A 139,925-nucleotide genomic window follows, 5' to 3' on the forward strand; every position below is an offset into this window, starting at 1 on the left:
GGCAAACGTCCGGCTCCTTCTCCCACAAAGAAGGGCCCAGCCCTGAAAGCTCTTGCTGCTCTTCACCTACACTTGGCGCCCTATTTACAGGCACAACAGCACTGGGGATCTGTGCTTTCCCAGAGACGCAACATCTCATGGCGCTCGGCCGCGGCAGAGCCTCTTGCCGAAAGGGCAAACGTCCGGCTTCTTCTCCCACAAGGAAGGGCCCAGCCCTGAAAGCTCTTGCTGCTCTTCACGGTGCCTTGGCGCCCTATCTACAGGCACAACAGCACTTGGGATCTGTGCTTTCCCAGAGACGCAACATCTCATGGCGCTCGGCCGCGGCAGAGCCTCTTGCCGAAAAGGCAAACGTCCGGCTCCTTCTCCCACAAAGAAGGGCCCAGCCCTGAAAGCTCTTGCTGCTCTTCACGGTGCCTTCGCGCCCTATCTACAGGCACAACAGCAGTGGGGATCTGTGCTTTCGGAGAGACGCAACATCTCATGGCGCTCGGCCGCGGCAGAGCCTCTTGCCGAAAATTCAAATGTCCGGCTCCTTCTCCCACAAAGAAGGGCCCAGCCCTGAAAGCTCTTGCTGCTCTTCACGGTGCCTTGGCGCCCTATCTACAGGCACAACAGCAGTGGGGATCTGTGCTTTCCCAGAGACGCAACATCTCATGGCGCTCGGCCGCGGCAGAGCCTCTTGCCGAAAAGGCAAACGTCCGGCTCCTTCTCCCACAAGGAAGAGCCCAGCCCTGAAAGCTCTTGCTGCTCTTCACGGTGCCTTCGCGCCCTATCTACAGGCACAACAGCACTGGGGATCTGTGCTTTCCCAGAGAAGCAACATCTCATGGCGCTCGGCCGCGGCAGAGCCTCTTGCCGAAAAGGCAAACGTCCGGCTCCTTCTCCCACAAGGAAGGGCCCAGCCCTGAAAGCTCTTGCTGCTCTTCACCTACCCTTTGGCTCCCTATCTACCGGCACAACAGCTGTGGGAATCTGTGCTTTTCCAGAGACGCAACATCTCATGTTGCTCGGCCGTGGCAGAGCCTCTTGCCGAAAAGGCAAACGTCCGGCTCCTTCTCCCACAAGGAAGGGCCCAGCCCTGAAAGATGTTGCTGCTCTTCACGGTGCCTTCGCGCCCTATCTACAGGCACAACAGCACTGGGGATCTGTGCTTTCCCAGAGACGCAACATCTCATGGCGCTCGGCCGCGGCAGAGCCTCTTGCCGAAAAGGCAAACGTCCGGCTCCTTCTCCCACAAGGAAGGGCCCAGCCCTGAAACCTCTTGCTGTTCTTCACGGTGCCTTGGCACCCTATCTACAGGCACAACAGCAGTGGGGATCTGTGCTTTCCCAGAGACGCAACATCTCATGGCGCTCGGCCGCGGCACAGCATCTTGCCGAAAAGGCAAACGTCCGGCTCCTTCTCCCACAAGGAAGGGCCCAGTCCTGAAAGCTCTTGCTGCTCTTCACGGTGCCTTGGTGTCTTATCTACAGGCACAGCAGCAGTGGGGATCTGTGCTTTTCCAGAGACGCAACATCTCATGGCGCTCAGCGTGGCAGAACCTCTTGCCGAAAAGGCAAACGTCCGGCTCCTTCCCCCACAAAGAAGGGCCCAGCCCTGAAAGCTCTTGCTGCTCTTCACCTACCCTTGGTGCCCTATCTACAGGCACAACAGCACTGGGGATCTGTGCTTTCCCAGAGAAGCAACAGCTCATGGCGCTCGGCCGCGGCAGAGCCTCTTGCCGAAAAGGCAAACGTCCGGCTCCTTCTCCCACAAAGAAGGGCCCAGCCCTGAAAGCTCTTGCTGCTCTTCACCTACACTTGGCGCCCTATCTACAGGCACAACAGCACTGGGGATCTGTGCTTTCCCAGAGACGCAACATCTCATGGCGCTCGGCCGCGGCAGAGCCTCTTGCCGAAAGGGCAAACGTCCGGCTTCTTCTCCCACAAGGAAGGGCCCAGCCCTGAAAGCTCTTGCTGCTCTTCACGGTGCCTTGGCGCCCTATCTACAGGCACAACAGCAGTGGGGATCTCTGCTTTCCCAGAGACGCAACATCTCATGGCGCTCGGCCGCGGCAGAGCATCTTGCCGAAAAGGCAAACGTCCGGCTCCTTCTCCCACAAGGAAGGGCCCAGTCCTGAAAGCTCTTGCTGCTCTTCACGGTGCCTTGGTGTCTTATCTACAGGCACAGCAGCAGTGGGGATCTGTGCTTTCCCAGAGACGCAACATCTCATGGCGCTCGGCCGCGGCAGAGCCTCTTGCCGAAAAGGCAAACATCCGGCTCCTTCTCCCACAAGGAAGGGACCAGCCCTGAAAGCTCTTGCTGCTCTTCACAGTGCCTTGGTGCCCTATCTGCAGGCACAACAGCACTAGGGATCTGTGCTTTCCCAGAGACGCAACATCTCATGGCGCTCGGCCGCGGCAGAGCCTCTTGCCGAAAGGGCAAACGTCCGGCTTCTTCTCCCACAAGGAAGGGCCCAGCCCTGAAAGCTCTTGCTGCTCTTCACGGTGCCTTGGCGCCCTATCTACAGGCACAACAGCAGTGGGGATCTCTGCTTTCCCAGAGACGCAACATCTCATGGCGCTCGGCCGCGGCAGAGCATCTTGCCGAAAAGGCAAACGTCCGGCTCCTTCTCCCACAAGGAAGGGCCCAGTCCTGAAAGCTCTTGCTGCTCTTCACAGTGCCTTGGTGTCTTATCTACAGGCACAGCAGCAGTGGGGATCTGTGCTTTTCCAGAGACGCAACATCTCATGGCGCTTGGCGTGGCAGAACCTCTTGCCGAAAAGGCAAACTTCCGGCTCCTTCCCCCACAAAGAAGGGCCCAGCCCTGAAAGCTCTTGCTGCTCTTCACCTACACTTGGTGCCCTATCTACAGGCACAACAGCACTGGGGATCTGTGCTTTCCCAGAGAAGCAACATCTCATGGCGCTCGGCCGCGGCAGAGCCTCTTGCCGAAAAGGCAAACGTCCGGCTCCTTCTCCCACAAGGAAGGGCCCAGCCCTGAAAGCTCTTGCTGCTCTTCACGGTGCCTTGGCGCCCTATCTACAGGCACAACAGCAGTGGGGATCTGTGCTTTCCCAGAGACGCAACATCTCATGGCGCTCGGCCGCGGCAGAGCCTCTTGCCGAAAAGGCAAACATCCGGCTCCTTCTCCCACAAGGAAGGGACCAGCCCTGAAAGCTCTTGCTGCTCTTCACAGTGCCTTGGTGCCCTATCTGCAGGCACAACAGCACTAGGGATCTGTGCTTTCCCAGAGACGCAACATCTCATGGCGCTCGGCCGCGGCAGAGCCTCTTGCTGAAAAGGCAAACGTCCAGCTCCTTCTCCCACAAGGAAGGGCCCAGCCCTGAAAGCTCTTGCTGCTCTTCACGGTGCCTTCGCGCCCTATCTACAGGCACAACAGCAGTGGGGATCTGTGCTTTCCCAGAGACGCAACATCTCATGGCGCTCGGCCGCGGCAGAGCCTCTTGCCGAAAATTCAAACGTCCGGCTCCTTCTCCCACAAGGAAGGGCCCAGCCCTGAAAGCTCTTGCTGCTCTTCACGGTGCCTTGGCGCCCTATCTACAGGCACAACAGCAGTGGGGATCTGTGCTTCCTCAGAGATGCAACATCTCATGGAGCTCGGCCGCGGCAGAGCCTCTTGCCAAAAAGGCAAACGTCCGGCTCCTTCTCCCACAAGGAAGGGCCCAGCCCTGAAAGCTCCTGCTGCTCTTCACGGTGCCTTGGCGCCCTATCTACAGGCACAACAGCACTGGGGATCTGTGCTTTCCCAGAGACGCAACATCTCATTTCGCTCGGCCGCGGCAGAGCCTCTTGCCGAAAAGGCAAACGTCCGGCTCCTTCTCCCACAAGGAAGGGCCCAGCCCTGAAAGCTGTTGCTGCTCTTCACCTGCACTTGGTGCCCTATTTACAGGCACAACAGCACTGGGGATCTGTGCTTTCTCAGAGACGCAATATCTCATGGCGCTCGGCCGCGGCAGAGCCTCTTGCCGAAAAGGCAAACGTCCGGCTCCTTCTCCCACAAGGAAGGGCCCAGCCCTGAAAGCTGTTGCTGCTCTTCACCTGCACTTGGTGCCCTATCTACAGGCACAACAGCAGTGGGGATCTGTGCTTTCTCAGAGACGCAATATCTCATGGCGCTCGGCCGCGGCAGAGCCTCTTGCCGAAAAGGCAAACGTCCGGCTCCTTCTCCCACAAGGAAGGGACCAGCCCTGAAAGCTCTTGCTGCTCTTCACGGTGCCTTGGCGCCCTATCTACAGGCACAACAGCAGTGGGGATCTGTGCTTTCCCAGAGACGCAACATCTCATGGCGCTCGGCCGCGGCAGAGCCTCTTGCCAAAAAGGCAAACGTCCGGCTCCTTCTCCCACAAGGAAGGGCCCAGCCCGGAAAGCTCTTGCTGCTCTTCACGGTGCCTTGGCACCCTATCTACAGGCACAACAGCACTGGGGATATGTGCTTTCCCAGAGACGCAACATCTCATGGCGCTCGGCCGCGGCAGAGCCTCTTGCCGAAAAGGCAAACGTCCGGCTCCTTCTCCCACAAGGAAGGGCCCAGCCCTGAAAGCTCTTGCTGCTCTTCACCTACCCTTGGCCCCCTATCTACCGGCACAACAGCTGTGGGGATCTGTGCTTTTCCAGAGACGGAACATCTCATGTTGCTCGGCCATGGCAGAGCCTCTTGCCGAAAAGGCAAACGTCCGGCTCCTTCTCCCACAAGGAAGGGCCCACCCCTGAAAGCTCTTGCTGCTCTTCACGGTGCCTTGGCGCCCTATCTACAGGCACAACAGCAGTGAGGATCTGTGCTTTCCCAGAGACGCAACATCTCATGGCGCTCGGCTGCGGCAGAGCCTCTTGCCGAAAAGGCAAACGTCCGGCTCCTTCTCCCAAAAGGAAGGGCCCAGCCCTGAAAGCTCTTGCTGCTCTTCTCGGTGCCTTGGCGCCCTATCTGCAGGCACAACAGCAGTGGGTATCTGTGCTTTCCCAGAGACGCAACATCTCATGGCGCTCGGCCGCGGCAGAGCCTCTTGCCGAAAAGGCAAACGTCCGGCTCCTTCTCCCTCAAGGAAGGGCCCACCCCTGAAACCTCTTGCTGCTCTTCACGGTGCCTTGGCGCCCTATCTACAGGCACAACAGCAGTGGGGATCTGTGCTTTCCCAGAGACGCAACATCTCATGGCGCTCGGCCGCGGCAGAGCCTCTTGCCGAAAAGGCAAACGTCCGGCTCCTTCTCCCACAAAGAAGGGCCCAGCCCTGAAAGCTCTTGCTGCTCTTCACGGTGCCTTGGCACCCTATCTACAGGCACAACAGCAGTGGGGATCTGTGCTTTCCCAAAGACGCAAGATCTCATGGCGCTTGGCGTGGCAGAGCCTCTTGCCGAAAAGGCAAACGTCCGGCTCCTTCTCCCACAAGGAAGGGCCCAGCCCTGAAAGCTCTTGCTGCTCTTCACCTACACTTGGTGCCCTATCTACAGGCACAACAGCATTGGGATCTGTGCTTTCCCAGAGACGCAACATCTCATGGCGTTCGGCCACGGCAGAGCCTCTTGCCGAAAAGGCAAACGTCCGGCTCATTCTCCCACAAGGAAGGGCCCAGCCCTGAAAGCTCTTGCTGCTCTTCACGGTGCCTTGGCGCCCTATCTACAGGCACAACAGCACTGGGGATCTGTGCTTTCCCAGAGAAGCAACAGCTTATGGCGCTCGGCCGCGGCAGAGCCTCTTGCCGAAAATGCAAACGTCCGGCTCCTTCTCCCACAAGGAAGGGCCCAGCCCTGAAAGCTCTTGCTGCTCTTCACGGTGCCTTGGCGCCCTATCTACAGGCACAACAGCAGTGGGGATCTGTGCTTTCCCAGAGACGCAACATCTCATGGCGCTCGGCCGCGGCAGAGCCTCTTGCCGAAAGGGCAAACGTCCGGCTTCTTCTCCCACAAGGAAGGGCCCAGCCCTGAAAGATGTTGCTGCTCTTCACCTACCCTTGGCGCCCTATCTACAGGCACAGCAGCAGTGGGGATCTGTGCTTTCCCAGAGACGCAACATCTCATGGCGCTCGGCCACGGCAGAGCCTCTTGCCGAAAAGGCAAACGTCCGGCTCCTTCTCCCACAAGGAAGGGCCCAGCCCTGAAAGCTCTTGCTGCTCTTCACCTACACTTGGTGCCCTATCTACAGGCACAACAGCATTGGGGATCTGTGCTTTTCCAGAGACGCAACATCTCATGGCCCTAGGCCGCGGCAGAGCCTCTTGCCGAAAAGGCAAACGTCCGGCTCCTTCTCCCACAAGGAAGGGCCCAGCCCTGAAAGCTCTTGCTGCTCTTCACGGTGCCTTGGCGCCCTATCTACAGGCACAACAGCACTGCGGATCTGTGCTTTCTCAGAGATGCAACATCTCATGGCGCTCGGCCGCGGCAGAGCCTCTTGCCAAAAAGGCAAACGTCCGGCTCCTTCTCCCACAAGGAAGGGCCCAGCCCGGAAAGCTCTTGCTGCTCTTCACGGTGCCTTGGCGCCCTATCTACAGGCACAACAGCAGTGGGGATCTGTGCTTTTCCAGAGACGCAACATCTCATGTTGCTCGGCCGTGGCAGAGCCTCTTGCCGAAAAGGCAAACGTCCGGCTCCTTCTCCCACAAGGAAGGGCCCAGCCCTGAAAGATGTTGCTGCTCTTTACGGTGCCTTGGCGCCCTATCTACAGGCACAACAGCAGTGGGGATCTCTGCTTTCCCAGAGACGCAACATCTCATGGCGCTCGGCCGCGGCAGAGCATCTTGCCGAAAAGGCAAACGTCCGGCTCCTTCTCCCACAAGGAAGGGCCCAGTCCTGAAAGCTCTTGCTGCTCTTCACGGTGCCTTGGTGTCTTATCTACAGGCACAGCAGCAGTGGGGATCTGTGCTTTTCCAGAGACGCAACATCTCATGGCGCTTGGCGTGGCAGAACCTCTTGCCGAAAAGGCAAACTTCCGGCTCCTTCCCCCACAAAGAAGGGCCCAGCCCTGAAAGCTCTTGCTGCTCTTCACCTACACTTGGTGCCCTATCTACAGGCACAACAGCACTGGGGATCTGTGCTTTCCCAGAGAAGCAACATCTCATGGCGCTCGGCCGCGGCAGAGCCTCTTGCCGAAAAGGCAAACGTCCGGCTCCTTCTCCCACAAGGAAGGGCCCAGCCCTGAAAGATCTTGCTGCTCTTCACCTACACTTGGTGCCCTATCTACAGGCACAACAGCATTGGGATCTGTGCTTTCCCAGAGACGCAACATCTCATGGCGCTCGGCCGCGGCAGAGCCTCTTGCCGAAAAGGCAAACGTCCGGCTCCTTCTCCCACAAGGAAGGGCCCAGCCCTGAAAGCTCTTGCTACTCTTCACGGTGCCTTGGCGCCCTATCTACAGGCACAACAGCACTGGGGATCTGTGCTTTCCCAGAGACGCAACATCTCATGGCGCTCGGCCGCGGCAGAGCCTCTTGCCGAAAAGGCAAACGTCCGGCTCCTTCTCCCACAAGGAAGGGACCAGCCCTGAAAGCTCTTGCTGCTCTTCACAGTGCCTTGGTGCCCTATCTGCAGGCACAACAGCACTAGGGATCTGTGCTTTTCCAGAGACGCAACATCTCATGTTGCTCGGCCGTGGCAGAGCCTCTTGCCGAAAAGGCAAACGTCCGGCTCCTTCTCCCACAAGGAAGGGCCCAGCCCTGAAAGATGTTGCTGCTCTTTACGGTGCCTTGGCGCCCTATCTACAGGCACAACAGCACTGGGGATCTGTGCTTTCCCAGAGACGCAACATCTCATGGCGCTCGGCCGCGGCAGAGCCTCTTGCCGAAAAGGCAAACGTCCGGCTCCTTCTCCCACAAGGAAGGGCCCAGCCCTGAAACCTCTTGCTGTTCTTCACGGTGCCTTGGCACCCTATCTACAGGCACAACAGCAGTGGGGATCTGTGCTTTCCCAGAGACGCAACATCTCATGGCGCTCGGCCGCGGCACAGCATCTTGCCGAAAAGGCAAACGTCCGGCTCCTTCTCCCACAAGGAAGGGCCCAGTCCTGAAAGCTCTTGCTGCTCTTCACGGTGCCTTGGTGTCTTATCTACAGGCACAGCAGCAGTGGGGATCTGTGCTTTTCCAGAGACGCAACATCTCATGGCGCTCAGCGTGGCAGAACCTCTTGCCGAAAAGGCAAACGTCCGGCTCCTTCCCCCACAAAGAAGGGCCCAGCCCTGAAAGCTCTTGCTGCTCTTCACCTACACTTGGTGCCCTATCTACAGGCACAACAGCACTGGGGATCTGTGCTTTCCCAGAGAAGCAACAGCTCATGGCGCTCGGCCGCGGCAGAGCCTCTTGCCGAAAAGGCAAACGTCCGGCTCCTTCTCCCACAAAGAAGGGCCCAGGCCTGAAAGCTCTTGCTGCTCTTCACCTACACTTGGCGCCCTATTTACAGGCACAACAGCACTGGGGATCTGTGATTTCCCAGAGACGCAACATCTCATGGCGCTCGGCCGCGGCAGAGCCTCTTGCCGAAAGGGCAAACGTCCGGCTTCTTCTCCCACAAGGAAGGGCCCAGCCCTGAAAGCTCTTGCTGCTCTTCACGGTGCCTTGGCGCCCTATCTACAGGCACAACAGCAGTGGGGATCTCTGCTTTCCCAGAGACGCAACATCTCATGGCGCTCGGCCGCGGCAGAGCATCTTGCCGAAAAGGCAAACGTCCGGCTCCTTCTCCCACAAGGAAGGGCCCAGTCCTGAAAGCTCTTGCTGCTCTTCACGGTGCCTTGGTGTCTTATCTACAGGCACAGCAGCAGTGGGGATCTGTGCTTTTCCAGAGACGCAACATCTCATGGCGCTTGGCGTGGCAGAACCTCTTGCCGAAAAGGCAAACTTCCGGCTCCTTCCCCCACAAAGAAGGGCCCAGCCCTGAAAGCTCTTGCTGCTCTTCACCTACACTTGGTGCCCTATCTACAGGCACAACAGCACTGGGGATCTGTGCTTTCCCAGAGAAGCAACATCTCATGGCGCTCGGCCGCGGCAGAGCCTCTTGCCGAAAAGGCAAACGTCCGGCTCCTTCTCCCACAAGGAAGGGCCCAGCCCTGAAAGATCTTGCTGCTCTTCACCTACACTTGGTGCCCTATCTACAGGCACAACAGCATTGGGATCTGTGCTTTCCCAGAGACGCAACATCTCATGGCGCTCGGCCGCGGCAGAGCCTCTTGCCGAAAAGGCAAACGTCCGGCTCCTTCTCCCACAAGGAAGGGCCCAGCCCTGAAAGCTCTTGCTACTCTTCACGGTGCCTTGGCGCCCTATCTACAGGCACAACAGCACTGGGGATCTGTGCTTTCCCAGAGACGCAACATCTCATGGCGCTCGGCCGCGGCAGAGCCTCTTGCCGAAAAGGCAAACGTCCGGCTCCTTCTCCCACAAGGAAGGGACCAGCCCTGAAAGCTCTTGCTGCTCTTCACAGTGCCTTGGTGCCCTATCTGCAGGCACAACAGCACTAGGGATCTGTGCTTTCCCAGAGACGCAACATCTCATGGCGCTCGGCCGCGGCAGAGCCTCTTGCTGAAAAGGCAAACGTCCAGCTCCTTCTCCCACAAGGAAGGGCCCAGCCCTGAAAGCTCTTGCTGCTCTTCACGGTGCCTTCGCGCCCTATCTACAGGCACAACAGCAGTGGGGATCTGTGCTTTCCCAGAGACGCAACATCTCATGGCGCTCGGCCGCGGCAGAGCCTCTTGCCGAAAATTCAAACGTCCGGCTCCTTCTCCCACAAGGAAGGGCCCAGCCCTGAAAGCTCTTGCTGCTCTTCACGGTGCCTTGGCGCCCTATCTACAGGCACAACAGCAGTGGGGATCTGTGCTTCCTCAGAGATGCAACATCTCATGGAGCTCGGCCGCGGCAGAGCCTCTTGCCGAAAAGGCAAACGTCCGGCTCCTTCTCCCACAAGGAAGGGCCCAGCCCTGAAAGCTGTTGCTGCTCTTCACCTGCACTTGGTGCCCTATTTACAGGCACAACAGCACTGGGGATCTGTGCTTTCTCAGAGACGCAATATCTCATGGCGCTCGGCCGCGGCAGAGCCTCTTGCCGAAAAGGCAAACGTCCGGCTCCTTCTCCCACAAGGAAGGGCCCAGCCCTGAAAGCTCTTGCTGCTCTTCACCTGCACTTGGTGCCCTATCTACAGGCACAACAGCAGTGGGGATCTGTGCTTTCTCAGAGACGCAATATCTCATGGCGCTCGGCCGCGGCAGAGCCTCTTGCCGAAAAGGCAAACGTCCGGCTCCTTCTCCCACAAGGAAGGGACCAGCCCTGAAAGCTCTTGCTGCTCTTCACGGTGCCTTGGCGCCCTATCTACAGGCACAACAGCAGTGGGGATCTGTGCTTTCCCAGAGACGCAACATCTCATGGCGCTCGGCCGCGGCAGAGCCTCTTGCCAAAAAGGCAAACGTCCGGCTCCTTCTCCCACAAGGAAGGGCCCAGCCCTGAAAGCTCTTGCTGCTCTTCACGGTGCCTTGGCACCCTATCTACAGGCACAACAGCACTGGGGATATGTGCTTTCCCAGAGACGCAACATCTCATGGCGCTCGGCCGCGGCAGAGCCTCTTGCCGAAAAGGCAAACGTCCGGCTCCTTCTCCCACAAGGAAGGGCCCAGCCCTGATAGCTCTTGCTGCTCTTCACGGTTCCTTGGCGCCCTATCTACAGGCACAACAGCAGTGGGGATCTGTGCTTTCCCAGAGAAGCAACATCTCATGGCGCTCGGCCGCGGCAGAGCCTCTTGCCGAAAAGGCAAACGTCCGGCTCCTTCTCCCACAAGGAAGGGCCCAGCCCTGAAAGCTCTTGCTGCTCTTCACCTACCCTTGGCCCCCTATCTACCGGCACAACAGCTGTGGGGATCTGTGCTTTTCCAGAGACGGAACATCTCATGTTGCTCGGCCATGGCAGAGCCTCTTGCCGAAAAGGCAAACGTCCGGCTCCTTCTCCCACAAGGAAGGGCCCACCCCTGAAAGCTCTTGCTGCTCTTCACGGTGCCTTGGCGCCCTATCTACAGGCACAACAGCAGTGGGGATCTGTGCTTTCCCAGAGACGCAACATCTCATGGCGCTCGGCTGCGGCAGAGCCTCTTGCCGAAAAGGCAAACGTCCGGCTCCTTCTCCCACAAGGAAGGGCCCAGCCCTGAAAGCTCTTGCTGCTCTTCTCGGTGCCTTGGCGCCCTATCTGCAGGCACAACAGCAGTGGGTATCTGTGCTTTCCCAGAGACGCAACATCTCATGGCGCTCGGCCGCGGCAGAGCCTCTTGCCGAAAAGGCAAACGTCCGGCTCCTTCTCCCTCAAGGAAGGGCCCACCCCTGAAACCTCTTGCTGCTCTTCACGGTGCCTTGGCGCCCTATCTACAGGCACAACAGCAGTGGGGATCTGTGCTTTCCCAGAGACGCAACATCTCATGGCGCTCGGCCGCGGCAGAGCCTCTTGCCGAAAAGGCAAACGTCCGGCTCCTTCTCCCACAAAGAAGGGCCCAGCCCTGAAAGCTCTTGCTGCTCTTCACGGTGCCTTGGCACCCTATCTACAGGCACAACAGCACTGGGGATCTGTGCTTTCCCAAAGACGCAAGATATCATGGCGCTTGGCGTGGCAGAGCCTCTTGCCGAAAAGGCAAACGTCCGGCTCCTTCTCCCACAAGGAAGGGCCCAGCCCTGAAAGCTCTTGCTGCTCTTCACCTACACTTGGTGCCCTATCTACAGGCACAACAGCATTGGGATCTGTGCTTTCCCAGAGACGCAACATCTCATGGCGTTCGGCCACGGCAGAGCCTCTTGCCGAAAAGGCAAACGTCCGGCTCCTTCTCCCACAAGGAAAGACCCAGCCCTGAAAGCTCTTGCTGCTCTTCACGGTGCCTTGGCGCCCTATCTACAGGCACAACAGCACTGGGGATCTGTGCTTTCCCAGAGAAGCAACAGCTCATGGCGCTCGGCTGCGGCAGAGCCTCTTGCCGAAAAGGCAAACGTCCGGCTCCTTCTCCCACAAGGAAGGGCCCAGCCCTGAAAGCTCTTGCTGCTCTTCACGGTGCCTTGGCGCCCTATCTACAGGCACAACAGCAGTGGGGATCTGTGCTTTCCCAGAGACGCAACATCTCATGGCGCTCGGCCGCGGCAGAGCCTCTTGCCGAAAGGGCAAACGTCCGGCTTCTTCTCCCACAAAGAAGGGCCCAGCCCTGAAAGATGTTGCTGCTCTTCACCTACCCTTGGCGCCCTATCTACAGGCACAACAGCAGTGGGGATCTGTGCTTTCCCAGAGACGCAACATCTCATGGCGCTCGGCCACGGCAGAGCCTCTTGCCGAAAAGGCAAACGTCCGGCTCCTTCTCCCACAAGGAAGGGCCCAGCCCTGAAAGCTCTTGCTGCTCTTCACCTACACTTGGTGCCCTATCTACAGGCACAACAGCATTGGGGATCTGTGCTTTTCCAGAGACGCAACATCTCATGGCCCTAGGCCGCGGCAGAGCCTCTTGCCGAAAAGGCAAACGTCCGGCTCCTTCTCCCACAAGGAAGGGCCCAGCCCTGAAAGCTCTTGCTGCTCTTCACGGTGCCTTGGCGCCCTATCTACAGGCACAACAGCACTGCGGATCTGTGCTTTCTCAGAGATGCAACATCTCATGGCGCTCGGCCGCGGCAGAGCCTCTTGCCAAAAAGGCAAACGTCCGGCTCCTTCTCCCACAAGGAAGGGCCCAGCCCGGAAAGCTCTTGCTGCTCTTCACGGTGCCTTGGCGCCCTATCTACAGGCACAACAGCACTGGGGATCTGTGCTTTCCCAGAGACGCAACATCTCATTTTGCTCAGCCGCGGCAGAGCCTCTTGCCGAAAAGGCAAACGTCCGGCTCCTTCTCCCACAAGGAAGGGCCCAGCCCGGAAAGCTCTTGCTGCTCTTCACGGTGCCTTGGCACCCTATCTACAGGCACAACAGCACTGGGGATCTGTGCTTTCCCAGAGAAGCAACATCTCATGGCGCGCGGCCACGGCAGAGCCTCTTGCCGAAAAGGCAAACGTCCGGCTCCTTCTCCCACAAGGAAGGGCCCAGTCCTGAAAGCTCTTGCTGCTCTTCACCTACACTTGGTGCCCTATCTACAGGCACAACAGCATTGGGATCTGTGCTTTCCCAGAGACGCAACATCTCATGGCGCTCGGCCGCGGCAGAGCCTCTTGCCGAAAAGGCAAACGTCCGGCTCCTTCTCCCACAAGGAAGAGCCCAGCCCTGAAAGCTCTTGCTGCTCTTCACCTACCCTTGGCTCCCTATCTACAGGCACAACAGCTGTGGGGATCTGTGCTTTTCCAGAGACGCAACTTCTCATGTCGCTCGGCCGTGGCAGAGCCTCTTGCCGAAAAGGCAAACGTCCGGCTCCTTCTCCCACAAAGAAGGGCCCAGCCCTGAAAGCTGTTGCAGCTCTTCACGGTCACTTGGCGCCCTATCTGCAGGCACAACAGCAGTGGGGATCTGTGCTTTCCCAGAGACGCAACATCTCATGGCGCTCGGCCGCGGCAGAGCCTCTTGCCGAAAAGGCAAACGTCCGGCTCCTTCTCCCACAAGGAAGGGCCCAGCCCTGAAAGCTCTTGCTGCTCTTCACGGTGCCTTCGCGCCCTATCTACAGGCACAACAGCACTGGGGATCTGTGCTTTCCCAGAGACGCAAGATCTCATGGCGCTTGGCGTGGCAGAGCCTCTTGCCGAAAAGGCAAACGTCCGGCTCCTTCCCCCACAAAGAAGGGCCCAGCCCTGAAAGCTCTTGGTGCTCTTCACCTACACTTGGTGCCCTATCTACAGGCACAACAGCATTGGGATCTGTGCTTTCCCAGAGACGCAACATCTCATGGCGCTCGGCCGCGGCAGAGCCTCTTGCCGAAAAGGTAAACGTCCGGCTCCTTCTCCCACAAGGAAGGACCCAGCCCTGAAAGCTCTTGCTGCTCTTCACGGTGCCTTGGCGCCCTATCTACAAGCACAACAGCACTGGGGATCTGTGCTTTCCCAGAGAAGCAACAGCTCATGGCGCTCGGCCGCGGCAGAGCCTCTTGCCGAAAAGGCAAACGTCCGGCTCCTTCTCCCACAAGGAAGGGCCCAGCCCTGAAAGCTCTTGCTGCTCTTCACGGTGCCTTGACGCCCTATCTACAGGCACAACAGCAGTGGGGATCTGTGCTTTCCCAGAGACGCAACATCTCATGGCGCTCGGCCGCGGCAGAGCCTCTTGCCGAAAAGGCAAACGTCCGGCTCCTTCTCCCACAAAGAAGGGCCCAGCCCTGAAAGCTCTTGCTGCTCTTCACGGTGCCTTGGCGCCCTATCTACAGGCACAACAGCAGTGGGGATCTGTGCTTTCCCAGAGACGCAACATCTCATGGCGCTCGGCCGCGGCAGAGCCTCTTGCCAAAAAGGCAAACGTCCGGCTCCTTCTCCCACAAGGAAGGACCCAGCCCTGAAAGCTCTTGCTGCTCTTCACGGTGCCTTGGCGCCCTATCTACAAGCACAACAGCACTGGGGATCTGTGCTTTCCCAGAGAAGCAACAGCTCATGGCGCTCGGCCGCGGCAGAGCCTCTTGCCGAAAAGGCAAACGTCCGGCTCCTTCTCCCACAAGGAAGGGCCCAGCCCGGAAAGCTCTTGCTGCTCTTCACGGTGCCTTGGCGCCCTATCTACAGGCATAACAGCACTGCGGATCTGTGCTTTCCCAGAGACGCAACATCTCATGGCGCTCGGCCACGGCAGAACCTCTTGCCGAAAAGGCAAACGTCCGGCTCCTTCTCCCACAAGGAAGGGCCCAGCCCTGAAAGCTCTTGCTGCTCTTCACCTACACTTGCTGCCCTATCTACAGGCACAACAGCATTGGGATCTGTGCTTTCCCAGAGACGCAACATCTCATGGCGCTCGGCCGCGGCAGAGCCTCTTGCCAAAAAGGCAAACGTCCGGCTCCTTCTCCCACAAGGAAGAGCCCAGCCCTGAAAGCTCTTGCTGCTCTTCACGGTGCCTTCGCGCCCTATCTACAGGCACAACAGCACTGGGGATCTGTGCTTTCCCAGAGACGCAACATCTCATGGCGCTCGGCCGCGGCAGAGCCTCTTGCCGAAAAGGCAAACGTCCGGCTCCTTCTCCCACAAGGAAGGGCCCAGCCCTGAAAGCTCTTGCTGCTCTTCACCTACCCTTGGCTCCCTATCTACAGGCACAACAGCTGTGGGAATCTGTGCTTTTCCAGAGACGCAACATCTCATGTTGCTCGGCCGTGGCAGAGCCTCTTGCCGAAAAGGCAAACGTCTGGCTCCTTCTCCCACAAGGAAGGGCCCAGCCCTGAAAGATGTTGCTGCTCTTCACGGTGCCTTGGCGCCCTATCTACAGGCACAACAGCACTGGGGATCTGTGCTTTCCCAGAGACGCAACATCTCATGGCGCTCGGCCGCGGCAGAGCCTCTTGCCGAAAAGGCAAACGTCCGGCTCCTTCTCCCACAAGGAAGGGCCCAGCCCTGAAACCTCTTGCTGCTCTTCACGGTGCCTTGGCACCCTATCTACAGGCACAACAGCACTGGGGATCTGTGCTTTCCCAGAGACGCAACATCTCATGGCGCTCGGCCGCGGCAGAGCATCTTGCCGAAAAGGCAAACGTCCGGCTCCTTCTCCCACAAGGAAGGGCCCAGTCCTGAAAGCTCTAGCTGCTCTTCACGGTACCTTGGTGTCTTATCTACAGGCACAGCAGCAGTGGGGATCTGTGCTTTTCCAGAGACGCAACATCTCATGGCGCTTGGCGTGGCAGAACCTCTTGCCGAAAAGGCAAACGTCCGGCTCCTTCCCCCACAAAGAAGGGCCCAGCCCTGAAAGCTCTTGCTGCTCTTCACCTACACTTGGTGCCCTATCTACAGGTACAACAGCACTGGGGATGTGTGCTTTCCCAGAGAAGCAACAGCTCATGGCGCTCGGCCGCGGCAGAGCCTCTTGCCGAAAAGGCAAACGTCCGGCTCCTTCTCCCACAAAGAAGGGCCCAGCCCTGAAAGATCTTGCTGCTCTTCACCTACACTTGGCGCCCTATTTACAGGCACAACAGCACTGGGGATCTGTGCTTTTCCAGAGACGCAACATCTCATGGCGCTCGGCCGCGGCAGAGCCTCTTGCGGAAAGGGCAAACGTCCGGCTTCTTCTCCCACAAGGAAGGGCCCAGCCCTGAAAGCTCTTGCTGCTCTTCACGGTGCCTTGGCGCCCTATCTACAGGCACAACAGCACTTGGGATCTGTGCTTTCCCAGAGACGCAACATCTCATGGCGCTCGGCCGCGGCAGAGCATCTTGCCGAAAAGGCAAACGTCCGGCTCCTTCTCCCACAAGGAAGGGCCCAGTCCTGAAAGCTCTTGCTGCTCTTCACGGTGCCTTGGTGTCTTATCTACAGGCACAGCAGCAGTGGGGATCTGTGCTTTTCCAGAGACGCAACATCTCATGGCGCTTGGCGTGGCAGAGCATCTTGCCGAAAAGGCAAACTTCCGGCTCCTTCTCCCACAAAGAAGGGCCCAGCCCTGAAAGCTCTTGCTGCTCTTCACCTACACTTGGTGCCCTATCTACAGGCACAACAGCACTGGGGATCTGTGCTTTCCCAGAGACGCAACATCTCATGGCGCTCGGCCGCGGCAGAGCCTCTTGCCGAAAGGGCAAACGTCCGGCTTCTTCTCCCACAAAGAAGGGCCCAGCCCTGAAAGATGTTGTTGCTGTTCACCTACCCTTGGCGCCCTATCTACAGGCACAACAGCAGTGGGGATCTGTGCTTTCCCAGAGACGCAACATCTCATGGCGCTCAGCCACGGCAGAGCCTCTTGCCGAAAAGGCAAACGTCCGGCTCCTTCTCCCACAAGGAAGGGCCCAGCCCTGAAAGATCTTGCTGCTCTTCACCTACACTTGGTGCCCTATCTACAGGCACAACAGCATTGGGATCTGTGCTTTCCCAGAGACGCAACATCTCATGGCGCTCGGCCGCGGCAGAGCCTCTTGCCGAAAAGGCAAACGTCCGGCTCCTTCTCCCACAAGGAAGGGCCCAGCCCTGAAAGCTCTTGCTGCTCTTCACGGTGCCTTGGCGCCCTATCTACAGGCACAACAGCATTGGGATCTGTGCTTTTCCAGAGACGCAACATCTCATGGCGCTCGGCCGCGGCAGAGCCTCTTGCCGAAAGGGCAAACGTCCGGCTCCTTCTCCCACAAAGAAGGGCCCAGCCCTGAAAGCTCTTGCTGCTCTTCACCTACACTTGGCGCCCTATTTACAGGCACAACAGCACTGGGGATCTGTGCTTTTCCAGAGACGCAACATCTCATGGCGCTCGGCCGCGGCAGAGCCTCTTGCCGAAAGGGCAAACGTCCGGCTTCTTCTCCCACAAGGAAGGGCCCAGCCCTGAAAGCTCTTGCTGCTCTTCACGGTGCCTTGGCGCCCTATCTACAGGCACAACAGCACTTGGGATCTGTGCTTTCCCAGAGACGCAACATCTCATGGCGCTCGGCCGCGGCAGAGCATCTTGCCGAAAAGGCAAACGTCCGGCTCCTTCTCCCACAAGGAAGGGCCCAGTCCTGAAAGCTCTTGCTGCTCTTCACGGTGCCTTGGTGTCTTATCTACAGGCACAGCAGCAGTGGGGATCTGTGCTTTTCCAGAGACGCAACATCTCATGGCGCTTGGCGTGGCAGAACCTCTTGCCGAAAAGGCAAACTTCCGGCTCCTTCTCCCACAAAGAAGGGCCCAGCCCTGAAAGCTCTTGCTGCTCTTCACCTACACTTGGCGCCCTATTTACAGGCACAACAGCACTGGGGATCTGTGCTTTCCCAGAGACGCAACATCTCATGGCGCTCGGCCGCGGCAGAGCCTCTTGCCGAAAGGGCAAACGTCCGGCTTCTTCTCCCACAAAGAAGGGCCCAGCCCTGAAAGATGTTGTTGCTGTTCACCTACCCTTGGCGCCCTATCTACAGGCACAACAGCAGTGGGGATCTGTGCTTTCCCAGAGACGCAACATCTCATGGCGCTCAGCCACGGCAGAGCCTCTTGCCGAAAAGGCAAACGTCCGGCTCCTTCTCCCACAAGGAAGGGCCCAGCCCTGAAAGATCTTGCTGCTCTTCACCTACACTTGGTGCCCTATCTACAGGCACAACAGCATTGGGATCTGTGCTTTCCCAGAGACGCAACATCTCATGGCGCTCGGCCGCGGCAGAGCCTCTTGCCGAAAAGGCAAACGTCCGGCTCCTTCTCCCACAAGGAAGGGCCCAGCCCTGAAAGCTCTTGCTGCTCTTCACGGTGCCTTGGCGCCCTATCTACAGGCACAACAGCACTGGGGATCTGTGCTTTCCCAGAGACGCAACATCTCATGGCGCTCGGCCGCGGCAGAGCCTCTTGCCGAAAAGGCAAACGTCCGGCTCCTTCTCCCACAAGGAAGGGCCCAGCCCTGAAAGCTCTTGCTGCTCTTCACAGTGCCTTGGTGCCCTATCTGCAGGCACAACAGCACTAGGGTTCTGTGCTTTCCCAGAGACGCAACATCTCATGGCGCTCGGCCGCGGCAGAGCCTCTTGCTGAAAAGGCAAACGTCCAGCTCCTTCTCCCACAAGGAAGGGCCCAGCCCTGAAAGCTCTTGCTGCTCTTCACGGTGCCTTCGCGCCCTATCTACAGGCACAACAGCAGTGGGGATCTGTGCTTTCCCAGAGACGCAACATCTCATGGCCCTCGGCCGCGGCAGAGCCTCTTGCCGAAAATTCAAACGTCCGGCTCCTTCTCCCACAAGGAAGGGCCCAGCCCTGAAAGCTCTTGCTGCTCTTCACGGTGCCTTGGCGCCCTATCTACAGGCACAACAGCAGTGGGGATCTGTGCTTTCCCAGAGACGCAACATCTCATTTCGCTCGGCCGCGGCAGAGCCTCTTGCCGAAAAGGCAAACGTCCGGCTCCTTCTCCCACAAGGAAGGGCCCAGCCCTGAAAGCTCTTGCTGCTCTTCACCTGCACTTGGTGCCCTATTTACAGGCACAACAGCACTGGGGATCTGTGCTTTCCCAGAGACGCAACATCTCATGGCGTTCGGCCGCGGCAGAGCCTCTTGCCGAAAAGGCAAACGTCCGGCTCCTTCTCCCAGAAGGAAGGGTCCAGCCCGGAAAGCTCTTGCTGCTCTTCACGGTGCCTTGGCACCCTATCTACAGGCACAACAGCAGTGGGGATCTGTGCTTTCCCAGAGAAGCAACATCTCATGGCGCGCGGCCACGGCAGAGCCTCTTGCCGAAAAGGCAAACGTCCGGCTCCTTCTCCCACAAGGAAGGGCCCAGCCCTGAAAGCTCTTGCTGCTCTTCACGGTGCCTTGGCGCCCTATCTACAGGCATAACAGCACTGCGGATCTGTGCTTTCCCAGAGACGCAACATCTCCTTTCGCTCGGCCGCGGCAGAGCCTCTTGCCGAAAAGGCAAACGTCCGGCTCCTTCTCCCACAAGGAAGGGCCCAGCCCTGAAAGCTGTTGCTGCTCTTCACCTGCACTTGGTGCCCTATCTACAGGCACAACAGCAGTGGGGATCTGTGCTTTCTCAGAGACGCAATATCTCATGGCGCTCGGCCGCGGCAGAGCCTCTTGCCGAAAAGGCAAACGTCCGGCTCCTTCTCCCACAAGGAAGGGCCCAGCCCGGAAAGCTCTTGCTGCTCTTCACGGTGCCTTGGCACCCTATCTACAGGCACAACAGCACTGGGGATATGTGCTTTCCCAGAGACGCAACATCTCATGGCGCTCGGCCGCGGCAGAGCCTCTTGCCGAAAAGGCAAACGTCCGGCTCCTTCTCCCACAAGGAAGGGCCCAGCCCTGATAGCTCTTGCTGCTCTTCACGGTTCCTTGGCGCCCTATCTACAGGCATAACAGCACTGCGGATCTGTGCTTTCCCAGAGACGCAACATCTCATGGCGCTCGGCCGCGGCAGAGCCTCTTGCCGAAAGGGCAAACGTCCGGCTTCTTCTCCCACAAGGAAGGGCCCAGCCCTGAAAGCTCTTGCTGCTCTTCACGGTGCCTTGGCGCCCTATCTACAGGCACAACAGCACTTGGGATCTGTGCTTTCCCAGAGACGCAACATCTCATGGCGCTCGGCCGCGGCAGAGCATCTTGCCGAAAAGGCAAACGTCCGGCTCCTTCTCCCACAAGGAAGGGCCCAGTCCTGAAAGCTCTTGCTGCTCTTCACGGTGCCTTGGTGTCTTATCTACAGGCACAGCAGCAGTGGGGATCTGTGCTTTTCCAGAGACGCAACATCTCATGGCGCTTGGCGTGGCAGAACCTCTTGCCGAAAAGGCAAACTTCCGGCTCCTTCCCCCACAAAGAAGGGCCCAGCCCTGAAAGCTCTTGCTGCTCTTCACCTACACTTGGTGCCCTATCTACAGGCACAACAGCACTGGGGATCTGTGCTTTCCCAGAGAAGCAACATCTCATGGCGCTCGGCCGCGGCAGAGCCTCTTGCCGAAAAGGCAAACGTCCGGCTCCTTCTCCCACAAAGAAGGGCCCAGCCCTGAAAGCTCTTGCTGCTCTTCACCTACACTTGGCGCCCTATTTACAGGCACAACAGCACTGGGGATCTGTGCTTTCCCAGAGACGCAACATCTCATGGCGCTCGGCCGCGGCAGAGCCTCTTGCCGAAAGGGCAAACGTCCGGCTTCTTCTCCCACAAAGAAGGGCCCAGCCCTGAAAGATGTTGCTGCTGTTCACCTACCCTTGGCGCCCTATCTACAGGCACAACAGCAGTGGGGATCTGTGCTTTCCCAGAGACGCAACATCTCATGGCGCTCAGCCACGGCAGAGCCTCTTGCCGAAAAGGCAAACGTCCGGCTCCTTCTCCCACAAGGAAGGGCCCAGCCCTGAAAGATCTTGCTGCTCTTCACCTACACTTGGTGCCCTATCTACAGGCACAACAGCATTGGGATCTGTGCTTTCCCAGAGACGCAACATCTCATGGCGCTCGGCCGCGGCAGAGCCTCTTGCCGAAAAGGCAAACGTCCGGCTCCTTCTCCCACAAGGAAGGGCCCAGCCCTGAAAGCTCTTGCTGCTCTTCACGGTGCCTTGGCGCCCTATCTACAGGCACAACAGCACTGGGGATCTGTGCTTTCCCAGAGACGCAACATCTCATGGCGCTCGGCCGCGGCAGAGCCTCTTGCCGAAAAGGCAAACGTCCGGCTCCTTCTCCCACAAGGAAGGGCCCAGCCCTGAAAGCTCTTGCTGCTCTTCACAGTGCCTTGGTGCCCTATCTGCAGGCACAACAGCACTAGGGTTCTGTGCTTTCCCAGAGACGCAACATCTCATGGCGCTCGGCCGCGGCAGAGCCTCTTGCTGAAAAGGCAAACGTCCAGCTCCTTCTCCCACAAGGAAGGGCCCAGCCCTGAAAGCTCTTGCTGCTCTTCACGGTGCCTTCGCGCCCTATCTACAGGCACAACAGCAGTGGGGATCTGTGCTTTCCCAGAGACGCAACATCTCATGGCGCTCGGCCGCGGCAGAGCCTCTTGCCGAAAATTCAAACGTCCGGCTCCTTCTCCCACAAGGAAGGGCCCAGCCCTGAAAGCTCTTGCTGCTCTTCACGGTGCCTTGGCGCCCTATCTACAGGCACAACAGCAGTGGGGATCTGTGCTTTCCCAGAGACGCAACATCTCATTTCGCTCGGCCGCGGCAGAGCCTCTTGCCGAAAAGGCAAACGTCCGGCTCCTTCTCCCACAAGGAAGGGCCCAGCCCTGAAAGCTGTTGCTGCTCTTCACCTGCACTTGGTGCCCTATTTACAGGCACAACAGCACTGGGGATCTGTGCTTTCCCAGAGACGCAACATCTCATGGCGCTCGGCCGCGGCAGAGCCTCTTGCCGAAAAGGCAAACGTCCGGCTCCTTCTCCCAGAAGGAAGGGTCCAGCCCGGAAAGCTCTTGCTGCTCTTCACGGTGCCTTGGCACCCTATCTACAGGCACAACAGCAGTGGGGATCTGTGCTTTCCCAGAGAAGCAACATCTCATGGCGCGCGGCCACGGCAGAGCCTCTTGCCGAAAAGGCAAACGTCCGGCTCCTTCTCCCACAAGGAAGGGCCCAGCCCTGAAAGCTCTTGCTGCTCTTCACGGTGCCTTGGCGCCCTATCTACAGGCATAACAGCACTGCGGATCTGTGCTTTCCCAGAGACGCAACATCTCCTTTCGCTCGGCCGCGGCAGAGCCTCTTGCCGAAAAGGCAAACGTCCGGCTCCTTCTCCCACAAGGAAGGGACCAGCCCTGAAAGCTCTTGCTGCTCTTCACGGTGCCTTGGCGCCCTATCTACAGGCACAACAGCAGTGGGCATCTGTGCTTTCCCAGAGAAGCAACATCTCATGGCGCTCGGCCGCGGCAGAGCCTCTTGCCGAAAAGGCAAACGTCCGGCTCGTTCTCCCACAAGGAAGGGCCCAGCCCTGAAAGCTCTTGCTGCTCTTCACGGTGCCTTGGCGCCCTATCTACAGGCACAACAGCACTGGGGATCTGTGCTTTCCCAGAGAAGCAACAGCTCATGGCGCTCGGCCGCGGCAGAGCCTCTTGCCGAAAAGGCAAACGTCCGGCTCCTTCTCCCACAAGGAAGGGCCCAGCCCTGAAAGCTCTTGCTGCTCTTCACGGTGCCTTGGCGCCCTATCTACAGGCACAACAGCAGTGGGGATCTGTGCTTTCCCAGAGACGCAACATCTCATGGCGCTCGGCCGCAGCAGAGCCTCTTGCCGAAAAGGCAAACGTCCGGCTCCTTCTCCCACAAGGAAGGGCCCAGCCCTGAAAGCTCTTGCTGCTCTTCACGGTGCCTTGGCGCCCTATTTACAGGCACAACAGCACTGCGGATCTGTGCTTTCCCAGAGAAGCAACATCTCATGGCGCTCGGCCGCGGCAGAGCCTCTTGCCGAAAAGGCAAACGTCCGGCTCCTTCTCCCACAAGGAAGGGCCCAGCCCTGAAAGCTCTTGCTGCTCTTCACCTACCCTTGGCCCCCTATCTACCGGCACAACAGCTGTGGGGATCTGTGCTTTTCCAGAGACGGAACATCTCATGTTGCTCAGCCGTGGCAGAGCCTCTTGCCGAAAAGGCAAACGTCCGGCTCCTTCTCCCACAAGGAAGGGCCCAGCCCTGAAAGCTGTTGCTGCTCTTCACGGTGCCTTGGCGCCCTATCTACAGGCACAACAGCACTGGGGATCTGTGCTTTCCCAGAGACGCAACATCTCATGGCGCTCTGCCGCGGCAGAGCCTCTTGCCGAAAAGGCAAACGTCCGGCTCCTTCTACCACAGGGAAGGGCCCAGCCCTGAAAGCTCTTGCTGCTCTTCACGGTGCCTTGGCGCCCTATCTACAGGCACAACAGCACTGGGGATCTGTGCTTTCCCAGAGACGCAACATCTCATGGCGCTCGGCTGCGGCAGAGCCTCTTGCCAAAAAGGCAAACGTCCGGCTCCTTCTCCCACAAGGAAGGGCCCAGCCCTGAAAGCTCTTGCTGCTCTTCTCGGTGCCTTGGCGCCCTATCTGCAGGCACAACAGCAGTGGGTATCTGTGCTTTCCCAGAGACGCAACATCTCATGGCGCTCGGCCGCGGCAGAGCCTCTTGCCGAAAAGGCAAACGTCCGGCTCCTTCTCCCTCAAGGAAGGGCCCAGCCCTGAAACCTCTTGCTGCTCTTCACGGTGCCTTGGCGCCCTATCTACAGGCACAACAGCAGTGGGGATCTGTGCTTTCCCAGAGACGCAACATCTCATGGCGCTCGGCCTCGGCAGAGCCTCTTGCCGAAAAGGCAAACGTCCGGCTCCTTCTCCCACAAAGAAGGGCCCAGCCCTGAAAGCTCTTGCTGCTCTTCACGGTGCCTTGGCACCCTATCTACAGGCACAACAGCACTGCGGATCTGTGCTTTCCCAAAGACGCAAGATCTCATGGCGCTTGGCGTGGCAGAGCCTCTTGCCGAAAAGGCAAACGTCCGGCTCCTTCCCCCACAAAGAAGGGCCCAGCCCTGAAAGCTCTTTCTGCTCTTCACCTACACTTGGTGCCCTATCTACAGGCACAACAGCATTGGGATCTGTGCTTTCCCAGAGACGCAACATCTCATGGCGCTAGGCCACGGCAGAGCCTCTTGCCGAAAAGGCAAACGTCCGGCTCCTTCTCCCACAAGGAAAGACCCAGCCCTGAAAGCTCTTGCTGCTCTTCACGGTGCCTTGGCGCCCTATCTACAGGCACAACAGCACTGGGGATCTGTGCTTTCCCAGAGAAGCAACAGCTCATGGCGCTCGGCCGCGGCAGAGCCTCTTGCCGAAAATGCAAACGTCCGGCTCCTTCTCCCACAAGGAAGGGCCCAGCCCTGAAAGCTCTTGCTGCTCTTCACGGTGCCTTGGCGCCCTATCTACAGGCACAACAGCACTGGGGATCTGTGCTTTCCCAGAGACGCAACATCTCATGGCGCTCGGCCGCAGCATAGCCTCTTGCCGAAAAGGCAAACGTCGGGCTCCTTCTCCCACAAAGAAGGGCCCAGCCCTGAAAGCTGTTGCTGCTCTTCACCTACACTTGGCGCCCTATTTACAGGCACAACAGCACTGGGGATCTGTGCTTTCCCAGAGACGCAATATCTCATGGCGCTCGGCCGCGGCAGAGCCTCTTGCCGAAAAGGCAAACGTCCGGCTCCTTCTCCCACAAAGAAGGGCCCAGCCCTGAAAGCTCTTGCTGCTCTTCACGGTGCCTTGGCACCCTATCTACAGGCACAACAGCACTGGGGATCTGTGCTTTCCCAAAGACGCAAGATCTCATGGCGCTTGGCGTGGCAGAGCCTCTTGCCGAAAAGGCAAACGTCCGGCTCCTTCCCCCACAAGGAAGGGCCCAGCCCTGAAAGCTCTTTCTGCTCTTCACCTACACTTGGTGCCCTATCTACAGGCACAACAGCATTGGGAACTGTGCTTTCCCAGAGACGCAACATCTCATGGCGCTCGGCCGCGGCAGAGCCTCTTGCCGAAAAGGCAAAAGTCCGGCTCCTTCTCCCACAAGGAAGGACCCAGCCCGGAAAGCTCTTGCTGCTCTTCACGGTGCCTTGGCGCCCTATTTACAGGCACAACAGCACTGGGGATCTGTGCTTTCCCAGAGACGCAACATCTCATGGCGCTCGGCCGCGGCAGAGCCTCTTGCCGAAAGGGCAAACGTCCGGCTTCTTCTCCCACAAAGAAGGGCCCAGCCCTGAAAGATGTTGCTGCTCTTCACCTACCCTTGGCGCCCTATCTACAGGCACAACAGCAGTGGGGATCTGTGCTTTCCCAGAGACGCAACATCTCATGGCGCTCGGCCACGGCAGAGCCTCTTGCCGAAAAGGCAAACGTCCGGCTCCTTCTCCCACAAGGAAGGGCCCAGCCCTGAAAGCTCTTGCTGCTCTTCACCTACCCTTGGCCCCCTATCTACCGGCAAAACAGCAGTGGGGATCTGTGCTTTCCCAGAGACGCAAGATCTCATGGCGCTCGGCCGCGGCAGAGCCTCTTGCCGAAAAGGCAAACGTCCGGCTCCTTCTCCCACAAGGAAGGGCCCAGCCCTGAAAGCTGTTGCTGCTCTTCACGGTGCCTTGGCGCCCTATCTACAGGCACAACAGCAGTGGGGATCTGTGCTTTCCCAGAGACGCAACATCTCATGGCGCTCTGCCGCGGCAGAGCCTCTTGCCGAAAAGGCAAACGTCCGGCTCCTTCTCCCACAAGGAAGGGCCCAGCCCTGAAAGCTCTTGCTGCTCTTCACGGTGCCTTGGCGCCCTATCTACAGGCACAACAGCAGTGGGGATCTGTGCTTTCCCAGAGACGCAACATCTCATGGCGCTCGGCTGCGGCAGAGCCTCTTGCCGAAAAGGCAAACGTCCGGCTCCTTCTCCCACAAGGAAGGGCCCAGCCCTGAAAGCTCTTGCTGCTCTTCTCGGTGCCTTGGCGCCCTATCTGCAGGCACAACAGCAGTGGGTATCTGTGCTTTCCCAGAGACGCAACATCTCATGGCGCTCGGCCGCGGCAGAGCCTCTTGCCTAAAAGGCAAACGTCCGGCTTCTTCTCCCTCAAGGAAGGGCCCACCCCTGAAACCTCTTGCTGCTCTTCACGGTGCCTTGGCGCCCTATCTACAGGCACAACAGCAGTGGGGATCTGTGCTTTCCCAGAGACGCAACATCTCATGGCGCTCGGCCTCGGCAGAGCCTCTTGCCGAAAAGGCAAACGTCCGGCTCCTTCTCCCACAAAGAAGGGCCCAGCCCTGAAAGCTCTTGCTGCTCTTCACGGTGCCTTGGCACCCTATCTACAGGCACAACAGCACTGCGGATCTGTGCTTTCCCAACGACGCAAGATCTCATGGCGCTTGGCGTGGCAGAGCCTCTTGCCGAAAAGGCAAACGTCCGGCTCCTTCCCCCACAAAGAAGGGCCCAGCCCTGAAAGCTCTTTCTGCTCTTCACCTACACTTGGTGCCCTATCTACAGGCACAACAGCATTGGGATCTGTGCTTTCCCAGAGACGCAACATCTCATGGCGCTCGGCCACGGCAGAGCCTCTTGCCGAAAAGGCAAACGTCCGGCTCCTTCTCCCACAAGGAAAGACCCAGCCCTGAAAGCTCTTGCTGCTCTTCACGGTGCCTTGGCGCCCTATCTACAGGCACAACAGCACTGGGGATCTGTGCTTTCCCAGAGAAGCAACAGCTCATGGCGCTCGGCCGCGGCAGAGCCTCTTGCCGAAAATGCAAACGTCCGGCTCCTTCTCCCACAAGGAAGGGCCCAGCCCTGAAAGCTCTTGCTGCTCTTCACGGTGCCTTGGCGCCCTATCTACAGGCACAACAGCAGTGGGGATCTGTGCTTTCCCAGAGACGCAACATCTTATGGCGCTCGGCCGCAGCATAGCCTCTTGCCGAAAAGGCAAACGTCCGGCTCCTTCTCCCACAAAGAAGGGCCCAGCCCTGAAAGCTCTTGCTGCTCTTCACGGTGCCTTGGCGCCCTATTTACAGGCACAACAGCACTGGGGATCTGTGCTTTCCCAGAGACGCAACATCTCATGGCGCTCGGCCGCGGCAGAGCCTCTTGCCGAAAGGGCAAACGTCCGGCTTCTTCTCCCACAAAGAAGGGCCCAGCCCTGAAAGATGTTGCTGCTCTTCACCTACCCTTGGCGCCCTATCTACAGGCACAACAGCAGTGGGGATCTGTGCTTTCCCAGAGACGCAACATCTCATGGCGCTCGGCCACGGCAGAGCCTCTTGCCGAAAAGGCAAACGTCCGGCTCCTTCTCCCACAAGGAAGGGCCCAGCCCTGAAAGCTCTTGCTGCTCTTCACCTACACTTGGTGCCCTATCTACAGGCACAACAGCATTGGGGATCTGTGCTTTTCCAGAGACGCAACATCTCATGGCCCTCGGCCGCGGCAGAGCCTCTTGCCGAAAAGGCAAACGTCCGGCTCCTTCTCCCACAAGGAAGGGCCCAGCCCTGAAACCTCTTGCTGCTCTTCACGGTGCCTTGGCGCCCTATCTACAGGCACAACAGAACTGCGGATCTGTGCTTTCTCAGAGATGCAACATCTCATGGCGCTCGGCCGCGGCAGAGCCTCTTGCCAAAAAGGCAAACGTCCGGCTCCTTCTCCCACAAGGAAGGGCCCAGCCCTGAAAGCTCTTGCTGCTCTTCACGGTGCCTTGGCGCCCTATCTACAGGCACAACAGCAGTGGGGATCTGTGCTTTCCCAGAGACGCAACATCTCATTTCGCTCGGCCGCGGCAGAGCCTCTTGCCGAAAAGGCAAACGTCCGGCTCCTTCTCCCACAAGGAAGGGCCCAGCCCTGAAAGCTCTTGCTGCTCTTCACCTGCACTTGGTGCCCTATTTACAGGCACAAGAGCAGTGGGGATCTGTGCTTTCCCAGAGACGCAACATCTCATGGCGCTCTGCCGCGGCAGAGCCTCTTGCCGAAAAGGCAAACGTCCGGCTCCTTCTCCCACAAGGAAGGGCCCAGCCCTGAAAGCTCTTGCTGCTCTTCACGGTGCCTTGGCGCCCTATCTACAGGCACAACAGCAGTGGGGATCTGTGCTTTCCCAGAGACGCAACATCTCATGGCGCTCGGCTGCGGCAGAGCCTCTTGCCGAAAAGGCAAACGTCCGGCTCCTTCTCCCACAAGGAAGGGCCCAGCCCTGAAAGCTCTTGCTGCTCTTCTCGGTGCCTTGGCGCCCTATCTGCAGGCACAACAGCAGTGGGTATCTGTGCTTTCCCAGAGACGCAACATCTCATGGCGCTCGGCCGCGGCAGAGCCTCTTGCCGAAAAGGCAAACGTCCGGCTTCTTCTCCCTCAAGGAAGGGCCCACCCCTGAAACCTCTTGCTGCTCTTCACGGTGCCTTGGCGCCCTATCTACAGGCACAACAGCAGTGGGGATCTGTGCTTTCCCAGAGACGCAACATCTCATGGCGCTCGGCCTCGGCAGAGCCTCTTGCCGAAAAGGCAAACGTCCGGCTCCTTCTCCCACAAAGAAGGGCCCAGCCCTGAAAGCTCTTGCTGCTCTTCACGGTGCCTTGGCACCCTATCTACAGGCACAACAGCACTGCGGATCTGTGCTTTCCCAACGACGCAAGATCTCATGGCGCTTGGCGTGGCAGAGCCTCTTGCCGAAAAGGCAAACGTCCGGCTCCTTCCCCCACAAAGAAGGGCCCAGCCCTGAAAGCTCTTTCTGCTCTTCACCTACACTTGGTGCCCTATCTACAGGCACAACAGCATTGGGATCTGTGCTTTCCCAGAGACGCAACATCTCATGGCGCTCGGCCACGGCAGAGCCTCTTGCCGAAAAGGCAAACGTCCGGCTCCTTCTCCCACAAGGAAAGACCCAGCCCTGAAAGCTCTTGCTGCTCTTCACGGTGCCTTGGCGCCCTATCTACAGGCACAACAGCACTGGGGATCTGTGCTTTCCCAGAGAAGCAACAGCTCATGGCGCTCGGCCGCGGCAGAGCCTCTTGCCGAAAATGCAAACGTCCGGCTCCTTCTCCCACAAGGAAGGGCCCAGCCCTGAAAGCTCTTGCTGCTCTTCACGGTGCCTTGGCGCCCTATCTACAGGCACAACAGCAGTGGGGATCTGTGCTTTCCCAGAGACGCAACATCTTATGGCGCTCGGCCGCAGCATAGCCTCTTGCCGAAAAGGCAAACGTCCGGCTCCTTCTCCCACAAAGAAGGGCCCAGCCCTGAAAGCTCTTGCTGCTCTTCACGGTGCCTTGGCGCCCTATTTACAGGCACAACAGCACTGGGGATCTGTGCTTTCCCAGAGACGCAACATCTCATGGCGCTCGGCCGCGGCAGAGCCTCTTGCCGAAAGGGCAAACGTCCGGCTTCTTCTCCCACAAAGAAGGGCCCAGCCCTGAAAGATGTTGCTGCTCTTCACCTACCCTTGGCGCCCTATCTACAGGCACAACAGCAGTGGGGATCTGTGCTTTCCCAGAGACGCAACATCTCATGGCGCTCGGCCACGGCAGAGCCTCTTGCCGAAAAGGCAAACGTCCGGCTCCTTCTCCCACAAGGAAGGGCCCAGCCCTGAAAGCTCTTGCTGCTCTTCACCTACACTTGGTGCCCTATCTACAGGCACAACAGCATTGGGGATCTGTGCTTTTCCAGAGACGCAACATCTCATGGCCCTCGGCCGCGGCAGAGCCTCTTGCCGAAAAGGCAAACGTCCGGCTCCTTCTCCCACAAGGAAGGGCCCAGCCCTGAAAGCTCTTGCTGCTCTTCACGGTGCCTTGGCGCCCTATCTACAGGCACAACAGAACTGCGGATCTGTGCTTTCTCAGAGATGCAACATCTCATGGCGCTCGGCCGCGGCAGAGCCTCTTGCCAAAAAGGCAAACGTCCGGCTCCTTCTCCCACAAGGAAGGGCCCAGCCCTGAAAGCTCTTGCTGCTCTTCACGGTGCCTTGGCGCCCTATCTACAGGCACAACAGCAGTGGGGATCTGTGCTTTCCCAGAGACGCAACATCTCATTTCGCTCGGCCGCGGCAGAGCCTCTTGCCGAAAAGGCAAACGTCCGGCTCCTTCTCCCACAAGGAAGGGCCCAGCCCTGAAAGCTCTTGCTGCTCTTCACCTGCACTTGGTGCCCTATTTACAGGCACAAGAGCAGTGGGGATCTGTGCTTTCCCAGAGACGCAACATCTCATGGCGCTCGGCCGCGGCAGAGCCTCTTGCCGAAAAGGCAAACGTCCGGCTCCTTCTCCCACAAGGAAATACCCAGCCCGGAAAGCTCTTGCTGCTCTTCACGGTGCCTTGGCACCCTATCTACAGGCACAACAGCACTGGGGATCTGTGCTTTCCCAGAGAAGCAACAGCTCATGGCGCTCGGCCGCGGCAGAGCCTCTTGCCGAAAAGGCAAACGTCCGGCTCCTTCTCCCACAAGGAAGGGCCCAGCCCTGAAAGCTCTTGCTGCTCTTCACCTACACTTGGTGCCCTATCTACAGGCACAACAGCATTGGGATCTGTGCTTTCCCAGAGACGCAACATCTCATGGCGCTCGGCCGCGGCAGAGCCTCTTGCCGAAAAGGCAAACGTCCGGCTCCTTCTCCCACAAGGAAGAGCCCAGCCCTGAAAGCTCTTGCTGCTCTTCACCTACCCTTGGCTCCCTATCTACAGGCACAACAGCTGTGGGGATCTGTGCTTTTCCAGAGACGCAACTTCTCATGTCGCTCGGCCGTGGCAGAGCCTCTTGCCGAAAAGGCAAACGTCCGGCTCCTTCTCCCACAAAGAAGGGCCCAGCCCTGAAAGCTGTTGCAGCTCTTCACGGTCACTTGGCGCCCTATCTGCAGGCACAACAGCAGTGGGGATCTGTGCTTTCCCAGAGACGCAACATCTCATGGCGCTCGGCCGCGGCAGAGCCTCTTGCCGAAAAGGCAAACGTCCGGCTCCTTCTCCCACAAGGAAGGGCCCAGCCCTGAAAGATCTTGCTGCTCTTCACGGTGCCTTCGCGCCCTATCTACAGGCACAACAGCACTGGGGATCTGTGCTTTCCCAGAGACGCAAGATCTCATGGCGCTTGGCGTGGCAGAGCCTCTTGCCGAAAAGGCAAACGTCCGGCTCCTTCCCCCACAAAGAAGGGCCCAGCCCTGAAAGCTCTTGGTGCTCTTCACCTACACTTGGTGCCCTATCTACAGGCACAACAGCATTGGGATCTGTGCTTTCCCAGAGACGCAACATCTCATGGCGCTCGGCCGCGGCAGAGCCTCTTGCCGAAAAGGCAAACGTCCGGCTCCTTCTCCCACAAGGAAGGACCCAGCCCTGAAAGCTCTTGCTGCTCTTCACGGTGCCTTGGCGCCCTATCTACAAGCACAACAGCACTGGGGATCTGTGCTTTCCCAGAGAAGCAACAGCTCATGGCGCTCGGCCGCGGCAGAGCCTCTTGCCAAAAAGGCAAACGTCCGGCTCCTTCACCCACAAGGAAGGACCCAGCCCTGAAAGCTCTTGCTGCTCTTCACGGTGCCTTGGCGCCCTATCTACAAGCACAACAGCAGTGGGGATCTGTGCTTTCCCAGAGAAGCAACAGCTCATGGCGCTCGGCCGCGGCAGAGCCTCTTGCCAAAAAGGCAAACGTCCGGCTCCTTCTCCCACAAAGAAGGGCCCAGCCCTGAAAGCTCTTGCTGCTCTTCACGGTGCCTTGGCGCCCTATCTACAGGCACAACAGCAGTGGGGATCTGTGCTTTCCCAGAGAAGCAACATCTCATGGCGCGCAGCCACGGCAGAGCCTCTTGCCGAAAAGGCAAACGTCCGGCTCCTTCTCCCACAAGGAAGGGCCCAGCCCTGAAAGCTCTTGCTGCTCTTCACGGTGCCTTGGCGCCCTATCTACAGGCATAACAGCACTGCGGATCTGTGCTTTCCCAGAGAAGCAACATCTCATGGCGCTCGGCCGCGGCAGAGCCTCTTGCCGAAAAGGCAAACGTCCGGCTCCTTCTCCCACAAGGAAGGGCCCAGCCCTGAAACCTCTTGCTGCTCTTCACCTACACTTGCTGCCCTATCTACAGGCACAACAGCATTGGGATCTGTGCTTTCCCAGAGACGCAACATCTCATGGCGCTCGGCCGTGGCAGAGCCTCTTGCCGAAAAGGCAAACGTCCGTCTCCTTCTACCACAAGGAAGAGCCCAGCCCTGAAAGCTCTTGCTGCTCTTCACGGTGCCTTGGCGCCCTATCTACAGGCACAACAGCACTGGGGATCTGTGCTTTCCCAGAGAAGCAACATCTCATGGCGCTCGGCCGCGGCAGAGCCTCTTGCCGAAAATTCAAACGTCCGGCTCCTTCTCCCACAAGGAAGGGCCCAGCCCTGAAAGATGTTGCTGCTCTTCACGGTGCCTTGGCGCCCTATCTACAGGCACAACAGCAGTGGGGATCTGTGCTTTTCCAGAGACGCAACATCTCATGTCGCTCGGCCGTGGCAGAGCCTCTTGCCGAAAAGGCAAACGTCCGGCTCCTTCTCCCACAAAGAAGGGCCCAGCCCTGAAAGATGTTGCTGCTCTTCACGGTGCCTTGGCGCCCTATCTACAGGCACAACAGCACTGGGGATCTGTGCTTTCCCAGAGACGCAACATCTCATGGCACTCGGCCGCGGCAGAGCCTCTTGCCGAAAATGCAAACGTCCGGCTCCTTCTCCCACAAGGAAGGGCCCAGCCCTGAAAGCTCTTTCTGCTCTTCACCTACACTTGGTGCCCTATCTACAGGCACAACAGCATTGGGAACTGTGCTTTCCCAGAGACGCAACATCTCATGGCGCTCGGCCGCGGCAGAGCCTCTTGCCGAAAAGGCAAACGTCCGGCTCCTTCTCCCACAAGGAAGGACCCAGCCCTGAAAGCTCTTGCTGCTCTTCACGGTGCCTTGGCGCCCTATCTACAGGCACAACAGCACTGGGGATCTGTGCTTTCCCAGAGAAGCAACAGCTCATGGCGCTCGGCCGCGGCAGAGCCTCTTGCCGAAAAGGCAAACGTCCGGCTCCTTCTCCCACAAGGAAGGGCCCAGCCCTGAAAGCTCTTCCTGCTCTTCACCTACCCTTGGCCCCCTATCTACCGGCAAAACAGCTGTGGGGATCTGTGCTTTTCCAGAGACGGAACATCTCATGTTGCTCGGCCCGTGGCAGAGCCTCTTGCCGAAAAGGCAAACGTCCGGCTCCTTCTCCCACAAGGAAGGGCCCAGCCCTGAAAGCTGTTGCTGCTCTTCACGGTGCCTTGGCGCCCTATCTACAGGCACAACAGCACTGGGGATCTGTGCTTTCCCAGAGACGCAACATCTCATGGCGCTCGGCCGCGGCAGAGCCTCTTGCCGAAAAGGCAAACGTCCGGCTCCTTCTCCCACAAGGAAGGGCCCAGCCCTGAAAGCTCTTGCTGCTCTTCACGGTGCCTTGGCGCCCTATCTACAGGCACAACAGCAGTGGGGATCTGTGCTTTCCCAGAGACGCAACATCTCATGGCGCTCGGCTGCGGCAGAGCCTCTTGCCGAAAAGGCAAACGTCCGGCTCCTTCTCCCACAAGGAAGGGCCCAGCCCTGAAAGCTCTTGCTGCTCTTCTCGGTGCCTTGGCACCCTATCTGCAGGCACAACAGCAGTGGGTATCTGTGCTTTCCCAGAGACGCAACATCTCATGGCGCTCGGCCGCGGCAGAGCCTCTTGCCGAAAAGGCAAACGTCCGGCTCCTTCTCCCTCAAGGAAGGGCCCACCCCTGAAACCTCTTGCTGCTCTTCACGGTGCCTTGGCGCCCTATCTACAGGCACAACAGCAGTGGGGATCTGTGCTTTCCCAGAGACGCAACATCTCATGGCGCTCGGCCTCGGCAGAGCCTCTTGCCGAAAAGGCAAACGTCCGGCTCCTTCTCCCACAAAGAAGGGCCCAGCCCTGAAAGCTCTTGCTGCTCTTCACGGTGCCTTGGCACCCTATCTACAGGCACAACAGCACTGCGGATCTGTGCTTTCCCAAAGACGCAAGATCTCATGGCGCTTGGCGTGGCAGAGCCTCTTGCCGAAAAGGCAAACGTCCGGCTCCTTCTCCCACAAGGAAGGGCCCAGCCCTGAAAGCTCTTGCTGCTCTTCACGGTGCCTTGGCGCCCTATCTACAGGCACAACAGCACTGCGGATCTGTGCTTTCTCAGAGATGCAACATCTCATGGCGCTCGGCCCGCGGCAGAGCCTCTTGCCAAAAAGGCAAACGTCCGGCTCCTTCTCCCACAAGGAAGGGCCCAGCCCTGAAAGCTCTTGCTGCTCTTCACGGTGCCTTGGCACCCTATCTACAGGCACAACAGCACTGGGGATCTGTGCTTTCCCAGAGAAGCAACAGCTCATGGCGCTCGGCCGCGGCAGACCCTCTTGCCGAAAAGGCAAACGTCCGGCTCCTTCTCCCACAAGGAAGGGCCCAGCCCTGAAAGCTCTTGCTGCTCTTCACCTACACTTGGTGCCCTATCTACAGGCACAACAGCATTGGGATCTGTGCTTTCCCAGAGACGCAACATCTCATGGCGCTCGGCCGCGGCAGAGCCTCTTGCCGAAAAGGCAAACGTCCGGCTCCTTCTCCCACAAGGAAGAGCCCAGCCCTGAAAGCTGTTGCTGCTCTTCACCTACCCTTGGCTCCCTATCTACAGGCACAACAGCTGTGGGGATCTGTGCTTTTCCAGAGACGCAACTTCTCATGTCGCTCGGCCGTGGCAGAGCCTCTTGCCGAAAAGGCAAACGTCCGGCTCCTTCTCCCACAAAGAAGGGCCCAGCCCTGAAAGCTGTTGCAGCTCTTCACGGTCACTTGGCGCCCTATCTGCAGGCACAACAGCAGTGGGGATCTGTGCTTTCCCAGAGACGCAACATCTCATGGCGCTCGGCCGCGGCAGAGCCTCTTGCCGAAAAGGCAAACGTCCGGCTCCTTCTCCCACAAGGAAGGGCCCAGCCCTGAAAGATCTTGCTGCTCTTCACGGTGCCTTCGCGCCCTATCTACAGGCACAACAGCACTGGGGATCTGTGCTTTCCCAGAGACGCAAGATCTCATGGCGCTTGGCGTGGCAGAGCCTCTTGCCGAAAAGGCAAACGTCCGGCTCCTTCCCCCACAAAGAAGGGCCCAGCCCTGAAAGCTCTTGGTGCTCTTCACCTACACTTGGTGCCCTATCTACAGGCACAACAGCATTGGGATCTGTGCTTTCCCAGAGACGCAACATCTCATGGCGCTCGGCCGCGGCAGAGCCTCTTGCCGAAAAGGCAAACGTCCGGCTCCTTCTCCCACAAGGAAGGACCCAGCCCTGAAACCTCTTGCTGCTCTTCACGGTGCCTTGGCGCCCTATCTACAAGCACAACAGCACTGGGGATCTGTGCTTTCCCAGAGAAGCAACAGCTCATGGCGCTCGGCCGCGGCAGAGCCTCTTGCCAAAAAGGCAAACGTCCGGCTCCTTCTCCCACAAGGAAGGACCCAGCCCTGAAAGCTCTTGCTGCTCTTCACGGTGCCTTGGCACCCTATCTACAAGCACAACAGCAGTGGGGATCTGTGCTTTCCCAGAGAAGCAACAGCTCATGGCGCTCGGCCGCGGCAGAGCCTCTTGCCGAAAAGGCAAACGTCCGGCTCCTTCTCCCACAAAGAAGGGCCCAGCCCTGAAAGCTCTTGCTGCTCTTCACGGTGCCTTGGCGCCCTATCTACAGGCACAACAGCAGTGGGGATCTGTGCTTTCCCAGAGAAGCAACATCTCATGGCGCGCAGCCACGGCAGAGCCTCTTGCCGAAAAGGCAAACGTCCGGCTCCTTCTCCCACAAGGAAGGGCCCAGCCCGGAAAGCTCTTGCTGCTCTTCACGGTGCCTTGGCGCCCTATCTACAGGCATAACAGCACTGCGGATCTGTGCTTTCCCAGAGAAGCAACATCTCATGGCGCTCGGCCGCGGCAGAGCCTCTTGCCGAAAAGGCAAACGTCCGGCTCCTTCTCCCACAAGGAAGGGCCCAGCCCTGAAACCTCTTGCTGCTCTTCACCTACACTTGCTGCCCTATCTACAGGCACAACAGCATTGGGATCTGTGCTTTCCCAGAGACGCAACATCTCATGGCGCTCGGCCGCGGCAGAGCCTCTTGCCGAAAAGGCAAACGTCCGGCTCCTTCTCCCACAAGGAAGAGCCCAGCCCTGAAAGCTCTTGCTGCTCTTCACGGTGCCTTGGCGCCCTATCTACAGGCACAACAGCACTGGGGATCTGTGCTTTCCCAGAGAAGCAACATCTCATGGCGCTCGGCCGCGGCAGAGCCTCTTGCCGAAAATTCAAACGTCCGGCTCCTTCTCCCACAAGGAAGGGCCCAGCCCTGAAAGCTCTTGCTGCTCTTCACCTACCCTTGGCTCCCTATCTACAGGCACAACAGCTGTGGGGATCTGTGCTTTTCCAGAGACGCAACATCTCATGTCGCTCGGCCGTGGCAGAGCCTCTTGCCGAAAAGGCAAACGTCCGGCTCCTTCTCCCACAAAGAAGGGCCCAGCCCTGAAAGATGTTGCTGCTCTTCACGGTGCCTTGGCGCCCTATCTACAGGCACAACAGCACTGGGGATCTGTGCTTTCCCAGAGACGCAACATCTCATGGCACTCGGCCGCGGCAGAGCCTCTTGCCGAAAATTCAAATGTCCAGCTCCTTCTCCCACAAAGAAGGGCCCAGCCCTGAAAGCTCTTGCTGCTCTTCACCTACCCTTGGAACCCTATCTACAGGCAAAACAGCACTGGGGATCTGTGCTTTCCCAGAGACGCAACATCTCATGGCGCTTGGCCGCGGCAGAGCCTCTTGCCGAAAAGGCAAACGTCCGGCTCCTTCTCCCACAAGGAAGGGCCCAGCCCTGAAAGCTCTTGCTGCTCTTCTCGGTGCCTTGGCGCCCTATCTGCAGGCACAACAGCAGTGGGTATCTGTGCTTTCCCAGAGACGCAACATCTCATGGCCCTCGGCCGCGGCAGAGCCTCTTGCCGAAAAGGCAAACGTCCGGCTCCTTCTCCCACAAGGAAGGGCCCAGCCCTGAAAGCTCTTGCTGCTCTTCACGGTGCCTTCGCGCCCTATCTACAGGCACAACAGCACTGGGGATCTGTGCTTTCCCAGAGACGCAACATCTCATGGCGCTCGGCCCGCGGCAGAGCCTCTTGCCGAAAAGGCAAACGTCCGGCTCCTTCTCCCACAAAGAAGGGCCCAGCCCTGAAAGCTCTTGCTGCTCTTCACCTACCCTTGGAACCCTATGTACAGGCAAAACAGCACTGGGGATCTGTGCTTTCCCAGAGACGCAACATCTCATGGCGCTCGGCCGCGGCAGAGCCTCTTGCCGAAAGGGCAAACGTCCGGCTCCTTCTCCCACAAAGAAGGGCCCAGCCCTGAAAGATGTTGCTGCTCTTCACCTACCCTTGGCGCCCTATCTACAGGCACAACAGCTGTGGGGATCTGTGCTTTCCCAGAGACGCAACATCTCATGGCGCTCGGCCACGGCAGAGCCTCTTGCCAAAAAGGCAAACGTCCGGCTCCTTCTCCCACAAGGAAGGGCCCAGCCCTGAAAGCTCTTGCTGCTCTTCACGGTGCCTTGGCGCCCTATCTGCAGGCACAACAGCACTAGGGATCTGTGCTTTTCCAGAGAAGCAACATCTCATGGCGCTCGGCCGCGGCAGAGCCTCTTGCCGAAAAGGCAAACGTCCAGCTCCTTCTCCCACAAGGAAGGGCCCAGCCCTGAAAGCTCTTGCTGCTCTTCACGGTGCCTTGGCGCCCTATCTACAGGCACAACAGCACTGCGGATCTGTGCTTTCCCAGAGACGCAAGATCTCATGGCGCTCGGCCGCGGCATAGCCTCTTGCCGAAAAGGCAAACGTCCGGCTCCTTCTCCCACAAGGAAGGGCCCAGCCCTGAAACCTCTTGCTGCTCTTCACGGTGCCTTGGCGCCCTATCTACAGGCACAACAGCAGTGGGGATCTGTGCTTTCCCAGAGAAGCAACATCTCATGGCGCTCGGCCGCGGCAGAGCCTCTTGCCGAAAAGGCAAACGTCCGGCTCCTTCTCCCACAAGTAAGGGCCCAGCCCTGAAAGCTCTTGCTGCTCTTCACCTACACTTGCTGCCCTATCTACAGGCACAACAGCATTGGGATCTGTGCTTTCCCAGAGACGCAACATCTCATGGCGCTCGGCCGCGGCAGAGCCTCTTGCCGAAAAGGCAAACGTCCGGCTCCTTCTCCCACAAGGAAGGGCCCAGCCCTGAAAGCTCTTGCTGCTCTTCTCGGTGCCTTGGCGCCCTATCTGCAGGCACAACAGCAGTGGGTATCTGTGCTTTCCCAGAGACGCAACATCTCATGGCGCTCGGCCGCGGCAGAGCCTCTTGCCGAAAAGGCAAACGTCCGGCTTCTTCTCCCTCAAGGAAGGGCCCACCCCTGAAACCTCTTGCTGCTCTTCACGGTGCCTTGGCGCCCTATCTACAGGCACAACAGCAGTGGGGATCTGTGCTTTCCCAGAGACGCAACATCTCATGGCGCTCGGCCTCGGCAGAGCCTCTTGCCGAAAAGGCAAACGTCCGGCTCCTTATCCCACAAAGAAGGGCCCAGCCCTGAAAGCTCTTGCTGCTCTTCACGGTGCCTTGGCACCCTATCTACAGGCACAACAGCACTGCGGATCTGTGCTTTCCCAACGACGCAAGATCTCATGGCGCTTGGCGTGGCAGAGCCTCTTGCCGAAAAGGCAAACGTCCGGCTCCTTCCCCCACAAAGAAGGGCCCAGCCCTGAAAGCTCTTTCTGCTCTTCACCTACACTTGGTGCCCTATCTACAGGCACAACAGCATTGGGATCTGTGCTTTCCCAGAGACGCAACATCTCATGGCGCTCGGCCACGGCAGAGCCTCTTGCCGAAAAGGCAAACGTCCGGCTCCTTCTCCCACAAGGAAAGACCCAGCCCTGAAAGCTCTTGCTGCTCTTCACGGTGCCTTGGCGCCCTATCTACAGGCACAACAGCACTGGGGATCTGTGCTTTCCCAGAGAAGCAACAGCTCATGGCGCTCGGCCGCGGCAGAGCCTCTTGCCGAAAATGCAAACGTCCGGCTCCTTCTCCCACAAGGAAGGGCCCAGCCCTGAAAGCTCTTGCTGCTCTTCACGGTGCCTTGGCGCCCTATCTACAGGCACAACAGCAGTGGGGATCTGTGCTTTCCCAGAGACGCAACATCTTATGGCGCTCGGCCGCAGCATAGCCTCTTGCCGAAAAGGCAAACGTCCGGCTCCTTCTCCCACAAAGAAGGGCCCAGCCCTGAAAGCTGTTGCTGCTCTTCACCTACACTTGGCGCCCTATTTACAGGCACAACAGCACTGGGGATCTGTGCTTTCCCAGAGACGCAACATCTCATGGCGCTCGGCCGCGGCAGAGCCTCTTGCCGAAAAGGCAAACGTCCGGCTCCTTCTCCCACAAAGAAGGGCCCAGCCCTGAAAGCTCTTGTTGCTCTTCACGGTGCCTTGGCACCCTATCTACAGGCACAACAGCACTGGGGATCTGTGCTTTCCCAAAGACGCAAGATCTCATGGCGCTTGGCGTGGCAGAGCCTCTTGCCGAAAAGGCAAACGTCCGGCTCCTTCCCCCACAAAGAAGGGCCCAGCCCTGAAAGCTCTTTCTGCTCTTCACCTACACTTGGTGCCCTATCTACAGGCACAACAGCATTGGGAACTGTGCTTTCCCAGAGACGCAACATCTCATGGCGCTCGGCCGCGGCAGAGCCTCTTGCCGAAAAGGCAAACGTCCGGCTCCTTCTCCCACAAGGAAGGACCCAGCCCTGAAAGCTCTTGCTGCTCTTCACGGTGCCTTGGCGCCCTATCTACAGGCACAACAGCACTGGGGATCTGTGCTTTCCCAGAGAAGCAACAGCTCATGGCGCTCGGCCGCGGCAGAGCCTCTTGCCGAAAAGGCAAACGTCCGGCTCCTTCTCCCACAAGGAAGGGCCCAGCCCTGAAAGCTCTTGCTGCTCTTCACGGTGCCTTGGCGCCCTATCTACAGGCACAACAGCAGTGGGGATCTGTGCTTTCCCAGAGACGCAACATCTCATGGCGCTCGGCCGCAGCAGAGCCTCTTGCCGAAAAGGCAAACGTCCGGCTCCTTCTCCCACAAGGAAGGGCCCAGCCCTGAAAGCTCTTGCTGCTCTTCACGGTGCCTTGGCGCCCTATTTACAGGCACAACAGCACTGGGGATCTGTGCTTTCCCAGAGACGCAACATCTCATGGCGCTCGGCCGCGGCAGAGCCTCTTGCCGAAAGGGCAAACGTCCGGCTTCTTCTCCCACAAAGAAGGGCCCAGCCCTGAAAGATGTTGCTGCTCTTCACCTACCCTTGGCGCCCTATCTACAGGCACAACAGCAGTGGGGATCTGTGCTTTCCCAGAGACGCAACATCTCATGGCGCTCGGCCACGGCAGAGCCTCTTGCCGAAAAGGCAAACGTCCGGCTCCTTCTCCCACAAGGAAGGGCCCAGCCCTGAAAGCTCTTGCTGCTCTTCACCTACACTTGGTGCCCTATCTACAGGCACAACAGCATTGGGGATCTGTGCTTTTCCAGAGACGCAACATCTCATGGCCCTCGGCCGCGGCAGAGCCTCTTGCCGAAAAGGCAAACGTCCGGCTCCTTCTCCCACAAGGAAGGGCCCAGCCCTGAAAGCTCTTGCTGCTCTTCACGGTGCCTTGGCGCCCTATCTACAGGCACAACAGCACTGCGGATCTGTGCTTTCTCAGAGATGCAACATCTCATGGCGCTCGGCCGCGGCAGAGCCTCTTGCCAAAAAGGCAAACGTCCGGCTCCTTCTCCCACAAGGAAGGGCCCAGCCCTGAAAGCTCTTGCTGCTCTTCACGGTGCCTTGGCGCCCTATCTACAGGCACAACAGCAGTGGGGATCTGTGCTTTCCCAGAGACGCAACATCTCATTTCGCTCGGCCGCGGCAGAGCCTCTTGCCGAAAAGGCAAACGTCCGGCTCCTTCTCCCACAAGGAAGGGCCCAGCCCTGAAAGCTCTTGCTGCTCTTCACCTGCACTTGGTGCCCTATTTACAGGCACAAGAGCAGTGGGGATCTGTGCTTTCCCAGAGACGCAACATCTCATGGCGCTCGGCCGCGGCAGAGCCTCTTGCCGAAAAGGCAAACGTCCGGCTCCTTCTCCCACAAGGAAATGCCCAGCCCGGAAAGCTCTTGCTGCTCTTCACGGTGCCTTGGCACCCTATCTACAGGCACAACAGCACTGGGGATCTGTGCTTTCCCAGAGAAGCAACAGCTCATGGCGCTCGGCCGCGGCAGAGCCTCTTGCCGAAAAGGCAAACGTCCGGCTCCTTCTCCCACAAGGAAGGGCCCAGCCCTGAAAGCTCTTGCTGCTCTTCACCTACACTTGGTGCCCTATCTACAGGCACAACAGCATTGGGATCTGTGCTTTCCCAGAGACGCAACATCTCATGGCGCTCGGCCGCGGCAGAGCCTCTTGCCGAAAAGGCAAACGTCCGGCTCCTTCTCCCACAAGGAAGAGCCCAGCCCTGAAAGCTCTTGCTGCTCTTCACCTACCCTTGGCTCCCTATCTACAGGCACAACAGCTGTGGGGATCTGTGCTTTTCCAGAGACGCAACTTCTCATGTCGCTCGGCCGTGGCAGAGCCTCTTGCCGAAAAGGCAAACGTCCGGCTCCTTCTCCCACAAAGAAGGGCCCAGCCCTGAAAGCTGTTGCAGCTCTTCACGGTCACTTGGCGCCCTATCTGCAGGCACAACAGCAGTGGGGATCTGTGCTTTCCCAGAGACGCAACATCTCATGGCGCTCGGCCGCGGCAGAGCCTCTTGCCGAAAAGGCAAACGTCCGGCTCCTTCTCCCACAAGGAAGGGCCCAGCCCTGAAAGATCTTGCTGCTCTTCACGGTGCCTTCGCGCCCTATCTACAGGCACAACAGCACTGGGGATCTGTGCTTTCCCAGAGACGCAAGATCTCATGGCGCTTGGCGTGGCAGAGCCTCTTGCCGAAAAGGCAAACGTCCGGCTCCTTCCCCCACAAAGAAGGGCCCAGCCCTGAAAGCTCTTGGTGCTCTTCACCTACACTTGGTGCCCTATCTACAGGCACAACAGCATTGGGATCTGTGCTTTCCCAGAGACGCAACATCTCATGGCGCTCGGCCGCGGCAGAGCCTCTTGCCGAAAAGGCAAACGTCCGGCTCCTTCTCCCACAAGGAAGGACCCAGCCCTGAAAGCTCTTGCTGCTCTTCACGGTGCCTTGGCGCCCTATCTACAAGCACAACAGCACTGGGGATCTGTGCTTTCCCAGAGAAGCAACAGCTCATGGCGCTCGGCCGCGGCAGAGCCTCTTGCCAAAAAGGCAAACGTCCGGCTCCTTCTCCCACAAGGAAGGACCCAGCCCTGAAAGCTCTTGCTGCTCTTCACGGTGCCTTGGCGCCCTATCTACAAGCACAACAGCAGTGGGGATCTGTGCTTTCCCAGAGAAGCAACAGCTCATGGCGCTCGGCCGCGGCAGAGCCTCTTGCCGAAAAGGCAAACGTCCGGCTCCTTCTCCCACAAGGAAGGGCCCAGCCCTGAAAGCTCTTGCTGCTCTTCACGGTGCCTTGGCGCCCTATCTACAGGCACAACAGCAGTGGGGATCTGTGCTTTCCCAGAGAAGCAACATCTCATGGCGCGCAGCCACGGCAGAGCCTCTTGCCGAAAAGGCAAACGTCCGGCTCCTTCTCCCACAAGGAAGGGCCCAGCCCGGAAAGCTCTTGCTGCTCTTCACGGAGCCTTGGCGCCCTATCTACAGGCATAACAGCACTGCGGATCTGTGCTTTCCCAGAGAAGCAACATCTCATGGCGCTCGGCCGCGGCAGAGCCTCTTGCCGAAAAGGCAAACGTCCGGCTCCTTCTCCCACAAGGAAGGGCCCAGCCCTGAAACCTCTTGCTGCTCTTCACCTACACTTGCTGCCCTATCTACAGGCACAACAGCATTGGGATCTGTGCTTTCCCAGAGACGCAACATCTCATGGCGCTCGGCCGCGGCAGAGCCTCTTGCCGAAAAGGCAAACGTCCGGCTCCTTCTCCCACAAGGAAGAGCCCAGCCCTGAAAGCTCTTGCTGCTCTTCACGGTGCCTTGGCGCCCTATCTACAGGCACAACAGCACTGGGGATCTGTGCTTTCCCAGAGAAGCAACATCTCATGGCGCTCGGCCGCGGCAGAGCCTCTTGCCGAAAATTCAAACGTCCGGCTCCTTCTCCCACAAGGAAGGGCCCAGCCCTGAAAGCTCTTGCTGCTCTTCACCTACCCTTGGCTCCCTATCTACAGGCACAACAGCTGTGGGGATCTGTGCTTTTCCAGAGACGCAACATCTCATGTCGCTCGGCCGTGGCAGAGCCTCTTGCCGAAAAGGCAAACGTCCGGCTCCTTCTCCCACAAAGAAGGGCCCAGCCCTGAAAGATGTTGCTGCTCTTCACGGTGCCTTGGCGCCCTATCTACAGGCACAACAGCACTGGGGATCTGTGCTTTCCCAGAGACGCAACATCTCATGGCACTCGGCCGCGGCAGAGCCTCTTGCCGAAAATGCAAACGTCCGGCTCCTTCTCCCACAAGGAAGGGCCCAGCCCTGAAAGCTCTTGCTGCTCTTCACGGTGCCTTGGCGCCCTATCTACAGGCACAACAGCAGTGGGGATCTGTGCTTTCCCAGAGACGCAACATCTCATGGCGCTCGGCCGCAGCATAGCCTCTTGCCGAAAAGGCAAACGTCCGGCTCCTTCTCCCACAAAGAAGGGCCCAGCCCTGAAAGCTGTTGCTGCTCTTCACCTACACTTGGCGCCCTATTTACAGGCACAACAGCACTGGGGATCTGTGCTTTCCCAGAGACGCAATATCTCATGGCGCTCGGCCTCGGCAGAGCCTCTTGCCGAAAAGGCAAACGTCCGGCTCCTTCTCCCACAAAGAAGGGCCCAGCCCTGAAAGCTCTTGCTGCTCTTCACGGTGCCTTGGCACCCTATCTACAGGCACAACAGCACTGGGGATCTGTGCTTTCCCAAAGACGCAAGATCTCATGGCGCTTGGCGTGGCAGAGCCTCTTGCCGAAAAGGCAAACGTCCGGCTCCTTCCCCCACAAAGAAGGGCCCAGCCCTGAAAGCTCTTTCTGCTCTTCACCTACACTTGGTGCCCTATCTACAGGCACAACAGCATTGGGAACTGTGCTTTCCCAGAGACGCAACATCTCATGGCGCTCGGCCGCGGCAGAGCCTCTTGCCGAAAAGGCAAACGTCCGGCTCCTTCTCCCACAAGGAAGGACCCAGCCCTGAAAGCTCTTGCTGCTCTTCACGGTGCCTTGGCGCCCTATCTACAGGCACAACAGCACTGGGGATCTGTGCTTTCCCAGAGAAGCAACAGCTCATGGCGCTCGGCCGCGGCAGAGCCTCTTGCCGAAAAGGCAAACGTCCGGCTCCTTCTCCCACAAGGAAGGGCCCAGCCCTGAAAGCTCTTGCTGCTCTTCACGGTGCCTTGGCGCCCTATCTACAGGCACAACAGCAGTGGGGATCTGTGCTTTCCCAGAGACGCAACATCTCATGGCGCTCGGCCGCAGCAGAGCCTCTTGCCGAAAAGGCAAACGTCCGGCTCCTTCTCCCACAAGGAAGGGCCCAGCCCTGAAAGCTCTTGCTGCTCTTCACGGTGCCTTGGCGCCCTATTTACAGGCACAACAGCACTGGGGATCTGTGCTTTCCCAGAGACGCAACATCTCATGGCGCTCGGCCGCGGCAGAGCCTCTTGCCGAAAGGGCAAACGTCCGGCTTCTTCTCCCACAAAGAAGGGCCCAGCCCTGAAAGATGTTGCTGCTCGTGACCTACCCTTGGCGCCCTATCTACAGGCACAACAGCAGTGGGGATCTGTGCTTTCCCAGAGACGCAACATCTCATGGCGCTCGGCCACGGCAGAGCCTCTTGCCGAAAAGGCAAACGTCCGGCTCCTTCTCCCACAAGGAAGGGCCCAGCCCGGAAAGCTCTTCCTGCTCTTCACCTACCCTTGGCCCCCTATCTACCGGCAAAACAGCTGTGGGGATCTGTGCTTTTCCAGAGACGGAACATCTCATGTTGCTCGGCCGTGGCAGAGCCTCTTGCCGAAAAGGCAAACGTCCGGCTCCTTCTCCCACAAGGAAGGGCCCAGCCCTGAAAGCTGTTGCTGCTCTTCACGGTGCCTTGGCGCCCTATCTACAGGCACAACAGCACTGGGGATCTGTGCTTTCCCAGAGACGCAACATCTCATGGCGCTCGGCCGCGGCAGAGCCTCTTGCCGAAAAGGCAAACGTCCGGCTCCTTCTCCCACAAGGAAGGGCCCAGCCCTGAAAGCTCTTGCTGCTCTTCACGGTGCCTTGGCGCCCTATCTACAGGCACAACAGCAGTGGGGATCTGTGCTTTCCCAGAGACGCAACATCTCATGGCGCTCGGCTGCGGCAGAGCCTCTTGCCGAAAAGGCAAACGTCCGGCTCCTTCTCCCACAAGGAAGGGCCCAGCCCTGACAGCTCTTGCTGCTCTTCTCGGTGCCTTGGCGCCCTATCTGCAGGCACAACAGCAGTGGGTATCTGTGCTTTCCCAGAGACGCAACATCTCATGGCGCTCGGCCGCGGCAGAGCCTCTTGCCGAAAAGGCAAACGTCCGGCTCCTTCTCCCTCAAGGAAGGGCCCACCCCTGAAACCTCTTGCTGCTCTTCACGGTGCCTTGGCGCCCTATCTACAGGCACAACAGCAGTGGGGACCTGTGCTTTCCCAGAGACGCAACATCTCATGGCGCTCGGCCTCGGCAGAGCCTCTTGCCGAAAAGGCAAACGTCCGGCTCCTTCTCCCACAAAGAAGGGCCCAGCCCTGAAAGCTCTTGCTGCTCTTCACGGTGCCTTGGCACCCTATCTACAGGCACAACAGCACTGCGGATCTGTGCTTTCCCAAAGACGCAAGATCTCATGGCGCTTGGCGTGGCAGAGCCTCTTGCCGAAAAGGCAAACGTCCGGCTCCTTCCCCCACAAAGAAGGGCCCAGCCCTGAAAGCTCTTTCTGCTCATCACCTACACTTGGTGCCCTATCTACAGGCACAACAGCATTGGGATCTGTGCTTTCCCAGAGACGCAACATCTCATGGCGCTCGGCCACGGCAGAGCCTCTTGCCGAAAAGGCAAACGTCCGGCTCCTTCTCCCACAAGGAAGGGCCCAGCCCTGAAAGCTCTTGCTGCTCTTCACGGTGCCTTGGCGCCCTATCTACAGGCACAACAGCACTGCGGATCTGTGCTTTCTCAGAGATGCAACATCTCATGGCGCTCGGCCGCGGCAGAGCCTCTTGCCAAAAAGGCAAACGTCCGGCTCCTTCTCCCACAAGGAAGGACCCAGCCCTGAAAGCTCTTGCTGCTCTTCACGGTGCCTTGGCGCCCTATCTACAGGCACAACAGCAGTGGGGATCTGTGCTTTCCCAGAGACGCAACATCTCATTTCGCTCGGCCGCGGCAGAGCCTCTTGCCGAAAAGGCAAACGTCCGGCTCCTTCTCCCACAAGGAAGGGCCCAGCCCTGAAAGCTCTTGCTGCTCTTCACCTGCACTTGGTGCCCTATTTACAGGCACAAGAGCAGTGGGGATCTGTGCTTTCCCAGAGACGCAACATCTCATGGCGCTCGGCCACGGCAGAGCCTCTTGCCGAAAAGGCAAACGTCCGGCTCCTTCTCCCACAAGGAAATGCCCAGCCCGGAAAGCTCTTGCTGCTCTTCACGGTGCCTTGGCACCCTATCTACAGGCACAACAGCACTGGGGATCTGTGCTTTCCCAGAGAAGCAACAGCTCATGGCGCTCGGCCGCGGCAGAGCCTCTTGCCGAAAAGGCAAACGTCCGGCTCCTTCTCCCACAAGGAAGGGCCCAGCCCTGAAAGCTCTTGCTGCTCTTCACCTACACTTGCTGCCCTATCTACAGGCACAACAGCATTGGGATCTGTGCTTTCCCAGAGACGCAACATCTCATGGCGCTCGGCCGCGGCAGAGCCTCTTGCCGAAAAGGCAAACGTCCGGCTCCTTCTCCCACAAGGAAGAGCCCAGCCCTGAAAGCTGTTGCTGCTCTTCACCTACCCTTGGCTCCCTATCTACAGGCACAACAGCTGTGGGGATCTGTGCTTTTCCAGAGACGCAACTTCTCATGTCGCTCGGCCGTGGCAGAGCCTCTTGCCGAAAAGGCAAACGTCCGGCTCCTTCTCCCACAAAGAAGGGCCCAGCCCTGAAAGCTGTTGCAGCTCTTCACGGTCACTTGGCGCCCTATCTGCAGGCACAACAGCAGTGGGGATCTGTGCTTTCCCAGAGACGCAACATCTCATGGCGCTTGGCGTGGCAGAGCCTCTTGCCGAAAAGGCAAACGTCCGGCTCCTTCCCCCACAAAGAAGGGCCCAGCCCTGAAAGCTCTTGGTGCTCTTCACCTACACTTGGTGCCCTATCTACAGGCACAACAGCATTGGGATCTGTGCTTTCCCAGAGACGCAACATCTCATGGCGCTCGGCCGCGGCAGAGCCTCTTGCCGAAAAGGCAAACGTCCGGCTCCTTCTCCCACAAGGAAGGACCCAGCCCTGAAAGCTCTTGCTGCTCTTCACGGTGCCTTGGCGCCCTATCTACAAGCACAACAGCACTGGGGATCTGTGCTTTCCCAGAGAAGCAACAGCTCATGGCGCTCGGCCGCGGCAGAGCCTCTTGCCAAAAAGGCAAACGTCCGGCTCCTTCTCCCACAAGGAAGGACCCAGCCCTGAAAGCTCTTGCTGCTCTTCACGGTGCCTTGGCGCCCTATCTACAAGCACAACAGCAGTGGGGATCTGTGCTTTCCCAGAGAAGCAACAGCTCATGGCGCTCGGCCGCGGCAGAGCCTCTTGCCGAAAAGGCAAACGTCCGGCTCCTTCTCCCACAAAGAAGGGCCCAGCCCTGAAAGCTCTTGCTGCTCTTCACGGTGCCTTGGCGCCCTATCTACAGGCACAACAGCAGTGGGGATCTGTGCTTTCCCAGAGAAGCAACATCTCATGGCGCGCAGCCACGGCAGAGCCTCTTGCCGAAAAGGCAAACGTCCGGCTCCTTCTCCCACAAGGAAGGGCCCAGCCCGGAAAGCTCTTGCTGCTCTTCACGGTGCCTTGGCGCCCTATCTACAGGCATAACAGCACTGCGGATCTGTGCTTTCCCAGAGAAGCAACATCTCATGGCGCTCGGCCGCAGCAGAGCCTCTTGCCGAAAAGGCAAACGTCCGGCTCCTTCTCCCACAAGGAAGGGCCCAGCCCTGAAACCTCTTGCTGCTCTTCACCTACACTTGCTGCCCTATCTACAGGCACAACAGCATTGGGATCTGTGCTTTCCCAGAGACGCAACATCTCATGGCGCTCGGCCGCGGCAGAGCCTCTTGCCGAAAAGGCAAACGTCCGGCTCCTTCTCCCACAAGGAAGAGCCCAGCCCTGAAAGCTCTTGCTGCTCTTCACGGTGCCTTGGCGCCCTATCTACAGGCACAACAGCACTGGGGATCTGTGCTTTCCCAGAGAAGCAACATCTCATGGCGCTCGGCCGCGGCAGAGCCTCTTGCCGAAAATTCAAACGTCCGGCTCCTTCTCCCACAAGGAAGGGCCCAGCCCTGAAAGCTCTTGCTGCTCTTCACCTACCCTTGGCTCCCTATCTACAGGCACAACAGCTGTGGGGATCTGTGCTTTTCCAGAGACGCAACATCTCATGTCGCTCGGCCGTGGCAGAGCCTCTTGCCGAAAAGGCAAACGTCCGGCTCCTTCTCCCACAAAGAAGGGCCCAGCCCTGAAAGATGTTGCTGCTCTTCACGGTGCCTTGGCGCCCTATCTACAGGCACAACAGCACTGGGGATCTGTGCTTTCCCAGAGACGCAACATCTCATGGCACTCGGCCGCGGCAGAGCCTCTTGCCGAAAATTCAAATGTCCAGCTCCTTCTCCCACAAAGAAGGGCCCAGCCCTGAAAGCTCTTGCTGCTCTTCACCTACCCTTGGAACCCTATCTACAGGCAAAACAGCACTGGGGATCTGTGCTTTCCCAGAGACGCAACATCTCATGGCGCTTGGCCGCGGCAGAGCCTCTTGCCGAAAAGGCAAACGTCCGGCTCCTTCTCCCACAAGGAAGGGCCCAGCCCTGAAAGCTCTTGCTGCTCTTCTCGGTGCCTTGGCGCCCTATCTGCAGGCACAACAGCAGTGGGTATCTGTGCTTTCCCAGAGACGCAACATCTCATGGCGCTCGGCCGCGGCAGAGCCTCTTGCCGAAAAGGCAAACGTCCGGCTCCTTCTCCCACAAGGAAGGGCCCAGCCCTGAAAGCTCTTGCTGCTCTTCACGGTGCCTTCGCGCCCTATCTACAGGCACAACAGCACTGGGGATCTGTGCTTTCCCAGAGACGCAACATCTCATGGCGCTCGGCCGCGGCAGAGCCTCTTGCCGAAAAGGCAAACGTCCGGCTCCTTCTCCCACAAAGAAGGGCCCAGCCCTGAAAGCTCTTGCTGCTCTTCACCTACCCTTGGAACCCTATGTACAGGCAAAACAGCACTGGGGATCTGTGCTTTCCCAGAGACGCAACATCTCATGGCGCTCGGCCGCGGCAGAGCCTCTTGCCGAAAGGGCAAACGTCCGGCTCCTTCTCCCACAAAGAAGGGCCCAGCCCTGAAAGATGTTGCTGCTCTTCACCTACCCTTGGCGCCCTATCTACAGGCACAACAGCTGTGGGGATCTGTGCTTTCCCAGAGACGCAACATCTCATGGCGCTCGGCCACGGCAGAGCCTCTTGCCAAAAAGGCAAACGTCCGGCTCCTTCTCCCACAAGGAAGGGCCCAGCCCTGAAAGCTCTTGCTGCTCTTCACGGTGCCTTGGCGCCCTATCTGCAGGCACAACAGCACTAGGGATCTGTGCTTTTCCAGAGAAGCAACATCTCATGGCGCTCGGCCGCGGCAGAGCCTCTTGCTGAAAAGGCAAACGTCTGGCTCCTTCTCCCACAAGGAAGGGCCCAGCCCTGAAAGCTGTTGCTGCTCTTCACCTACACTTGGTGCCCTATTTACAGGCACAACAGCACTGGGGATCTGTGCTTTCCCAGAGACGCAACATCTCATGGCGCTCGGCCGCGGCAGAGCCTCTTGCCGAAAAGGCAAACGTCCGGCTCCTTCTCCCACAAGGAAGGACCCAGCCCTGAAAGCTCTTGCTGCTCTTCACCTACCCTTGGCTCCCTATCTACAGGCACAACAGCAGTGGGGATCTGTGCTTTTCCAGAGACGCAACATCTCATGGCCCTCGGCCGCGGCAGAGCCTCTTGCCGAAAAGGCAAACGTCCGGCTCCTTCTCCCACAAGGAAGGGCCCAGCCCTGAAAGCTCTTGCTGCTCTTCACGGTGCCTTGGCGCCCTATCTACAGGCACAACAGCACTGCGGATCTGTGCTTTCCCAGAGACGCAAGATCTCATGGCGCTCGGCCGCGGCATAGCCTCTTGCCGAAAAGGCAAACGTCCGGCTCCTTCTCCCACAAGGAAGGGCCCAGCCCTGAAACCTCTTGCTGCTCTTCACGGTGCCTTGGCGCCCTATCTACAGGCACAACAGCAGTGGGGATCTGTGCTTTCCCAGAGAAGCAACATCTCATGGCGCTCGGCCGCGGCAGAGCCTCTTGCCGAAAAGGCAAACGTCCGGCTCCTTCTCCCACAAGTAAGGGCCCAGCCCTGAAAGCTCTTGCTGCTCTTCACCTACACTTGCTGCCCTATCTACAGGCACAACAGCATTGGGATCTGTGCTTTCCCAGAGACGCAACATCTCATGGCGCTCGGCCGCGGCAGAGCCTCTTGCCGAAAAGGCAAACGTCCGGCTCCTTCTCCCACAAGGAAGAGCCCAGCCCTGAAAGCTCTTGCTGCTCTTCACGGTGCCTTGGCGCCCTATCTACAGGCACAACAGCACTGGGGATCTGTGCTTTCCCAGAGAAGCAACATCTCATGGCGCTCGGCCGCGGCAGAGCCTCTTGCCGAAAATTCAAACGTCCGGCTCCTTCTCCCACAAGGAAGGGCCCAGCCCTGAAAGCTCTTGCTGCTCTTCACCTACCCTTGGCTCCCTATCTACAGGCACAACAGCTGTGGGGATCTGTGCTTTTCCAGAGACGCAACATCTCATGTCGCTCGGCCGTGGCAGAGCCTCTTGCCGAAAAGGCAAACGTCCGGCTCCTTCTCCCACAAAGAAGGGCCCAGCCCTGAAAGATGTTGCTGCTCTTCACGGTGCCTTGGCGCCCTATCTACAGGCACAACAGCACTGGGGATCTGTGCTTTCCCAGAGACGCAACATCTCATGGCGCTCGGCCGCGGCAGAGCCTCTTGCCGAAAATTCAAATGTCCGGCTCCTTCTCCCACAAAGAAGGGCCCAGCCCTGAAAGCTCTTGCTGCTCTTCACGGTGCCTTGGCGCCCTATCTACAGGCACAACAGCAGTGGGGATCTGTGCTTTCCGAGAGACGCAACATCTCATGGCGCTCGGCCGCGGCACAGCCTCTTGCCGAAAAGGCAAACGTCCGGCTCCTTCTCCCACAAGGAAGGGCCCAGCCCTGAAAGCTCTTGCTGCTCTTCTCGGTGCCTTGGCGCCCTATCTGCAGGCACAACAGCAGTGGGTATCTGTGCTTTCCCAGAGACGCAAGATCTCATGGCGCTCGGCCGCGGCAGAGCCTCTTGCCGAAAAGGCCAACGTCCGGCTCCTTCTCCCACAAGGAAGGGCCCAGCCCTGAAAGCTCTTGCTGCTCTTCACGGTGCCTTCGCGCCCTATCTACAGGCACAACAGCACTGGGGATCTGTGCTTTCCCAGAGACGCAACATCTCATGGCGCTCGGCCACGGCAGAGCCTCTTGCCGAAAAGGCAAACGTCCGGCTCCTTCTCCCACAAAGAAGGGCCCAGCCCTGAAAGCTCTTGCTGCTCTTCACCTACCCTTGGAACCCTATCTACAGGCAAAACAGCACTGGGGATCTGTGCTTTCCCAGAGACGCAACATCTCATGGCGCTCGGCCGCGGCAGAGCCTCTTGCCGAAAGGGCAAACGTCCGGCTCCTTCTCCCACAAAGAAGGGCCCAGCCCTGAAAGATGTTGCTGCTCTTCACCTACCCTTGGCGCCCTATCTACAGGCACAACAGCTGTGGGGATCTGTGCTTTCCCAGAGACGCAACATCTCATGGCGCTCGGCCACGGCAGAGCCTCTTGCCAAAAAGGCAAACGTCCGGCTCCTTCTCCCACAAGGAAGGGCCCAGCCCTGAAAGCTCTTGCTGCTCTTCACGGTGCCTTGGCGCCCTATCTGCAGGCACAACAGCACTAGGGATCTGTGCTTTTCCAGAGACGCAACATCTCATGGCGCTCGGCCGCGGCAGAGCCTCTTGCTGAAAAGGCAAACGTCCGGCTCCTTCTCCCACAAGGAAGGGCCCAGCCCTGAAAGCTGTTGCTGCTCTTCACCTACACTTGGTGCCCTATTTACAGGCACAACAGCACTGGGGATCTGTGCTTTCCCAGAGACGCAACATCTCATGGCGCTCGGCCGCGGCAGAGCCTCTTGCCGAAAAGGCAAACGTCCGGCTCCTTCTCCCACAAGGAAGGGCCCAGCCTTGAAAGCTCTTGCTGCTCTTCACGGTGCCTTGGCGCCCTATCTACAGGCACAACAGCACTGCGGATCTGTGCTTTCCCAGAGACGCAAGATCTCATGGCGCTCGGCCGCGGCATAGCCTCTTGCCGAAAAGGCAAACGTCCGGCTCCTTCTCCCACAAGGAAGGGCCCAGCCCTGAAACCTCTTGCTGCTCTTCACGGTGCCTTGGCGCCCTATCTACAGGCACAACAGCAGTGGGGATCTGTGCTTTCCCAGAGAAGCAACATCTCATGGCGCTCGGCCGCGGCAGAGCCTCTTGCCGAAAAGGCAAACGTCCGGCTCCTTCTCCCACAAGTAAGGGCCCAGCCCTGAAAGCTCTTGCTGCTCTTCACCTACACTTGCTGCCCTATCTACAGGCACAACAGCATTGGGATCTGTGCTTTCCCAGAGACGCAACATCTCATGGCGCTCGGCCGCGGCAGAGCCTCTTGCCGAAAAGGCAAACGTCCGGCTCCTTCTCCCACAAGGAAGAGCCCAGCCCTGAAAGCTCTTGCTGCTCTTCACGGTGCCTTGGCGCCCTATCTACAGGCACAACAGCACTGGGGATCTGTGCTTTCCCAGAGAAGCAACATCTCATGGCGCTCGGCCGCGGCAGAGCCTCTTGCCGAAAATTCAAACGTCCGGCTCCTTCTCCCACAAGGAAGGGCCCAGCCCTGAAAGCTCTTGCTGCTCTTCACCTACCCTTGGCTCCCTATCTACAGGCACAACAGCTGTGGGGATCTGTGCTTTTCCAGAGACGCAACATCTCATGTCGCTCGGCCGTGGCAGAGCCTCTTGCCGAAAAGGCAAACGTCCGGCTCCTTCTCCCACAAAGAAGGGCCCAGCCCTGAAAGATGTTGCTGCTCTTCACGGTGCCTTGGCGCCCTATCTACAGGCACAACAGCACTGGGGATCTGTGCTTTCCCAGAGACGCAACATCTCATGGCGCTCGGCCGCGGCAGAGCCTCTTGCCGAAAATTCAAATGTCCGGCTCCTTCTCCCACAAAGAAGGGCCCAGCCCTGAAAGCTCTTGCTGCTCTTCACGGTGCCTTGGCGCCCTATCTACAGGCACAACAGCAGTGGGGATCTGTGCTTTCCGAGAGACGCAACATCTCATGGCGCTCGGCCGCGGCACAGCCTCTTGCCGAAAAGGCAAACGTCCGGCTCCTTCTCCCACAAGGAAGGGCCCAGCCCTGAAAGCTCTTGCTGCTCTTCTCGGTGCCTTGGCGCCCTATCTGCAGGCACAACAGCAGTGGGTATCTGTGCTTTCCCAGAGACGCAAGATCTCATGGCGCTCGGCCGCGGCAGAGCCTCTTGCCGAAAAGGCCAACGTCCGGCTCCTTCTCCCACAAGGAAGGGCCCAGCCCTGAAAGCTCTTGCTGCTCTTCACGGTGCCTTCGCGCCCTATCTACAGGCACAACAGCACTGGGGATCTGTGCTTTCCCAGAGACGCAACATCTCATGGCGCTCGGCCACGGCAGAGCCTCTTGCCGAAAAGGCAAACGTCCGGCTCCTTCTCCCACAAAGAAGGGCCCAGCCCTGAAAGCTCTTGCTGCTCTTCACCTACCCTTGGAACCCTATCTACAGGCAAAACAGCACTGGGGATCTGTGCTTTCCCAGAGACGCAACATCTCATGGCGCTCGGCCGCGGCAGAGCCTCTTGCCGAAAGGGCAAACGTCCGGCTCCTTCTCCCACAAAGAAGGGCCCAGCCCTGAAAGATGTTGCTGCTCTTCACCTACCCTTGGCGCCCTATCTACAGGCACAACAGCTGTGGGGATCTGTGCTTTCCCAGAGACGCAACATCTCATGGCGCTCGGCCACGGCAGAGCCTCTTGCCAAAAAGGCAAACGTCCGGCTCCTTCTCCCACAAGGAAGGGCCCAGCCCTGAAAGCTCTTGCTGCTCTTCACGGTGCCTTGGCGCCCTATCTGCAGGCACAACAGCACTAGGGATCTGTGCTTTTCCAGAGACGCAACATCTCATGGCGCTCGGCCGCGGCAGAGCCTCTTGCTGAAAAGGCAAACGTCCGGCTCCTTCTCCCACAAGGAAGGGCCCAGCCCTGAAAGCTGTTGCTGCTCTTCACCTACACCTGGTGCCCTATTTACAGGCACAACAGCACTGGGGATCTGTGCTTTCCCAGAGACGCAACATCTCATGGCGCTCGGCCGCGGCAGAGCCTCTTGCCGAAAAGGCAAACGTCCGGCTCCTTCTCCCACAAGGAAGGACCCAGCCTGGAAAGCTCTTGCTGCTCTTCACGGTGCCTTGGCGCCCTATCTACAGGCACAACAGCATTGGGGATCTGTGCTTTCCCAGAGACGCAACGTCTCATGGCGCTCGGACCGCGGCAGAGCCTCTTGCCGAAAAGGCAAACGTCCGGCTCCTTCTCCCACAAGGAAGGACCCAGCCCTGAAAGCTCTTGCTGCTCTTCACCTACCCTTGGCTCCCTATCTACAGGCACAACAGCAGTGGGGATCTGTGCTTTTCCAGAGACGCAACATCTCATGGCGCTCGGCCCGCGGCAGAGCCTCTTGCCGAAAAGGCAAACGTCCGGCTCCTTCTCCCACAAGGAAGGGCCCAGCCCTGAAAGCTCTTGCTGCTCTTCACGGTGCCTTGGCGCCCTATCTACAGGCACAACAGCACTGGGGATCTGTGCTTTCTCAGAGATGCAACATCTCATGGCGCTGGGCCGCGGCAGAGCCTCTTGCCAAAAAGCCAAACGTCCGGCTCCTTCTCCCACAAGGAAGGGCCCAGCCCTGAAAGCTGTTGCTGCTCTTCTCGGTGCCTTGGCGCCCTATCTACAGGCACAACAGCAGTGGGGATCTGTGCTTTCCCAGAGACGCAACATCTCATGGCGCTCGGCCGCGGCAGAGCCTCTTGCCGAAAAGGCAAACGTCCGGCTCCTTCTCCCACAAGGAAGGGCCCAGCCCTGAAAGCTCTTGCTGCTCTTCACCTACCCTTGGCTCCCTATCTACAGGCACAACAGCAGTGGGGATCTGTGCTTTTCCAGAGACGCAACATCTCATGGCGCTCGGCCGCGGCAGAGCCTCTTGCCGAAAAGGCAAACGTCCGGCTCCTTCTCCCACAAGGAAGGGCCCAGCCCTGAAAGCTCTTGCTGCTCTTCACGGTGCCTTGGCACCCTATCTACAGGCACAACAGCACTGCGGATCTGTGCTTTCCCAGAGACGCAAGATCTCATGGCGCTCGGCCGCGGCATAGCCTCTTGCCGAAAAGGCAAACGTCCGGCTCCTTCTCCCACAAGGAAGGGCCCAGCCCTGAAAGCTGTTGCTGCTCTTCTCGGTGCCTTGGCGCCCTATCTACAGGCACAACAGCTGTGGGGATCTGTGCTTTCCCAGAGACGCAACATCTCATGGCGCTCGGCCGCGGCAGAGCCTCTTGCCGAAAAGGCAAACGTCCGGCTCCTTCTCCCACAAGGAAGGGCCAAGCCCTGAAAGCTCTTGCTGCTCTTCACGGTGCCTTGGCGCCCTATCTACAGGCACAACAGCACTGGGGATCTGTGCTTTCCCAGAGACGCAAGATCTCATGGCCCTTGGCGTGGCAGAGCCTCTTGCCGAAAAGTCAAACGTCCGGCTCCTTCCCCCACAAAGAAGGGCCAAGCCCTGAAAGCTCTTGCTGCTCTTCACCTACACTTGGTGCCCTATCTACAGGCACAACAGCATTGGGATCTGTGCTTTCCCAGAGACGCAACATCTCATGGCGCTCGGCCGCGGTAGAGCCTCTTGCCGAAAAGGCAAACGTCCGGCTCCTTCTCCCACAAGGAAGGACCCAGCCCTGAAAGCTCTTGCTGCTCTTCACGGTGCCTTGGCGCCCTATCTACAGGCACAACAGCACTGGGGATCTGTGCTTTCCCAGAGAAGCAACAGCTCATGGGCTCGCCGCGGCAGAGCCTCTTGCCGAAAAGGCAAACGTCCGGCTCCTTCTCCCACAAAGAAGGGCCCAGCCCTGAAAGCTCTTGCTGCTCTTCACGGTGCCTTGGCACCCTATCTACAGGCACAACAGCACTGGGGATCTGTGCTTTCCCAGAGACGCAACATCTCATGGCGCTCGGCCGCGGCAGAGCCTCTTGCCGAAAAGGCAAACGTCCGGCTCCTTCTCCCACAAGGAAGGGCCCAGCCCTGAAAGCTCTTGCTGCTCTTCACGGTGCCTTGGTGCCCTATCTACAGGCACAACAGCAGTGGGGATCTGTGCTTTTCCAGTGATGCAACATCTCATGGCGCTCGGCCGCGGCAGAGCCTCTTGCCGAAAAGGCAAACGTCCGGCTCCTTCTCCCACAAAGAAGGGCCCAGCCCTGAAAGCTCTTGCTGCTCTTCACGGTGCCTTGGCGCCCTATCTACAGGCACAACAGCAGTGGGTATCTGTGCTTTCCCAGAGAAGCAACATCTCATGGCGCTCAGCCGCGGCAGAGCCTCTTGCCGAAAAGGCAAACGTCCGGCTCCTTCTCCCACAAGGAAGGGACCAGCCCTGAAACCTCTTGCTGCTCTTCACCTACCCTTGGCTCCCTATCTACAGGCACAACAGCAGTGGGGATCTGTGCTTTCCCAGAGACGCAACATCTCATGTCGCTCGGCCGTGGCAGAGCCTCTTGCCGAAAAGGCAAACGTCCGGCTCCTTCTCCCACAAAGAAGGGCCCAGCCCTGAAAGATGTTGCTGCTCTTCACGGTGCCTTGGCGCCCTATTTACAGGCACAACAGCACTGGAGATCTGTGCTTTCCCAGAGACGCAACATCTCATGGCGCTCGGCCGCGGCAGAGCCTCTTGCCGAAAATTCAAACGTCCGGCTCCTTCTCCCACAAAGAAGGGCCCAGCCCTGAAAGCTCTTGCTGCTCTTCACGGTGCCTTGGCGCCCTATCTACAGGCACAACAGCAGTGGGGATCTGTGCTTTCCCAGAGACGCAACATCTCATGGCGCTCGGCCGCGGCAGAGCCTCTTGCCGAAAAGGCAAACGTCCGGCTCCTTCTCCCACAAGGAAGGGCCCAGCCCTAAAGGCTCTTGCTGCTCTTCTCGGTGCCTTGGCCCCCTATCTGCAGGCACAACAGCAGTGGGTATCTGTGCTTTCCCAGAGATGCAACATCTCATGGCGCTCGGCCGCGGCAGAGCCTCTTGCCGAAAAGGCAAACGTCCGGCTCCTTCTCCCACAAGGAAGGGACCAGCCCTGAAAGCTCTTGCTGCTCTTCACGGTGCCTTTGCGCCCTATCTACAGGCACAACAGCACTGGGGATCTGTGATTTCCCAGAGACGCAAGATCTCATGGCGCTTGGCGTGGCAGAGCCTCTTGCCGAAAAGGCAAACGTCTGGCTCCTTCTCCCACAAGGAAGGGACCAGCCCTGAAAGCTCTTGCTGCTCTTCACGGTGCCTTGGCACCCTATCTACAGGCACAACAGCACTGGGGATCTGTGCTTTCCCAGAGACGCAACATCTCATGGCGCTCGGCCGCGGCAGAGCCTCTTGCCGAAAAGGCAAACGTCCGGCTCCTTCTCCCACAAGGAAGGGCCCAGCCCGGAAAGCTCTTGCTGCTCTTCATGGTGCCTTGGCGCCCTATCTACAGGCACAACAGCACTGCGGATCTGTGCTTTCCCAGAGACGCAACATCTCATGGCGCTCGGCCGCGGCAGAGCCTCTTGCTGAAAATTCAAACGTCCGGCTCCTTCTCCCACAAAGAAGGGCCCAGCCCTGAAAGCTCTTGCTGCTCTTCACGGTGCCTTGGCGCCCTATCTACAGGCACAACAGCAGTGGGGATCTGTGCTTTCCCAGAGACGCAACATCTCATGGCGCTCGGCCGCGGCAGAGCCTCTTGCCGAAAAGGCAAACGTCCGGCTCCTTCTCCCACAAGGAAGGGCCCAGCCCTAAAGGCTCTTGCTGCTCTTCTCGGTGCCTTGGCCCCCTATCTGCAGGCACAACAGCAGTGGGTATCTGTGCTTTCCCAGAGACGCAACATCTCATGGCGCTCGGCCGCGGCAGAGCCTCTTGCCGAAAAGGCAAACGTCCGGCTCCTTCTCCCACAAGGAAGGGCCCAGCCCGGAAAGCTCTTGCTGCTCTTCACGGTGACTTGGCGCCCTATCTACAGGCACAACAGCAGTGGGGATCTGTGCTTTCCCAGAGACGCAACATCTCATGGCGCTCGGCCGCGGCAGAGCCTCTTGCCGAAAATTCAAACGTCCGGCTCCTTCTCCCACAAAGAAGGGCCCAGCCCTGAAAGCTCTTGCTGCTCTTCACGGTGCCTTCGCGCCCTATCTACAGGCACAACAGCAGTGGGGATCTGTGCTTTCCCAGAGACGCAACATCTCATGGCGCTCGGCCGCGGCAGAGCCTCTTGCCGAAAAGGCAAACGTCCGGCTCCTTCTCCCACAAGGAAGGGCCCAGCCCTGAAGGCTCTTGCTGCTCTTCTCGGTGCCTTGGCGCCCTATCTACAGGCACAACAGCAGTGGGGATCTGTGCTTTTCCAGAGACGCAACAGCTCATGGCGCTCGGCCGCGGCAGAGCCTCTTGCCGAAAATTCAAACGTCCGGCTCCTTCTCACACAAAGAAGGAAGCTCTTGCTGCTCTTCACGATGCCTTCGCAGCCCTATCTACAGGCACAACAGCAGTGGGGATCTGTGCTTTCCCAGAGACGCAACATCTCATGGCGCTCGGCCCGCGGCAGAGCCTCTTGCCGAAAAGGCAAACGTCCGGCTCCTTCTCCCACAAGGAAGGGACCAGCCCTGAAAGCTCTTGCTGCTCTTCACGGTGCCTTTGCGCCCTATCTACAGGCACAACAGCACTGGGGATCTGTGATTTCCCAGAGACGCAAGATCTCATGGCGCTTGGCGTGGCAGAGCCTCTTGCCGAAAAGGCAAACATCTGGCTCCTTCTCCCCACAAGGAAGGGACCAGCCCTGAAAGCTCTTGCTGCTCTTCACGGTGCCTTGGCACCCTATCTACAGGCACAACAGCACTGGGGATCTGTGCTTTCCCAGAGACGCAACATCTCATGGCGCTCGGCCCGCGGCAGAGCCTCTTGCCGAAAAGGCAAACGTCCGGCTCCTTCTCCCACAAGGAAGGACCCAGCCCTGAAAGCTCTTGCTGCTCTTCACGGTGCCTTGGCGCCCTATCTACAGGCACAACAGCACTGGGGATCTGTGCTTTCCCAGAGAAGCAACATCTCATGGCGCTCGGCCGCGGCAGAGCCTCTTGCCGAAAAGCCAAACGTCCGGCTCCTTCTCCCACAAGGAAGGGCCCAGCCCTGAAAGCTCTTGCTGCTCTTCACGGTGCCTTGGCGCCCTATCTACAGGCACAACAGCAGTGGGGATCTGTGCTTTCCCAGAGACGCAACATCTCATGGCGCTCGGCCCGCGGCAGAGCCTCTTGCCGAAAATTCAAACGTCCGGCTCCCTTTCTCCCACAAGGAAAGGACCAGCCCTGAAAGCTCTTGCTGCTCTTCACGGTGCCTTGGCGCCCTATTCTACAGGCACAACAGCAGTGGGGATCTGTGCTTTCCCAGAGACGCAACATCTCATGGCGCTCGGCCGCGGCAGAGCCTCTTGCCGAAAAGGCAAACGTCCGGCTCCTCCTCCCACAAGGAAGGGCCCAGCCCTGAAAGCTCTTGCTGCTCTTCTCGGTGCCCTTTGGCGCCCTATCTGCAGGCACAACAGCAGTGGGTATCTGTGCTTTCCCAGAGACGCAACATCTCATGGCGCTTGGCGTGGCAGAGCCTCTTGCCGAAAAGGCAAACGTCCGGCTCCTTCTCCCACAAGGAAGGGACCAGCCCTGAAAGCTCTTGCTGCTCTTCACGGTGCCTTGGCGCCCTATCTACAGGCACAACAGCACTGGGGATCTGTGCTTTCCCAGAGACGCAAGATCTCATGGCGCTTGGCGTGGAAGAGCCTCTTGCCGAAAAGGCAAACGTCCGGCTCCTTCCCCCCACAAAGAAGGGCCCCAGCCCTGAAAGCTCTTGCTGCTCTTCACCTACACTTGGTGCCCTATCTACAGGCACAACAGCAGTGGGGATCTGTGCTTTCCCAGAGACGCAACATCTCATGGCGCTCGGCCGCGGCAGAGCCTCTTGCCGAAAAGGCAAACGTCCGGCTCCTTCTCCCACAAGGAAGGGCCCAGCCCTGAAAGCTCTTGCTGCTCTTCACGGTGCCTTGGTGCCCTATCTACAGGCACAACAGCAGTGGGTATCTGTGCTTTCCCAGAGAAGCAACATCTCATGGCACTCAGCCGCGGCAGAGCCTCTTGCCGAAAAGGCAAACGTCCGGCTCCCTTCTCCCACAAGGAAGCACCCAGCCCTGAAAGCTCTTGCTGCTCTTCACCTACCCTTGGCTCCCTATCTAAAGGCACAGCAGCAGTGGGGATCTGTGCTTTTCCAGAGACGCAACATCTCATGGCGCTCAGCCGCGGCAGAGCCTCTTGCCGAAAAGGCAAACATCCGGCTCCTTCTCCCACAAGGAAGGGCCCAGCCCTGAAAGCTCTTGCTGCTCTTCACGGTGCCTTGGCGCCCTATCTACAGGCACAACAGCAGTGGGGATCTGTGCTTTCCCAGAGACGCAACATCTCATGGCGCTCGGCCGCGGCAGAGCCTCTTGCCGAAAAGGCAAACGTCCGGCTCCTTCTCCCACAAGGAAGGGCCCAGCCCTGAAAGCTCTTGCTGCTCTTCACGGTGCCTTGGCGCCCTATCTACAGGCACAACAGCACTGCGGATCTGTGCTTTCCCAGAGAAGCAACATCTCATGGCGCTGAGAAGCAACATCTCATGGCGCTCGGCCTCGGCAGAGCCTCTTGCCGAAAAGGCAAACGTCCGGCTCCTTCTCCCACAAGGAAGGGCCCAGCCCTGAAAGCTCTTGCTGCTCTTCACCTACACTTGGTGCCCTATCTACAGGCACAACAGCATTGGGATCTGTGCTTTCCCAGAGACGCAACATCTCATGGCGCTCGGCCGCGGCAGAGCCTCTTGCCGAAAGGGCAAACGTCCGGCTCCTTCTCCCACAAGGAAGAGCCCAGCCCTGAAAGCTCTTGCTGCTCTTCACGGTGCCTTGGCGCCCTATCTACAGGCACAACAGCACTGGGGATCTGTGCTTTCCCAGAGAAGCAACATCTCATGGCGCTCGGCCGCGGCAGAGCCTCTTGCCGAAAAGGCAAACGTCCGGCTCCTTCTCCCACAAGGAAGGACCCAGCCCTGAAAGCTCTTGCTGCTCTTCACCTACCCTTGGCTCCCTATCTACAGGCAAAACAGCTGTGGGGATCTGTGCTTTCCCAGAGACGCAACATCTCATGTCGCTCGGCCGCGGCAGAGCCTCTTGCCGAAAAGGCAAACGTCCGGCTCCTTCTCCCACAAAGAAGGGCCCAGCCCTGAAAGCTCTTGCTGCTCTTCACGGTGCCTTGGCGCCCTATCTACAGGCACAACAGCACTGGAGATCTGTGCTTTCCCAGAGACGCAACATCTCATGGCGCTCGGCCGCGGCAGAGCCTCTTGCCGAAAATTCAAACGTCCGGCTCCTTCTCCCACAAAGAAGGGCCCAGCCCTGAAAGCTCTTGCTGCTCTTCACGGTGCCTTCGCGCCCTATCTACAGGCACAACAGCAGTGGGGATCTGTGCTTTCTCAGAGACGCAACATCTCATGGCGCTCGGCCGCGGCAGAGCCTCTTGCCGAAAAGGCAAACGTCCGGCTCCTTCTCCCACAAGGAAGGGCCCAGCCCTGAAAGCTCTTGCTGCTCTTCACCTACCCTTGGAACCCTATCTACAGGCAAAACAGCATGGGGATCTGTGCATTCCCAGAGACGCAACATCTCATGGCGCTCGGCCGCGGCAGAGCCTCTTGCCGAAAAGGCAAACGTCCGGCTCCTTCTCCCACAAGGAAGGACCCAGCCCTGAAAGCTCTTGCTGCTCTTCACCTACCCTTGGCTCCCTATCTACAGGCACAGCAGCAGTGGGGATCTGTGCTTTTCCAGAGACGCAACATCTCATGGCGCTCGGCCGCGGCAGAGCCTCTTGCCGAAAAGGCAAACGTCTGGCTCCTTCTCCCACAAAGAAGGGCCCAGCCCTGAAAGATGTTGCTGCTCTTCACGGTGCCTTGGCGCCCTATCTACAGGCACAACAGCACTGGGGATCTGTGCTTTCCCAGAGACGCAACATCTCATGGCGCTCGGCCGCGGCAGAGCCTCTTGCCGAAAAGGCAAACGTCCGGCTCCTTCTCCCACAAGGAAGGGCCCAGCCCTGAAAGCTCTTGCTGCTCTTCACGGTGCCTTGACGCCCTATCTACAGGCACAACAGCACTGCGGATCTGTGCTTTCCCAGAGAAGCAAGATCTCATGGCGCTCGGCCTCGGCAGAGCCTCTTGCCGAAAAGGCAAACGTCCGGCTCCTTCTCCCACAAGGAAGGGCCCAGCCCTGAAAGCTCTTGCTGCTCTTCACCTACACTTGGTGCCCTATCTACAGGCACAACAGCATTGGGATCTGTGCTTTCCCAGAGACGCAACATCTCATGGCGCTCGGCCGCGGCAGAGCCTCTTGCCGAAAGGGCAAACGTCCGGCTCCTTCTCCCACAAGGAAGAGCCCAGCCCTGAAAGCTCTTGCTGCTCTTCACGGTGCCTTGGCGCCCTATCTACAGGCACAACAGCAGTGGGGATCTGTGCTTTCCCAGAGACGCAACATCTCATGGCGCTCGGCCGCGGCAGAGCCTCTTGCCGAAAAGGCAAACGTCCGGCTCCTTCTCCCACAAGGAAGGACCCAGCCCTGAAAGCTCTTGCTGCTCTTCACCTACCCTTGGCTCCCTATCTACAGGCAAAACAGCTGTGGGGATCTGTGCTTTCCCAGAGACGCAACATCTCATGTCGCTCGGCCCGTGGCAGAGCCTCTTGCCGAAAAGGCAAACGTCCGGCTCCTTCTCCCACAAAGAAGGGCCCAGCCCTGAAAGATGTTGCTGCTCTTCACGGTGCCTTGGCGCCCTATTTACAGGCACAACAGCACTGGAGATCTGTGCTTTCCCAGAGACGCAACATCTCATGGCGCTCGGCCGCGGCAGAGCCTCTTGCCGAAAATTCAAACGTCCGGCTCCTTCTCCCACAAAGAAGGGCCCAGCCCTGAAAGCTCTTGCTGCTCTTCACGGTGCCTTGGCGCCCTATCTACAGGCACAACAGCAGTGGGGATCTGTGCTTTTCCGGAGACGCAACATCTCATGGCGCTCGGCCGCGGCAGAGCCTCTTGCCGAAAAGGCAAACGTCCGGCTCCTTCTCCCACAAGGAAGGGCCCAGCCCTGAAAGCTCTTGCTGCTCTTCACGGTGCCTTCGCGCCCTATCTACAGGCACAACAGCACTGGGGATCTGTGCTTTCCCAGAGACGCAAGATCTCATGGCGCTTGGCGTGGCAGAGCCTCTTGCCGAAAAGGCAAACGTCCGGCTCCTTCTCCCACAAAGAAGGGCCCAGCCCTGAAAGCTCTTGCTGCTCTTCACCTACACTTGGTGCCCTATCTACAGGCACAACAGCACTGGGGATCTGTGCTTTCCCAGAGACGCAACATCTCATGGCGCTCGGCCGCGGCAGAGCCTCTTGCCGAAAAGGCAAACGTCCGGCTCCTTCTCCCACAAGGAAGGACCCAGCCCTGAAAGCTCTTGCTGCTCTTCACGGTGCCTTGGCGCCCTATCTACAGGCACAACAGCACTGGGGATCTGTGCTTTCCCAGAGAAGCAACAGCTCATGGCGCTCGGCCGCGGCAGAGCCTCTTGCCGAAAAGGCAAACGTCCGGCTCCTTCTCCCACAAGGAAGGGCCCAGCCCTGAAAGCTCTTGCTGCTCTTCACGGTGCCTTGGCGCCCTATCTACAGGCACAACAGCAGTGGGGATCTGTGCTTTCCCAGAGACGCAACATCTCATGGCGCTCGGCCGCGGCAGAGCCTCTTCCCGAAAAAGCAAACGTCCGGCTCCTTCTCCCACAAAGAAGGGCCCAGCCCTGAAACCTCTTGGTGCTCTTCACGGTGCCTTGGCGTCCTATCTACAGGCACAACAGCAGTGGGCATCTGTGCTTTCCCAGAGAAGCAACATCTCATGGCGCTCGGCCGCGGCAGAGCCTCTTGCCGAAAAGGCAAACGTCCGGCTCCTTCTCCCACAAGGAAGGACCCAGCCCTGAAAGCTCTTGCTGCTCTTCACCTACCCTTGGCTCCCTATCTTCAGGCAAAACAGCTGTGGGGATCTGTGCTTTCCCAGAAACGCAACATCTCATGTCGCTCGGCCGTGGCAGAGCCTCTTGCCGAAAAGGCAAACGTCCGGCTCCTTCTCCCACAAAGAAGGGCCCAGCCCTGAAAGATGTTGCTGCTCTTCACGGTGCCTTGGCGCTCTATTTACAGGCACAACAGCACTGGAGATCTGTGCTTTCCCAGAGACGCAACATCTCATGGCGCTCGGCCGCGGCAGAGCCTCTTGCCGAAAATTCAAACGTCCGGCTCCTTCTCCCACAAAGAAGGGCCCAGCCCTGAAAGCTCTTGCTGCTCTTCACGGTGCCTTGGCGCCCTATCTACAGGCACAACAGCAGTGGGGATCTGTGCTTTTCCGGAGACGCAACATCTCATGGCGCTCGGCCGCGGCAGAGCCTCTTGCCGAAAAGGCAAACGTCCGGCTCCTTCTCCCACAAGGAAGGGCCCAGCCCTGAAAGCTCTTGCTGCTCTTCTCGGTGCCTTGGCGCCCTATCTGCAGGCACAACAGCAGTGGGTATCCGTGCTTTCCCAGAGACGCAACAGCTCATGGCGCTCGGCCGCGGCAGAGCCTCTTGCCGAAAAGGCAAACGTCCGGCTCCTTCTCCCACAAGGAAGGACCCAGCCCTGAAAGCTCTTGCTGCTCTTCACGGTGCCTTGGCGTCCTATCTACAGGCACAACAGCAGTGGGGATCTGTGCTTTTCCAGAGACGCAACATCTCATGTCGCTCGGCCGGGGCAGAGCCTCTTGTCGAAAAGGCAAACGTCCGGCTCCTTCTCCCACAAAGAAGGGCCCAGCCCTGAAAGATGTTGCTGCTCTTCACGGTGCTACAGGCAAAACAGCAGTGGGGATCTGTGCTTTCCCCAGAGACGCAACATCTCATGGCGCTCGGGCGTGGCAGAGCCTCTTGCCGAAAACGCAAACGTCCGGCTCCTTCACCCACAAGGAAGGGCCCAGCCCTGAAAGCTCTTGCTGCTCTTCACGGTGCCTTGGCGCCCTATCTACAGGCACAACAGCAGTGGGGATCTGTGCTTTCCCCAGAGACGCAACATCTCATGGCGCTCGGCCGCGGCAGAGCCTCTTGCCGAAAAGGCAAACGTCCGGCTCCTTCTCCCACAAGGAAGGGACCAGCCCTGAAAGCTCTTGCTGCCTCTTCACCTACACTTGGTGCCCTATCTACAGGCACAACAGCATTGGGATCTGTGCTTTCCCAGAGACGCAACATCTCATGGTGCTCAGCCGCGGCAGAGCCTCTTGCCGAAAAGGCAAACGTCCGGCTCCTTCTCCCCACAAGGAAGAGCCCAGCCCTGAAAGCTCTTGCTGCTCTTCACGGTGCCTTGGCGCCCTATCTACAGGCACAACAGCACTGGGGATCTGTGCTTCCCAGAGAAGCAACATCTCATGGCGCTCGGCCGCGGCAGAGCCTCTTGCTGAAAAGGCAAACGTCCGGCTCCTTCTCCCACAAGGAAGGGCCCAGCCCTGAAAGCTCTTGCTGCTCTTCATGGTGCCTTGGCACCCTATCTACAGGCACAACAGCAGGTGGGGATCTGTGCTTTCCCAGAGACGCCAAGATCTGATGCGCGCTCGGCCCCCGCGGCAGAGCCTCTTGCCGAAAAGGCAAACGTCCGGCTCCTTCTCCCACAAGGAAGGGCCCAGCCCTGAAAGCTCTTGCTGCTCTTCACGGTGCCTTGGCGCCCTATCTACAGGCACAACAGCAGTGGGGATCTGTGCTTTTCTCCAGAGACGCAAGATCTCATGTCGCTCGGCCGTGGCAGAGCCTCTTGCCGAAAAGGCAAACGTCCGGCTCGCTTCTCCCACAAAGAAGGGCCCAGCCCTGAAAGATGTTGCTGCTCTTCACGGTGCCCTTGGCGCCCTATCTACAGGCACAACAGCAGTGGGGATCTGTGCTTTCCAGAGAAGCAACATCTCATGAGCGCTCGGCCACGGCAGAGCCTCTTGCCGAAAAGGCAAACGTCCGGCTCCTTCTCCCACAAAGAAGGGCCCAGCCCTGAAAGCTCTTGCTGCTCTTCACGGTGCCTTGGCGCCTTATCTACAGGCACAACAGCAGTGGGGATCTGTGCTTTCCCAGAGACGCAACATCTCATGGCGCTGGCCCGCGGCAGAGCCTCTTGCCGAAAAGGCAAACGTCCGGCTCCTTCTCCCACAAGGAAGATCCCAGCCCTGAAAGCTCTTGCTGCTCTTCATGGTGCCTTGGCGCCCTATCTACAGGCACAACAGCACTGGGGATCTGTGCTTTCCCAGAGAAGCAACATCTCATGGCGCTCGGCCCGCGGCAGAGCCTCTTGCCGAAAAGGCAAACGTCCGGCTCCTTCTCCCACAAGGAAGGACCCAGCCCTGAAAGCTCTTGCTGCTCTTCACCTACACTTGGTGCCCTATCTACCTACAGGCACAACAGCAGTGGGGATCTGTGCTTTCCCAGAGACGCAACATCTCATGGCGCTCGGCCGCGGCAGAGCCTCTTGCCGAAAAGGCAAACGTCCGGCTCCTTCTCCCACAAGGAAGGGCCCAGCCCTGAAAGCTCTTGCTGCTCTTCACGGTGCCTTGGTGCCCTATCTACAGGCACAACAGCAGTGGGTATCTGTGCTTTCCCAGAGAAGCAACATCTCATGGCGCTCAGCCGCGGCAGAGCCTCTTGCCGAAAAGGCAAACGTCCGGCTCCTTCTCCCACAAGGAAGGACCCAGCCCTGAAAGCTTTTGCTGCTCTTCACCTACCCTTGGCTCCCTATCTACAGGCACAGCAGCAGTGGGGATCTGTGCTTTTCCAGAGACGCAACATCTCATGGCGCTCGGCCGCGGCAGAGCCTCTTGCCGAAAAGGCAAACGTCCGGCTCCTTCTCCCACAAGGAAGGGCCCAGCCCTGAAAGCTCTTGCTGCTCTTCACGGTGCCTTGGCGCCCTATCTACAGGCACAACAGCAGTGGGGATCTGTGCTTTCCCAGAGACGCAACATCTCATGGCGCTCGGCCGTGGCAGAGCCTCTTGCCGAAAAGGCAAACGTCCGGCTCCTTCTCCCACAAGGAAGGTCCCAGCCCTGAAACCTCTTGCTGCTCTTCACGGTGCCTTGGCGCCCTATCTACAGGCACAACAGCACTGCGGATCTGTGCTTTCCCAGAGAAGCAACATCTCATGGCGCTCGGCCTCGGCAGAGCCTCTTGCCGAAAAGGCAAACGTCCGGCTCCTTCCCCCACAAAGAAGGGCCCAGCCCTGAAAGCTCTTGCTGCTCTTCACCTACACTTGGTGCCCTATCTACAGGCACAACAGCACTGGGGATCTGTGCTTTCCCAGAGACGCAACATCTCATGGCGCTCGGCCGCGGCAGAGCCTCTTGCCGAAAAGGCAAACGTCCGGCTCCTTCTCCCACAAGGAAGGACCCAGCCCTGAAAGCTCTTGCTGCTCTTCACGGTGCCTTGGCGCGCTATCTACAGGCACAACAGCACTGGGGATCTGTGCTTTCCCAGAGACGCAACAGCTCATGGCGCTCGGCCGCGGCAGAGCCTCTTGCCGAAAAGGCAAACGTCCAGCTCCTTCTCCCACAAGGAAGGGACCAGCCCTGAAAGCTCTTGCTGCTCTTCACGGTGCCTTGGCGCCCTATCTACAGGCACAACAGCACTGGGGATCTGTGCTTTCCCAGAGACGCAACATCTCATGGCGCTCGGCCGCGGCAGAGCCTCTTGCCGAAAAGGCAAACGTCCGGCTCCTTCTCCCACAAGGAAGGGCCCAGCCCTGAAAGCTCTTGCTGCTCTTCACGGTGCCTTGGCGCCCTATCTACAGGCACAACAGCAGTGGGGATCTGTGCTTTTCCAGAGACGCAACATCTCATGGCGCTCGGCCGCGGCAGAGCCTCTTGCCGAAAAGGCAAACGTCCGGCTCCTTCTCCCACAAGGAAGGGCCCAGCCCTGAAAGCTCTTGCTGCTCTTCACGGTGCCTTGGTGCCCTATCTACAGGCACAACAGCAGTGGGGATCTGTGCTTTCCCAGAGACGCAACAGCTCATGGCGCTCGGCCGCGGCAGAGCCTCTTGCCGAAAAGGCAAACGTCCGGCTCCTTCTCCCACAAGGAAGGGCCCAGCCCTGAAAGCTCTTGCTGCTCTTCACGGTGCCTTGGCGTCCTATCTACAGGCACAACAGCTGTGGGGATCTGTGCTTTTCCAGAGACGCAACATCTCATGGCGCTCGGCCGTGGCAGAGCCTCTTGCCGAAAAGGCAAACGCCCGGCTCCTTCTCCCACAAAGAAGGGCCCAGCCCTGAAAGATGTTGCTGCTCTTCACGGTGCCTTGGCGCCCTATCTACAGGCAAAACAGCAGTGGGGATCTGTCCTTTCCCAGAGACGCAACATCTCATGGCGCTCGGCCGCGGCAGAGCCTCTTGCCGAAAAGGCAAACGTCTGGCTCCTTCTCCCACAAAGAAGGGACTAGCCCTGAAAGCTCTTGCTGCTCTTCACGGTGCCTTGGCGCCCTATCTACAGGCACAACAGCAGTGGGGATCTGTGCTTTCCCAGAGACGCAACATCTCATGGCGCTCGGCCGCGGCAGAGCCTCTTGCCGAAAAGGCAAACGTCCGGCTCCTTCTCCCACAAGGAAGGGCCCAGCCCTGAAAGCTCTTGCTGCTCTTCACGGTGCCTTGGCGCCCTATCTACAGGCACAACAGCAGTGGGGATCTGTGCTTTCCCAGAGACGCAACATCTCATGGCGCTCGGCCGCGGCAGAGCCTCTTGCCGAAAAGGCAAACGTCCGGCTCCTTCTCCCACAAGGAAGGGCCCAGCCCTGAAAGCTCTTGCTGCTCTTCACGGTGCCTTGGCACCCTATCTACAGGCACAACAGCACTGGGGATCTCTGCTTTCACAGAGAAGCAACATCTCATGGCGCTCGGCCACGGCAGAGCCTCTTGCCGAAAAGGCAAACGTCCGGCTCCTTCTCCCACAAGGAAGGGACCAGCCCTGAAAGCTCTTGCTGCTCTTCACGGTGCCTTGGCGCCCTATCTACAGGCACAACAGCACTGGGTATCTGTGCTTTCCCAGAGACACAACATCTCATTGCGCACGGCCGCGGCAGAGCCTCTTGCCGAAAAGGCAAACGTCCGGCTCCTTCTCCCACAAGGAAGGACCCAGCCCTGAAAGCTCTTGCTGCTCTTCACGGTGCCTTGGCGCCCTATCTACAGGCACAACAGCTGTGGGGATCTGTGCTTTTCCAGAGACGCAACATCTCATGTCGCTCGGCGGTGGCAGAGCCTCTTGCCGAAAAGGCAAACGTCCGGCTCCTTCTCCCACAAAGAAGGGCCCAGCCCTGAAAGCTCTTGCTGCTCTTCACGGTGCCTTGGCGCCTTATCTACAGGCACAACAGCAGTGGGGATCTGTGCTTTCCCAGAGACGCAACATCTCATGGCGCTCGGCCGCGGCAGAGCCTCTTGCCGAAAAGACAAACGTCCGGCTCCTTCTCCCACAAGGAAGGACCCAGCCCTGAAAGCTCTTGCTGCTCTTCACGGTGCCTTGGCGCCCTATCTACAGGCACAACAGCTGTGGGGATCTGTGCTTTTCCAGAGACGCAACATCTCATGTCGCTCGGCGGTGGCAGAGCCTCTTGCCGAAAAGGCAAACGTCCGGCTCCTTCTCCCACAAGGAAGGACCCAGCCCTGAAAGCTCTTGCTGCTCTTCACCTACACTTGGTGCCCTATCTACAGGCACAACAGCAGTGGGGATCTGTGCTTTCCCAGAGACGCAACATCTCATGGCGCTCTGCCGCGGCAGAGCCTCTTGCCGAAAAGGCAAACGTCCGGCTCCTTCTCCCACAAGGAAGGGCCCAGCCCTGAAAGCTCTTGCTGCTCTTCACGGTGCCTTGGTGCCCTATCTACAGGCACAACAGCAGTGGGCATCTGTGCTTTCCCAGAGAAGCAACATCTCATGGCGCTCAGCCGCGGCAGAGCCTCTTGCCGAAAAGGCAAACGTCCGGCTCCTTCTCCCACAAGGAAGGACCCAGCCCTGAAAGCTTTTGCTGCTCTTCACCTACCCTTGGCTCCCTATCTACAGGCACAGCAGCAGTGGGGATCTGTGCTTTTCCAGAGACGCAACATCTCATGGCGCTCGGCCGCGGCAGAGCCTCTTGCCGAAAAGGCAAACATCCGGCTCCTTCTCCCACAAGGAAGGGCCCAGCCCTGAAAGCTCTTGCTGCTCTTCACGGTGCCTTGGCGCCCTATCTACAGGCACAACAGCAGTGGGGATCTGTGCTTTCCCAGAGACGCAACATCTCATGGCGCTCGGCCGCGGCAGAGCCTCTTGCCGAAAAGGCAAACGTCCGGCTCCTTCTCCCACAAGGAAGGTCCCAGCCCTGAAACCTCTTGCTGCTCTTCACGGTGCCTTGGCGCCCTATCTACAGGCACAACAGCACTGCGGATCTGTGCTTTCCCAGAGAAGCAACATCTCATGGCGCTCGGCCTCGGCAGAGCCTCTTGCCGAAAAGGCAAACGTCCGGCTCCTTCCCCCACAAAGAAGGGCCCAGCCCTGAAAGCTCTTGCTGCTCTTCACCTACACTTGGTGCCCTATCTACAGGCACAACAGCACTGGGGATCTGTGCTTTCCCAGAGACGCAACATCTCATGGCGCTCGGCCGCGGCAGAGCCTCTTGCCGAAAAGGCAAACGTCCGGCTCCTTCTCCCACAAGGAAGGACCCAGCCCTGAAAGCTCTTGCTGCTCTTCACGGTGCCTTGGCGCGCTATCTACAGGCACAACAGCACTGGGGATCTGTGCTTTCCCAGAGAAGCAACAGCTCATGGCGCTCGGCCGCGGCAGAGCCTCTTGCCGAAAAGGCAAACGTCCGGCTCCTTCTCCCACAAGGAAGGGACCAGCCCTGAAAGCTCTTGCTGCTCTTCACGGTGCCTTGGCGCCCTATCTACAGGCACAACAGCAGTGGGGATCTGTGCTTTCCCAGAGACGCAACATCTCATGGCGCTCGGCCGCGGCAGAGCCTCTTGCCGAAAAGGCAAACGTCCGGCTCCTTCTCCCACAAGGAAGGGCCCAGCCCTGAAACCTCTTGCTGCTCTTCACGGTGCCTTGGCGCCCTATCTACAGGCACAACAGCAGTGGGGATCTGTGCTTTCCCAGAGACGCAACATCTCATGGCGCTCGGCCGCGGCAGAGCCTCTTGCCGAAAAGGCAAACGTCCGGCTCCTTCTCCCACAAGGAAGGGCCCAGCCCTGAAAGCTCTTGCTGCTCTTCACGGTGCCTTCGCGCCCTATCTACAGGCACAACAGCAGTGGGGATCTGTGCTTTCCCAGAGACGCAACAGCTCATGGCGCTCGGCCGTGGCAGAGCCTCTTGCCGAAAAGGCAAACGTCCGGCTCCTTCTCCCACAAGGAAGGACCCAGCCCTGAAAGCTCTTGCTGCTCTTCACGGTGCCTTGGCGTCCTATCTACAGGCACAACAGCTGTGGGGATCTGTGCTTTTCCAGAGACGCAACATCTCATGGCGCTCGGCCGTGGTAGAGCCTCTTGCCGAAAAGGCAAACGTCCGGCTCCTTCTCCCACAAAGAAGGGCCCAGCCCTGAAAGATGTTGCTGCTCTTCACGGTGCCTTGGCGCCCTATCTACAGGCAAAACAGCAGTGGGGATCTGTCCTTTCCCAGAGACGCAACATCTCATGGCGCTCGGCCGCGGCAGAGCCTCTTGCCGAAAAGGCAAACGTCTGGCTCCTTCTCCCACAAAGAAGGGACCAGCCCTGAAAGCTCTTGCTGCTCTTCACGGTGCCTTGGCGCCCTATCTACAGGCAAAACAGCACTGGGGATCTGTGCTTTCCCAGAGACGCAACATCTCATGGCGCTCGGCCGCGGCAGAGCCTCTTGCCGAAAAGGCAAACGTCCGGCTCCTTCTCCCACAAGGAAGGGCCCAGCCCTGAAAGCTCTTGCTGCTCTTCACGGTGCCTTGGCGCCCTATCTACAGGCACAACAGCAGTGGGGATCTGTGCTTTCCCAGAGACGCAACATCTCATGGCCCTCGGCCGCGGCAGAGCCTCTTGCCGAAAAGGCAAACGTCCGGCTCCTTCTCCCACAAGGAAGGGCCCACCCCTGAAAGCTCTTGCTGCTCTTCACGGTGCCTTGGCACCCTATCTACAGGCACAACAGCACTGGGGATCTCTGCTTTCACAGAGAAGCAACATCTCATGGCGCTCGGCCACGGCAGAGCCTCTTGCCGAAAAGGCAAACGTCCGGCTCCTTCTCCCACAAGGAAGGGACCAGCCCTGAAAGCTCTTGCTGCTCTTCACGGTGCCTTGGCGCCCTATCTACAGGCACAACAGCACTGGGTATCTGTGCTTTCCCAGAGACACAACATCTCATTGCGCACGGCCGCGGCAGAGCCTCTTGCCGAAAAGGCAAACGTCCGGCTCCTTCTCCCACAAGGAAGGACCCAGCCCTTAAAGCTCTTGCTGCTCTTCACGGTGCCTTGGCGCCCTATCTACAGGCACAACAGCTGTGGGGATCTGTGCTTTTCCAGAGACGCAACATCTCATGTCGCTCGGCGGTGGTAGAGCCTCTTGCCGAAAAGGCAAACGTCCGGCTCCTTCTCCCACAAGGAAGGACCCAGCCCTGAAAGCTCTTGCTGCTCTTCACGGTGCCTTGGCGCCCTATCTACAGGCACAACAGCTGTGGGGATCTGTGCTTTTCCAGAGACGCAACATCTCATGGCGCTCGGCGGTGGCAGAGCCTCTTGCCGAAAAGGCAAACGTCCGGCTCCTTCTCCCACAAGGAAGGGCCCAGCCCTGAAACCTCTTGCTGCTCTTCACGGTGCCTTGGCGCCCTATCTACAGGCACAACAGCAGTGGGGATCTGTGCTTTCCCAGAGACGCAACATCTCATGGCGCTCGGCCGCGGCAGAGCCTCTTGCTGAAAAGGTAAACGTCCGGCTCCTTCTCCCACAAGGAAGGGCCCAGCCCTGAAAGCTCTTGCTGCTCTTCACGGTGCCTTGGCGCCCTATCTACAGGCACAACAGCACTGCGGATCTGTGCTTTCCCAGAGATGCAACATCTCATGGCGCTCGGGCGTGGCAGAGCCTCTTGCCGAAAACGCAAACGTCCGGCTCCTTCCCCCACAAAGAAGGGCCCAGCCCTGAAAGCTCTTGCTGCTCTTCACCTACACTTGGTGCCCTATCTACAGGCACAACAGCATTGGGATCTGTGCTTTCCCAGAGACGCAACATCTCATGGCGCTCGGCCGCGGCAGAGCCTCTTGCCGAAAAGGCAAACGTCCGGCTCCTTCTCCCACAAGGAAGGGCCCACCCCTGAAAGCTCTTCCTGCTCTTCACGGTGCCTTGGCACCCTATCTACAGGCACAACAGCAGTGGGGATCTGTGCTTTCCCAGAGACGCAAGATCTGATGGCGCTCGGCCGCGGCAGAGCCTCTTGCCGAAAAGGCAAACGTCCGGCTCCTTCTCCCACAAGGAAGGGCCCAGCCCTGAAAGCTCTTGCTGCTCTTCACGGTGCCTTGGCGCCCTATCTACAGGCACAACAGCACTGGGGATCTGTGCTTTCCCAGAGAAGCAACATCTCATGGCGCTCGGCCACGGCAGAGCCTCGTGCCGAAAAGGCAAACGTCTGGCTCCTTCTCCCACAAAGAAGGGCCCAGCCCTCAAAGCTCTTGCTTCTCTTCACCTACCCTTGGCACCCTATCTACAGGCAAAACAGCACTGGGGATCTGTGCTTTCCCAGAGACGCAACATCTCATGGCGCTCGGCCGCGGCAGAGCCTCTTGCCGAAAAGGCAAACGTCCGGCTCCTTCTCCCACAAGGAAGGACCCAGCCCTGAAAGCTCTTGCTGCTCTTCACGGTGCCTTGGCGCCCTATCTACAGGCACAACAGCTGTGGGGATCTGTGCTTTTCCAGAGACGCAACATCTCATGTCGCTCGGCCGTGGCAGAGCCTCTTGCCGAAAAGGCAAACGTCCGGCTCCTTCTCCCACAAAGAAGGGCCCAGCCCTGAAAGATGTTGCTGCTCTTCACGGTGCCTTGGCGCCCTATCTACAGGCACAACAGCACTGGGGATCTGTGCTTTCCCAGAGACGCAACATCTCATGGCGCTCGGCCGCGGCATAGCCTCTTGCCAAAAAGGCAAACGTCCGGCTCCTTCTCCCACAAGGAAGGGCCCAGCCCTGAAAGCTCTTGCTGCTCTTCACCTACACTTGGTGCCCTATCTACAGGCACAACAGCATTGGGATCTGTGCTTTCCCAGAGACGCAACATCTCATGGCGCTCGGCCGCGGCAGAGCCTCTTGCCGAAAAGGCAAACGTCCGGCTCCTTCTCCCACAAAGAAGGGCCCAGCCCTGAAAGCTCTTGCTGCTCTTCACGGTGCCTTGGCGCCCTATCTACAGGTACAACAGCAGTGGGGATCTGTGCTTTCCCAGAGACGCAACATCTCATGGCGCTCGGCCACGGCAGAGCCTCTTGCCGAAAAGGCAAACGTCCGGCTCCTTCTCCCACAAGGAAGGGCCCAGACCTGAAAGCTCTTGCTGCTCTTCTCGGTGCCTTGGCACCCTATCTGCAGGCACAACAGCAGTGGGTATCTGTGCTTTCCCAGAGACGCAACATCTCATGGCGCTCGGCCGCGGCAGAGCCTCTTGCGGAAAAGGCAAACGTCCGGCTCCTTCTCCCACAAGGAAGGGCCCAGCCCTGAAACCTCTTGCTGCTCTTCACGGTGCCTTGGCACCCTATCTACAGGCACAACAGCAGTGGGGATCTGTGCTTTCCCAGAGACGCAACATCTCATGGCGCTCGGCCGCGGCAGAGCCTCTTGCCGAAAAGGCAAACGTCCGGCTCCTTCTCCCACAAGGAAGGGCCCAGCCCTGAAAGCTCTTGCTGCTCTTCACGGTGCCTTGGCGCCCTATCTACAGGCACAACAGCACTGGGGATCTGTGCTTTCCCAGAGACGCAACATCTCATGGCGCTCGGCCGCGGCAGAGCCTCTTGCCGAAAAGGCAAACGTCCGGCTCCTTCCCCCACAGAGAAGGGCCCAGCCCTGAAAGCTCTTGCTGCTCTTCACCTACACTTGGTGCCCTATCTACAGGCACAACAGCATTGGGATCTGTGCTTTCCCAGAGACGCAACATCTCATGGCGCTCTGCCGCGGCAGAGCCTCTTGCCGAAAAGGCAAACGTCCGGCTCCTTCTCCCACAAGGAAGGACCCAGCCCTGAAAGCTCTTGCTGCTCTTCACCTACCCTTGGCTCCCTATCTACAGGCACAACAGCTGTGGGGATCTGTGCTTTCCCAGAGACGCAACATCTCATGGCGCTCGGCCGCGGCAGAGCCTCTTGCCGAAAAGGCAAACGTCCGGCTCCTTCTCCCACAAGGAAGGGCCCAGCCCTGAAAGCTCTTGCTGCTCTTCACGGTGCCTTGGCACCCTATCTACAGGCACAACAGCAGTGGGGATCTGTGCTTTCCCAGAGACGAAAGATCTGATGGCGCTCGGCCGTGGCAGAGCCTCTTGCCGAAAGGGCAAACGTCCGGCTCCTTCTCCCACAAGGAAGGGCCCAGCCCTGAAAGCTGTTGCTGCTCTTCACGGTGCCTTGGCGCCCTATCTACAGGCACAACAGCAGTGGGGATCTGTGCTTTCCCAGAGACGCGACATCTCATGGCGCTCGGCCGCGTCAGAGCCTCTTGCCGAAAAGGCAAACGTCCGGCTCCTTCTCCCACAAGGAAGGTCCCAGCCCTGAAAGCTCTTGCTGCTCTTCACGGTGCCTTGGCGCCCTATCTACAGGCACAACAGCACTGGGGATCTGTGCTTTCCCAGAGAAGCAACATCTCATGGCGCTCGGCCACGGCAGAGCCTCTTGCTGAAAAGGCAAACGTCCGGCTCCTTCTCCCACAAGGAAGGGACCAGCCCTGAAAGCTCTTGCTGCTCTTCACGGTGCCTTGGCGCCCTATCTACAGGCACAACAGCAGTGGGTATCTGTGCTTTCCCAGAGACGCAACATCTCATGGCGCTCGGCCGCGGCAGAGCCTCTTGCCGAAAAGGCAAACGTCCGGCTCCTTCTCCCACAAGGAAGGGACCAGCCCTGAAAGCTCTTGCTGCTCTTCACGGTGCCTTGGCGCCCTATCTACAGGCACAACAGCTGTGGGGATCTGTGCTTTTCCAGAGACGCAACATCTCATGTCGCTCGGCCGTGGCAGAGCCTCTTGCCGAAAAGGCAAACGTCCGGCTCCTTCTCCCACAAAGAAGGGCCCAGCCCTGAAAGATGTTGCTGCTCTTCACGGTGCCTTGGCGCCCTATCTACAGGCACAACAGCAGTGGGGATCTGTGCTTTCCCAGAGACGCAACATCTCATGGCGCTCGGCCGCGGCAGAGCCTCTTGCCGAAAAGGCAAACGTCCGGCTCCTTCTCCCACAAAGAAGGGCCCAGCCCTGAAAGCTCTTGCTGCTCTTCACGGTGCCTTGGTGCCCTATCTACAGGCACAACAGCAGTGGGGATCTGTGCTTTCCCAGAGACGCAACATCTCATGGCGCTCGGCCGCGGCAGAGCCTCTTGCCGAAAAGGCAAACGTCCGGCTCCTTCTCCCACAAGGAAGGGCCCAGCCCTGAAAGCTCTTGCTGCTCTTCACCTACACTTGGTGCCCTATCTACAGGCACAACAGCATTGGGATCTGTGCTTTCCCAGAGACGCAACATCTCATGGCGCTCGGCCCGCGGCAGAGCCTCTTGCCGAAAAGGCAAACGTCCGGCTCCTTCTCCCACAAGGAAGGGCCCAGCCCTGAAAGATCTTGCTGCTCTTCACGGTGCCTTGGCGCCCTATCTACAGGCACAACAGCACTGGGGATCTGTGCTTTCCCAGAGAAGCAACATCTCATGGCGCTCGGCCGCGGCAGAACCTCTTGCCGAAAAGGCAAACGTCCGGCTCCTTCTCCCACAAGGAAGGACCCAGCCCTGAAAGCTCTTGCTGCTCTTCACCTACCCTTGGCTCCTTATCTACAGGCACAACAGCTGTGGGGATCTGTGCTTTTCCAGAGACGCAACATCTCATGTCGCTCGGCGGAGGCAGAGCCTCTTGCCGAAAAGGCAAACGTCCGGCTCCTTCTCCCACAAAGAAGGGCCCAGCCCTGAAAGATGTTGCTGCTCTTCACGGTGCCTTGGCGCCCTATATACAGGCACAACAGCAGTGGGGATCTGTGCTTTCCCAGAGACGCAACATCTCATGGCGCTCGGCCGCGGCAGAGCCTCTTGCCGAAAAGGCAAACGTCCGGCTCCTTCTCCCACAAGGAAGGGCCCAGCCCTGAAAGCTCTTGCTGCTCTTCTCGGTGCCTTTGCACCCTATCTGCAGGCACAACAGCACTGGGTATCGGTGCTTTCCCAGAGACGCAACATCTCATGGCGCTCGGCCGCGGCAGAGCCTCTTGCCGAAAAGGCAAACGTCCGGCTCCTTCTCCCACAAGGAAGGGCCCAGCCCTGAAAGCTCTTGCTGCTCTTCACGGTGCCTTGGCGCCCTATCTACAGGCACAACAGCAGTGGGGATCTGTGCTTTCCCAGAGACGCAACATCTCATGGCGCTCGGCCGCGGCAGAGCCTCTTGCCGAAAAGGCAAACGTCCGGCTCCTTCTCCCACAAGGAAGGGCCCAGCCCGGAAAGCTCTTGCTGCTCTTCACGGTGCCTTGGCGCCCTATCTACAGGCACAACAGCACTGCGGATCTGTGCTTTCCCAGAGACGCAACATCTCATGGCGCTCGGGCGTGGCAGAGCCTCTTGCCGAAAACGCAAACGTCCGGCTCCTTCCCCCACAAGGAAGGGCCCAGCCCTGAAAGCTCTTGCTGCTCTTCACCTGCACTTGGTGCCCTATCTACAGGCTCAACAGCATTGGGATCTGTGCTTTCCCAGAGACGCAACATCTAATGGCGCTCGGCCGCGGCAGAGCCTCTTGCCGAAAAGGCAAACGTCCAGCTCCTTCTCCCACAAGAAAGGACCCAGCCCTGAAAGCTCTTGCTGCTCTTCACGGTGCCTTGGCGCCCTATCTACAGGCACAACAGCACTGGGGATCTGTGCTTTTCCAGAGAAGCAACAGCTCATGGCGCTCGGCCGCGGCAGAGCCTCTTGCCGAAAAGGCAAACATCTGGCTCCTTCTCCCACAAGGAAGGGCCCACCCCTGAAAGCTCTTGCTGCTCTTCACGGTGCCTTGGCGCCCTATCTACAGGCACAACAGCACTGGGGATCTGTGCTTTCCCAGAGAAGCAACATCTCATGGCGCTCGGCCGCGGCAGAGCCTCTTGCCGAAAAGGCAAACGTCCGGCTCCTTCTCCCACAAAGAAGGGCCCAGCCCTCAAAGCTCTTGCTGCTCTTCACGGTGCCTTGGCGCCCTATCTACAGGCAAAACAGCAGTGGGGATCTGTGCTTTCCCAGAGACGCAATATCTCATGGCGCTCGGCCGTGGCAGAGCCTCTTGCCGAAAAGGCAAACGTCCGGCTCCTTCTCCCACAAGGAAGGGCCCAGCCCTGAAAGCTCTTGCTGCCCTTCACGGTGCCTTGGCACCCTATCTACAGGCACAACAGCAGTGGGGATCTGTGCTTTCCCAGAGACGCAAGATCTGATGGCGCTCGGCCGCGGCAGAGCCTCTTGCCGAAAAGGCAAACGTCCGGCTCCTTCTCCCACAAGGAAGGGCCCAGCCCTGAAAGCTCTTGCTGCTCTTCACGGTGCCTTGGCGCCCTATCTACAGGCACAACAGCAGTGGGGATCTGTGCTTTCCCAGAGACGCAACATCTCATGGCGCTCGGCCGCGGCAGAGCCTCTTGCCGAAAAGGCAAACGTCCGGCTCCTTCTCCCACAAGGAAGGGCCCAGCCCTGAAAGCTCTTGCTGCTCTTCACGGTGCCTTGGCACCCTATCTACAGGCACAACAGCACTGGGGATCTGTGCTTTCCCAGAGAAGCAACATCTCATGGCGCTCGGCCGTGGCAGAGCCTCTTGCCGAAAAGGCAAACGTCCGGCTCCTTCTCCCACAAGGAAGGGACCAGCCCTGAAAGCTCTTGCTGCTCTTCACGGTGCCTTGGCACCCTATCTACAGGCACAACAGCAGTGGGTATCTGTGCTTTCCCAGAGACGCAACATCTCATGGCGCTCGGCCGCGGCAGAGCCTCTTGCCGAAAAGGCAAACGTCCGGCTCCTTCTCCCACAAGGAAGGACCCAGCCCTGAAAGCTCTTGCTGCTCTTCACGGTGCCTTGGCGCCCTATCTACAGGCACAACAGCTGTGGGGATCTGTGCTTTTCCAGAGACGCAACATCTCATGTCGCTCGGCCGTGGCAGAGCCTCTTGCCGAAAAGGCAAACGTCCGGCTCCTTCTCCCACAAAGAAGGGCCCAGCCCTGAAAGATGTTGCTGCTCTTCACGGTGCCTTGGCGCCCTATCTACAGGCAAAACAGCAGTGGGGATCTGTGCTTTCCCAGAGACGCAACATCTCATGGCGCTCGGCCGCGGCAGAGCCTCTTGCCGAAAAGGCAAACGTCCGGCTCCTTCTCCCACAAAGAAGGGCCCAGCCCTGAAAGCTCTTGCTGCTCTTCACGGTGCCTTGGCGCCCTATCTACAGGCACAACAGCAGTGGGGATCTGTGCTTTCCCAGAGACGCAACGTCTCATGGCGCTCGGCCGCGGCAGAGCCTCTTGCCGAAAAGGCAAACGTCCGGCTCCTTCTCCCACAAGGAAGGGCCCAGCCCTGAAAGCTCTTGCTGCTCTTCACCTACACTTGGTGCCCTATCTACAGGCACAAGAGCATTGGGATCTGTGCTTTCCCAGAGACGCAACATCTCATGGCGCTCGGCCGCGGCAGAGCCTCTTGCCGAAAAGGCAAACGTCCGGCTCCTTCTCCCACAAGGAAGGGCCCAGCCCTGAAAGCTCTTGCTGCTCTTCACGGTGCCTTGGCGCCCTATCTACAGGCACAACAGCACTGGGGATCTGTGCTTTCCCAGAGAAGCAACATCTCATGGCGCTCGGCCGCGGCAGAGCCTCTTGCCGAAAAGGCAAACGTCCGGCTCCTTCTCCCACAAGGAAGGACCCAGGCCTGAAAGCTCTTGCTGCTCTTCACCTACCCTTGGCTCCCTATCTACAGGCACAACAGCTGTGGGGATCTGTGCTTTTCCAGAGACGCAACATCTCATGTCGCTCGGCGGTGGCAGAGCCTCTTGCCGAAAAGGCAAACGTCCGGCTCCTTCTCCCACAAAGAAGGACCCAGCCCTGAAAGATGTTGCTGCTCTTCACGGTGCCTTGGCGCCCTATATACAGGCACAACAGCAGTGGGGATCTGTGCTTTCCCAGAGACGCAACATCTCATGGCGCTCGGCCGCGGCAGAGCCTCTTGCCGAAAAGGCAAACGTCCGGCTCCTTCTCCCACAAAGAAGGGCCCAGCCCTGAAAGCTCTTGCTGCTCTTCACGGTGCCTTGGCGCCCTATCTACAGGTACAACAGCAGTGGGGATCTGTGCTCTCCCAGAGACGCAACATCTCATGGCGCTCGGCCGCGGCAGAGCCTCTTGCCGAAAAGGCAAACGTCCGGCTCCTTCTCCCACAAGGAAGGACCCAGCCCTGAAAGCTCTTGCTGCTCTTCACGGTGCCTTGGCGCCCTATCTACAGGCACAACAGCAGTGGGGATCTGTGCTTTCCCAGAGACGCAACAGCTCATGGCGCTCGGCCGCGGCAGAGCCTCTTGCCGAAAAGGCAAACGTCCGGCTCCTTCTCCCACAAGGAAGGACCCAGCCCTGAAAGCTCTTGCTGCTCTTCACGGTGCCTTGGCGTCCTATCTACAGGCACAACAGCTGTGGGGATCTGTGCTTTTCCAGAGACGCAACATCTCATGGCGCTCGGCCGTGGCAGAGCCTCTTGCCGAAAAGGCAAACGTCCGGCTCCTTCTCCCACAAAGAAGGGCCCAGCCCTGAAAGATGTTGCTGCTCTTCACGGTGCCTTGGCGCCCTATCTACAGGCAAAACAGCAGTGGGGATCTGTGCTTTCCCTGAGACGCAACATCTCATGGCGCTCGGCCGCGGCAGAGCCTGTTGCCGAAAAGGCAAACGTCCGGCTCCTTCTCCCACAAAGAAGGGACCAGCCCTGAAAGCTCTTGCTGCTCTTCACGGTGCCTTGGCGCCCTATCTACAGGCACAACAGCAGTGGGGATCTGTGCTTTCCCAGAGACGCAACATCTCATGGCGCTCGGCCGCGGCAGAGCCTCTTGCCGAAAAGGCAAACGTCCGGCTCCTTCTCCCACAAGGAAGGGCCCAGCCCTGAAAGCTCTTGCTGCTCTTCACGGTGCCTTGGTGCCCTATCTACAGGCACAACAGCAGTGGGGATCTGTGCTTTCCCAGAGACGCAACATCTCATGGCCCTCGGCCGCGGCAGAGCCTCTTGCCGAAAAGGCAAACGTCCGGCTCCTTCTCCCACAAGGAAGGGCCCAGCCCTGAAAGCTCTTGCTGCTCTTCACGGTGCCTTGGCACCCTATCTACAGGCACAACAGCACTGGGGATCTGTGCTTTCCCAGAGAAGCAACATCTCATGGCGCTCGGCCACGGCAGAGCCTCTTGCCGAAAAGGCAAACGTCCGGCTCCTTCTCCCACAAGGAAGGACCCAGGCCTGAAAGCTCTTGCTGCTCTTCACCTACCCTTGGCTCCCTATCTACAGGCACAACAGCTGTGGGGATCTGTGCTTTTCCAGAGACGCAACATCTCATGTCGCTCGGCGGTGGCAGAGCCTCTGGCCGAAAAGGCAAACGTCCGGCTCCTTCTCCCACAAAGAAGGACCCAACCCTGAAAGATGTTGCTGCTCTTCACGGTGCCTTGGCGCCCTATATACAGGCACAACAGCAGTGGGGATCTGTGCTTTCCCAGAGACGCAACATCTCATGGCCCTCGGCCGCGGCAGAGCCTCTTGCCGAAAAGGCAAACGTCCGGCTCCTTCTCCTACAAAGAAGGGCCCAGCCCTGAAAGCTCTTGCTGCTCTTCACGGTGCCTTGGCGCCCTATCTACAGGTACAACAGCAGTGGGGATCTGTGCTTTCCCAGAGACGCAACATCTCATGGCGCTCGGCCGCGGCAGAGCCTCTTGCCGAAAAGGCAAACGTCCGGCTCCTTCTCCCACAAGGAAGGACCCAGCCCTGAAAGCTCTTGCTGCTCTTCACCTACCCTTGGCACCCTATCTACAGGCACAACAGCACTGGGGATCTGTGCTTTCCCAGAGAAGCAACAGCTCATGGCGCTCGGCCGCGGCAGAGCCTCTTGCCGAAAAGGCAAACGTCCGGCTCCTTCTCCCACAAGGAAGGGCCCAGCCCTGAAAGCTCTTGCTGCTCTTCACGGTGCCTTGGTGCCCTATCTACAGGCACAACAGCAGTGGGGATCTGTGCTTTCCCAGAGACGCAACATATCATGGCCCTCGGCCGCGGCAGAGCCTCTTTCCGAAAAGGCAAACGTCCGGCTCCTTCTCCCACAAGGAAGGGCCCAGCCCTGAAAGCTCTTGCTGCTCTTCACGGTGCCTTGGCACCCTATCTACAGGCACAACAGCACTGGGGATCTGTGCTTTCCCAGAGACGCAACATCTCATGTCGCTCGGCCGTGGCAGAGCCTCTTGCCGAAAAGGCAAACGTCCGGCTCCTTCTCCCACAAGGAAGGGCCCAGCCCTGAAACCTCTTGCTGCTCTTCACGGTGCCTTGGCGCCCTATCTACAGGCACAACAGCAGTGGGGATCTGTGCTTTCCCAGAGACGCAACATCTCATGGCGCTCGGCCGCGGCAGAGCCTCTTGCCGAAAAGGCAAACGTCTGGCTCCTTCTCCCACAAGGAAGGGCCCAGCCCTGAAAGCTCTTGCTGCTCTTCTCGGTGCCTTTGCACCCTATCTGCAGGCACAACAGCACTGGGTATCGGTGCTTTCCCAGAGACGCAACATCTCATGGCGCTCGGCCGCGGCAGAGCCTCTTGCCGAAAAGGCAAACGTCCGGCTCCTTCTCCCACAAGGAAGGGCCCAGCCCTGAAAGCTCTTGCTGCTCTTCACGGTGCCTTCGCGCCCTATCTACAGGCACAACAGCAGTGGGGATCTGTGCTTTCCCAGAGACGCAACATCTCATGGCGCTCGGCCGCGGCAGAGCCTCTTGCCGAAAAGGCAAACGTCCGGCTCCTTCTCCCACAAGGAAGGGCCCAGCCCGGAAAGCTCTTGCTGCTCTTCACGGTGCCTTGGCGCCCTATCTACAGGCACAACAGCAGTGGGGATCTGTGCTTTCCCAGAGACGCAACATCTCATGGCGCTCGGGCGTGGCAGAGCGTCTTGCCGAAAACGCAAACGTCCGGCTCCTTCCCCCACAAGGAAGGGCCCAGCCCTGAAAGCTCTTGCTGCTCTTCACCTACACTTGGTGCCCTATCTACAGGCACAACAGCATTGGGATCTGTGCTTTCCCAGAGACGCAACATCTCATGGCGCTCGGCCGCGGCAGAGCCTCTTGCCGAAAAGGCAAACGTCCAGCTCCTTCTCCCACAAGAAAGGGCCCAGCCCTGAAAGCTCTTGCTGCTCTTCACGGTGCCTTGGCGCCCTATCTACAGGCACAACAGCACTGGGGATCTGTGCTTTCCCAGAGAAGCAACAGCTCATGGCGCTCGGCCGCGGCAGAGCCTCTTGCCGAAAAGGCAAACATCTGGCTCCTTCTCCCACAAGGAAGGGCCCACCCCTGAAAGCTCTTGCTGCTCTTCACGGTGCCTTGGCGCCCTATCTACAGGCACAACAGCACTGGGGATCTGTGCTTTCCCAGAGAAGCAACATCTCATGGCGCTCGGCCGCGGCAGAGCCTCTTGCCGAAAAGGCAAACGTCCGGCTCCTTCTCCCACAAAGAAGGGCCCAGCCCTGAAAGCTCTTGCTGCTCTTCACGGTGCCTTGGCGCCCTATCTACAGGCAAAACAGCACTGGGGATCTGTGCTTTCCCAGAGACGCAACATCTCATGGCGCTTGGCCGCGGCAGAGCCTCTTGCCGAAAAGGCAAACGTCCGGCTCCTTCTCCCACAAGGAAGGGCCCAGCCCTGAAAGCTCTTGCTGCTCTTCACGGTGCCTTGGCACCCTATCTACAGGCACAACAGCAGTGGGGATCTGTGCTTTCCCAGAGAAGCAACATCTCATGGCGCTCGGCCGCGGCAGAGCCTCTTGCCGAAAAGGCAAACGTCCGGCTCCTTCTCCCACAAGGAAGGGCCCAGCCCTGAAAGCTCTTGCTGCTCTTCACGGTGCCTTGGCGCCCTATCTACAGGCACAACAGCAGTGGGGATCTGTGCTTTCCCAGAGACGCAACATCTCATGGCGCTCGGCCGCGGCAGAGCCTCTTGCCGAAAAGGCAAACGTCCGGCTCCTTCTCCCACAAGGAAGGTCCCAGCCCTGAAAGCTCTTGCTGCTCTTCACGGTGCCTTGGCACCCTATCTACAGGCACAACAGCACTGGGGATCTGTGCTTTCCCAGAGAAGCAACATCTCATGGCGCTCGGCCACGGCAGAGCCTCTTGCCGAAAAGGCAAACGTCCGGCTCCTTCTCCCACAAGGAAGGGACCAGCCCTGAAAGCTCTTGCTGCTCTTCACGGTGCCTTGGCGCCCTATCTACAGGCACAACAGCAGTGGGTATCTGTGCTTTCCCAGAGACGCAACATCTCATGGCGCTCGGCCGCGGCAGAGCCTCTTGCCGAAAAGGCAAACGTCCGGCTCCTTCTCCCACAAGGAAGGACCCAGCCCTGAAAGCTCTTGCTGCTCTTCACGGTGCCTTGGCGCCCTATCTACAGGCACAACAGCTGTGGGGATCTGTGCTTTTCCAGAGACGCAACATCTCATGTCGCTCGGCAGTGGCAGAGCCTCTTGCCGAAAAGGCAAACGTCCGGCTCCTTCTCTCACAAAGAAGGGCCCAGCCCTGAAGGATGTTGCTGCTCTTCACGGTGCCTTGGCGCCCTATCTACAGGCACAACAGCAGTGGGGATCTGTGCTTTCCCAGAGACGCAACGTCTCATGGCGCTCGGCCGCGGCAGAGCCTCTTGCCGAAAAGGCAAACGTCCGGCTCCTTCTCCCACAAGGAAGGGCCCAGCCCTGAAAGCTCTTGCTGCTCTTCACCTACACTTCGTGCCCTATCTACAGGCACAACAGCATTGGGATCTGTGCTTTCCCAGAGACGCAACATCTCATGGCGCTCGGCCCGCGGCAGAGCCTCTTGCCGAAAAGGCAAACGTCCGGCTCCTTCTCCCACAAGGAAGGGCCCAGCCCTGAAAGCTCTTGCTGCTCTTCACGGTGCCTTGGCGCCCTATCTACAGGCACAACAGCACTGGGGATCTGTGCTTTCCCAGAGAAGCAACATCTCATGGCGCTCGGCCGCGGCAGAGCCTCTTGCCGAAAAGGCAAACGTCCGGCTCCTTCTCCCACAAGGAAGGACCCAGCCCTGAAAGCTCTTGCTGCTCTTCACCTACCCTTGGCTCCCTATCTACAGGCACAACAGCTGTGGGGATCTGTGCTTTTCCAGAGACGCAACATCTCATGTCGCTCGGCGGTGGCAGAGCCTCTGGCCGAAAAGGCAAACGTCCGGCTCCTTCTCCCACAAAGAAGGACCCAGCCCTGAAGATGTTGCTGCTCTTCACGGTGCCTTGGCGCCCTATATACAGGCACAACAGCACTGGGGATCTGTGCTTTCCCAGAGACGCAACATCTCATGGCGCTCGGCCGCGGCAGAGCCTCTTGCCGAAAAGGCAAACGTCCGGCTCCTTCTCCCACAAAGAAGGGCCCAGCCCTGAAAGCTCTTGCTGCTCTTCACGGTGCCTTGGCGCCCTATCTACAGGTACAACAGCAGTGGGGATCTGTGCTCTCCCAGAGACGCAACATCTCATGGCGCTCGGCCGCGGCAGAGCCTCTTGCCGAAAAGGCAAACGTCCGGCTCCTTCTCCCACAAGGAAGGACCCAGCCCTGAAAGCTCTTGCTGCTCTTCACGGTGCCTTGGCGCCCTATCTACAGGCAAAACAGCAGTGGGGATCTGTGCTTTCCCAGAGACGCAACATCTCATGGCGCTCGGCCGCGGCAGAGCCTCCTGCCGAAAAGGCAAACGTCCGGCTCCTTCTCCCACAAAGAAGGGACCAGCCCTGAAAGCTCTTGCTGCTCTTCACGGTGCCTTGGCGCCCTATCTACAGGCACAACAGCAGTGGGGATCTGTGCTTTCCCAGAGACGGCAACATCTCATGGCGCTCGGCCGCGGCAGAGCCTCTTGCCGAAAAGGCAAACGTCCGGCTCCTTCTCCCACAAGGAAGGGCCCAGCCCTGAAAGCTCTTGCTGCTCTTCACGGTGCCTTGGTGCCCTATCTACAGGCACAACAGCAGTGGGGATCTGTGCTTTCCCAGAGACGCAACATATCATGGCCCTCGGCCGCGGCAGAGCCTCTTGCCGAAAAGGCAAACGTCCGGCTCCTTCTCCCACAAGGAAGGGCCCAGCCCTGAAAGCTCTTGCTGCTCTTCACGGTGCCTTGGCACCCTATCTACAGGCACAACAGCACTGGGGATCTGTGCTTTCCCAGAGACGCAACATCTCATGTCGCTCGGCCGTGGCAGAGCCTCTTGCCGAAAAGGCAAACGTCCGGCTCCTTCTCCCACAAGGAAGGGACCAGCCCTGAAAGCTCTTGCTGCTCTTCACCTACCCTTGGCTCCCTATCTACAGGCACAACAGCTGTGGGGATCTGTGCTTTTCCAGAGACGCAACATCTCATGGCGCTCGGCGGTGGCAGAGCCTCTTGCCGAAAAGGCAAACGTCCGGCTCCTTCTCCCACAAGGAAGGGCCCAGCCCTGAAACCTCTTGCTGCTCTTCACGGTGCCTTGGCGCCCTATCTAAAGGCACAACAGCAGTGGGGATCTGTGCTTTCCCAGAGACGCGACATCTCATGGCGCTCGGCCGCGGCAGAGCCTCTTGCCGAAAAAGCAAACGTCTGGCTCCTTCTCCCACAAGGAAGGGCCCAGCCCTGAAAGCTCTTGCTGCTCTTCTCGGTGCCTTTGCACCCTATCTGCAGGCACAACAGCACTGGGTATCGGTGCTTTCCCAGAGACGCAACATCTCATGGCGCTCGGCCGCGGCAGAGCCTCTTGCCGAAAAGGCAAACGTCCGGCTCCTTCTCCCACAAGGAAGGGCCACCAGCCCACCCTGAAAGCTCTTGCTGCTCTTCACGGTGCCTTGGCGCCCTATCTACAGGCACAACAGCAGTGGGGATCTGTGCTTTCCCAGAGACGCAACATCTCATGGCGCTCGGCCGCGGCAGAGCCTCTTGCCGAAAAGGCAAACGTCCGGCTCCTTCTCCCACAAGGAAGGGCCCAGCCCGGAAAGCTCTTGCTGCTCTTCACGGTGCCTTGGCGCCCTATCTACAGGCACAACAGCAGTGGGGATCTGTGCTTTCCCAGAGACGCAACATCTCATGGCGCTCGGCGCGTGGCAGAGCCTCTTGCCGAAAACGCAAACGTCCGGCTCCTTCCCCCACAAGGAAGGGCCCAGCCCTGAAAGCTCTTGCTGCTCTTCACCTACACTTGGTGCCCTATCTACAGGCACAACAGCATTGGGATCTGTGCTTTCCCAGAGACGCAACATCTCATGGCGCTCGGCCGCGGCAGAGCCTCTTGCCGAAAAGGCAAACGTCCAGCTCCTTCTCCCACAAGGAAAAGACCAGCCCGGAAAGCTGTTGCTGCTCTTCACCTACCCTTGGCACCCTATCTAAAGGAACAACAGCACTGGGGATCTGTGCTTTCCCAGAGACGCAAGATCTCATGGCGCTCGGCCGCGGCAGTGCCTCTTGCCGAAAAGGCAAACGTCCGGCTCCTTCTCCCACAAGGAAGGGCCCAGCCCTGAAAGCTCTTGCTGCTCTTCACGGTGCCTTGGCGCCCTATCTACAGGCACAACAGCAGTGGGGATCTGTGCTTTCCCAGAGACGCAACATCTCATGGCGCTCGGCCCGCGGCAGAGCCTCTTGCCGAAAAGGCAAACGTCCGGCTCCTTCTCCCACAAGGAAGGGCCCAGCCCTGAAAGCTCTTGCTGCTCTTCACGGTGCCTTGGCACCCTATCTACAGGCACAACAGCACTGGGGATCTGTGCTTTCCCAGAGACGCAACATCTCATGGCGCTCGGCCGCGGCAGTGCCTCTTGCCGAAAAGGCAAACGTCCGGCTCCTTCTCCCACAAGGAAGGGACCAGCCCTGAAAGCTCTTGCTACTCTTCACGGTGCCTTCGCGCCCTATCTGCAGGCACAACAGCAGTGGGGATCTGTGCTTTCCCAGAGACGCAACATCTCATGGCGCTCGGCCACGGCAGAGCCTCGTGCCGAAAAGGCAAACGTCTGGCTCCTTCTCCCACAAAGAAGGGCCCAGCCCTCAAAGCTCTTGCTTCTCTTCACCTACCCTTGGCACCCTATCTACAGGCAAAACAGCACTGGGGATCTGTGCTTTCCCAGAGACGCAACATCTCATGGCGCTCGAGCCCGCGGCAGAGCCTCTTGCCGAAAAGGCAAACGTCCGGCTCCTTCTCCCACAAGGAAGGGCCCAGCCCTGAAAGCTCTTGCTGCTCTTCACGGTGCCGTGGCGCCCTATCTACAGGCGCAACAGCCCTGGGGATCTGTGCTTTCCCAGAGACGCAACATCTCATGGCGCTCGGCCGCGGCAGAGCCTCTTGCCGAAAAGGCAAACGTCCGGCTCCTTCTCCCACAAGGAAGGGCCCAGCCCTGAAAGCTGTTGCTGCTCTTCACCTGCACTTGGTGCCCTATTTACAGGCGCAACAGCCCTGGGGATCTGTGCTTTCCCAGAGACGCAACATCTCATGGCGCTCGGCCGCGGCAGAGCCTGTTGCCGAAAAGGCAAACGTCCGGCTCCTTCTCCCACAAGGAAGGGACCAGCCCTGAAAGCTCTTGCTGCTCTTCACGGTGCCTTGGCGCCCTATTTACAGGCACAACAGCAGTGGGGATCTGTGCTTTCCCAGAGACGCAAGATCTCATGGCGCTCGGCCGCGGCAGAGCCTCTTGCCGAAAAGGCAAACGTCAGGCTCCTTCTCCTACAAGGAAAAGACCAGCCCGGAAAGCTGTTGCTGCTCTTCACCTACCCTTGGCACCCTATCTAAAGGAACAACAGCACTGGGGATCTGTGCTTTCCCAGAGACGCAACATCTCATGGCGCTCGGCCGCGGCTGAGCCTCTTGCCGAAAAGGCAAACGTCCGGCTCCTTCTCCCACAAGGAAGGGCCCAGCCCTGAAAGCTCTTGCTGCTCTTCACGGTGCCTTGGCGCCCTATCTACAGGCACAACAGCAGTGGGGATCTGTGCTTTCCCAGAGACGCAACATCTCATGGCACTCGGCCGCGGCAGAGCCTCTTGCCGAAAAGGCAAACATCCGGCTCCTTCTCCCACAAGGAAGGGCCCAGCCCTGAAAGCTCTTGCTGCTCTTCACCTGCACTTGGTGCCCTATTTACAGGCGCAACAGCCCTGGGGATCTGTGCTTTCCCAGAGACGCAACATCTCATGGTGCTCGGCCGCGGCAGTGCCTCTTGCCAAAAAGGCAAACGTCCGGCTCCTTCTCCCACAAGGAAGGGCCCAGCCCTGAAAACTGTTGCTGCTCTTCACGGTGCCTTGGCGCCCTATCTGCAGGCACAACAGCAGTGGGTATCTGTGCTTTCCCAGAGACGCAACATCTCATGGCGCTCGGCCGCGGCAGAGCCTGTTGCCGAAAAGGCAAACGTCCGGCTCCTTCTCCCACAAGGAAGGGCCCAGCCGTGAAAGCTCTTGCTGCTCTTCTCAGTGCCTTGGCGCACTATCTACAGGCACAACAGCAGTGGGTATCTGTGCTTTCCCAGAGACGCAACATCTCATGGCGCTCGGCCGCGGCAGAGCCTCTTGCCGAAAAGGCAAACGTCCGGCTCCTTCTCCCACAAGGAAAAGAATAGCCCGGAAAGCTGTTGCTGCTCTTCACCTACCCTTGGCACCCTATCTAAAGGAACAACAGCACTGGGGATCTGTGCTTTCCCAGAGACGCAAGATCTCATGGCGCTCGGCCCGCGGCAGAGCCTCTTGCCGAAAAGGCAAACGTCCGGCTCCTTCTCCCACAAGGAAGGGCCCAGCCCTGAAAGCTCTTGCTGGTCTTCACGGTGCCTTGGCGCCCTATCTACAGGCACAACAGCACTGGGGATATGTGCTTTCCCAGAGACGCAACATCTCATGGCGCTCGGCCGCGGCAGAGCCTCTTGCCGAAAAGGCAAACGTCCGGCTCCTTCTCCCACAAGGAAGGGCCCAGCCCTGAAAGCTCTTGCTGCTCTTCACCTGCACTTGGTGCCCTATCTACAGGCACAACAGCAGTGGGGATCTGTGCTTTCCCAGAGACGCAAGATCTCATGGCGCTCGGCCGCGGCAGAGCCTCTTGCCGAAAAGGCAAACGTCCGGCTCCTTCTCCCACAAAGAAGGGCCCAGCCCTCAAAGCTCTTGCTTCTCTTCACCTACCCTTGGCACCCTATCTACAGGCAAAACAGCACTGGGGATCTGTGCTTTCCCAGAGACGCAACATCTCATGGCGCTCGGCCGCGGCAGAGCCTCTTGCCGAAAAGGCAAACGTCCGGCTCCTTCTCCCACAAGGAAGGGCCCAGCCCTGAAAGCTCTTGCTGCTCTTCACGGTGCCGTGGCGCCCTATCTACAGGCGCAACAGCCCTGGGGATCTGTGCTTTCCCAGAGACGCAACATCTCATGGCGCTCGGCCGCGGCAGAGCCTCTTGCCGAAAAGGCAAACGTCCGGCTCCTTCTCCCACAAGGAAGGGCCCAGCCCTGAAAGCTGTTGCTGCTCTTCACCTGCACTTGGTGCCCTATTTACAGGCGCAACAGCCCTGGGGATCTGTGCTTTCCCAGAGACGCAACATCTCATGGCGCTCGGCCGCGGCAGAGCCTGTTGCCGAAAAGGCAAACGTCCGGCTCCTTCTCCCACAAGGAAGGGACCAGCCCTGAAAGCTCTTGCTGCTCTTCACGGTGCCTTGGCGCCCTATTTACAGGCACAACAGCAGTGGGGATCTGTGCTTTCCCAGAGACGCAAGATCTCATGGCGCTCGGCCGCGGCAGAGCCTCTTGCCGAAAAGGCAAACGTCAGGCTCCTTCTCCTACAAGGAAAAGACCAGCCCGGAAAGCTGTTGCTGCTCTTCACCTACCCTTGGCACCCTATCTAAAGGAACAACAGCTGTGGGGATCTGTGCTTTCCCAGAGACGCAACATCTCATGGCGCTCGGCCGCGGCTGAGCCTCTTGCCGAAAAGGCAAACGTCCGGCTCCTTCTCCCACAAGGAAGGGCCCAGCCCTGAAAGCTCTTGCTGCTCTTCACGGTGCCTTGGCGCCCTATCTACAGGCACAACAGCAGTGGGGATCTGTGCTTTCCCAGAGACGCAACATCTCATGGTACTCGGCCGCGGCAGAGCCTCTTGCCGAAAAGGCAAACATCCGGCTCCTTCTCCCACAAGGAAGGGCCCAGCCCTGAAAGCTCTTGCTGCTCTTCACCTGCACTTGGTGCCCTATTTACAGGCGCAACAGCCCTGGGGATCTGTGCTTTCCCAGAGACGCAACATCTCATGGTGCTCGGCCGCGGCAGTGCCTCTTGCCAAAAAGGCAAACGTCCGGCTCCTTCTCCCACAAGGAAGGGCCCAGCCCTGAAAACTGTTGCTGCTCTTCACGGTGCCTTGGCGCCCTATCTGCAGGCACAACAGCAGTGGGTATCTGTGCTTTCCCAGAGACGCAACATCTCATGGCGCTCGGCCGCGGCAGAGCCTGTTGCCGAAAAGGCAAACGTCCGGCTCCTTCTCCCACAAGGAAGGGCCCAGCCGTGAAAGCTCTTGCTGCTCTTCTCAGTGCCTTGGCGCACTATCTACAGGCACAACAGCAGTGGGTATCTGTGCTTTCCCAGAGACGCAACATCTCATGGCGCTCGGCCGCGGCAGAGCCTCTTGCCGAAAAGGCAAACGTCCGGCTCCTTCTCCCACAAGGAAAAGAATAGCCCGGAAAGCTGTTGCTGCTCTTCACCTACCCTTGGCACCCTATCTAAAGTAACAACAGCACTGGGGATCTGTGCTTTCCCAGAGACGCAAGATCTCATGGCGCTCGGCCGCGGCAGAGCCTCTTGCCGAAAAGGCAAACGTCCGGCTCCTTCTCCCACAAGGAAGGGCCCAGCCCTGAAAGCTCTTGCTGGTCTTCACGGTGCCTTGGCGCCCTATCTACAGGCACAACAGCACTGGGGATATGTGCTTTCCCAGAGACGCAACATCTCATGGCACTCGGCCGCGGCAGAGCCTCTTGCCGAAAAGGCAAACGTCCGGCTCCTTCTCCCACAAGGAAGGGCCCAGCCCTGAAAGCTCTTGCTGCTCTTCACCTGCACTTGGTGCCCTATCTACAGGCGCAACAGCAGTGGGGATCTGTGCTTTCCCAGAGACGCAAGATCTCATGGCGCTCGGCCGCGGCAGAGCCTCTTGCCGAAAAGGCAAACGTCCGGCTCCTTCTCCCACAAGGAAGGGCCCAGCCCTGAAAGCTCTTGCTGCTCTTCACGGTGCCTTGGCGCCCTATCTACAGGCGCAACAGCATTGGGATCTGTGCTTTCCCAGAGACGCAACATCTCATGGCGCTCGGCCGCGGCAGAGCCTCTTGCCGAAAAGGCAAACGTCCGGCTCCTTCTCCCACAAGGAAGGGCCCAGCCCTGAAAGCTGTTGCTGCTCTTCACCTGCACTTGGTGCCCTATTTACAGGCGCAACAGCCCTGGGGATCCGTGCTTTCCCAGAGACGCAACATCTCATGGCGCTCGGCCGCGGCAGAGCCTCTTGCCGAAAAGGCAAACGTCCGGCTCCTTCTCCCACAAGGAAGGGCCCAGCCCGGAAAGCTGTTGCTGCTCTTCACGGTGCCTTGGCGCCCTATCTACAGGCACAACAGCAGTGGGGATCTGTGCTTTCCCAGAGACGCAAGATCTCATGGCGCTCGGCCGCGGCAGAGCCTCTTGCCGAAAAGGCAAACGTCAGGCTCCTTCTCCCACAAGGAACAGACCAGCCCGGAAAGCTGTTGCTGCTCTTCACCTACCCTTGGCACCCTATCTAAAGGAACAACAGCACTGGGGATCTGTGCTTTCCCAGAGACGCAAGATCTCATGGCGCTCGGCCGCGGCAGAGCCTCTTGCCGAAAAGGCAAACGTCCGGCTCCTTCTCCCACAAGGAAGGGCCCAGCCCTGAAAGCTCTTGCTGCTCTTCACGGTGCCTTGGCGCCCTATCTACAGGCACAACAGCAGTGGGGATCTGTGCTTTCCCAGAGACGCAACATCTCATGGCGCTCGGCAGCGGCAGAGCCTCTTGCCGAAAAGGCAAACGTCCGGCTCCTTCTCCCACAAAGAAGGGCCCAGCCCTGAAAGCTCTTGCTGCTCTTCACCTACACTTGGCGCCCTATTTACAGGCACAACAGCATTGGGATCTGTGCTTTCCCAGAGACGCAACATCTCATGGCGCTCGGCCGCGGCAGAGCCTCTTGCCGAAAAGGCAAACGTCCGGCTCCTTCTCCCACAAGGAAGGGCCCAGCCCTGAAAGCTGTTGCTGCTCTTCACGGTGCCTTCGCGCCCTATCTACAGGCACAACAGCACTGGGGATCTGTGCTTTCCCATAGACGCAACATCTCATGGCGTTCGGCCGCGGCAGAGCCTCTTGCCGAAAAGGCAAACGTCCGGCTCCTTCTCCCACAAGGAAGGGCCCAGCCCTGAAAGCTCTTGCTGCTCTTCACGGTGCCGTGGCGCCCTATCTACAGGCACAACAGCACTGGGGATCTGTGCTTTCCCAGAGACGCAACATCTCATGGCACTCGGCCGCGGCAGAGCCTCTTGCCGAAAAGGCAAACGTCCGGCTCCTTCTCCCAAAAAGAAGGGCCCAGCCCTGAAAGCTGTTGCTGCTCTTCACCTACACTTGGCGCCCTATTTACAGGCACAACAGCATTGGGATCTGTGCTTTCCCAGAGACGCAAGATCTCATGGCGCTCGGCCACGGCAGAGCCTCTTGCCGAAAAGGCAAACGTCCGGCTCCTTCTCCCACAAGGAAGGTCCCAGCCCTGAAAGCTCTTGCTGCTCTTCACGGTGCCTTGGCGCCCTATTTGCAGGCACAACAGCACTGGGTATCTGTGCTTTCCCAGAGACGCAACATCTCATGGCGCTCGGCCGCGGCAGAGCCTCTTGCCGAAAAGGCAAACGTCCGGCTCCTTCTCCCACAAGGAAGGGCCCAGCCCTGAAAGCTCTTGCTGCTCTTCACCTACCCTTGGCGCCCTATCTACAGGCACAACAGCATGGGGATCTGTGCTTTTCCGGAGACGCAACATCTCATGGCGCTCGGCCGCAGCAGAGCCTCTTGCCGAAAAGGCAAACGTCCGGCTCCTTCTCCCACAAGGAAGGGCCCAGCCCGGAAAGCTGTTGCTGCTCTTCACGGTGCCTTGGCGCCCTATCTACAGGCACAACACCATGGGGATCTGTGCTTTCCCAGAGAAGCAACATCTCATGGCGCTCGGCCGCGGCAGAGCCTCTTGCCAAAAAGGCAAACGTCCGGCTCCTTCTCCCACAAGGAAGGACCCAGCCCTGAAAGCTCTTGCTGCTCTTCACGGTGCCTTGGCGCCCTATCTACAGGCGCAACAGCCCTGGGGATCTGTGCTTTCCCAGAGACGCAACATCTCATGGCGCTCGGCCGCGGCAGAGCCTCTTGCCGAAAAGGCAAACGTCCGGCTCCTTCTCCCACAAGGAAGGGCCCAGCCCTGAAAGCTGTTGCTGCTCTTCACGGTGCCTTGGCGCCCTATCTACAGGCACAACAGCACTGGGGATCTGTGCTTTCCCAGAGACGCAACATCTCATGGCGCTCGGCCGCGGCAGAGCCTCTTGCCGAAAAGGCAAACGTCCGGCTCCTTCTCCCACAAGGAAGGGACCAGCCCTGAAAGCTGTTGCTGCTCTTCACGGTGCCTTGGCGCCCTATCTACAGGCACAACAGCAGTGGGGATCTGTGCTTTCCCAGAGACGCAAGATCTCATGGCGCTCGGCCGCGGCAGAGCCTCTTGCCGAAATGGCAAACGTCAGGCTCCTTCTCCCACAAGGAAAAGACCAGCCCGGAAAGCTGTTGCTGCTCTTCACCTACCCTTGGCACCCTATCTAAAGGAACAACAGCACTGGGGATCTGTGCTTTCCCAGAGACGCAAGATCTCATGGCGCTCGGCCGCGGCAGAGCCTCTTGCCGAAAAGGCAAACGTCCGGCTCCTTCTCCCACAAAGAAGGGCCCAGCCCTGAAAGCGTTTGCTACTCTTCACGGTGCCTTCGCGCCCTATGTACAGGCACAACAGCAGTGGGGATCTGTGCTTTCCCAGAGACGCAACATCTCATGGCGCTCGGCCGCGGCAGAGCCTCTTGCTGAAAAGGCAAACGTCCGGCTCCTTCTCCCACAAGGAAGGGACCAGCCCTGAAAGCTCTTGCTACTCTTCACGGTGCCTTCGCGCCCTATCTACAGGCACAACAGCCCTGGGGATCTGTGCTTTCCCAGAGACGCAACATCTCATGGCGCTCGGCCGCGGCAGAGCCTCTTGCCGAAAAGGCAAACGTCCGGCTCCTTCTCCCACAAGGAAGGGCCCAGCCCTGAAAGCTCTTGCTGCTCTTCACCTACCCTTGGCACCCTATCTACAGGCACAACAGCAGTGGGTATCTGTGCTTTCCCAGAGACGCAAGATCTCATGGCGCTCGGCCGCGGCAGAGCCTCTGCCGAAAAGGCAAACGTCCGGCTCCTTCTCCCACAAGGAAGGGCCCAGCCCTGAAAGCTCTTGCTGCTCTTCAAATACACTTGGCACCCTATTTACAGGCACAACAGCATTGGGATCTGTGCTTTCCCAGAGACGCAACATCTCATGGCGCTCGGCCGCGGCAGAGCCTCTTGCCGAAAAGGCAAACGTCCGGCTCCTTCTCCCACAAGGAAGGGCCCAGCCCTGAAAGCTCTTGCTGCTCTTCACGGTGCCTTCGCGCCCTATCTGCAGGCACAACAGCACTGGGGATCTGTGCTTTCCCAGAGGCTCAACATCTCATGGCGCTCGGCCGCGGCTGAGCCTCTTGCCGAAAAGGCAAACGTCCGGCTCCTTCTCCCACAAGGAAGGGCCCAGCCCTGATAGCTCTTGCTGCTCTTCACGGTGCCTTGGCGCCCTATCTACAGGCACATCAGCAGTGGGGATCTGTGCTTTCCCAGAGACGCAACATCTCATGGCGCTCGGCCGCAGCAGAGCCTCTTGCCGAAAAGGCAAACGTCCGGCTCCTTCTCCCACAAGGAAGGGCCCAGCCCTGAAAGCTCTTGCTGCTCTTCACGGTGCCTTGGCGCCCTATCTACAGGCACAACAGCAGTGGGGATCTGTGCTTTCCCAGAGACGCAAGATCTCATGGCGCTCGGCTGCGGCAGAGCCTCTTGCCGAAAAGGCAAACGTCCGGCTCCTTCTCCCACAAGGAAGGGCCCAGCCCTGAAAGCTCTTGCTGTTCTTCATGGTGCCTTGGCGCCCTATCTACAGGCGCAACAGCAGTGGGGATCTGTGCTTTCCCAGAGACGCAACATCTCATGGCGCTCGGCCGCGGCAGAGCCTCTTGCCGAAAAGGCAAACGTCCGGCTCCTTCTCCCACAAGGAAGGGACCAGCCCTGAAAGCTCTTGCTGCTCTTCACGGTGCCTTGGCGCCCTATCTACAGGCGCAACAGCATTGGGATCTGTGCTTTCCCAGAGACGCAACATCTCATGGCGCTCGGCCGCGGCAGAGCCTCTTGCCGAAAAGGCAAACGTCCGGCTCCTTCTCCCACAAGGAAGGGACCAGCCCTGAAAGCTCTTGCTGCTCTTCACGGTGCCTTGGCGCCCTATCTACAGGCACAACAGCACTGGGGATCTGTGCTTTCCCAGAGACGCAACATCTCATGGCGCTCGGCCGTGGCAGAGCCTCTTGCCGAAAAGGCAAACGTCCGGCTCCTTCTCCCACAAAGAAGGGCCCAGCCCTGAAAGCGTTTGCGACTCTTCACGGTGCCTTCGCGCCCTATGTACAGGCACAACAGCACTGGGGATCTGTGCTTTCCCAGAGACGCAACATCTCATGGCGCTCGGCCGCGGCAGAGCCTCTTGCCGAAAAGGCAAACGTCCGGCTCCTTCTCCCACAAGGAAGGGACCAGCCCTGAAAGCTCTTGCTACTCTTCACGGTGCCTTCGCGCCCTATCTACAGGCACAACAGCCCTGGGGATCTGTGCTTTCCCAGAGACGCAACATCTCATGGCGCTCGGCCGCGGCAGAGCCTCTTGCCGAAAAGGCAAACGTCCGGCTCCTTCTCCCACAAGGAAGGGCCCAGCCCTGAAAGCTCTTGCTGCTCTTCACCTACCCTTGGCACCCTATCTACAGGCACAACAGCAGTGGGGATCTGTGCTTTCCCAGAGACGCAACATCTCATGGCGCTCGGCCGCGGCAGAGCCTCTGCCGAAAAGGCAAACGTCCGGCTCCTTCTTCCACAAGGAAGGGCCCAGCCCTGAAAGCTCTTGCTGCTCTTCAACTACACTTGGCACCCTATTTACAGGCACAACAGCATTGGGATCTGTGCTTTCCCAGAGACGCAACATCTCATGGCGCTCGGCCACGGCAGAGCCTCTTGCCGAAAAGGCAAACGTCCGGCTCCTTCTCCCACAAGGAAGGGCCCAGCCCTGAAAGCTCTTGCTGCTCTTCAGGGTGCCTTCGCGCCCTATCTACAGGCACAACAGCACTGGGGATCTGTGCTTTCCCAGAGGCTCAACATCTCATGGCGCTCGGCCGCGGCAGAGCCTCTTGCCGAAAAGGCAAACGTCCGGCTCCTTCTCCCACAAGGAAGGGCCCAGCCCTGAAAGCTCTTGCTGCTCTCCACGGTGCCTTGGCGCCCTATCTACAGGCACATCAGCAGTGGGGATCTGTGCTTTCCCAGAGACGCAACATCTCATGGCGCTCGGCCGCAGCAGAGCCTCTTGCCGAAAAGGCAAACGTCCGGCTCCTTCTCCCACAAGGAAGGGACCAGCGTGAAAGCTGTTGCTGCTCTTCACCTACCCTTGGCGCCGTATCTACAGGCACATCAGCAGTGGGGATCTGTGCTTTCCCAGAGACGCAACATCTCATGGCGCTCGGCCGCGGCAGAGCCTCTTGCTGAAAAGGCAAACGTCCGGCTCCTTCTCCCACAAGGAAGGGACCAGCCCTGAAAGCTCTTGCTGCTCTTCACGGTGCCTTCGCGCCCTATCTACAGGCACAACAGCCCTGGGGATCTGTGCTTTCCCAGAGACGCAACATCTCATGGCGCTCGGCCGCGGCAGAGCCTCTTGCCGAAAAGGCAAACGTCCGGCTCCTTCTCCCACAAGGAAGGGCCCAGCCCTGAAAGCTCTTGCTGCTCTTCACCTACCCTTGGCACCCTATCTACAGGCACAACAGCAGTGGGTATCTGTGCTTTCCCAGAGACGCAAGATCTCATGGCGCTCGGCCGCGGCAGAGCCTCTGCCGAAAAGGCAAACGTCCGGCTCCTTCTCCCACAAGGAAGGGCCCAGCCCTGAAAGCTCTTGCTGCTCTTCAAATACACTTGGCACCCTATTTACAGGCACAACAGCATTGGGATCTGTGCTTTCCCAGAGACGCAACATCTCATGGCGCTCGGCCGCGGCAGAGCCTCTTGCCGAAAAGGCAAACGTCCGGCTCCTTCTCCCACAAGGAAGGGCCCAGCCCTGAAAGCTCTTGCTGCTCTTCACGGTGCCTTCGCGCCCTATCTGCAGGCACAACAGCACTGGGGATCTGTGCTTTCCCAGAGGCTCAACATCTCATGGCGCTCGGCCGCGGCTGAGCCTCTTGCCGAAAAGGCAAACGTCCGGCTCCTTCTCCCACAAGGAAGGGCCCAGCCCTGAAAGCTCTTGCTGCTCTTCACGGTGCCTTGGCGCCCTATCTACAGGCACATCAGCAGTGGGGATCTGTGCTTTCCCAGAGACGCAACATCTCATGGCGCTCGGCCGCAGCAGAGCCTCTTGCCGAAAAGGCAAACGTCCGGCTCCTTCTCCCACAAGGAAGGGACCAGCGTGAAAGCTCTTGCTGCTCTTCACGGTGCCTTGGCGCCCTATCTACAGGCACAACAGCAGTGGGGATCTGTGCTTTCCCAGAGACGCAAGATCTCATGGCGCTCGGCTGCGGCAGAGCCTCTTGCCGAAAAGGCAAACGTCCGGCTCCTTCTCCCACAAGGAAGGGACCAGCCCTGAAAGCTCTTGCTGTTCTTCATGGTGCCTTGGCGCCCTATCTACAGGCGCAACAGCAGTGGGGATCTGTGCTTTCCCAGAGACGCAACATCTCATGGCGCTCGGCCGCGGCAGAGCCTCTTGCCGAAAAGGCAAACGTCCGGCTCCTTCTCCCACAAGGAAGGGACCAGCCCTGAAAGCTCTTGCTGCTCTTCACGGTGCCTTGGCGCCCTATCTACAGGCGCAACAGCATTGGGATCTGTGCTTTCCCAGAGACGCAACATCTCATGGCGCTCGGCCGCGGCAGAGCCTCTTGCCGAAAAGGCAAACGTCCGGCTCCTTCTCCCACAAGGAAGGGACCAGCCCTGAAAGCTCTTGCTGCTCTTCACGGTGCCTTGGCGCCCTATCTACAGGCACAACAGCACTGGGGATCTGTGCTTTCCCAGAGACGCAACATCTCATGGCGCTCGGCCGTGGCAGAGCCTCTTGCCGAAAAGGCAAACGTCCGGCTCCTTCTCCCACAAAGAAGGGCCCAGCCCTGAAAGCGTTTGCGACTCTTCACGGTGCCTTCGCGCCCTATGTACAGGCACAACAGCAGTGGGGATCTGTGCTTTCCCAGAGACGCAACATCTCATGGCGCTCGGCCGCGGCAGAGCCTCTTGCCGAAAGGGCAAACGTCCGGCTCCTTCTCCCACAAGGAAGGGACCAGCCCTGAAAGCTCTTGCTACTCTTCACGGTGCCTTCGCGCCCTATCTACAGGCACAACAGCCCTGGGGATCTGTGCTTTCCCAGAGACGCAACATCTCATGGCGCTCGGCCGCGGCAGAGCCTCTTGCCGAAAAGGCAAACGTCCGGCTCCTTCTCCCACAAGGAAGGGCCCAGCCCTGAAAGCTCTTGCTGCTCTTCACCTACCCTTGGCACCCTATCTACAGGCACAACAGCAGTGGGGATCTGTGCTTTCCCAGAGACGCAACATCTCATGGCGCTCGGCCGCGGCAGAGCCTCTGCCGAAAAGGCAAACGTCCGGCTCCTTCTCCCACAAGGAAGGGCCCAGCCCTGAAAGCTCTTGCTGCTCTTCAACTACACTTGGCACCCTATTTACAGGCACAACAGCATTGGGATCTGTGCTTTCCCAGAGACGCAACATCTCATGGCGCTCGGCCACGGCAGAGCCTCTTGCCGAAAAGGCAAACGTCCGGCTCCTTCTCCCACAAGGAAGGGCCCAGCCCTGAAAGCTCTTGCTGCTCTTCAGGGTGCCTTCGCGCCCTATCTACAGGCACAACAGCACTGGGGATCTGTGCTTTCCCAGAGACGCAAGATCTCATGGCGCTCGGCCGCGGCAGAGCCTCTTGCCGAAAAGGCAAACGTCCGGCTCCTTCTCCCACAAGGAAGGGCCCAGCCCTGAAAGCTCTTGCTGCTCTCCACGGTGCCTTGGCGCCCTATCTACAGGCACATCAGCAGTGGGGATCTGTGCTTTCCCAGAGACGCAACATCTCATGGCGCTCGGCCGCAGCAGAGCCTCTTGCCGAAAAGGCAAACGTCCGGCTCCTTCTCCCACAAGGAAGGGACCAGCGTGAAAGCTGTTGCTGCTCTTCACCTACCCTTGGCGCCGTATCTACAGGCACATCAGCAGTGGGGATCTGTGCTTTCCCAGAGACGCAACATCTCATGGCGCTCGGCCGCGGCAGAGCCTGTTGCCGAAAAGGCAAACGTCCGGCTCCTTCTCCCACAAGGAAGGGCCCAGCCGTGAAAGCTCTTGCTGCTCTTCTCAGTGCCTTGGCACACTATCTACAGGCACAACAGCAGTGGGTATCTGTGCTTTCCCAGAGACGCAACATCTCATGGCGCTCGGCCGCGGCAGAGCCTCTTGCCGAAAAGGCAAACGTCCGGCTCCTTCTCCCACAAGGAAAAGACCAGCCCGGAAAGCTGTTGCTGCTCTTCACCTACCCTTGGCACCCTATCTAAAGGAACAACAGCACTGGGGATCTGTGCTTTCCCAGAGACGCAAGATCTCATGGCGCTCGGCCGCGGCAGTGCCTCTTGCCGAAAAGGCAAACGTCCGGCTCCTTCTCCCACAAGGAAGGGCCCAGCCCTGAAAGCTCTTGCTGCTCTTCACGGTGCCTTGGCGCCCTATCTACAGGCACAACAGCAGTGGGGATCTGTGCTTTCCCAGAGACGCAACATCTCATGGCGCTCGGCCGCGGCAGAGCCTCTTGCCGAAAAGGCAAACGTCCGGCTCCTTCTCCCACAAGGAAGGGACCAGCCCTGAAAGCTCTTGCTACTCTTCACGGTGCCTTCGCGCCCTATCTGCAGGCACAACAGCAGTGGGGATCTGTGCTTTCCCAGAGACGCAACATCTCATGGCGCTCGGCCACGGCAGAGCCTCGTGCCGAAAAGGCAAACGTCTGGCTCCTTCTCCCACAAAGAAGGGCCCAGCCCTCAAAGCTCTTGCTTCTCTTCACCTACCCTTGGCACCCTATCTACAGGCAAAACAGCACTGGGGATCTGTGCTTTCCCAGAGACGCAACATCTCATGGCGCTCGGCCGCGGCAGAGCCTCTTGCCGAAAAGGCAAACGTCCGGCTCCTTCTCCCACAAGGAAGGGACCAGCCCTGAAAGCTCTTGCTGCTCTTCACGGTGCCGTGGCGCCCTATCTACAGGCACAACAGCAGTGGGGATCTGTGCTTTCCCAGAGACGCAACATCTCATGGCAATCGGCCGCGGCAGATCCTCTTGCCGAAAAGGCAAACGTCCGGCTCCTTCTCCCACAAGGAAGGGCCCAGCCCTGAAAGCTCTTGCTGCTCTTCACGGTGCCTTGGCGCCCTATCTACAGGCGCAACAGCCCTGGGGATCTGTGCTTTCCCAGAGACGCAACATCTCATGGCGCTCGGCCGCGGCAGAGCCTCTTGCCGAAAAGGCAAACGTCCGGCTCCTTCTCCCACAAGGAAGGGCCCAGCCCTGAAAGCTGTTGCTGCTCTTCACCTGCACTTGGTGCCCTATTTACAGGCGCAACAGCCCTGGGGATCTGTGCTTTCCCAGAGACGCAACATCTCATGGCGCTCGGCCGCGGCAGAGCCTGTTGCCGAAAAGGCAAACGTCCGGCTCCTTCTCCCACAAGGAAGGGCCCAGCCCTGAAAGCTCTTGCTGCTCTTCACGGTGCCTTGGCGCCCTATTTACAGGCACAACAGCAGTGGGGATCTGTGCTTTCCCAGAGACGCAAGATCTCATGGCGCTCGGCCGCGGCAGAGCCTCTTGCCGAAAAGGCAAACGTCCGGCTCCTTCTCCTACAAGGAAAAGACCAGCCCGGAAAGCTGTTGCTGCTCTTCACCTACCCTTGGCACCCTATCTAAAGGAACAACAGCACTGGGGATCTGTGCTTTCCCAGAGACGCAACATCTCATGGCGCTCGGCCGCGGCTGAGCCTCTTGCCGAAAAGGCAAACGTCCGGCTCCTTCTCCCACATGGAAGGGCCCAGCCCTGAAAGCTCTTGCTGCTCTTCACGGTGCCTTGGCGCCCTATCTACAGGCACAACAGCAGTGGGGATCTGTGCTTTCCCAGAGACGCAACATCTCATGGCACTCGGCCGCGGCAGAGCCTCTTGCCGAAAAGGCAAACGTCCGGCTCCTTCTCCCACAAGGAAGGGCCCAGCCCTGAAAGCTCTTGCTGCTCTTCACCTGCACTTGGTGCCCTATTTACAGGCGCAACAGCCCTGGGGATCTGTGCTTTCCCAGAGACGCAACATCTCATGGTGCTCGGCCGCGGCAGTGCCTCTTGCCAAAAAGGCAAACGTCCGGCTCCTTCTCCCACAAGGAAGGACCCAGCCCAGAAAGCTGTTGCTGCTCTTCACGGTGCCTTGGCGCCCTATCTACAGGCACAACAGCAGTGGGTATCTGTGCTTTCCCAGAGACGCAACATCTCATGGCGCTCGGCCGCGGCAGAGCCTCTTGCCGAAAAGGCAAACGTCCGGCTCCTTCTCCCACAAGGAAGGGCCCAGCCGTGAAAGCTCTTGCTGCTCTTCTCAGTGACTTGGCGCACTATCTACAGGCACAACAGCAGTGGGTATCTGTGCTTTCCCAGAGACGCAACATCTCATGGCGCTCGGCCGCGGCAGAGCCTCTTGCCGAAAAGGCAAACGTCCGGCTCCTTCTCCCACAAGGAAAAGAATAGCCCGGAAAGCTGTTGCTGCTCTTCACCTACCCTTGGCACCCTATCTAAAGGAACAACAGCACTGGGGATCTGTGCTTTCCCAGAGACGCAACATCTCATGGCGCTCGGCCGCGGCAGAGCCTCTTGCCGAAAAGGCAAACGTCCGGCTCCTTCTCCCACAAGGAAGGGCCCAGCCCTGAAAGCTCTTGCTGCTCTTCACGGTGCCTTGGCGCCCTATCTACAGGCACAACAGCACTGGGAATATGTGCTTTCCCAGAGACGCAACATCTCATGGCGCTCGGCCGCGGCAGAGCCTCTTGCCGAAAAGGCAAACGTCTGGCTCCTTCTCCCACAAGGAAGGGACCAGCCCTGAAAGCTCTTGCTGCTCTTCACCTGCACTTGGTGCCCTATCTACAGGCGCAACAGCCCTGGGGATCTGTGCTTTCCCAGAGACGCAAGATCTCATGGCGCTCGGCCGCGGCAGAGCCTCTTGCCGAAAAGGCAAACGTCCGGCTCTTTCTCCCACAAGGAAGGGCCCAGCCCTGAAAGCTCTTGCTGCTCTTCACGGTGCCTTGGCGCCCTATCTACAGGCGCAACAGCATTGGGATCTGTGCTTTCCCAGAGACGCAACATCTCATGGCGCTCGGCCGCGGCAGAGCCTCTTGCCGAAAAGGCAAACGTCCGGCTCCTTCTCCCACAAGGAAGGGCCCAGCCCTGAAAGCTGTTGCTGCTCTTCACCTGCACTTGGTGCCCTATTTACAGGCGCAACAGCCCTGGGGATCTGTGCTTTCCCAGAGACGCAACATCTCATGGCGCTCGGCCGCGGCAGAGCCTGTTGCCGAAAAGGCAAACGTCCGGCTCCTTCTCCCACAAGGAAGGGCCCAGCCCGGAAAGCTGTTGCTGCTCTTCACGGTGCCTTGGCGCCCTATCTACAGGCACAACAGCAGTGGGGATCTGTGCTTTCCCAGAGACGCAAGATCTCATGGCGCTCGGCCGCGGCAGAGCCTCTTGCCGAAAAGGCAAACGTCAGGCTCCTTCTCCCACAAGGAACAGACCAGCCCGGAAAGCTGTTGCTGCTCTTCACCTACCCTTGGCACCCTATCTAAAGGAACAACAGCACTGGGGATCTGTGCTTTCCCAGAGACGCAACATCTCATGGCGCTCGGCCGCGGCAGAGCCTCTTGCCGAAAAGGCAAACGTCCGGCTCCTTCTCCCACAAGGAAGGGCCCAGCCCTGAAAGCTCTTGCTGCTCTTCACGGTGCCTTGGCGCCCTATCTACAGGCACAACAGCAGTGGGGATCTGTGCTTTCCCAGAGACGCAACATCTCATGGCGCTCAGCAGCGGCAGAGCCTCTTGCCGAAAAGGCAAACGTCCGGCTCCTTCTCCCACAAAGAAGGGCCCAGCCCTGAAAGCTCTTGCTGCTCTTCACCTACACTTGGCGCCCTATTTACAGGCACAACAGCATTGGGATCTGTGCTTTCCCAGAGACGCAACATCTCATGGCGCTCGGCCGCGGCAGAGCCTCTTGCCGAAAAGGCAAACGTCCGGCTCCTTCTCCCACAAGGAAGGGCCCAGCCCTGAAAGCTGTTGCTGCTCTTCACGGTGCCTTCGCGCCCTATCTACAGGCACAACAGCACTGGGGATCTGTGCTTTCCCATAGACGCAACATCTCATGGCGTTCGGCCGCGGCAGAGCCTCTTGCCGAAAAGGCAAACGTCCGGCTCCTTCTCCCACAAGGAAGGGCCCAGCCCTGAAAGCTCTTGCTGCTCTTCACGGTGCCGTGGCGCCCTATCTACAGGCACAACAGCAGTGGGGATCTGTGCTTTCCCAGAGACGCAACATCTCATGGCACTCGGCCGCGGCAGATCCTCTTGCCGAAAAGGCAAACGTCCGGCTCCTTCTCCCAAAAAGAAGGGCCCAGCCCTGAAAGCTGTTGCTGCTCTTCACCTACACTTGGCGCCCTATTTACAGGCACAACAGCATTGGGATCTGTGCTTTCCCAGAGACGCAACATCTCATGGCGCTCGGCCACGGCAGAGCCTCTTGCCGAAAAGGCAAACGTCCGGCTCCTTCTCCCACAAGGAAGGTCCCAGCCCTGAAAGCTCTTGCTGCTCTTCACGGTGCCTTGGCGCCCTATTTGCAGGCACAACAGCACTGGGTATCTGTGCTTTCCCAGAGACGCAACATCTCATGGCGCTCGGCTGCGGCAGAGCCTCTTGCCGAAAAGGCAAACGTCCGGCTCCTTCTCCCACAAGGAAGGGCCCAGCCCTGAAAGCTCTTGCTGCTCTTCACCTACCCTTGGCGCCCTATCTACAGGCACAACAGCATGGGGATCTGTGCTTTTCCGGAGACGCAACATCTCATGGAGCTCGGCCGCGGCTGAGCCTCTTGCCGAGAAGGCAAACGTCCGGCTCCTTCTCCCACAAGGAAGGGCCCAGCCCTGAAAGCTGTTGCTGCTCTTCACGGTGCCTTGGCGCCCTATCTACAGGCACAACACCATGGGGATCTGTGCTTTCCCAGAGAAGCAACATCTCATGGCGCTCGGCCGCGGCAGAGCCTCTTGCCGAAAAGGCAAACGTCCGGCTCCTTCTCCCACAAGGAAGGGCCCAGCCCTGAAAGCTCTTGCTGCTCTTCACGGTGCCTTGGCGCCCTATCTACAGGCGCAACAGCCCTGGGGATCTGTGCTTTCCCAGAGACGCAACATCTCATGGCGCTCGGCCGCGGCAGAGCCTCTTGCCGAAAAGGCAAACGTCCGGCTCCTTCTCCCACAAGGAAGGGCCCAGCCCTGAAAGCTGTTGCTGCTCTTCACGGTGCCTTGGCGCCCTATCTACAGGCACAACAGCAGTGGGTATCTGTGCTTTCCCAGAGACGCAACATCTCATGGCGCTCGGCCGCGGCAGAGCCGCTTGCCGAAAAGGCAAACGTCCGGCTCCTTCTCCCACAAGGAAGGGACCAGCCCTGAAAGCTGTTGCTGCTCTTCACGGTGCCTTGGCGCCCTATCTACAGGCACAACAGCAGTGGGGATCTGTGCTTTCCCAGAGACGCAAGATCTCATGGCGCTCGGCCGCGGCAGAGCCTCTTGCCGAAATGGCAAACGTCAGGCTCCTTCTCCCACAAGGAAAAGACCAGCCCGGAAAGCTGTTGCTGCTCTTCACCTACCCTTGGCACCCTATCTAAAGGAACAACAGCACTGGGGATCTGTGCTTTCCCAGAGACGCAAGATCTCATGGCGCTCGGCCGCGGCAGAGCCTCTTGCCGAAAAGGCAAACGTCCGGCTCCTTCTCCCACAAGGAAGGGCCCAGCCCTGAAAGCTCTTGCTGCTCTTCACGGTGCCTTGGCACCCTATCTACAGGCACAACAGCACTGGGGATCTGTGCTTTCCCAGAGACGCAACATCTCATGGCGCTCGGCCGCGGCAGAGCCTCTTGCCGAAAAGGCAAACGTCCGGCTCCTTCTCCCACAAGGAAGGGACCAGCCCTGAAAGCTCTTGCTGCTCTTCACGGTGCCTTGGCGCCCTATCTACAGGCGCAACAGCATTGGGATCTGTGCTTTCCCAGAGACGCAACATCTCATGGCGCTCGGCCGCGGCAGAGCCTCTTGCCGAAAAGGCAAACGTCCGGCTCCTTCTCCCACAAGGAAGGGACCAGCCCTGAAAGCTCTTGCTGCTCTTCACGGTGCCTTGGCGCCCTATCTACAGGCACAACAGCACTGGGGATCTGTGCTTTCCCAGAGACGCAACATCTCATGGCGCTCGGCCGTGGCAGAGCCTCTTGCCGAAAAGGCAAACGTCCGGCTCCTTCTCCCACAAGGAAGGGCCCAGCCCTGAAAGCTCTTGCTGCTCTTCAGGGTGCCTTCGCGCCCTATCTACAGGCACAACAGCACTGGGGATCTGTGCTTTCCCAGAGGCTCAACATCTCATGGCGCTCGGCCGCGGCAGAGCCTCTTGCCGAAAAGGCAAACGTCCGGCTCCTTCTCCCACAAGGAAGGGCCCAGCCCTGAAAGCTCTTGCTGCTCTCCACGGTGCCTTGGCGCCCTATCTACAGGCACATCAGCAGTGGGGATCTGTGCTTTCCCAGAGACGCAACATCTCATGGCGCTCGGCCGCAGCAGAGCCTCTTGCCGAAAAGGCAAACGTCCGGCTCCTTCTCCCACAAGGAAGGGACCAGCGTGAAAGCTGTTGCTGCTCTTCACCTACCCTTGGCGCCGTATCTACAGGCACATCAGCAGTGGGGATCTGTGCTTTCCCAGAGACGCAACATCTCATGGCGCTCGGCCGCGGCAGAGCCTCTTGCCGAAAAGGCAAACGTCCGGCTCCTTCTCCCACAAGGAAGGGACCAGCCCTGAAAGCTCTTGCTGTTCTTCATGGTGCCTTGGCGCCCTATCTACAGGCGCAACAGCAGTGGGGATCTGTGCTTTCCCAGAGACGCAACATCTCATGGCGCTCGGCCGCGGCAGAGCCTCTTGCCGAAAAGGCAAACGTCCGGCTCCTTCTCCCACAAGGAAGGGCCCAGCCCTGAAAGCTCTTGCTGCTCTTCACGGTGCCTTGGCGCCCTATCTACAGGCGCAACAGCATTGGGATCTGTGCTTTCCCAGAGACGCAACATCTCATGGCGCTCGGCCGCGGCAGAGCCTCTTGCCGAAAAGGCAAACGTCCGGCTCCTTCTCCCACAAGGAAGGGCCCAGCCCTGAAAGCTCTTGCTGCTCTTCACCTACCCTTGGCACCCTATCTACAGGCACAACAGCCGTGGGTATCTGTGCTTTCCCAGAGACGCAACATCTCATGGCGCTCGGCCGCGGCAGAGCCTCTGCCGAAAAGGCAAACGTCCGGCTCCTTCTCCCACAAGGAAGGGCCCAGCCCTGAAAGCTCTTGCTGCTCTTCAACTACACTTGGCACCCTATTTACAGGCACAACAGCATTGGGATCTGTGCTTTCCCAGAGACGCAACATCTCATGGCGCTCGGCCACGGCAGAGCCTCTTGCCGAAAAGGCAAACGTCCGGCTCCTTCTCCCACAAGGAAGGGCCCAGCCCTGAAAGCTGTTGCTGCTCTTCACGGTGCCTTGGCGCCCTATCTACAGGCACAACAGCACTGGGGATCTGTGCTTTCCCAGAGGCGCAACATCTCATGGCGCTCGGCCGCGGCAGAGCCTCTTGCCGAAAAGGCAAGCGTCAGGCTCCTTCTCCCACAAGGAACAGACCAGCCCGGAAAGCTGTTGCTGCTCTTCACCTACCCTTGGCACCCTATCTAAAGGAACAACAGCACTGGGGATCTGTGCTTTCCCAGAGACGCAACATCTCATGGCGCTCGGCCGCGGCAGAGCCTCTTGCCGAAAAGGCAAACGTCCGGCTCCTTCTCCCACAAAGAAGGGCCCAGCCCTGAAAGCTCTTGCTGCTCTTCACGGTGCCTTGGCGCCCTATCTACAGGCACAACAGCAGTGGGGATCTGTGCTTTCCCAGAGACGCAACATCTCATGGCGCTCTGCCGCGGCAGAGCCTCTTGCCGAAAAGGCAAACATCCGGCTCCTTCTCCCACAAGGAAGGGCCCAGCCCTGAAAGCTCTTGCTGCTCTTCACCTACACTTGGCGCCCTATTTACAGGCACAACAGCATTGGGATCTGTGCTTTCCCAGAGACGTAACATCTCATGGCGCTCGGCCGCGGCAGAGCCTCTTGCCGAAAAGGCAAACGTCCGGCTCCTTCTCCCACAAGGAAGGGCCCAGCCCTGAAAGCTGTTGCTGCTCTTCAGGGTGCCTTCGCGCCCTATCTACAGGCACAACAGCACTGGGGATCTGTGCTTTCCCATAGACACAACATCTCATGGCGCTCGGCCGCGGCAGAGCCTCTTGCCGAAAAGGCAAATGTCCGGCTCCTTCTCCCACAAGGAAGGGCCCAGCCCTGAAAGCTCTTGCTGCTCTTCACGGTGCCTTGGCGCCCTATCTACAGGCACAACAGCAGTGGGGATCTGTGCTTTCCCAGAGACGCAACATCTCATGGCACTCGGCCGCGGCAGATCCTCTTGCCGAATAGGCAAACGTCCGGCTCCTTCTCCCAAAAAGAAGGGCCCAGCCCTGAAAGCTGTTGCTGCTCTTCACCTACACTTGGCGCCCTATCTACAGGCACAACAGCAGTGGGTATCTGTGCTTTCCCAGAGACGCAACATCTCATGGCGCTCGGCCGCGGCAGAGCCTCTTGCCGAAAAGGCAAACGTCCGGCTCCTTCTCCCACAAGGAAGGGCCCAGCCCTGAAAGCTCTTGCTGCTCTTCACGGTGCCTTGGCACCCTATCTACAGGCACAACAGCAGTGGGGATCTGTGCTTTCCCAGAGACGCAACATCTCATGGCGCTCGGCCGCGGCAGAGCCTGTTGCCGAAAAGGCAAACGTCCGGCTCCTTCTCCCACAAGGAAGGGACCAGCCCTGAAAGCTCTTGCTGCTCTTCACGGTGCCTTGGCGCCCTATCTACAGGCACAACAGCAGTGGGGATCTGTGCTTTCCCAGAGACGCAAGATCTCATGGCGCTCGGCCGCGGCAGAGCCTCTTGCCGAAAAGGCAAACGTCAGGCTCCTTCTCCTACAAGGAAAAGACCAGCCCGGAAAGCTGTTGCTGCTCTTCACCTACCCTTGGCACCCTATCTAAAGGAACAACAGCACTGGGGATCTGTGCTTTCCCAGAGACGCAACATCTCATGGCGCTCGGCCGCGGCAGAGCCTCGTGCCGAAAAGGCAAACGTCCGGCTCCTTCTCCCACAAGGAAGGGACCAGCCCTGAAAGCTCTTGCTGTTCTTCATGGTGCCTTGGCGCCCTATCTACAGGCGCAACAGCAGTGGGGATATGTGCTTTCCCAGAGACGCAACATCTCATGGCGCTCGGCCGCGGCAGAGCCTCTTGCCGAAAAGGCAAACGTCCGGCTCCTTCTCCCACAAGGAAGGGCCCAGCCCTGAAAGCTGTTGCTGCTCTTCACCTGCACTTGGTGCCCTATTTACAGGCGCAACAGCCCTGGGGATCTGTGCTTTCCCAGAGACGCAACATCTCATGGCGCTCGGCCGCGGCAGAGCCTCTTGCCGAAAAGGCAAACGTCCGGCTCCTTCTCCCACAAGGAAGGGCCCAGCCCTGAAAGCTCTTGCTGCTCTTCACGGTGCCTTGGTGCCCTATCTACAGGCACAACAGCAGTGGGGATCTGTGCTTTCCCAGAGACGCAACATCTCATGGCGCTCGGCCGCGGCAGAGCCTCTTGCCGAAAAGGCAAACGTCCGGCTCCTTCTCCCACAAAGAAGGGCCCAGCCCTGAAAGCTGTTGCTGCTCTTCACCTACACTTGGCGCCCTATTTACAGGCACAACAGCAGTGGGGATCCGTGCTTTCCCAGAGACGCAACATCTCATGGCGCTCGGCCACGGAAGAGCCTCTTGCCGAAAAGGCAAACGTCCGGCTCCTTCTCCCACAAGGAAGGGCCCAGCCCTGAAAGCTCTTGCTGCTCTTCACGGTGCCTTGGCGCCCTATCTACAGGCACAACAGCACTGGGGATCTGTGCTTTCCCAGAGACGCAAGATCTCATGGCGCTCGGCCGCGGCAGAGCCTCTTGCCGAAAAGGCAAACGTCCGGCTCCTTCTCCCACAAGGAAGGGACCAGCCCTGAAAGCTCTTGCTGCTCTTCACGGTGCCTTGGCGCCCTATCTACAGGCACAACAGCACTGGGGATCTGTGCTTTCCCAGAGACGCAACATCTCATGGCGCTCGGCCGCGGCAGAGCCTCTTGCCGAAAAGGCAAACGTCCGGCTCCTTCTCCCACAAGGAAGGGCCCAGCCCTGAAAGCTGTTGCTGCTCTTCACCTGCACTTGGTGCCCTATATACAGGCGCAACAGCCCTGGGGATCTGTGCTTTCCCAGAGACGCAACATCTCATGGCGCTCGGCCGCGGCAGAGCCTCTTGCCGAAAAGGCAAACGTCCGGCTCCTTCTCCCACAAGGAAATGCCCAGCCCGGAAAGCTGTTGCTGCTCTTCACGGTGCCTTGGCGCCCTATCTACAGGCACAACAGCAGTGGGGATCTGTGCTTTCCCAGAGACGCAACATCTCATGGCGCTCGGCCGCGGCAGAGCCTCTTGCCGAAAAGGCAAACGTCCGGCTCCTTCTCCCACAAGGAAGGGACCAGCCCTGAAAGCTCTTGCTGCTCTTCACGGTGCCTTCGCGCCCTATCTACAGGCACAACAGCAGTGGGGATCTGTGCTTTCCCAGAGACGCAAGATCTCATGGCGCTCGGCCGCGGCAGAGCCTCTTGCCGAAAAGGCAAACGTCAGTCTCCTTCTCCCACAAGGAAAAGACCAGCCCGGAAAGCTGTTGCTGCTCTTCACCTACCCTTGGCACCCTATCTAAAGGAACAACAGCACTGGGGATCTGTGCTTTCCCAGAGACGCAACATCTCATGGCGCTCGGCCGCGGCAGAGCCTGTTGCCGAAAAGGCAAACGTCCGGCTCCTTCTCCCACAAGGAAGGGCCCAGCCCTGAAAGCTCTTGCTGCTCTTCACGGTGCCTTGGCGCCCTATCTACAGGCACAACAGCAGTGGGGATCTGTGCTTTCCCAGAGACGCAACATCTCATGGCGCTCGGCCGCGGCAGAGCCTCTTGCTGAAAAGGCAAACGTCCGGCTCCTTCTCCCACAAGGAAGGGCCCAGCCCTGAAAGCTCTTGCTGCTCTTCACGGTGCCTTGGCGCCCTATCTACAGGCACAACAGCACTGGGGATCTGTGCTTTCCCAGAGGCGCAACATCTCATGGTGCTCGGCCGCGGCAAAGCCTCTTGCCGAAAAGGCAAACATCCGGCTCCTTCTCCCACAAGGAAGGGCCCAGCCCTGAAAGCTCTTGCTGCTCTTCACGGTGCCTTGGCGCCCTATCTACAGGCACAACAGCACTGGGGATATGTGCTTTCCCAGAGACGCAACATCTCATGGCGCTCGGCCGCGGCAGATCCTCTTGCCGAAAAGGCAAACGTCCGGCTCCTTCTCCCACAAGGAAGGGACCAGCCCTGAAAGCTCTTGCTGCTCTTCACGGTGCCTTCGCGCCCTATCTACAGGCACAACAGCAGTGGGGATCTGTGCTTTCCCAGAGACGCAAGATCTCATGGCGCTCAGCCGCGGCAGAGCCTGTTGCCGAAAAGGCAAACGTCCGGCTCCTTCTCCCACAAGGAAGGGCCCAGCCCGGAAAGCTGTTGCTGCTCTTCACGGTGCCTTGGCGCCCTATCTACAGGCACAACAGCAGTGGGGATCTGTGCTTTCCCAGAGACGCAACATCTCATGGCGCTCGGCCGCGGCAGAGCCTCTTGCCGAAAAGGCAAACGTCAGGCTCCTTCTCCCACAAGGAAAAGACCAGCCCGGAAAGCTGTTGCTGCTCTTCACCTTCCCTTGGCACCCTATCTAAAGGAAAAACAGCTCTGGGGATCTGTGCTTTCCCAGAGACGCAAGATCTCATGGCGCTCGGCCGCGGCAGAGCCTCTTGCCGAAAAGGCAAACGTCCGGCTCCTTCTCCCACAAGGAAGGGCCCAGCCCTGAAAGCTCTTGCTGCTCTTCACGGTGCCTTGGCGCCCTATCTACAGGCACAACAGCAGTGGGGATCTGTGCTTTCCCAGAGACGCAACATCTCATGGCGCTCGGCCGCGGCAGAGCCTCTTGCTGAAAAGGCAAACGTCCGGCTCCTTCTCCCACAAGGAAGGGCCCAGCCCTGAAAGCTCTTGCTGCTCTTCACGGTGCCTTGGCACCCTATCTACAGGCACAACAGCAGTGGGGATCTGTGCTTTCCCAGAGACGTAAGATCTCATGGCGCTCGGCCGCGGCAGAGCCTGTTGCCGAAAAGGCAAACGTCCGGCTCCTTCTCCCACAAGGAAGGGCCCAGCCCTGAAAGCTCTTGCTGCTCTTCACGGTGCCTTGGCGCCCTATCTACAGACACAAAAGCAGTGGGTATCTGTGCTTTCCCAGAGACGCAAGATCTCATGGCGCTCGGCCACGGCAGAGCCTCTTGCCGAAAAGGCAAACGTCAGTCTCCTTCTCCCACAAGGAAAAGACCAGCCCGGAAAGCTGTTGCTGCTCTTCACCTACCCTTGGCACCCTATCTAAAGGAACAACAGCAGTGGGGATCTGTGCTTTCCCAGAGACGCAACATCTCATGGCGCTCGGCCGCGGCAGAGCCTCTTGCCGAAAAGGCAAACGTCCGGCTCCTTCTCCCACAAGGAAGGGCCCAGCCCTGAAAGCTCTTGCTGCTCTTCACGGTGCCTTGGCGCCCTATCTACAGGCACAACAGCAGTGGGGATCTGTGCTTTCCCAGAGACGCAACATCTCATGGCGCTCGGCCGCGGCAGAGCCTCTTGCCGAAAAGGCAAACGTCCGGCTACTTCTCCCACAAAGAAGGGCCCAGCCCTGAAAGCTGTTGCTGCTCTTCACCTACACTTGGTGCCCTATTTACAGGCACAACAGCATTGGGATCTGTGCTTTCCCAGAGACGCAACATCTCATGGCGCTCGACCACGGCAGAGCCTCTTGCTGAAAAGGCAAACGTCCGGCTCCTTCTCCCACAAGGAAGGGCCCAGCCCTGAAAGCTCTTGCTGCTCTTCACGGTGCCTTGGCGCCCTATCTACAGGCACAACAGCACTGGGGATCTGTGCTTTCCCATAGACGCAACATCTCATGGCGCTTGGCCGCGGCAAAGCCTCTTGCCGAAAAGGCAAACATCCGGCTCCTTCTTCCACAAGGAAGGGCCCAGCCCTGAAAGCTCTTGCTGCTCTTCACGGTGCCTTCGCGCACTATCTACAGGCACAACAGCATTGGGGATATGTGCTTTCCCAGAGACGCAACATCTCATGGCGCTCGGCCGCGGCAGATCCTCTTGCCGAAAAGGCAAACGTCCGGCTCCTTCTCCCACAAGGAAGGGACCAGCCCTGAAAGCTGTTGCTGCTCTTCATGGTGCCTTCGCGCCCTATCTACAGGCACAACAGCACTGGGGATCTGTGCTTTCCCAGAGACGCAACATCTCATGGCGCTCGGCCACGGCAGAGCCTCTTGCCGAAAAGGCAAACGTTCGGCTACTTCTCCCACAAGGAAGGGCCAAGCCCTGAAAGCTCTTGCTGCTCTTCTCAGTGCCTTGGCGCCCTATCTACAGGCACAACAGCACTGGGGATCTGTGCTTTCCCAGAGACGCAAGATCTCATGGCGCTCAGCCGCGGCAGAGCCTGTTGCCGAAAAGGCAAACGTCTGGCTCCTTCTCCCACAAGGAAGGGCCCAGCCCTGAAAGCTCTTGCTGCTCTTCACGGTGCCTTGGCGCCCTATCTACAGGCACAACAGCAGTGGGGATCTGTGCTTTCCCAGAGACGCAAGATCTCATGGCGCTCGGCCGCGGCAGAGCCTCTTGCCGAAAAGGCAAACGTCAGGCTCCTTCTCCCACAAGGAAAAGACCAGCCCGGAAAGCTGTTGCTGCTCTTCACCTTCCCTTGGCACCCTATCTAAAGGAAAAACAGCTCTGGGGATCTGTGCTTTCCCAGAGACGCAAGATCTCATGGCGCTCGGCCGCGGCAGAGCCTCTTGCCGAAAAGGCAAACGTCCGGCTCCTTCTCCCACAAGGAAGGGCCCAGCCCTGAAAGCTATTGCTGCTCTTCACGGTGCCTTGGCGCCCTATCTACAGGCACAACAGCACTGGGGATCTGTGCTTTCCCAGAGACGCAACATCTCATGGCGCTCGGCCGCGGCAGAGCCTCTTGCTGAAAAGGCAAACGTCCGGCTCCTTCTCCCACAAGGAAGGGCCCAGCCCTGAAAGCTCTTGCTGCTCTTCACGGTGCCTTGGCACCCTATCTACAGGCACAACAGCAGTGGGGATCTGTGCTTTCCCAGAGACGTAAGATCTCATGGCGCTCGGCCGTGGCAGAGCCTCTTGCCGAAAAGGCAAACGTCCGGCTCCTTCTCCCACAAAGAAGGGCCCAGCCCTGAAAGCGTTTGCTGCTCTTCACCTACCCTTGGCACCCTATCTACAGGCACATCAGCAGTGGGGATCTGTGCTTTCCCAGAGACGCAACATCTCATGGCGCTCGGCCGCGGCAGAGCCTCTTGCCGAAAAGGCAAACGTCCGGCTCCTTCTCCCACAAGGAAGGGCCCAGCCCTGAAAGCTCTTGCTGCTCTTCACGGTGCCTTGGCGCCCTATCTACAGGCACAACAGCACTGGGGATCTGTGCTTTCCCAGAGACGTAAGATCTCATGGCGCTCGGCCGTGGCAGAGCCTCTTGCCGAAAAGGCAAACGTCCGGCTCCTTCTCCCACAAAGAAGGGCCCAGCCCTGAAAGCGTTTGCTGCTCTTCACCTACCCTTGGCACCCTATCTACAGGCACATCAGCAGTGGGGATCTGTGCTTTCCCAGAGACGCAACATCTCATGGCGCTCGGCCGCGGCAGAGCCTCTTGCCGAAAAGGCAAACGTCCGGCTCCTTCTCCCACAAGGAAGGGCCCAGCCCTGAAAGCTCTTGCTGCTCTTCTCAGTGCCTTGGCGCCCTATCTACAGATACAACAGCAGTGGGGATCTGTGCTTTCCCAGAGACGCAACATCTCATGGCGCTCGGCCGCGGCAGAGCCTCTTGCCGAAAAGGCAAACGTCAGGCTCCTTCTCCCACAAGAAAAAGACCAGCCCGGAAAGCTGTTGCTGCTCTTCACCTACCCTTGGCACCCTATCTAAAGGAACAACAGCAGTGGGGATCTGTGCTTTCCCAGAGACGCAACATCTCATGGCGCTCGGCCGCGGCAGAGCCTCTTGCCGAAAAGGCAAACGTCCGGCTCCTTCTCCCACAAGGAAGGGCCCAGCCCTGAAAGCTCTTGCTGCTCTTCTCAGTGCCTTGGCGCCCTATCTACAGGCACAACAGCAGTGGGGATCTGTGCTTTCCCAGAGACGCAAATCTCATGGCGCTCGGCCGCGGCAGAGCCTGTTGCCGAAAAGGCAAACGTCCGGCTCCTTCTCCCACAAGGAAGGGACCAGCCCTGAAAGCTCTTGCTGCTCTTCACGGTGCCTTGGCGCCCTATCTACAGGCACAACAGCAGTGGGGATCTGTGCTTTCCCAGAGACGCAAGATCTCATGGCACTCGGCCGTGGCAGAGCCTCTTGCCGAAATGGCAAACGTCCGGCTCCTTCTCCCACAAGGAAAAGACCAGCCCGGAAAGCTGTTGCTGCTCTTCACCTACCCTTGGCACCCTATCTAAAGGAACAACAGCACTGGGGATCTGTGCTTTCCCAGAGACGCAAGATCTCATGGCGCTCGGCCGCGGCAGAGCCTCTTGCCGAAAAGGCAAACGTCCGGCTCCTTCTCCCACAAAGAAGGGCCCAGCCCTGAAAGCTGTTGCTGCTCTTCACCTACACTTGGCGCCCTATTTACAGGCACAACAGCACTGGGATCTGTGCTTTCCCAGAGACGCAACATCTCATGGCGCTCGGCCGCGGCAGAGCCTCTTGCCGAAAAGGCAAACGTCCGGCTCCTTCTCCCACAAAGAAGGGCCCAGCCCTGAAAGCTCTTGCTGCTCTTCACGGTGCCTTGGCGCCCTATCTGCAGGCACAACAGCACTGGGGATCTGTGCTTTCCCAGAGGCGCAACATCTCATGGCGCTCGGCCGCGGCTGAGCCTCTTGCCGAAAAGGCAAACGTCCGGCTCCTTCTCCCACAAGGAAGGGACCAGCCCTGAAAGATCTTGCTGCTCTTCACCTACCCTTGGTGCCCTATTTACAGGCGCAACACCCCTGGGGATCTGTGCTTTCCCAGAGACGCAACATCTCATGGTGCTCGGCCGCGGCAGTGCCTCTTGCCAAAAAGGCAAACGTCCGGCTCCTTCTCCCACAAGGAAGGGCCCAGCCCAGAAAGCTGTTGCTGCTCTTCACGGTGCCTTGGCGCCCTATCTACAGGCACAACAGCAGTGGGGATCTGTGCTTTCCCAGAGACGCAACATCTCATGGCGCTCGGCCGCGGCAGAGCCTCTTGCCGAAAAGGCAAACGTCCGGCTCCTTCTCCCACAAGGAAGGGCCCAGCCGTGAAAGCTCTTGCTGCTCTTCTCAGTGCCTTGGCGAACTATCTACAGGCACAACAGCAGTGGGTATCTGTGCTTTCCCAGAGACGCAACATCTCATGGCGCTCGGCCGCGGCAGAGCCTCTTGCCGAAAAGGCAAACGTCCGGCTCCTTCTCCCACAAGGAAAAGACCAGCCCGGAAAGCTGTTGCTGCTCTTCACCTACCCTTGGCACCCTATCTAAAGCAACAACAGCACTGGGGATCTGTGCTTTCCCAGAGACGCAAGATCTCATGGCGCTCAGCCGCGGCAGAGCCTGTTGCCGAAAAGGCAAACGTCCGGCTCCTTCTCCCACAAGGAAGGGCCCAGCCCGGAAAGCTCTTGCTGCTCTTCACGGTGCCTTGGCGCCCTATCTACAGGCACAACAGCAGTGGGGATCTGTGCTTTCCCAGAGACGCAAGATCTCATGGCGCTCGGCCGCGGCAGAGCCTCTTGCCGAAAAGGCAAACGTCAGGCTCCTTCTCCCACAAGGAAAAGACCAGCCCGGAAAGCTGTTGCTGCTCTTCACCTTCCCTTGGCACCCTATCTAAAGGAAAAACAGCTCTGGGGATCTGTGCTTTCCCAGAGACGCAAGATCTCATGGCGCTCGGCCGCGGCAGATCCTCTTGCCGAAAAGGTAAACGTCCGGCTCCTTCTCCCACAAGGAAGGGCCCAGCCCTGAAAGCTGTTGCTGCTCTTCACGGTGCCTTGGCGCCCTATCTACAGGCACAACAGCAGTGGGGATCTGTGCTTTCCCAGAGACGCAACATCTCATGGCGCTCGGCCGCGGCAGAGCCTCTTGCTGAAAAGGCAAACGTCCGGCTCCTTCTCCCACAAGGAAGGGCCCAGCCCTGAAAGCTCTTGCTGCTCTTCACGGTGCCTTGGCACCCTATCTACAGGCACAACAGCAGTGGGGATCTGTGCTTTCCCAGAGACGTAAGATCTCATGGCGCTCGGCCGTGGCAGAGCCTCTTGCCGAAAAGGCAAACGTCCGGCTCCTTCTCCCACAAAGAAGGGCCCAGCCCTGAAAGCGTTTGCTGCTCTTCACCTACCCTTGGCACCCTATCTACAGGCACATCAGCAGTGGGGATCTGTGCTTTCCCAGAGACGCAACATCTCATGGCGCTCGGCCGCGGCAGAGCCTCTTGCCGAAAAGGCAAACGTCCGGCTCCTTCTCCCACAAGGAAGGGCCCAGCCCTGAAAGCTCTTGCTGCTCTTCTCAGTGCCTTGGCGCCCTATCTACAGATACAACAGCAGTGGGTATCTGTGCTTTCCCAGAGACGCAAGATCTCATGGTGCTCGGCCGCGGCAGAGCCTCTTGCCGAAAAGGCAAACGTCAGGCTTCTTCTCCCACAAGGAAAAGACCAGCCCGGAAAGCTGTTGCTGCTCTTCACCTACCCTTGGCACCCTATCTAAAGGAACAACAGCACTGGGGATCTGTGCTTTCCCAGAGACGCAACATCTCATGGCGCTCGGCCGCGGCATAGCCTCTTGCCGAAAAGGCAAACGTCCGGCTCCTTCTCCCACAAGGAAGGGCCCAGCCCTGAAAGCTCTTGCTGCTCTTCACGGTGCCTTGGCGCCCTATCTACAGGCACAACAGCAGTGGGGATCTGTGCTTTCCCAGAGACGCAACATCTCATGGCGCTCGGCCGCGGCAGAGCCTCTTGCCGAAAAGGCAAACGTCCGGCTCCTTCTCCCACAAAGAAGGGCCCAGCCCTGAAAGCTGTTGCTGCTCTTCACCTACACTTGGCGCCCTATTTACAGGCACAACAGCAGTGGGGATCTGTGCTTTCCCAGAGACGCAACATCTCATGGCGCTCGGCCGCGGCAGACCTTCTTGCTGAAAAGGCCAACGTCCGGCTCCTTCTCCCACAAGGAAGGGCCCAGCCCTGAAAGCTCTTGCTGCTCTTCACGGTGCCTTGGCACCCTATCTACAGGCCAACAGCAGTGGGGATCTGTGCTTTCCCAGAGACGTAAGATCTCATGGCGCTCGGCCGTGGCAGAGCCTCTTGCCGAAAAGGCAAACGTCCGGCTCCTTCTCCCACAAAGAAGGGCCCAGCCCTGAAAGCGTTTGCTGCTCTTCACCTACCCTTGGCACCCTATCTACAGGCACATCAGCAGTGGGGATCTGTGCTTTCCCAGAGACGCAACATCTCATGGCGCTCGGCCGCGGCAGAGCCTCTTGCCGAAAAGGCAAACGTCCGGCTCCTTCTCCCACAAGGAAGGGCCCAGCCCTGAAAGCTCTTGCTGCTCTTCTCAGTGCCTTGGCGCCCTATCTACAGATACAACAGCAGTGGGGATCTGTTCTTTCCCAGAGACGCAACATCTCATGGCGCTCGGCCGCGGCAGAGCCTCTTGCCGAAAAGGCAAACGTCAGGCTCCTTCTCCCACAAGGAAAAGACCAGCCCGGAAAGCTGTTGCTGCTCTTCACCTACCCTTGGCACCCTATCTAAAGGAACAACAGCAGTGGGGATCTGTGCTTTCCCAGAGACGCAACATCTCATGGCGCTCGGCCGCGGCAGAGCCTCTTGCCGAAAAGGCAAACGTCCGGCTCCTTCTCCCACAAGGAAGGGACCAGCCCTGAAAGCTCTTGCTGCTCTTCACGGTGCCTTCGCGCCCTATCTACAGGCACAACAGCACTGGGGATCTGTGCTTTCCCAGAGACGCAACATCTCATGGCGCTCGGCCGCGGCAGAGCCTCTTGCCGAAAAGGCAAACATCCGGCTCCTTCTCCCACAAGGAAGGGCCCAGCCCTGAAAGCTCTTGCTGCTCTTCTCAGTGCCTTGGCGCCCTATCTACAGGCACAACAGCAGTGGGTATCTGTGCTTTCCCAGAGACGCAAGATCTCATGGCGCTCGGCCGCGGCAGAGCCTGTTGCCGAAAAGGCAAACGTCCGGCTCCTTCTCCCACAAGGAAGGGACCAGCCCTGAAAGCTCTTGCTGCTCTTCACGGTGCCTTGGCGCCCTATCTACAGGCACAACAGCAGTGGGGATCTGTGCTTTCCCAGAGACGCAAGATCTCATGGCACTCGGCCGTGGCAGAGCCTCTTGCCGAAATGGCAAACGTCAGGCTCCTTCTCCCACAAGGAAAAGACCAGCCCGGAAAGCTGTTGCTGCTCTTCACCTACCCTTGGCACCCTATCTAAAGGAACAACAGCACTGGGGATCTGTGCTTTCCCAGAGACGCAAGATCTCATGGCGCTCGGCCGCGGCAGAGCCTCTTGCCGAAAAGGCAAACGTCCGGCTCCTTCTCCCACAAAGAAGGGCCCAGCCCTGAAAGCTGTTGCTGCTCTTCACCTACACTTGGCGCCCTATTTACAGGCACAACAGCACTGGGATCTGTGCTTTCCCAGAGACGCAACATCTCATGGCGCTCGGCCGCGGCAGAGCCTCTTGCCGAAAAGGCAAACGTCCGGCTCCTTCTCCCACAAAGAAGGTCCCAGCCCTGAGAGCTCTTGCTGCTCTTCACGGTGCCTTGGCGCCCTATCTGCAGGCACAACAGCACTGGGGATCTGTGCTTTCCCAGAGGCGCAACATCTCATGGCGCTCGGCCGCGGCTGAGCCTCTTGCCGAAAAGGCAAACGTCCGGCTCCTTCTCCCACAAGGAAGGGACCAGCCCTGAAAGATCTTGCTGCTCTTCACCTACCCTTGGTGCCCTATTTACAGGCGCAACAGCACTGGGGATCTGTGCTTTCCCAGAGACGCAACATCTCATGGTGCTCGGCCGCGGCAGTGCCTCTTGCCAAAAAGGCAAACGTCCGGCTCCTTCTCCCACAAGGAAGGGCCCAGCCCAGAAAGCTGTTGCTGCTCTTCACGGTGCCTTGGCGCCCTATCTACAGGCACAACAGCAGTGGGGATCTGTGCTTTCCCAGAGACGCAACATCTCATGGCGCTCGGCCGCGGCAGAGCCTGTTGCCGAAAAGGCAAACGTCCGGCTCCTTCTCCCACAAGGAAGGGCCCAGTCGTGAAAGCTCTTGCTGCTCTTCTCAGTGCCTTGGCGCACTATCTACAGGCACAACAGCAGTGGGTATCTGTGCTTTCCCAGAGACGCAACATCTCATGGCGCTCGGCCACGGCAGAGCCTCTTGCCGAAAAGGCAAACGTCAGTCTCCTTCTCCCACAAGGAAAAGACCAGCCCGGAAAGCTGTTGCTGCTCTTCACCTACCCTTGGCACCCTATCTAAAGGAACAACAGCAGTGGGGATCTGTGCTTTCCCAGAGACGCAACATCTCATGGCGCTCGGCCGCGGCAGAGCCTCTTGCCGAAAAGGCAAACGTCCGGCTCCTTCTCCCACAAGGAAGGGCCCAGCCCTGAAAGCTCTTGCTGCTCTTCACGGTGCCTTGGCGCCCTATCTACAGGCACAACAGCAGTGGGGATCTGTGCTTTCCCAGAGACGCAAGATCTCATGGCGCTCGGCCGCGGCAGAGCCTCTTGCCGAAAAGGAAAACGTCCGGCTACTTCTCCCACAAAGAAGGGCCCAGCCCTGAAAGCTGTTGCTGCTCTTCACCTACACTTGGCGCCCTATTTACAGGCACAACAGCATTGGGATCTGTGCTTTCCCAGAGACGCAACATCTCATGGCGCTCGACCACGGCAGAGCCTCTTGCTGAAAAGGCAAACGTCCGGCTCCTTCTCCCACAAGGAAGGGCCCAGCCCTGAAAGCTCTTGCTGCTCTTCACGGTGCCTTGGCGCCCTATCTACAGGCACAACAGCACTGGGGATCTGTGCTTTCCCATAGACGCAACATCTCATGGCGCTTGGCCGCGGCAAAGCCTCTTGCCGAAAAGGCAAACATCCGGCTCCTTCTTCCACAAGGAAGGGCCCAGCCCTGAAAGCTGTTGCTGCTCTTCAGGGTGCCTTCGCGCCCTATCTACAGGCACAACAGCAGTGGGGATCTGTGCTTTCCCAGAGACGCAACATCTCATGGCGCTCGGCCACGGCAGAGCCTCTTGCCGAAAAGGCAAACGTTCGGCTACTTCTCCCACAAGGAAGGGCCAAGCCCTGAAAGCTCTTGCTGCTCTTCTCAGTGCCTTGGCGCCCTATCTACAGGCACAACAGCACTGGGGATCTGTGCTTTCCCAGAGACGCAAGATCTCATGGCGCTCAGCCGCGGCAGAGCCTGTTGCCGAAAAGGCAAACGTCCGGCTCTTTCTCCCACAAGGAAGGGCCCAGCCCTGAAAGCTCTTGCTGCTCTTCACGGTGCCTTGGCGCCCTATCTACAGGCACAACAGCAGTGGGGATCTGTGCTTTCCCAGAGACGCAAGATCTCATGGCGCTCGGCCGCGGCAGAGCCTCTTGCCGAAAAGGCAAACGTCCGGCTCCTTCTCCCACAAGGAAAAGACCAGCCCGGAAAGCTGTTGCTGCTCTTCACCTTCCCTTGGCACCCTATCTAAAGGAAAAACAGCTCTGGGGATCTGTGCTTTCCCAGAGACGCAACATCTCATGGCGCTCGGCCGCGGCAGAGCCTCTTGCCGAAAAGGCAAACGTCCGGCTCCTTCTCCCACAAGGAAGGGACCAGCCCTGAAAGCTCTTGCTGCTCTTCACGGTGCCTTGGCGCCCTATCTACAGGCACAACAGCAGTGGGGATCTGTGCTTTCCCAGAGACGCAACATCTCATGGCGCTCGGCCGCGGCAGAGCCTCTTGCCGAAAAGGCAAACGTCCGGCTACTTCTCCCACAAGGAAAAGACCAGCCCGGAAAGCTGTTGCTGCTCTTCACCTACCCTTGGCGCCCTATCTACAGGCACAACAGCAGTGGGGATCTGTGCTTTCCCAGAGACGCAACATCTCATGGCGCTCGGCCGCGGCAGAGCCTGTTGCCGAAAAGGCAAACGTCCGGCTCCTTCTCCCACAAGGAAGGGCCCAGCCGTGAAAGCTCTTGCTGCTCTTCTCAGTGCCTTGGCGCACTATCTACAGGCACAACAGCAGTGGGTATCTGTGCTTTCCCAGAGACGCAACATCTCATGGCGCTCGGCCACGGCAGAGCCTCTTTCCGAAAAGGCAAACGTCAGTCTCCTTCTCCCACAAGGAAAAGACCAGCCCGGAAAGCTGTTGCTGCTCTTCACCTACCCTTGGCACCCTATCTAAAGGAACAACAGCAGTGGGGATCCGTGCTTTCCCAGAGACGCAACATCTCATGGCGCTCGGCCGCGGCAGAGCCTCTTGCCGAAAAGGCAAACGTCCGGCTCCTTCTCCCACAAGGAAGGGCCCAGCCCTGAAAGCTCTTGCTGCTCTTCACGGTGCCTTGGCGCCCTATCTACAGGCACAACAGCAGTGGGGATCTGTGCTTTCCCAGAGACGCAACATCTCATGGCGCTCGGCCGCGGCAGAGCCTCTTGCCGAAAAGGAAAACGTCCGGCTACTTCTCCCACAAAGAAGGGCCCAGCCCTGAAAGCTGTTGCTGCTCTTCACCTACACTTGGCGCCCTATTTACAGGCACAAAAGCATTGGGATCTGTGCTTTCCCAGAGACGCAACATCTCATGGCGCTCGACCACGGCAGAGCCTCTTGCTGAAAAGGCAAACGTCCGGCTCCTTCTCCCACAAGGAAGGGCCCAGCCCTGAAAGCTCTTGCTGCTCTTCACGGTGCCTTGGCGCCCTATCTACAGGCACAACAGCCCTGGGGATCTGTGCTTTCCCATAGACGCAACATCTCATGGCGCTTGGCCGCGGCAAAGCCTCTTGCCGAAAAGGCAAACATCCGGCTCCTTCTCCCACAAGGAAGGGCCCAGCCCTGAAAGCTCTTGCTGCTCTTCACGGTGCCTTCGCGCCCTATCTACAGGCACAACAGCAGTGGGGATCTGTGCTTTCCCAGAGACGCAACATCTCATGGCGCTCGGCCACGGCAGAGCCTCTTGCCGAAAAGGCAAACGTTCGGCTACTTCTCCCACAAGGAAGGGCCAAGCCCTGAAAGCTCTTGCTGCTCTTCTCAGTGCCTTGGCGCCCTATCTACAGGCACAACAGCACTGGGGATCTGTGCTTTCCCAGAGACGCAAGATCTCATGGCGCTCAGCCGCGGCAGAGCCTGTTGCCGAAAAGGCAAACGTCCGGCTCCTTCTCCCACAAGGAAGGGCCCAGCCCTGAAAGCTCTTGCTGCTCTTCACGGTGCCTTGGCGCCCTATCTACAGGCACAACAGCAGTGGGGATCTGTGCTTTCCCAGAGACGCAAGATCTCATGGCGCTCGGCCGCGGCAGAGCCTCTTGCCGAAAAGGCAAACGTCAGGCTCCTTCTCCCACAAGGAAAAGACCAGCCCGGAAAGCTGTTGCTGCTCTTCACCTACCCTTGGCACCCTATCTAAAGGAAAAACAGCAGTGGGGATCTGTGCTTTCCCAGAGACGCAACATCTCATGGCGCTCGGCCGCGGCAGAGCCTCTTGCCGAAAAGGCAAACGTCCGGCTCCTTCTCCCACAAGGAAGGGCCCAGCCCTGAAAGCTCTTGCTGCTCTTCACGGTGCCTTGGCGCCCTATCTACAGGCACAACAGCAGTGGGGATCTGTGCTTTCCCAGAGACGCAACATCTCATGGCGCTCGGCCGCGGCAGAGCCTCTTGCTGAAAAGGCAAACGTCCGGCTCCTTCTCCCACAAGGAAGGGCCCAGCCCTGAAAGCTCTTGCTGCTCTTCACGGTGCCTTGGCACCCTATCTACAGGCACAACAGCAGGGGGATCTGTGCTTTCCCAGAGACGTAAGATCTCATGGCGCTCGGCCGCGGCAGAGCCTGTTGCCGAAAAGGCAAACGTCCGGCTCCTTCTCCCACAAGGAAGGGCCCAGCCCTGAAAGCTCTTGCTGCTCTTCACGGTGCCTTGGCGCCCTATCTACAGACACAAAAGCAGTGGGTATCTGTGCTTTCCCAGAGACGCAAGATCTCATGGCGCTCGGCCACGGCAGAGCCTCTTGCCGAAAAGGCAAACGTCAGTCTCCTTCTCCCACAAGGAAAAGACCAGCCCGGAAAGCTGTTGCTGCTCTTCACCTACCCTTGGCACCCTATCTAAAGGAACAACAGCAGTGGGGATCTGTGCTTTCCCAGAGACGCAACATCTCATGGCGCTCGGCCGCGGCAGAGCCTCTTGCCGAAAAGGCAAACGTCCGGCTCCTTCTCCCACAAGGAAGGGCCCAGCCCTGAAAGCTCTTGCTGCTCTTCACGGTGCCTTGGCGCCCTATCTACAGGCACAACAGCAGTGGGGATCTGTGCTTTCCCAGAGACGCAACATCTCATGGCGCTCGGCCGCGGCAGAGCCTCTTGCCGAAAAGGCAAACGTCCGGCTCCTTCTCCCACAAAGAAGGGCCCAGCCCTGAAAGCTGTTGCTGCTCTTCACCTACACTTGGCGCCCTATTTACAGGCACAACAGCATTGGGATCTGTGCTTTCCCAGAGACGCAACATCTCATGGCGCTCGACCACGGCAGAGCCTCTTGCTGAAAAGGCAAACGTCCGGCTCCTTCTCCCACAAGGAAGGGCCCAGCCCTGAAAGCTCTTGCTGCTCTTCACGGTGCCTTGGCGCCCTATCTACAGGCACAACAGCACTGGGGATCTGTGCTTTCCCATAGACGCAACATCTCATGGCGCTTGGCCGCGGCAAAGCCTCTTGCCGAAAAGGCAAACATCCGGCTCCTTCTCCCACAAGGAAGGGCCCAGCCCTGAAAGCTCTTGCTGCTCTTCACGGTGCCTTGGCGCCCTATCTACAGGCACAACAGCAGTGGGGATATGTGCTTTCCCAGAGACGCAACATCTCATGGCGCTCGGCCGCGGCAGATCCTCTTGCCGAAAAGGCAAACGTCCGGCTCCTTCTCCCACAAGGAAGGGACCAGCCCTGAAAGCTCTTGCTGCTCTTCACGGTGCCTTGGCGCCCTATCTACAGGCACAACAGCAGTGGGGATCTGTGCTTTCCCAGAGACGCAACATCTCATGGCGCTCGGCCACAGCAGAGCCTCTTGCCGAAAAGGCAAACGTTCGGCTACTTCTCCCACAAGGAAGGGCCAAGCCCTGAAAGCTCTTGCTGCTCTTCTCAGTGCCTTGGCGCACTATCTACAGGCACAACAGCAGTGGGTATCTGTGCTTTCCCAGAGACGCAACATCTCATGGCGCTCGGCCACGGCAGAGCCTCTTGCCGAAAAGGCAAACGTCAGTCTCCTTCTCCCACAAGGAAAAGACCAGCCCGGAAAGCTGTTGCTGCTCTTCACCTACCCTTGGCACCCTATCTAAAGGAACAACAGCAGTGGGGATCTGTGCTTTCCCAGAGACGCAACATCTCATGGCGCTCGGCCGCGGCAGAGCCTCTTGCCGAAAAGGCAAACGTCCGGCTCCTTCTCCCACAAGGAAGGGCCCAGCCCTGAAAGCTCTTGCTGCTCTTCACGGTGCCTTGGCGCCCTATCTACAGGCACAACAGCAGTGGGGATCTGTGCTTTCCCAGAGACGCAAGATCTCATGGCGCTCGGCCGCGGCAGAGCCTCTTGCCGAAAAGGAAAACGTCCGGCTACTTCTCCCACAAAGAAGGGCCCAGCCCTGAAAGCTGTTGCTGCTCTTCACCTACACTTGGCGCCCTATTTACAGGCACAACAGCATTGGGATCTGTGCTTTCCCAGAGACGCAACATCTCATGGCGCTCGACCACGGCAGAGCCTCTTGCTGAAAAGGCAAACGTCCGGCTCCTTCTCCCACAAGGAAGGGCCCAGCCCTGAAAGCTCTTGCTGCTCTTCACGGTGCCTTGGCGCCCTATCTACAGGCACAACAGCACTGGGGATCTGTGCTTTCCCATAGACGCAACATCTCATGGCGCTTGGCCGCGGCAAAGCCTCTTGCCGAAAAGGCAAACATCCGGCTCCTTCTCCCACAAGGAAGGGCCCAGCCCTGAAAGCTGTTGCTGCTCTTCAGGGTGCCTTCGCGCCCTATCTACAGGCACAACAGCAGTGGGGATCTGTGCTTTCCCAGAGACGCAACATCTCATGGCGCTCGGCCACGGCAGAGCCTCTTGCCGAAAAGGCAAACGTTCGGCTACTTCTCCCACAAGGAAGGGCCAAGCCCTGAAAGCTCTTGCTGCTCTTCTCAGTGCCTTGGCGCCCTATCTACAGGCACAACAGCACTGGGGATCTGTGCTTTCCCAGAGACGCAAGATCTCATGGCGCTCAGCCGCGGCAGAGCCTGTTGCCGAAAAGGCAAACGTCCGGCTCCTTCTCCCACAAGGAAGGGCCCAGCCCTGAAAGCTCTTGCTGCTCTTCACGGTGCCTTGGCGCCCTATCTACAGGCACAACAGCAGTGGGGATCTGTGCTTTCCCAGAGACGCAAGATCTCATGGCGCTCGGCCGCGGCAGAGCCTCTTGCCGAAAAGGCAAACGTCCGGGTCCTTCTCCCACAAGGAAAAGACCAGCCCGGAAAGCTGTTGCTGCTCTTCACCTTCCCTTGGCACCCTATCTAAAGGAAAAACAGCTCTGGGGATCTGTGCTTTCCCAGAGACGCAACATCTCATGGCGCTCGGCCGCGGCAGAGCCTCTTGCCGAAAAGGCAAACGTCCGGCTCCTTCTCCCACAAGGAAGGGACCAGCCCTGAAAGCTCTTGCTGCTCTTCACGGTGCCTTGGCGCCCTATCTACAGGCACAACAGCAGTGGGGATCTGTGCTTTCCCAGAGACGCAACATCTCATGGCGCTCGGCCGCGGCAGAGCCTCTTGCCGAAAAGGCAAACGTCCGGCTACTTCTCCCACAAGGAAAAGACCAGCCCGGAAAGCTGTTGCTGCTCTTCACCTACCCTTGGCGCCCTATCTACAGGCACAACAGCAGTGGGGATCTGTGCTTTCCCAGAGACGCAACATCTCATGGCGCTCGGCCGCGGCAGAGCCTGTTGCCGAAAAGGCAAACGTCCGGCTCCTTCTCCCACAAGGAAGGGCCCAGCCGTGAAAGCTCTTGCTGCTCTTCTCAGTGCCTTGGCGCACTATCTACAGGCACAACAGCAGTGGGTATCTGTGCTTTCCCAGAGACGCAACATCTCATGGCGCTCGGCCACGGCAGAGCCTCTTTCCGAAAAGGCAAACGTCAGTCTCCTTCTCCCACAAGGAAAAGACCAGCCCGGAAAGCTGTTGCTGCTCTTCACCTACCCTTGGCACCCTATCTAAAGGAACAACAGCAGTGGGGATCCGTGCTTTCCCAGAGACGCAACATCTCATGGCGCTCGGCCGCGGCAGAGCCTCTTGCCGAAAAGGCAAACGTCCGGCTCCTTCTCCCACAAGGAAGGGCCCAGCCCTGAAAGCTCTTGCTGCTCTTCACGGTGCCTTGGCGCCCTATCTACAGGCACAACAGCAGTGGGGATCTGTGCTTTCCCAGAGACGCAACATCTCATGGCGCTCGGCCGCGGCAGAGCCTCTTGCCGAAAAGGAAAACGTCCGGCTACTTCTCCCACAAAGAAGGGCCCAGCCCTGAAAGCTGTTGCTGCTCTTCACCTACACTTGGCGCCCTATTTACAGGCACAACAGCATTGGGATCTGTGCTTTCCCAGAGACGCAACATCTCATGGCGCTCGACCACGGCAGAGCCTCTTGCTGAAAAGGCAAACGTCCGGCTCCTTCTCCCACAAGGAAGGGCCCAGCCCTGAAAGCTCTTGCTGCTCTTCACGGTGCCTTGGCGCCCTATCTACAGGCACAACAGCCCTGGGGATCTGTGCTTTCCCATAGACGCAACATCTCATGGCGCTTGGCCGCGGCAAAGCCTCTTGCCGAAAAGGCAAACATCCGGCTCCTTCTCCCACAAGGAAGGGCCCAGCCCTGAAAGCTCTTGCTGCTCTTCACGGTGCCTTCGCGCCCTATCTACAGGCACAACAGCAGTGGGGATCTGTGCTTTCCCAGAGACGCAACATCTCATGGCGCTCGGCCACGGCAGAGCCTCTTGCCGAAAAGGCAAACGTTCGGCTACTTCTCCCACAAGGAAGGGCCAAGCCCTGAAAGCTCTTGCTGCTCTTCTCAGTGCCTTGGCGCCCTATCTACAGGCACAACAGCACTGGGGATCTGTGCTTTCCCAGAGACGCAAGATCTCATGGCGCTCAGCCGCGGCAGAGCCTGTTGCCGAAAAGGCAAACGTCCGGCTCCTTCTCCCACAAGGAAGGGCCCAGCCCTGAAAGCTCTTGCTGCTCTTCACGGTGCCTTGGCGCCCTATCTACAGGCACAACAGCAGTGGGGATCTGTGCTTTCCCAGAGACGCAAGATCTCATGGCGCTCGGCCGCGGCAGAGCCTCTTGCCGAAAAGGCAAACGTCAGGCTCCTTCTCCCACAAGGAAAAGACCAGCCCGGAAAGCTGTTGCTGCTCTTCACCTACCCTTGGCACCCTATCTAAAGGAAAAACAGCAGTGGGGATCTGTGCTTTCCCAGAGACGCAACATCTCATGGCGCTCGGCCGCGGCAGAGCCTCTTGCCGAAAAGGCAAACGTCCGGCTCCTTCTCCCACAAGGAAGGGCCCAGCCCTGAAAGCTCTTGCTGCTCTTCACGGTGCCTTGGCGCCCTATCTACAGGCACAACAGCAGTGGGGATCTGTGCTTTCCCAGAGACGCAACATCTCATGGCGCTCGGCCGCGGCAGAGCCTCTTGCTGAAAAGGCAAACGTCCGGCTCCTTCTCCCACAAGGAAGGGCCCAGCCCTGAAAGCTCTTGCTGCTCTTCACGGTGCCTTGGCACCCTATCTACAGGCACAACAGCAGGGGGATCTGTGCTTTCCCAGAGACGTAAGATCTCATGGCGCTCGGCCGCGGCAGAGCCTGTTGCCGAAAAGGCAAACGTCCGGCTCCTTCTCCCACAAGGAAGGGCCCAGCCCTGAAAGCTCTTGCTGCTCTTCACGGTGCCTTGGCGCCCTATCTACAGACACAAAAGCAGTGGGTATCTGTGCTTTCCCAGAGACGCAAGATCTCATGGCGCTCGGCCACGGCAGAGCCTCTTGCCGAAAAGGCAAACGTCAGTCTCCTTCTCCCACAAGGAAAAGACCAGCCCGGAAAGCTGTTGCTGCTCTTCACCTACCCTTGGCACCCTATCTAAAGGAACAACAGCAGTGGGGATCTGTGCTTTCCCAGAGACGCAACATCTCATGGCGCTCGGCCGCGGCAGAGCCTCTTGCCGAAAAGGCAAACGTCCGGCTCCTTCTCCCACAAGGAAGGGCCCAGCCCTGAAAGCTCTTGCTGCTCTTCACGGTGCCTTGGCGCCCTATCTACAGGCACAACAGCAGTGGGGATCTGTGCTTTCCCAGAGACGCAACATCTCATGGCGCTCGGCCGCGGCAGAGCCTCTTGCCGAAAAGGCAAACGTCCGGCTACTTCTCCCACAAAGAAGGGCCCAGCCCTGAAAGCTGTTGCTGCTCTTCACCTACACTTGGCGCCCTATTTACAGGCACAACAGCATTGGGATCTGTGCTTTCCCAGAGACGCAACATCTCATGGCGCTCGACCACGGCAGAGCCTCTTGCTGAAAAGGCAAACGTCCGGCTCCTTCTCCCACAAGGAAGGGCCCAGCCCTGAAAGCTCTTGCTGCTCTTCACGGTGCCTTGGCGCCCTATCTACAGGCACAACAGCACTGGGGATCTGTGCTTTCCCATAGACGCAACATCTCATGGCGCTTGGCCGCGGCAAAGCCTCTTGCCGAAAAGGCAAACATCCGGCTCCTTCTCCCACAAGGAAGGGCCCAGCCCTGAAAGCTCTTGCTGCTCTTCACGGTGCCTTGGCGCCCTATCTACAGGCACAACAGCAGTGGGGATATGTGCTTTCCCAGAGACGCAACATCTCATGGCGCTCGGCCGCGGCAGATCCTCTTGCCGAAAAGGCAAACGTCCGGCTCCTTCTCCCACAAGGAAGGGACCAGCCCTGAAAGCTCTTGCTGCTCTTCACGGTGCCTTGGCGCCCTATCTACAGGCACAACAGCAGTGGGGATCTGTGCTTTCCCAGAGACGCAACATCTCATGGCGCTCGGCCACGGCAGAGCCTCTTGCCGAAAAGGCAAACGTTCGGCTACTTCTCCCACAAGGAAGGGCCAAGCCCTGAAAGCTCTTGCTGCTCTTCTCAGTGCCTTGGCGCCCTATCTACAGGCACAACAGCACTGGGGATCTGTGCTTTCCCAGAGACGCAAGATCTCATGGCGCTCAGCCGCGGCAGAGCCTGTTGCCGAAAAGGCAAACGTCCGGCTACTTCTCCCACAAAGAAGGACCCAGCCCTGAAAGCTCTTGCTGCTCTTCACGGTGCCTTGGCGCCCTATCTACAGGCACAACAGCAGTGGGGATCTGTGCTTTCCCAGAGACGCAAGATCTCATGGCGCTCGGCCGCGGCAGAGCCTCTTGCCGAAAAGGCAAACGTCCGGCTCCTTCTCCCACAAGGAAAAGACCAGCCCGGAAAGCTGCTGCTGCTCTTCACCTTCCCTTGGCACCCTATCTAAAGGAAAAACAGCTCTGGTGATCTGTGCTTTCCCAGAGACGCAAGATCTCATGGCGCTCGGCCGCGGCAGAGCCTCTTGCCGAAAAGGCAAACGTCCGGCTCCTTCTCCCACAAGGAAGGGCCCAGCCCTGAAAGCTATTGCTGCTCTTCACGGTGCCTTGGCGCCCTATCTACAGGCACAACAGCAGTGGGGATCTGTGCTTTCCCAGAGACGCAACATCTCATGGCGTTCGGCCGCGGCAGAGCCTCTTGCTGAAAAGGCAAACGTCCGGCTCCTTCTCCCACAAGGAAGGGCCCAGCCCTGAAAGCTCTTGCTGCTCTTCACGGTGCCTTGGCACCCTATCTACAGGCACAACAGCAGTGGGGATCTGTGCTTTCCCAGAGACGCAACATCTCATGGCGCTCGGCCGTGGCAGAGCCTCTTGCCGAAAAGGCAAACGTCCGGCTCCTTCTCCCACAAAGAAGGGCCCAGCCCTGAAAGCGTTTGCTGCTCTTCACCTACCCTTGGCACCCTATCTACAGGCACATCAGCAGTGGGGATCTGTGCTTTCCCAGAGACGCAACATCTCATGGCGCTCGGCCGCGGCAGAGCCTCTTGCCGAAAAGGCAAACGTCCGGCTACTTCTCCCACAAGGAAGGGCCCAGCCCTGAAAGCTGTTGCTGCTCTTCACCTACACTTGGCGCCCTATTTACAGGCACAACAACATTGGAATCTGTGCTTTCCCAGAGACGCAACATCTCATGGCGCTCGACCACGGCAGAGCCTCTTGCTGAAAAGGCAAACGTCCGGCTCCTTCTCCCACAAGGAAGGGCCCAGCCCTGAAAGCTCTTGCTGCTCTTCACGGTGCCTTGGCGCCCTATCTACAGGCACAACAGCACTGGGGATCTGTGCTTTCCCATAGACGCAACATCTCATGGCGCTTGGCCGCGGCAAAGCCTCTTGCCGAAAAGGAAAACATCCGGCTCCTTCTCCCACAAGGAAGGGCCAAGCCCTGAAAGCTCTTGCTGCTCTTCACGGTGCCTTGGCGCCCTATCTACAGGCACAACAGCACTGGGGATATGTGCTTTCCCAGAGACGCAACATCTCATGGCACTCGGCCGCGGCAGATCCTCTTGCCGAAAAGGCAAACGTCCGGCTCCTTCTCCCACAAGGAAGGGACCAGCCCTGAAAGCTCTTGCTGCTCTTCACGGTGCCTTCGCGCCCTATCTACAGGCACAACAGCAGTGGGGATCTGTGCTTTCCCAGAGACGCAACATCTCATGGCACTCGGCCACGACAGAGCCTCTTGCCGAAAAGGCAAACGTTCGGCTCCTTCTCCCACAAGGAAGGGCCAAGCCCTGAAAGCTCTTGCTGCTCTTCTCAGTGCCTTGGCGCCCTATCTACAGGCACAACAGCAGTGGGGATCTGTGCTTTCCCAGAGACGCAAGATCTCATGGCGCTCAGCCGCGGCAGAGCCTCTTGCCGAAAAGGCAAACGTCCGGCTCCTTCTCCCACAAGGAAGGGCCCAGCCCTGAAAGCTCTTGCTGCTCTTCACGGTGCCTTGGCGCCCTATCTACAGGCACAACAGCAGTGGGGATCTGTGCTTTCCCAGAGACGCAAGATCTCATGGCGCTCGGCCGCGGCAGAGCCTCTTGCCGAAAAGGCAAACGTCCGGCTCCTTCTCCCACAAGGAAAAGACCAGCCCGGAAAGCTGCTGCTGCTCTTCACCTTCCCTTGGCACCCTATCTAAAGGAAAAACAGCTCTGGGGATCTGTGCTTTCCCAGAGACGCAAGATCTCATGGCGCTCGGCCGCGGCAGAGCCTCTTGCCGAAAAGGCAAACGTCCGGCTCCTTCTCCCACAAGGAAGGGCCCAGCCCTGAAAGCTCTTGCTGCTCTTCACGGTGCCTTGGCGCCCTATCTACAGGCACAACAGCAGTGGGGATCTGTGCTTTCCCAGAGACGCAACATCTCATGGCGCTCGGCCGCGGCAGAGCCTCTTGCTGAAAAGGCAAACGTCCGGCTCCTTCTCCCACAAGGAAGGGCCCAGCCCTGAAAGCTCTTGCTGCTCTTCACGGTGCCTTGGCACCCTATCTACAGGCACAACAGCACTGGGGATCTGTGCTTTCCCAGAGACGCAACATCTCATGGCGCTCGGCCGTGGCAGAGCCTCTTGCCGAAAAGGCAAACGTCCGGCTCCTTCTCCCACAAAGAAGGGCCCAGCCCTGAAAGCGTTTGCTGCTCTTCACCTACCCTTGGCACCCTATCTACAGGCACATCAGCAGTGGGGATCTGTGCTTTCCCAGAGACGCAACATCTCATGGCGCTCGGCCGCGGCAGAGCCTCTTGCCGAAAAGGCAAACATCCGGCTCCTTCTCCCACAAGGAAGGGCCCAGCCCTGAAAGCTCTTGCTGCTCTTCTCAGTGCCTTGGCGCCCTATCTACAGATACAACAGCAGTGGGTATCTGTGCTTTCCCAGAGACGCAAGATCTCATGGCGCTCGGCCGCGGCAGAGCCTCTTGCCGAAAAGGCAAACGTCAGGCTCCTTCTCCCACAAGGAAAAGACCAGCCCGGAAAGCTGTTGCTGCTCTTCACCTACCCTTGGCACCCTATCTAAAGGAACAACAGCACTGGGGATCTGTGCTTTCCCAGAGACGCAAGATCTCATGGCGCTCGGCCGCGGCAGAGCCTCTTGCCGAAAAGGCAAACGTCCGGCTCCTTCTCCCACAAGGAAAAGACCAGCCCGGAAAGCTCTTGCTGCTCTTCACGGTGCCTTGGCGCCCTATCTACAGGAACAACAGCACTGGGGATCTGTGCTTTCCCAGAGACGCAAGATCTCATGGCGCTCGGCCACGGCAGAGCCTCTTGCCGAAAAGGCAAACGTCCGGCTCCTTCTCCCACAAAGAAGGGCCCAGCCCTGAAAGCTGTTGCTGCTCTTCACCTACACTTGGCGCCCTATTTACAGGCACAACAGCACTGGGGATCTCTGCTTTCCCAGAGACGCAACATCTCATGGCGCTCGGCCGCGGCAGAGCCTCTTGCCGAAAAGGCAAACGTCCGGCTCCTTCTCCCACAAGGAAGGTCCCAGCCCTGAAAGCTGTTGCTGCTCTTCACGGTGCCTTGGCGCCCTATCTGCAGGCACAACAGCACTGGGGATCTGTGCTTTCCCAGAGGCGCAACATCTCATGGCGCTCGGCCGCGGCTGAGCCTCTTGCCGAAAAGGCAAACGTCCGGCTCATTCTCCCACAAGGAAGGGACCAGCCCGGAAAGATCTTGCTGCTCTTCACCTACCCTTGGTGCCCTATTTACAGGCGCAACAGCCCTGGGGATCTCTGCTTTCCCAGAGACGCAACATCTCATGGTGCTCGGCCGCGGCAGTGCCTCTTGCCAAAAAGGCAAACGTCCGGCTCCTTCTCCCACAAGGAAGGGCCCAGCCCAGAAAGCTGTTGCTGCTCTTCACGGTGCCTTGGCACCCTATCTACAGGCACAACAGCAGTGGGGATCTGTGCTTTCCCAGAGACGCAACATCTCATGGCGCTCGGCCGCGGCAGAGCCTGTTGCCGAAAAGGCAAACGTCCGGCTCCTTCTCCCACAAGGAAGGGCCCAGGCCGGAAAGCTGTTGCTGCTCTTCACCTACCCTTGGCACCCTATCTAAAGGAACAACAGCACTGGGGATCTGTGCTTTCCCAGAGACGCAAGATCTCATGGCGCTCGGCCGCGGCAGAGCCTCTTGCCGAAAAGGCAAACGTCCGGCTCCTTCTCCCACAAGGAAAAGACCAGCCCGGAAAGCTCTTGCTGCTCTTCACGGTGCCTTGGCGCCCTATCTACAGGAACAACAGCACTGGGGATCTGTGCTTTCCCAGAGACGCAAGATCTCATGGCGCTCGGCCACGGCAGAGCCTCTTGCCGAAAAGGCAAACGTCCGGCTCCTTCTCCCACAAAGAAGGGCCCAGCCCTGAAAGCTGTTGCTGCTCTTCACCTACACTTGGCGCCCTATTTACAGGCACAACAGCACTGGGGATCTCTGCTTTCCCAGAGACGCAACATCTCATGGCGCTCGGCCGCGGCAGAGCCTCTTGCCGAAAAGGCAAACGTCCGGCTCCTTCTCCCACAAGGAAGGTCCCAGCCCTGAAAGCTGTTGCTGCTCTTCACGGTGCCTTGGCGCCCTATCTGCAGGCACAACAGCACTGGGGATCTGTGCTTTCCCAGAGGCGCAACATCTCATGGCGCTCGGCCGCGGCTGAGCCTCTTGCCGAAAAGGCAAACGTCCGGCTCATTCTCCCACAAGGAAGGGACCAGCCCGGAAAGATCTTGCTGCTCTTCACCTACCCTTGGTGCCCTATTTACAGGCGCAACAGCCCTGGGGATCTCTGCTTTCCCAGAGACGCAACATCTCATGGTGCTCGGCCGCGGCAGTGCCTCTTGCCAAAAAGGCAAACGTCCGGCTCCTTCTCCCACAAGGAAGGGCCCAGCCCAGAAAGCTGTTGCTGCTCTTCACGGTGCCTTGGCACCCTATCTACAGGCACAACAGCAGTGGGGATCTGTGCTTTCCCAGAGACGCAACATCTCATGGCGCTCGGCCGCGGCAGAGCCTGTTGCCGAAAAGGCAAACGTCCGGCTCCTTCTCCCACAAGGAAGGGCCCAGGCCGGAAAGCTGTTGCTGCTCTTCACCTACCCTTGGCACCCTATCTAAAGGAATAACAGCACTGGGGATCTGTGCTTTCCCAGAGACGCAACATCTCATGGCGCTCGGCCGCGGCCGAGCCTCTTGCCGAAAAGGCAAACGTCCGGCTCCTTCTCCCACAAGGAAGGCCCCAGCCCTGAAAGCTCTTGCTGCTCTTCACGGTGCCTTGGCGCCCTATCTACAGGCACAACAGCACTGGGGATCTGTGCTTTCCCAGAGACGCAACATCTCATGGCGCTCGGCCGCGGCAGAGCCTCTTGCCGAAAAGGCAAACGTCCGGCTCCTTCTCCCACAAGGAAGGGCCCAGCCCTGAAAGCTCTTGCTGCTCTTCACGGTGCCTTGGCGCCCTATCTACAGGCACAACAGCACTGGGGATCTGTGCTTTCCCAGAGACGCAACATCTCATGGCGCTCGGCCGCGGCCGAGCCTCTTGCCGAAAAGGCAAACGTCCGGCTCCTTCTCCCACAAGGAAGGGCCCAGCCCTGAAAGCTGTTGCTGCTCTTCACCTACCCTTGGCACCCTAACTAAAGGAACAACAGCAGTGGGGATCTGTGCTTTCCCAGAGACGCAACATCTCATGGCGCTCGGCTGCGGCAGAGCCTCTTGCCGAAAAGGCAAACGTCCGGCTCCTTCTCCCACAAGGAAGGACCCAGCCCTGAAAGCTCTTGCTGCTCTTCACCTACCCTTGGCACCCTATCTACAGGCACAACAGCAGTGGGGATCTGTGCTTTCCCAGAGACGCAACATCTCATGGCGCTCGGCCGCGGCAGAGCCTCTTGCCGAAAAGGCAAACGTCCGGCTCCTTCTCCCACAAGGAAGGGCCCAGCCCAGAAAGCTGTTGCTGCTCTTCACCTACCCTTGGCACCCTATCTAAAGGAGTAACAGCAGTGGGGATCTGTGCTTTCCCAGAAACGCAAGATCTCATGGCGCTCGGCCGCGGCAAAGCCTCTTGCCGAAAAGGCAAACGTCCGGCTCCTTCTCCCACAAGGAAGGACCCAGCCCTAAAAGCTCTTGCTGCTCTTTACGGTGCCTTGGCACCCTATCTACAGGCACAACAGCACTGGGGATCTGTGCTTTCCCAGAGACGCAACATCTCATGGCGCTCGGCCGCAGCAGAGCCTCTTGCCGAAAAGGCAAACGTCCGGCTCCTTCTCCCACAAGGAAGGGCCCAGCCCGGAAAGCTATTGCTGCTCTTCACAGTGCCTTGGCGCCCTATCTACAGGCACAACAGCAGTGGGGATCTGTGCTTTCCCAGAGACGCAACGTCTCATGGCACTCGGCCGCGGCAGAGCCTCTTGCCGAAAAGGCAAACGTCCGGCTCCTTCTCCCACAAGGAAGGGCCCAGCCCTGAAAGCTCTTGCTGCTCTTCACGGTGCCTTGGCGCCCTATCTACAGGCACAACAGCACTGGGGATCTGTGCTTTCCCAGAGATGCAACATCTCATGGCGCTCGGCCGCGGCAGAGCCTCTTGCCGAAAAGGCAAACGTCCGGCTCCTTCTCCCACAAGAAAGGGCCCAGGCCGGAAAGCTGTTGCTGCTCTTCACCTACCCTTGGCACCCTATCTAAAGGAACAACAGCAGTGGGGATCTGTGCTTTCCCAGAGACGCAAGATCTCATGGCGCTCGGCTGCGGCAGAGCCTCTTGCCGAAAAGGCAAACGTCCAGCTCCTTCTCCCACAAGGAAGGACCCAGCCCTGAAAGCTCTTGCCGCTCTTCACCTACCCTTGGCACCCTATCTACAGGCACAACAGCAGTGGGGATCTGTGCTTTCCCAGAGACGCAACATCTCATGGCGCTCGGCCGCAGCAGAGCCTCTTGCCGAAAAGGCAAACGTCCAGCTCCTTCTCCCACAAGGAAGGGCCCAGCCCGGAAAGCTGTTGCTGCTCTTCACCTACCCTTGGCACCCTATCTAAAGGAATAACAGCAGTGGGGATCTGTGCTTTCCCAGAGACGCAAGATCTCATGGCGCTCGGCTGCGGCAGAGCCTCTTGCCGAAAAGGCAAACGTCCGGCTCCTTCTCCCACAAGGAAGGGCCCAGCCCTGAAAGCTCTTGCTGCTCTTCACGGTGCCTTGGCGCCCTATCTACAGGCACAACAGCACTGGGGATCTGTGCTTTCCCAGAGACGCAACATCTCATGGCGCTAGGCCGCGGCAGAGCCTCTTGCCGAAAAGGCAAACGTCCGGCTCCTTCTCCCACAAGGAAGGGCCCAGCCCGGAAAGCTGTTCCTGCTCTTCACCTACCCTTGGCACCCTATCTAAAGGAATAACAGCAGTGGGGATCTGTGCTTTCCCAGAGACGCAACATCTCATGGCGCTCGGCCGCGGCAGAGCCTCTTGCCGAAAAGGCAAACGTCCGGCTCCTTCTCCCACAAGGAAGGGCCCAGCCCTGAAAGCTCTTGCTGCTCTTCACGGTGCCTTCGCGCCCTATCTACAGGCACAACAGCACTGGGGATCTGTGCTTTCCCAGAGACGCAACATCTCATGGCGCTCGGCCGCGGCAGAGCCTCTTGCTGAAAAGGCAAACGTCCGGCTCCTTCACCCAAAAGGAAGGGCTCAGCCCTGAAAGGTATTGCTGCACTTCACGGTGCCTTGGCGCCCTATCTACAGGCACAACAGCACTGGGGATATGTGCTTTCCCAGAGACGCAAGATCTCATGGCACTCGGCCGCGGCAGAGCCTCTTGCCGAAAAGGCAAACGTCCGGCTCCTTCTCCCACAAGGAAGGACCCAGCCCTGAAAGCTCTTGCTGCTCTTCACGGTGCCTTGGCGCCCTATCTACAGGCACAACAGCAGTGGGGATATGTGCTTTCCCAGAGACGCAACATCTCATGGCGCTCGGCCGCGGCAGAGCCTCTTGCCGAAAAGGCAAACGTCCGGCTCCTTCTCCCACAAGGAAGGGCCCAGCCCTG

This window comes from Harpia harpyja, chromosome 16, assembly GCF_026419915.1.
Source record: "Harpia harpyja isolate bHarHar1 chromosome 16, bHarHar1 primary haplotype, whole genome shotgun sequence".
Taxonomy (NCBI): domain Eukaryota; kingdom Metazoa; phylum Chordata; class Aves; order Accipitriformes; family Accipitridae; genus Harpia; species Harpia harpyja.